This window comes from Eucyclogobius newberryi, unplaced genomic scaffold (genome assembly GCF_026437365.1).
Source record: "Eucyclogobius newberryi isolate DKJ021-1_F unplaced genomic scaffold, fEucNew1.0.hap1 SCAF_5, whole genome shotgun sequence".
NCBI classification, from domain to species: domain Eukaryota; kingdom Metazoa; phylum Chordata; class Actinopteri; order Gobiiformes; family Gobiidae; genus Eucyclogobius; species Eucyclogobius newberryi.
In genome coordinates, this window is record NW_027316167.1 from 20,002,182 (window position 1) to 20,141,355 (window position 139,174).

The 139,174-nt window shown below is 39.1% G+C and overlaps 14 protein-coding genes across 17 annotated transcripts in view; 7 read left to right on the top strand and 7 right to left on the bottom strand.

Moving 5' to 3' along the window:
- Positions 1 to 744: 744 nt before the first annotated feature.
- On the bottom strand, positions 745 to 42,138 carry smyd3 (SET and MYND domain containing 3). Its single transcript, XM_072464757.1, has 12 exons — positions 41,936 to 42,138; positions 35,547 to 35,610; positions 35,354 to 35,461; positions 34,814 to 34,871; positions 34,564 to 34,715; positions 10,502 to 10,569; positions 7,582 to 7,684; positions 7,371 to 7,481; positions 5,247 to 5,334; positions 4,904 to 5,078; positions 956 to 1,064; positions 745 to 873 (listed from the first exon to the last, which is right to left on the bottom strand). The coding sequence occupies exons 1-12, from the start codon at positions 42,094 to 42,096 to the stop codon at positions 775 to 777; spliced, it is 1,296 nt and encodes a 431-aa protein (XP_072320858.1). The 5' UTR covers positions 42,097 to 42,138; the 3' UTR covers positions 745 to 774.
- A 901-nt stretch (positions 42,139 to 43,039) lies between these two features.
- Positions 43,040 to 51,639, bottom strand: cnsta (consortin, connexin sorting protein a). The gene is made up of 13 exons (XM_072464980.1): positions 51,568 to 51,639; positions 49,306 to 49,357; positions 48,901 to 49,218; positions 47,662 to 48,119; positions 46,918 to 46,948; positions 46,282 to 46,368; positions 46,071 to 46,152; positions 45,613 to 45,634; positions 45,412 to 45,454; positions 44,771 to 45,324; positions 44,240 to 44,416; positions 43,769 to 43,919; positions 43,040 to 43,692 (listed from the first exon to the last, which is right to left on the bottom strand). The coding sequence occupies exons 2-13, from the start codon at positions 49,316 to 49,318 to the stop codon at positions 43,484 to 43,486; spliced, it is 2,145 nt and encodes a 714-aa protein (XP_072321081.1). The 5' UTR covers positions 49,319 to 49,357; positions 51,568 to 51,639; the 3' UTR covers positions 43,040 to 43,483.
- Positions 51,640 to 51,881: 242 nt separating this feature from the next.
- On the bottom strand, positions 51,882 to 54,555 carry tfb2m (transcription factor B2, mitochondrial). The gene is made up of 10 exons (XM_072465288.1): positions 54,392 to 54,555; positions 53,785 to 54,109; positions 53,516 to 53,699; positions 53,341 to 53,432; positions 53,107 to 53,260; positions 52,887 to 53,035; positions 52,709 to 52,798; positions 52,567 to 52,626; positions 52,327 to 52,475; positions 51,882 to 52,259 (listed from the first exon to the last, which is right to left on the bottom strand). The coding sequence occupies exons 2-10, from the start codon at positions 54,064 to 54,066 to the stop codon at positions 52,070 to 52,072; spliced, it is 1,350 nt and encodes a 449-aa protein (XP_072321389.1). The 5' UTR covers positions 54,067 to 54,109; positions 54,392 to 54,555; the 3' UTR covers positions 51,882 to 52,069.
- A 1,700-nt stretch (positions 54,556 to 56,255) lies between these two features.
- Positions 56,256 to 63,162, top strand: LOC140381098 (saccharopine dehydrogenase-like oxidoreductase). Its single transcript, XM_072465122.1, has 12 exons — positions 56,256 to 56,548; positions 57,248 to 57,360; positions 57,758 to 57,838; positions 57,954 to 58,083; positions 58,155 to 58,204; positions 58,292 to 58,422; positions 58,514 to 58,631; positions 58,694 to 58,813; positions 58,897 to 58,953; positions 59,026 to 59,137; positions 62,858 to 62,939; positions 63,011 to 63,162. Exons 1-12 carry the CDS (start codon positions 56,350 to 56,352, stop codon positions 63,099 to 63,101), a joined length of 1,284 nt encoding a protein of 427 aa, XP_072321223.1. The 5' UTR covers positions 56,256 to 56,349; the 3' UTR covers positions 63,102 to 63,162.
- Positions 63,163 to 64,066: 904 nt separating this feature from the next.
- On the bottom strand, positions 64,067 to 68,484 carry gcfc2 (GC-rich sequence DNA-binding factor 2). 2 transcript variants are annotated; one of them, XM_072464756.1, is made up of 18 exons: positions 68,113 to 68,484; positions 67,893 to 67,991; positions 67,598 to 67,801; positions 67,266 to 67,514; positions 67,097 to 67,194; positions 66,904 to 67,025; positions 66,638 to 66,821; positions 66,408 to 66,531; positions 66,229 to 66,271; positions 66,024 to 66,121; positions 65,731 to 65,930; positions 65,483 to 65,627; positions 65,285 to 65,406; positions 65,122 to 65,198; positions 64,979 to 65,045; positions 64,748 to 64,888; positions 64,521 to 64,657; positions 64,067 to 64,435 (listed from the first exon to the last, which is right to left on the bottom strand). In XM_072464756.1, the coding sequence occupies exons 1-18, from the start codon at positions 68,417 to 68,419 to the stop codon at positions 64,303 to 64,305; spliced, it is 2,550 nt and encodes an 849-aa protein (XP_072320857.1). In that variant the 5' UTR covers positions 68,420 to 68,484; the 3' UTR covers positions 64,067 to 64,302. The 2 variants fall into 2 exon arrangements, with proteins under 2 accessions (XP_072320857.1, XP_072320856.1); XM_072464755.1 differs by having other exon boundaries at positions 67,598 to 67,804.
- Positions 68,485 to 69,303: 819 nt separating this feature from the next.
- On the top strand, positions 69,304 to 88,933 carry itsn2b (intersectin 2b). Of its 3 annotated transcripts, XM_072465492.1 has the most exons (41): positions 69,304 to 69,528; positions 72,182 to 72,232; positions 73,592 to 73,684; positions 73,786 to 73,849; positions 73,935 to 74,125; positions 74,208 to 74,438; positions 74,521 to 74,620; positions 74,712 to 74,824; positions 75,213 to 75,276; positions 75,403 to 75,540; positions 75,637 to 75,731; positions 75,803 to 76,065; positions 76,369 to 76,518; positions 76,606 to 76,746; positions 76,828 to 76,915; positions 76,999 to 77,138; positions 77,777 to 77,845; positions 78,010 to 78,164; positions 78,998 to 79,806; positions 80,117 to 80,238; positions 80,303 to 80,563; positions 80,644 to 80,837; positions 81,091 to 81,146; positions 81,213 to 81,379; positions 81,478 to 81,511; positions 81,655 to 81,776; positions 81,853 to 81,949; positions 82,025 to 82,219; positions 83,667 to 83,779; positions 83,854 to 83,960; positions 84,038 to 84,221; positions 84,304 to 84,402; positions 84,477 to 84,560; positions 84,631 to 84,714; positions 84,784 to 84,846; positions 84,966 to 85,115; positions 85,189 to 85,307; positions 85,377 to 85,459; positions 85,533 to 85,613; positions 87,228 to 87,401; positions 87,488 to 88,933. In XM_072465492.1, the coding sequence occupies exons 2-41, from the start codon at positions 72,226 to 72,228 to the stop codon at positions 87,631 to 87,633; spliced, it is 5,646 nt and encodes a 1,881-aa protein (XP_072321593.1). In that variant the 5' UTR covers positions 69,304 to 69,528; positions 72,182 to 72,225; the 3' UTR covers positions 87,634 to 88,933. The 3 variants fall into 3 exon arrangements, with proteins under 3 accessions (XP_072321593.1, XP_072321594.1, XP_072321595.1); XM_072465493.1 differs by lacking the exon at positions 77,777 to 77,845; XM_072465494.1 differs by lacking the exon at positions 77,777 to 77,845 and having other exon boundaries at positions 80,647 to 80,837.
- A 2,948-nt stretch (positions 88,934 to 91,881) lies between these two features.
- On the top strand, positions 91,882 to 94,667 carry eva1a (eva-1 homolog A (C. elegans)). The gene is made up of 4 exons (XM_072465671.1): positions 91,882 to 92,336; positions 93,834 to 93,948; positions 94,014 to 94,358; positions 94,464 to 94,667. The coding sequence occupies exons 2-4, from the start codon at positions 93,861 to 93,863 to the stop codon at positions 94,574 to 94,576; spliced, it is 546 nt and encodes a 181-aa protein (XP_072321772.1). The 5' UTR covers positions 91,882 to 92,336; positions 93,834 to 93,860; the 3' UTR covers positions 94,577 to 94,667.
- A 1,619-nt stretch (positions 94,668 to 96,286) lies between these two features.
- On the top strand, positions 96,287 to 102,877 carry xkr5b (XK related 5b). The gene is made up of 13 exons (XM_072465155.1): positions 96,287 to 96,535; positions 97,444 to 97,533; positions 97,722 to 97,827; positions 97,907 to 98,073; positions 98,641 to 98,774; positions 98,853 to 98,931; positions 99,017 to 99,186; positions 99,257 to 99,368; positions 99,452 to 99,619; positions 101,192 to 101,382; positions 101,466 to 101,537; positions 101,623 to 101,803; positions 101,895 to 102,877. The coding sequence occupies exons 1-13, from the start codon at positions 96,430 to 96,432 to the stop codon at positions 102,473 to 102,475; spliced, it is 2,157 nt and encodes a 718-aa protein (XP_072321256.1). The 5' UTR covers positions 96,287 to 96,429; the 3' UTR covers positions 102,476 to 102,877.
- Positions 102,878 to 105,622: 2,745 nt separating this feature from the next.
- ctsba (cathepsin Ba) lies at positions 105,623 to 107,384 on the top strand. Its single transcript, XM_072465181.1, has 9 exons — positions 105,623 to 105,769; positions 105,853 to 105,938; positions 106,131 to 106,245; positions 106,325 to 106,440; positions 106,521 to 106,606; positions 106,696 to 106,842; positions 106,908 to 107,024; positions 107,108 to 107,236; positions 107,304 to 107,384. Exons 1-9 carry the CDS (start codon positions 105,626 to 105,628, stop codon positions 107,378 to 107,380), a joined length of 1,017 nt encoding a protein of 338 aa, XP_072321282.1. The 5' UTR covers positions 105,623 to 105,625; the 3' UTR covers positions 107,381 to 107,384.
- A 1,455-nt stretch (positions 107,385 to 108,839) lies between these two features.
- Positions 108,840 to 112,825, top strand: adpgk2 (ADP-dependent glucokinase 2). Its single transcript, XM_072465116.1, has 7 exons — positions 108,840 to 109,069; positions 110,106 to 110,265; positions 110,548 to 110,738; positions 110,861 to 110,957; positions 111,040 to 111,176; positions 111,258 to 111,394; positions 111,472 to 112,825. The coding sequence occupies exons 1-7, from the start codon at positions 108,874 to 108,876 to the stop codon at positions 112,024 to 112,026; spliced, it is 1,473 nt and encodes a 490-aa protein (XP_072321217.1). The 5' UTR covers positions 108,840 to 108,873; the 3' UTR covers positions 112,027 to 112,825.
- A 411-nt stretch (positions 112,826 to 113,236) lies between these two features.
- Positions 113,237 to 114,602, bottom strand: efcab2 (EF-hand calcium binding domain 2). The gene is made up of 7 exons (XM_072465229.1): positions 114,518 to 114,602; positions 114,362 to 114,446; positions 114,056 to 114,128; positions 113,821 to 113,897; positions 113,685 to 113,727; positions 113,528 to 113,594; positions 113,237 to 113,433 (listed from the first exon to the last, which is right to left on the bottom strand). Exons 1-7 carry the CDS (start codon positions 114,540 to 114,542, stop codon positions 113,315 to 113,317), a joined length of 489 nt encoding a protein of 162 aa, XP_072321330.1. The 5' UTR covers positions 114,543 to 114,602; the 3' UTR covers positions 113,237 to 113,314.
- A 1,641-nt stretch (positions 114,603 to 116,243) lies between these two features.
- Positions 116,244 to 119,799, bottom strand: cgref1 (cell growth regulator with EF-hand domain 1). The gene is made up of 7 exons (XM_072465158.1): positions 119,613 to 119,799; positions 119,364 to 119,454; positions 117,398 to 117,460; positions 117,021 to 117,100; positions 116,742 to 116,866; positions 116,573 to 116,674; positions 116,244 to 116,489 (listed from the first exon to the last, which is right to left on the bottom strand). Exons 1-7 carry the CDS (start codon positions 119,644 to 119,646, stop codon positions 116,409 to 116,411), a joined length of 576 nt encoding a protein of 191 aa, XP_072321259.1. The 5' UTR covers positions 119,647 to 119,799; the 3' UTR covers positions 116,244 to 116,408.
- A 6,316-nt stretch (positions 119,800 to 126,115) lies between these two features.
- kcnk2a (potassium channel, subfamily K, member 2a) lies at positions 126,116 to 132,115 on the top strand. Its single transcript, XM_072465011.1, has 9 exons — positions 126,116 to 126,465; positions 127,528 to 127,634; positions 127,725 to 127,837; positions 128,452 to 128,542; positions 128,699 to 128,816; positions 128,898 to 129,058; positions 129,517 to 129,703; positions 129,775 to 129,914; positions 131,631 to 132,115. Coding segments are annotated over exons 1-9 (1,248 nt in total). The 5' UTR covers positions 126,116 to 126,464; the 3' UTR covers positions 131,961 to 132,115.
- A 3,102-nt stretch (positions 132,116 to 135,217) lies between these two features.
- The window catches only part of cenpf (centromere protein F), a 12,643-nt gene continuing 8,686 nt past the window's right edge, over positions 135,218 to 139,174 (bottom strand). Inside the window, exons 29-37 of the mRNA XM_072464627.1 lie at positions 139,172 to 139,174; positions 138,917 to 139,106; positions 138,750 to 138,847; positions 138,632 to 138,673; positions 137,464 to 138,540; positions 137,261 to 137,390; positions 136,117 to 136,776; positions 135,637 to 135,755; positions 135,218 to 135,430 (exon numbers count right to left, since the gene is read on the bottom strand). The exon at positions 139,172 to 139,174 is cut by the window's right edge and continues 141 nt beyond it. Coding sequence (XP_072320728.1) covers positions 135,275 to 135,430; positions 135,637 to 135,755; positions 136,117 to 136,776; positions 137,261 to 137,390; positions 137,464 to 138,540; positions 138,632 to 138,673; positions 138,750 to 138,847; positions 138,917 to 139,106; positions 139,172 to 139,174 — 2,475 coding nt within the window. The 3' untranslated portion in view covers positions 135,218 to 135,274. The remainder of the gene's footprint in view (positions 135,431 to 135,636; positions 135,756 to 136,116; positions 136,777 to 137,260; positions 137,391 to 137,463; positions 138,541 to 138,631; positions 138,674 to 138,749; positions 138,848 to 138,916; positions 139,107 to 139,171) is intronic.

Consider the following 139,174-nt stretch of genomic DNA (forward strand, 5'->3'; position numbering starts at 1 on the left):
CATTATGTGACTTTTCTGATGGAGGGAGATTATATTGTTTTGCCTGGAATAGTTCATAGCATGGCATTAAACTATCTAACCTAATCAATGACACATTGATTCAACTGCAGGTGTTTTAGCCAACATGTTTTTATTTGATGGATACCATACAATACAGTGGGACATTCTCCAAGGAGACAAGCAGGTGGCAAATCCTCCACCAGGAAATGTACATAGTGCACCTTTAATGCCTATTATTTGCCACATTAAAGCAAACCTGATATGGCCTTAAACCCCTGTAACCATAGAGGCAAAGAGAAGGGGAAATGGTGTCATCGGTTTGCAGATGGGACTATCTTTGGATTACCACAGGGAAGTTGTGAGAGGGGGAGAACATACTCGGCCAGACACACACCAACAGAGGAGCCGAGCAAAGCAGGGATTACTGTGGGAAATCTGTGTGAGGGATATGTATGGAGCAAAGATGGATGTTTGGAGAGGCTGACTTAACAAAGAAAACAGAACTGCATTCAAGCACACAGTGGCACTACAGGCAGCACATCAGTCATCCAGATGGTATGTGAAGATTAAGCACACGAGACACAGGGCAAAGTTAAACTTACAATATGTGACGGTCTACGAACCAACTTAAACGCTTTTCTAAGAGGTAGCTAGTTGTCAAAATAAATGGGTAAAGACAGGACACAAGCCAAGTAGAACATTTTATTATTTAAATATGATGTGACGCATGATACATTTCCTAAAGCTTGAATAATAAACGTAGGTTGTTTATTTTCAATTATTTAATTCACATCGACATTCTTCCATCTTCATCCTAAGTTCAGAAGTCAAAGGGTGAGAATCACCGTGGGTCACATTCAGGATTTTAAAAGCCTTAAAAAAATTTAAAAAAATGTTATGCTTAGTTTAAATTCAAATATTAATGGTGGCATTTAATTCCAACAAAATACTGTACCTGTTTGAATGTATCAAAAGCATCAGTGATGTGTTCAAGATAATGCTGCAGTTTCCCAACTCTCATCAACTGGACCCCATGGACTGGATGTGGATCCGCAAAGTAAATTCTGTGAAATAGACATAAACATCATAACTAAATGAAACAATAACAGTAAAGTGCATTTTCTCTTTCATAGATGCAGAATACTGTAGCTATGTATACAAAAATCTGAAAAGAGTACTTTGCATGTGGTGCAGTGTTTAAGGGCATTGCACAGGGTTACTATGGCTGCGTTGTGGGTTTGATTCCTGGCCTCGACCATTATGCTGAATGTCTCTACCCTGTCTCCCTCCCCAGTTCACACTACTAAACTGTCCTATCCTACTGGCCAAAAAAACAAATCTTTAAAAAAAAAAAAAAATACATTAAGGAAGGTAGTTTTGTGCTCAACTGTATACTTAAACCATTATTGATAAATAGAGTAGCTACAACCCTCCAGAATTCCCTCACTGAGCTACAGAGGCTACACTAGCACTGATTCAGGATGAGTGAGTATTCACATCAGACCGACATCCCAGTATGTTACAGCTTATAAAAGGAAAATGGATTCTATAATGTAACACAACACAACTCAGTTATTTTCTCATTTGTGTGTTATGCTGAGGGTTTCCACACCGCTAACACCACATTATAAGACATTTTAAATACTTGCTGACACAAAAAACTGACTGAAGCATCATATTTTTTTCCAACTAATTTCCTTCACAGAGCATAGACGTTGTACACAGAGAGGCAGAAACATACATTCAAACGTGTATGCAAAATATTAGAATCTTGTGAACCGCAGTGGTTCAACCACCTTCTCAGAAGCTGGAGTAATTGCAAGATTGAATGCAGAGTAAACAAATCACAAGAGGCTTTCAAGTGAATTTCAGTTATGTAAGCAAAAGCTCTGCACCAGCCAACAGCAGAGCAAAGCAATTAGAAATAAAAAAAATACTTTCTACATTTAAGTTCTAAATTCAAGTTAATTAACCTCTTGAAACCACAGCTAGACAAGAGCATGTATTAGGAAATTCAAAGACCCAAATTAAAAACATAATCCCAACATCAATAGGTTACATTAAAGCCGCAAGTGGCGATGATGGTCCTCGCCACCTGTGACCGCCCTTCTGCACGCATCTGCTTCCGAATTGCGTGAAATCTTGGCTCATTTGAACAAAAAAACTAAGACAAGTACTTTTTTACAATGCAATATGTGACTCGCCGCGCTAAAAAACGCCACAAGTCGGATGAAACAAAACTGAGAAAAAGACGAATCAAGATTTTTTCTTCAATATTGTGATTTTCGTTTTTTTGCAGAATGTGCAAGTTGAAGTTATGAAGGAGCCCCTCCGTGCTTCAGGTAACACTCTTGGTTGTCTTAAAAGTATGCATTAAGCTGTTAAAAATGGGTAGTTTTCTGGTCTTTTCCCAGTGCTCCTCGGGGGTGTCACCTATTTCCAGCAGCGCATTGTTGTTATTTTTCGGCCAATCAGCTGTGAGCCACATGGCTACTTAAAACACCGTCATACTCCGTGGTAGCTTGAATATGGAGTACGGAGTACATCCACCAAAAAAGACTAAAAGAAAAAAGATCCACGAAAAGAAAGTGCCTGGCGTAAGTACTCACAAGATCCCTGCATGCATACATGCTAAAATGATATGCACATCGAAAACAAGCTCAGTAGGTGTTGTTCCTGTGTTAGCCGTGGGCTAAATTGGAAGCTAAGCTAGGCTAGCGCCATGTTATCGTCTTATTTTTCGTTGTTCTTTACAAATTATATCATTATGTAGCATTTCTTGACCCGTGGGTTGTGTGGGTCGTGCTTTATGTGTGTTTTATGGTGCTTTGGCGTTAGTTTTCGTGGCTAAACCGGCTTTTGCCTCCGGGCTCGTTAGCTCGTTAGCCCGGAGCTAGCTGTTAGCTCCGGGGCTAACAGCTTGCTACTGAATAGCTGAATCAAAAGTACATTTAAAACGGGCGGCTGTACTGGAGTCTATTGAGAGTGAACCGTAGAGCAGGCTATTGCAATATCCGAGGCAAGAGGTGACAAAGGTGTGGATGAGGGTTGTGGATGACTGTTTAGTAAGGGCGGGGCAAAAGCGGGTGATGTTCCGGAAGTAATAAAAGGTGAGGGTCTGATCAAGGATGATGCCGAGGTGGTATGTATGTGCAATATCATAGATAAAGATAGGATTAATTTGTGCTGTAGAAATCCTTGTTAACACTACAAACACAGCATAATGAGCAGGGAGGCACTGCGACAGCCACTTCAACCCAAGAGTATTTCCAATCCTGCTATATAGTATATATTACCAGGGTATTTTTATGGACACAAAATGGTGTATGGTTCATAGTTTTTTCAAGCTCTACCATGTCACGTAGATATTGTTGACATGATTGATTTCTAGACACAAATGACTCCTCCTGCTAAGAAATTAGAGTTGCTTCATCAGGCTTCAAGATTTCTAGATGGATACAATGGTTTATGCTGAATATTGGTTTTTGAAAACTCAATAATCCAACAACCACTCAACCATGAAAGTGGAGGAATTGAGTTAATCAATCAAGAATTAATTCCTGGAAAAAATGTTGGCATAAAAATAAAATCACCATTTATTCTGTGGATCAGTTCCTCAAATAAAGGACGAAATATATAAGACTAAGACGTGTAGGGAGTGCGCAGGCAAATGTCCTCAGACACCTCTGTGTGCGTGTTTCTGCAGGCGTGAAAGAACTGATGTATTCATGAATATTATGTGTGCATTGGAATGTGTTTGGCATGGTTTCACCGAACAAGCCTGGTGTGTGGAGCCGCCTGCAGCAGGTGTAAGCGCGGGGGGAACGAGCCACACTAATGCATCACAAACTGCACGAAGAGGACTGGAAAATAACCGGCAGAGAGAGAAGAAAAGAATAAGGAATGAGTTAAGTACAAGTCTCCAGCAGCGATCTCCTCTCTGTGCTGTAGATCTGAAGAGCCCAGAGGAAGACGGATGTATAACCCCCCACCCCCATTATCTCCCACACGCGCTTCACTCCTCAGCGTAAGCTTCAGTATCAATTTAGCACACCCCTTTTCTGTCCGTGCTGCCCTTCAGACACCTTTGATACTGAGACTTCTCACTCTCCACACATATTCAACAGTCTTGCCCAATTTTCTAGTTTCTCGCACTTTTCACTCCTTACTGCTTTACACTAGCACTTTTTACATTTTGAGGCATAAAAGACATTTGCAAGAATCCTATCCACATTCACAAGTCTTTCTATTATGTATTACTGAAGATTAATTTCAGTTTACTTTGTGGAGACATTTGACATACTACTTGACCTTGATTATTTGGTGCTTTGTTTATTGTGTCAGAGTTATTATAATCTAGGTGAGAGGCAAACTATCTTGAACCCCAATCACACAAGTATTTTGTCTTATTAAAATCAAATAAAAATGTCTTTAAATTTTAACAATACAGACTTTTAATCAGTGCCATTTAACACAGAAAATAGTAAAGTTTTGTCCTTGAAAGTCTGAACTCTGCTCCAAACCACATGCTTTTACTGACAGAGGATAAGGTGTAGACCTCTCAACGATTAGAAATGATTGAATCTCTATTACAATTTGATTAATTGTGCAGCCCTAATGTAAATTGTATTTAAAATGCATTTTCCAATTTACCATTTTGCATGTAAGTACTAATTATTGCATTGTTCCTTAAATAAACACCTCCTGGAAGTTCAAACTCAAAAGGCAACATTTTCTCATCTAAAAAAAAAAACATCTGGCAGCTTCTTAATGGTTACAAACCTATTTCTGAGGGTATAATTTTCAAGTAAGTTTCAACATTATAAGGGAGTTCTGGACTTTAGAGTGATAACATTATAATGCGTACTCAGACTATCGTTTGTGTTTTGTTTTCCATGTTTACCTGTAAACTGGAAGTGTCCTCAGCCCAAATGCTAACGCTTCTCCCCAGAGTCCAAGCTGAATACAGGCATCTAAAGCTGCATCTGTGACTTTGAGTTTGTACAGATTTTCATCAGGAACGCGGTCACCTGCAGCGGACAGTAGATGTTTACAGAGTTCCACAAGCTCCTGCCAGTCTGTAAAAAAAATATAAGGAAAGACAACAGACTGACCCTGGTATTTTTATATGAAATGAATGCACAGAAAATGTAATTTAATTAATGTATGTGATCGGTGAATAATATTAAAATAAGTTGAATAAACAGTTGAATTAAGAGAAGCTATGTCCACTTTTGAAAGGATTCTTGACTCTGCTTTCAGTTCGTCCAGTCTAGGTAGAGCATCTTTTAGCAGACACCATGTTCCTTCTTCACCAGACACCATGAGTACATCCTGGACAGAGAACACAGAAGTTAAATGAGTTCGTAATCACCTCCAGCATTAGCTCCATGGTGATTAACTCTTGTGGGTGATCATATTTAAAAGTTGAATTTGAGCTTTAAAAGACACACTTACTCCTTTTCTTTTGGCAACTTTTAACTGGGCACTTAAGAAAACTCAGATCCCTCCTATTTGGAAAGAAGCCATCATATCCCTGATACCAAAAGAAGGAAAGGACCGCCATAGAGACTAGAGAATAGCTATTCTGGAGAAAAATTATACCCCTCTTTTTACTACTATAAAAAGATCTTGAAAATGGAACCTTATCACCTACTTAAGTAGTGGTAAGTAGTACGTTTTTTTTTTTTTTTTTTTTAGTTCAGTCATTACCCCATATCTAGACATTATTCCCAAAAAATCAAAGACTGAAAAACAATGGTGCATCTGTCCTGGTCAAAGCTCATACAGAATAAACAAGGCTCGTTTTAACTGAAGTCAGTGAACCCAAGTGAGGCATAAGTGTCAAAAAGAGTAAGAACAGCTGGATTATAATGGGAAAATGAACAGCAAGAGACAGCGAGAGTGAGCGAGCGAAAGAGACAGAGAGAGACAAGATAACTTTTCTCATTTTTCTGTTTTCATGTTGGAATACAGGGCAGTGATGGGGTGTTGTGGAGATTTGGAGCATGACAGACTTACAGGAAGTAGAGGAGTGCAGGCGATAAGAGCCACTGAGGGCAAAGAATGGAGAAGCGTATAGAGTCACATCTAAGGCCCTGCTCCAGTGTCTAAGTCAACATGTCTGTGTGTGCTGGCCTGTGAAAACTCATCTGAAATCCACCTTTCAATGCTTCAAAAGCCTGAAGTGGAAACCAATTGCAGTGCACAGAATAAAGCAGCTAATCCAATAGGCTGTAAAACACTCGCAAATCCTCGAGACCATTGAGCATTGTTGCCAATGATTTCAACAGCTCATTCAATTGTATATACTGTATAACAGGGGTGCCCATTGCGTCGATCGCGATCTACCGGTCAATCTCAAGAGGCAGTGAGGGTCGATCCCAGAGACCAAAGACGTTTATAGCCTGACATTACAAGTGAGAGCTCTACAGCAGCACGAGTGGACCGAGAGCTACAATCAGCATGTTATTATTTGGCCGTTTTTCCACGAGTTTCAGCAAGAACAAGCAGCGAGCAGAAAGAGCGAGCTGAAAGCACAAGCCGAAAGCGCGAGCCGTGTAACGCATGCTGTTTAAGCTCAACATTCTATCATTTAGCATAGTTGTAGCCAGTATTATTTTCAAAATACTCAGCTGTATTAGATTGTCCAGTTAAATAGCATATTTTCTCTCCCCTTTTTATATTGCACATTTGATAAACATTATTAGGCTATTAATGAAAGCCTACATTGTGTTTCTATAGCCTAATTATGGTTAAACAAAAACTTGTTAATTACAATAATTTAGATCTATAGGTAGATCTTTGGGCTTTGTTGAATATAAAAGTAGCTTGTGAGCCGAAAACGTGTGGGCACCCCGCTGTATAATATAGATTTACATTCAAGTTTTGCAGGCATAATAATTAAATTTATGATACCACTGCAAGGCTCCAATTCAAACTGTTCTCAGTGTGTGTTTTGGGATAATCAGATAAATACTGGACTGAGATTAATAAAGCACAGCTAACCATCTTCAACATTAGAACCACTTGACTTTAGAACTATGTATAATGTGGGACATACAACTCCTGCAATGGAAGCGGGAAAGTATTTGGCAGTAGGAAAAAAGGCTATAACAAAGAAATGGATAATGCTGAATGAACCAACAGTCAAGAACTGGATTCAATAAACAATGGACACTCATAAAAATAAAAAATAAATACTTTTAATATCGTACACGGGTCGAGTTACTATTGGGTAAGAACAAGACACAAAGAAAACATACCTTGCATGTGTCCTGACTCCTGTGTTATGTCAATGATGTTCAACAGTGGTTGCCTTCCATATCCTGTATTATAGTAATATTTTAATTATGTAATTAAGATCAAACCTTGTCTCTAGAGTTGCATCTTTGACAGGAGCAGGTGAAATGGTACTGCTCTTCAAGTTGTTTCCGGCGAACTTCAGTGAGCTCCAATGAATCAATATAGCTTACAGTGAGCTAACAAACACACACATGATTATTGCACATAAATAGGTTTCATTCATACGTAGGAAATAATGTTTTTATGTTCTAGAAGTAATTTATCAGAGGGCCTAACCTCGTCGCCAGGCTTGATGTCTTTAACAGCTCTTAGGTTGAGTTTGGTTCCTTCAAACACCATCACACAGTTTGGTCCACAGTCGTGATTTAATAAAGATAAACTAGATAATAAAGTGGGAAAAAACAATGCATGAATATACATTTTCCCCTCATTTTATAATCCTTTTTAATTGCTGCTGGATGACAACTATATTTCATTGTTTTGATCTGACAATATATCTTCTCTATTCTGTAAAAGACTTTGGGAAAAAGGCATGATGAAAAATTGTGAAGCAAAAAATAAAAAAATATCTTGGCTAGTCTTGGATTATTCTGAAAACACATTGTTTACAGTGCATTCAGAAGACCACAGATCAAAGCGATGAGAACGTCAAACAACAGAAACTCAAGCTGCTGCACATCTCAGTAATGTTAAAAAATTCAACAAACACATCTTCCACATGTCCAATTCTTCAGGGCTTTTTTACACAGACCAGAACTGACAGAAATGGTAATTGTCATCCACATATTTCTGCAAGGAAAGACAACATACGAGGAGCAAAATCCCAACACTAGATCCCTTAAGACCGGCCTCCATTCCAGCGGCTCCAGCCGAGTGACAGCAGTGTTTCGAGACGACTTTATCATTCATTTGAGGAGCTGTCAAATGGTTAAACATGGAGATGAGGGGATCTTGTACCTACTTGAAGAGGATGATGAATTGGGACACTCTGAAGAAGTTAAACAACCGAGCAAATGCAGCTATTTACCAGCACAGACTGACAAAATGAGAGCAGATCAGCCGTCAAATTATGTGTCACTCTGCATTCCTCTGTGACATACTAACTCAGGAGAACTTCGGGGATTTTTATGGGTTGACGTTAAAAGAATTTACTTGTGTCAAAAAGATTCAAGTGAAGGGCAGGCATTTGCAAGGATTTTGACATGACAACAATTTGTATCTTCAATTAAAGAGTCTAGTCACACTACCTGCCTTGCAACAACAAAATTGTCCCATGTGTGGACAATAAAGGAATATCTTATCTTATCTTAGTCACGTTTTTGCCACTAAATTCCGCAGCGCAAACAAACACATTGAAGCTCTGGTAGTTTTAACTTTCCCTTGAATGCAGAGGAGTAAGTACACATCCAAACCCATGTCTAATACAGTTGAGTCTGTTCCTTTCTTTGTTTAGTTGAATGCCTCCACTAGTCTTTATCAGACTGCAATGTTACATGCAGCAGCAGTACATGAGAATCAAGTCACCTCAATTGTAGTTCCCGGGTGGAATGGATTTAAAAAAAAAAAAACTGTTTTAATTGGACTATATATTAGATAATCTCCATTAAACATTATTAAACATTCCTATTGCATGTTGTAATGTAATCTTCTTGAACCCAAGCAATGAAGTAGGAAGCACACACAGTCTCCACCCAGAGAGATGTGATGTTGGTCTGGCCCGAGAATCGAACCCATGATCTCCTTATCAGTTATCAACTAATTAGTGTAAGCCAATATGAGGGAGTGCATAAGCAACTGAAGCGACCGTTTTATTTAAAAAGGACTCGAGTGAGAAAACGAGTATGAGTGCACACTTGGCTAATCCTGAAGAGCTTTGTGAGTTTTATTAGCCCCTCCATTTGTGCCTTTCTCATTTATCATAGCCTTAGTTATCATGTTAATAGAGATTGAATGCAGCAGATAGTGTGTTCACCAACCTCCTGTCTTTGCTGTACATCCGATACACTGCAGATTGAATATCAAGTAGAAATCAAACCTCTAAATTACACTTTTATCTGACATAGAGTTGCTCATTTGCATACTAATTAGATTAACACAATCCCAGTGCATTACTAAATTGCCCCACACTATCTTTAACCAACTGCTGCTTGGACCACAATGACAAGTGTGTAAAACAAGGATGCATGAACTCACCTTTGTCAGTCTGATAAAAATGTGTAAAACATCAATATATGTGTGAAGACGTACTTTTGTAAACATCTTGTAGCAATTAGTTAGTCAGAATTAGTCCAAATAGTAGGCCTATGACAGAGTGAAATAAATACTATTTATGAATCATATGTAATATGAGATAATTAAATATCTGTATCTACCTGCGTTGTATCAATGAAATTTCCCCATGTGTGGACAATTATCTTATCTTATCTTAAATTATTAGTTGAATTCAGAGCTGAAATAAATAAAGTGAACACCATATTGAAGTTTGTGTGAAAAATTAAAATAGACTGTAAGACTCTGGAATACTAAACATGGGTTTATTCCCATCACAGCAAGGGTTTCCAGTGATGGGACCCATCCATGGTTGCTAAGCAACCCAAAATATGAATGTGTCCTGCGAACAGGGCAATTATTCATGAATGAATCTTGACACAGATGACCCAGAACACCGACAAATCATTTAGAGTAATTTGATTATGTGACATCCCTCCACAGATAAAGCGCATAAATACAAGCGCAGCAGCAACATGTGCTGTGAAAGCCCCAGATTTCAGACCCCAGGCCCGTTTAGTCTCTGTACAGGGATTAGAGCAAAGTCCTGCCCATCCAACACCACACAAGAACTGTATTTAATTTGGAGTCACTGCTCCATGTGCTATCCTCCCTAAGCACTGTTAAAATATTCTATCAAGATTTCATATTCTACTTTTTGCCTCACCACTAATGTATTTGCCTTTTCCCCACCACCACTCCCATTTACTTCAAAGAACTGTCAGGACAGCAATGAAGGGAATGTGTTTGACTTTCAAAGTGAACAGTAGGAGAAGGTGGGACTGTCTAAGCTGCTGATCTGTTGGAGATCACCACAACTAGATTTAAATTGAGTGTTTTTATAGCAAACCAGAAACTTGAATCTTTTTACATCCAACAAAAACTATGAGGGTGATTGAAATTAATGAGGCTGTGTGATGTGCGTTACCTTGGATACAGGCCCACTCCGATCTCCTGCAGCTCCCCATCACTGATGGTGAAACAATTGCAAGTCACCTGACAAAAAAGACAGAAAACAAACTCTTATTTACTGGTACATTATTAACAATAGCGGTCAAAATGTGTTCTCAAATACATTTATTTGCTGTGTGAATATATATTGCCAATTGAGGATCTTGAATCAAGACAGATTGTATCTTTAGCTTGTCATAAAACATTTAGGAAACTTGCACAAATAACTTGCTTCTAAAATGTTAATATATAAAAATGATTTGGATGATAAAAAAAGATTTAAGAGTTGTTTTAAAGGAAGAAGAAGGGAGAGCTTCAATAAACACGACACCCAAAATCAGTTTTAACAAAGCATTACGTGTTTGAAGTGTCTAACTGAGCGGGTCCAGCTGCTGGTAAACAAGAGTGTTTATGGGAAAATGTCTGTGTGCAGATAAATAACTATAACCGCAGGGAACATCAGTATTTGTATGTCACATTAGGAAGACAAGGGATACACCGGCGCAAATGGATGCCAAGATTTAAGGGGAGTAAGAGACAGATGTTTCCCATCTGACTAAAAACCACCGCACCAACGCAATGATTTCATTTGAATCTTCACTCTAATAAACACCATTAGAGCCGAGGCCTCCTGGGAAAACAAGGGCTTTCACTGACGGGAGGAAACATATTACAAACTAGATCTATGGTAAATTCTCCCCAATGCTGAATCTCATACACAATGCAGTGAGTCAGTCTGTTCATTTCACACACACTCAGTCATTGTAATTCAGTAGTGTTCATCGGCATCCATCATGTCTGCCATAAGAGCTGAGATCAAATATGGAAACAAATACGCGTCTCATATAGGAAGATGTTAAGCAAATTACAATAATATCAGGTGTGAGGAACAGCTATACGTCACTGTGCAAAGTGATTATGTATGAAAAAAGATATAGAAAGTAGGGCTGTGCAATTTTATCGAGATCAAGCCTCTGTCATTCTAATTGTCTTTTCAAATGATCTGTCAGTAAAGCTTGTGGTTTAGAATTTGTTTTGTTTGCATTCAAGAATTTAATACTGAAAGCATCTTATTTGTTTATAGTAAAGCAAAATAAAATAGTCAATTATTCTTTTTCTGCTCAGCCCTAATGATCCAGTATGTCACATTTGTCAATTTAATGTGACGCAAGAGAAGAGTTGACCAAAAAAGATGCAGAAACTAACCAATGGCAAAACTAATAAGGCTGTGATCCAAAAAGATACATTTTGGTCTTATTTTACTATAGATACTTTTATTTCCTCTATCAGGCCAGTGTTTGCCATGTTTTGCTGCTTGTCATTAGGTGACTCCTCTGAGGATGATGACGAGTCGACTAAAGACATTCTTGGCCGATTAAAGATGTCCTGTGCATTGATTATTTGACTAAAAAGGGGCATGACGAGCCCCAGGAGCCGATTACAGAGATCACAAATATTTCTACAGAAAACATCAAGTAAACAGTTTAATTATTTATCAAAGGAAGATTCCAATCACAATTTACACCCAAATCTCAAGGTAACTCACTATATGCCTTCTCCTTTCTGCTGTTGTGAATATAAATCCTTTAAAATCTCCCCAAAAATAGTTAGTTGACTAATCAACCAAAACCCCATCGACCAATTAATCAACTAAACGACTAAAGGTTTGCAACCGTAAAAACAAGTATTAAAAATATACAGATTCAAACAAAAAACAACACGGCAAAAAAAAGAAATCTAGTCCTTCCTTGGATAGTTTTATAATGTCTTGATCTTGGTCAGAAGAACTACCATAATACCTCTGTGTTGAAAATACATTGTATTCTTTACAAGGAAAAATATCCTATGTCTATTGTTAGCTGCCGACAAATCAGTGTTTTTTCTGGGCTTTTGGACTCTTCACCGCAGGCTTCACCTTATTAATCGTCAGTCATTGCAGGTTAGGATGACAGGCGTGGCACTACACACAGAGCATTAAGCATATTTTTGAGAGGAGCACAGGGGAGGCGACAGATTGTAGAGTAAATTTAAACAAGCAGAGGTTGGGCATGGAGCTGGCAGATATCTCTGTGTCACACCAACACACACTCACGCTCACGCTCACACTCACGCTCGCCGGGCCTCGTGAGGGTTGAGAATCAATTTAGCAGAACATCCACATCTGCAGCGCTGGATGGCAAATGCCTGCTGAATCTCTAATTCTAACACATAGACACAAACACAACAGAGCAAATGGATATGCAAGCATGGCTTTCAAACCCCTGTTATCTTCAATCAATCCTTTTCATTGTTGCTGCCCGATAAAATCGTATTATTTTAGCCCTATGAAAAGGGTGATTTATTTAATGTTCAAGTGTATTAGTTGAAAAAAATTCCATTTGATACCACAGTTCAAACCCAAAGGAATAGAACATGAAATAGAAGGGCAAACGCTACTGGATATAGTTACCCTGGAGGACCTTGCAACACATACGGAAGGTTGTGTTCATGTGAAATATGAAAAATAATGTATAAAGTCTTTTAAACTGATCTGGAAGACAAAGCAGAATTGGTGGAATTTGCTGCTTAACCGTCGGATTAGATTAAATGACCTGGTTTATAATTAATACACATGAAACAAAGACTGGCACAAAGTTTAATGTCTTTTCATGATAAATTAGCAACACTAAAACGTGATGGCGACCAGGTTAATCATTTGTGGATCTTCTGGAAGTTTGGATAAAAACAGTAAATCTCCCATGTTTACTGCCACTGCCCAAATTTGAGAATGTTATGAACTATTCTGGATATATTTTTCACAATATCATTCTATTAGCCACATTAAGAAACATTCCTGTTTTCAAGTGTGTCTTTCCGGGTTTAGTTACATTTCTTGCAGAAACCATTAGGGCAGATTTGTTCATTGGATACAGTTAATATATCGGTACTTACCACACAATGCTCCATTAGTAACCATGGCGATGACCACTTTCTTCAAAATGATAGCAATTCCTTCCACAGATTACCAGGTTGTTTCGAACTATAGTTTTGTGGAATAGAGCTCTTAGTTGATTCAGAGTCTTTTGTTGTTTTAAACTGAAAAAGGAAGAGCATTTGCAAATGTTCTGATAGTTATAGTGTGCTCTAGCTGGGATTTTTCCCACATCTGACATGAAAAAATTATGAGGGTTTATTATTAATCCAGATGCCCAGGTATTTGTAGTAGGGTACTTGTTCAATCACATTACCATCGAGCGTAAGAACACATATTTTTCTTGTCTCTCCAGAGTGCCTTTGGAGAATAGCATACATTTTGTTTTATTTGAATTTTATTTTAAATTAAGACAGTTTTGTTGGATGGAAAATCCTCTACAATATTTTTAATCACTTGTGCTGCAGAAGACGCCCTAGAATATAGAAGTGCATAAATTCTACCAGAATTCTTGATTTCAAGCATTGCCTGGGGTCTAGTTCATTCATTCATTCAACTACAAATGTATTAATGTAAAGAATCCAGGTAACCAGAGTCTCACATGGACGACGACAGCCGAGATCAACATCCTCACTGAAAAGCTGGAGCGCTTTCAGTAATTGATTATACCATAAATTATAGCTTGAACATAATGAGACAATATTTCTTAACGACAGGACATCAAATGGGGAAAATGTGTGATGATTTTGACATGGTTTCAAGATTACAGCACAAAACCATAAAGTGTGCATTATTGTCTGGAAGGATTTCTCTTTCTATTGTGTCTGTATTGATTCGTTCAACTGATTGTCACTCATAATATTTCAGGTGATTGGATTTAGATGGAGGTTGAATTGGAGATTGATGAGCAGTAGCGTAGGTGGGAGCAGACTGTGAAATGGTTTGGTGAGTGGAGAATAGAAGAGAAGCTTAGAAAACAAACATATTAAAACTGTATCTCTGAAAATGTCATCTGGTGTCAAGCATAATATATATATATATATATATATATATATATATATATCATTTTGTTTATAAAGTAGAATGTGCAGCTGGTAAAAGAACATGCACTTTCAAACACATTCATTTAAACTGGTTTAGTGACATTTCAGTGAATGGCAGGGGTTATGCGACTAAAAAAGCAGGAGGTTCCGTCAGGCTGGTTAGCTTAGCCGTGTCATTATAGATCAAAAATGTGCTGCTGGAAGCATCGTGTCTTTAATGTTGTTGGAAACGGTTCAACTTCTGTCAATCCAGGAGATACAAATGTCACAACCAGTCAAGTCAGAAAACACTTTGATCAAATATTTATGACCATATCAAGGTGCTTTTATCTCTCAACAGGGAAACATTTAAACTGAGAGACAAAGGCGAGAAAAAAGGCAGAAAGGATAATCATCCAACAAACTAATTAATATTACTGTGGACCAAGGAATGAAAAAGATTATATTCACTAGTGTTCTATTAAATGCTTGTAGTAGCAGATTGTATGGTCTTCATATCGTTCCAGTGTCTCGACACACACTGTTTAATTGTATGTTAACAATTGTATGAGATTATATGGAATAATATAAAGTACCATGTCAGATCATGGCAAAAGATGGTGCTTTGACGAGCCCAGTGCAATGTGTTGAGAAAGTTAAAACCAGCCTGGGGAAAAACCCCACTAATATCTGAAAATATTAAAATGCCAAAATATACAACACACTGTCAGCAAAAGAAACTTGCTACACAGGCACAACACAATCTGTTTGGCTATACAATATAATGTTTAAGAAACCTTTCGCATCCAGCATTACAAGCTTTAAACTTTCACATGTGAGGCATGTTTGTGTTCAAGCATAAAAAACTAGTCAAGGATGGAAGAAAGGAGGGATAGAAGGAAGAAGAGGTGGTGATGCACAGAAAGAGCAGGAGAAAGAGAGAGCGAGAGAAAGAGGGTGAAGGAACACACAATGGTTGGGTGTTTTTATTTTTTATGCTGTCCATTTGAAAGTATTGTAGCCTTTGTCACCATTTTTTTTTGGGTAATTGTACTTTTTTGAAACATGTACTTGTACTTAGCTGCATTTAAAATCATATTAAAGATGTAGCTAATGTAGTTACAGAGTACAGCAACTAACTTCAGTTCAAATCGTCCCAATGCTGGATTCTCTCAGTGCCGTTTCTGTTCCTTTTCATATCCAAATACTCACATAAGTGGACTGCATCACCATTTTTTCTTTTTCCTAAAGATTTCTTTTGCCCAAAACCTTTACCAAACAGGACAGTTGCAAACAGTGGGGAGAAAGACGGGTAATAGACATTCGGCAAATGGTCAAGGTCTGGAATCAAACAATGACATGGTATCAGCCACACATATGCAAAGCCATTAACCATTGGCAAGTACCGCCTTTAATCTGTTAAATTACTCAAGTTTTGTATAAATAATCTAAAAATGTAACTCATATGTATTTTGAGTAGTATTTTTCATGCAAACCTTCATACTTTTACTTAAATACAAATGCCAGCAGTAGTTGTACTTGTAAATTGTAACTTTCTACTAACCTCGTTCCACTTCTGATTGTGCAAGATAAACATAATGTATGTTGTGTTTCTAACTCACATTTGCATAAAAAGGCCTGGGGCTGTAATCAAACATAAGCAATTTACATATAATAATTATTTCTGCTCAAATGATTTCCAAAATAAAGAAGCAATGAAGTTGACATGCTTTTGTCATGTTTGCACACACACAAACTGCTGAACTAATACAGTTTCCTGGTCCATCGACACCACAACCAAGACTACATGATAGATTTATTGAACAGACTACAAAATACACACAACATTTCACAATGTTGGCTATGCACAACAAAACTTCAATATGCAAAAACGTCTTTACAGGTGTTCTGGGCCGTTTTTTGTAATAATCCCAAAACAATAATCAGATTATATTTATAGAAATATGCAAAAAAATGCCTTTAAATGTCTTGGTTGTGGCTGATATTTTATAAAAATAATTCTGTACTCCAAACTCCACAATCAAATTGTGTATATTTATTTTCAAAGCAAAAATGTCAATATTATCCACTTGACAATATATTTACTCTAACGTCAACCTAATTGCGTTCATGAAGAGCGCTTGGTCCATTTTCCACTTAGAATTGCCAATAAAAATGTACAGTTGTTTATGTGGACCAAAGCCAAGCAGAAAGTCAGAGGCTGAGTACATCCACATGGCTTACAGTGGAAGACAAAAAGAGCAGTTACCATCTCAGTATTGCACTCTTTGGAGGAAATTGTTTTTCACTGCTTGGCTGCTCATGTGCAGTTCAAATCAAAGGCGTTTCATGGGGCACTGCTCTGTGGCTCTAGCTGCCTGAAAGGGTTTCCCACTGGGCAATTTATGCAACCACAACTTCCTGCTCATACAAGTAGCATCCAGGACTAGATCAGAGGGGAAATCATTTACAAGTTATAAGACTTAGCTATATTTCATTGCTATCAAAAATAAAACGTGACCTTTCATAGTGTCTTGTCCTGGGGGCAACAGAGAAAAACAATCTTCTAACCACATTGTAATCAGCCTTTCCTTGCAGTGGACATCAGGCATAATGCAGAAAACCTTTTGATAATACTGGAATACTATTTCAAAAAATCTGGAAAAAGTGCATCATTGAATTTTCTGTGCATTTGTTGAGTGGTAGCTTATTCCTGTCTGAACATTTCCACTCAGCTGTGACGGTTTGAGTGACACGAGAGCAGCTCCCTGGAGAGTTCAACAGTCCAAACAGAGATGTCACGAGTGCACTGGGCTTACATCACAGCATCTATGTAGAACAAGACCCAAGGCTGAGGGAACGCTTGGCAAGGACAAGGTCTGAGGGTCCATTTATTAGATTAGCACTCAGATGGTTGCCAGGTAACAGCTCCACCTCCTTCCACATCCTGCTTCAGAAATTGGGTCGTCTCATCACATATCAAAGAATTTTCAGAAAACCAAGTGTTAAACCTTAAATTAATGCAGATGTTATTACAATAAATAAACTAAATGTTCATTTTAAAATATTTTAAAACAACAGTATTTACCAGAATACAGAATCAGAATCAGAAAAGGTTTATTGCCATTGCTAATGAACAGAATTCACAAACATAGGAACTTGCTTTGATGATTCAGTGCAACATAAAACAATGAACAATGATAAGACAACCTATATAAAAAATAAATAAAAAAACAACAATTTAAATCTACTATAGGATAAAAATAGGCTTACTATGAACACAAAATTTATAGTTGAATTTAAAAATTCAGTGCAGTGAGTGATTGATTAAATTGTAGTTAAAGTGACAGTGTTTATGAAATGTTCATGAGTCCAACAGCAGAGGGAAAGAAACTGTTCTTGTGGCGGGAGGTTCTGATCCGGATGGACCGCAGCCTCCTGCCTGAGGGGAGTGGCTCAAATAGTCCATGTCCAGAGGGAGAAGGGTCAGATGTGATCCGACCTGCTCATCCCAGAGCCCTGGAGACGTACAGGTCCTGCAGAGATGGAAGTCTGCAGCCAATCACCTTCTCAGCAAAGCGCACGATGCACTGTAGTCTCTGTTTGTCCCTGGCTGTGGCTCCAGCGTACCACACAGTGATTGAGGAGGTGAGGATGGACTCAATGATGGCCGTGTAGAACTGCACCATCATCTGCGCTGGCAGCTTAGCGTTCTTCAGCTGCTGCAGGAAGTACAACCTCTGCCGGGCCTACTTGATGAGGGAGCTGATGGTGGGCTCACACTTGAGGTCCTGGTTGATGGTGGTGCCGAGAAAGCGGAGGGAGTCTACGGTGGTGATGGGGGAGTCGGTCATAGTGAGGGGGGGTTGTGGCATTCTTGAAGTCCATGATCATCTCCACAGTCTTCTGGGCGTTGAACTCCAGGTTGTCACCGCTGCACCAGGACACCAGCCTGTCCACCTCCCTCCTGTAGACAGAGTCATCCCCGTCCGAGATGAGTCCCATGAGGGTGGTGTTGTCTACAAACTTGATCAGTTTTACGGAGCCGTGGCTGTAATGGCAGCAGTTTGTGTACTACATGAGTGATAAACCAAGCTTTTCAGGGCCATTTCTAGCTTTGTCGTGCCAAAATTGTGAGATGATTTATTGTTTCCATGGAATAGTTTACTTCATAATCCAAGCATTTTGTTTGGAGTAAAAGAAAAAACAAATAAACAAATATGATGTCCCCTATTTCATGTATTATAATTGGCATGGTCAGTGAGAATTCAAATGCATAATGCATTTCCCCCCCACACACCTATTTTCAGACTTAACTTCTGACTTTTTACCCTCAAACTATAATCTCAGAGGACCTCACATTTGTAATGCTAAATCTGCCCCCCCGTTCCGCATACCCTGCTACTACACAAGTAAAAGAAAAGGATGGTGCTGTGGAAGCCTGCTGTGCATCTGCAATGAGAAAAAAACTCACAGAAAATACAAACACAGCACTTTCTTACACTCTTCAGAGCAAGCCTCATTTGCATCCTCGAGCTATATAGGCATGAACATGTGTGCAATATTATGCGGTTTCAGACTAAACAAACAAGAACACACTAGTTATTTATTAATAAAATCAACATAGTGGGTTGTTTTGTTTTCCTCATATTGAAGATGCCCTTTGCATCTGACTAAGGATTAGGACATGCTGGTGTCGTATTGTTGTGGAATATCTTACAAAAGTCAACACTGCGAGACACAAACACAACAAAATCTTTGAATATTGCAATAAAATAGACCATTACGTTTCAATTTGAAAGAGATAAGCTTTTGCTTTTAAAAAACAAAAAACCTGGTCTTAATCAAAGTAATAGATTTGAACAGTTGTCATTGTTACACTGATTTCTTTACACACACAATATCTAAGTGCAGCAATTGTAATTGTTTTCATTACACATTCATACAAATAGCACAATGAAACCCACAACCAATTATTCAGTATTATGTGACATGGTGACCTTACAAACACACAAGCAAACACACACGCACACGCACACACACGCACGCACACACAAATCCCTGAGGTTGTAAATGCACAATTATCAGGCTCTCCAGGATGACCGCTAGGTTAAAGGCCAAATGCTTCATCCAATTATCTGTGTGCGCTTCCTGTGTGTGTGTGTGTGTGTGTGTGCTTCCTGTGTGTGTGTGTGTGTGTGTGTGTGTGTGTGTGTGCTTCCTGTGTGTGTGTGTGTGTGCTTCCTGTGTGTGTGTGTGTGTGTGTGTGTGCGCTTCCTGTGTGTGTGTGTGTGTGTGTGCGCTTCCTGTGTGTGTGTGTGTGTGTGTGTATGTGTGTGCGCTTCCTGTGTGTGTGTGTGTGTGTGCGCTTCCTGTGTGTGTGTGTGTGTGTGTGTGTGTGCTTCCTGTGTGTGTGTGTGTATGTGTGTGTGTGTGTGTGCACTGGTGCCTGTTTTTACATTAAAATTGGCACATTACAATCTAGACCGACCCGCAACGGTGCCGCTATACCCTTGTGTGTGCTCATGTGTGCTTTGAGCAAAATTGGTGTGCCGTTAATGGTGTTTTTTATAGCACAGATAGTGTTTAGTCAATACTCATCCAAATAATAATGACTCCATCACCATCAAAGTGTGTTTAAAATGGACAAAACCTGGCGTGCAGAAATTTGAATGGGAAGTTAATCAATTTCTGTGTTCTGCAGTTCACTTCACGTGTTTCATTATGTCTAAAACATTTAAACTGATGCAGAAATATTTTGTTGATTCTGCTCATTGTTTGAACCAAATAAATGTCACAATTGAGAAAATATCACGGACAGTATGTATTTTTTTTCATCCAAACGAACTTCAACTACATAGTTTTTAAGCTTTATTTTAGATTTTGCTACATTGGAATATTCTATTGGTGAAAAACACCCCATAAACTTACAAATACAAGTTTCCTAGGCCACAATGCTGTAAAATATCGCATAGCAGCTCAATTGCAATACCCATTGTTCTACAGAGAATTGAAACTGAATTTTAAGTGCAGACTGACAGAGCTGATTTACACTGCTAGATTACATTCTGCATTTTTAGACATAATGAAAACAGTAGATGCAGTGCTATCTATAGTTCATGTCTTTTATGTTCATAGTCTGTTTATGCTCACAGTTACAGCCAGCTGCCTATGCCCTTCACAGAACAGAAAGCTAAACGTTTCATTAGCATACAGAATTGTAATAGAGCAATTTGCATAATGGTAAATTATAGGAATATGTATTGTCTTGCCTTCCAAGGAAAGGGCAAATTAATCTGAAAGCGAATCTAAAGTACCGGTACTTTTGCTGTAGGTGGATTTGAGAATGATTGACATTGAATCAGTGTTTACCAGAAGATTGTGGTTGACATTTTTACACCCACAGTTTAGACACTTTACACTTCTGATCGTCATGAAGCAAAAGGTGACTCAGTGAGGATTAAATTGTTGTGAAATTGTCTATACAGTGGAAATCGCAGTCATAAAAGGGCACAAACACGCAGCAGTGATCCAAGTGGTGATCTATGGAGGGTTGATGGTAGCTTTTTTGTTATTGTAGTTTTACTTAAAAGGTCATGCTGAATTTATTTTGCTTTGTTTTGTTTTTGGACTCCTTTTAATGAGATGAAGATCTTTACAATAACCTAAACAACTTCCTATCATTCTGTTTACATACATTATGAACAAGCGCATACAGATACACACATATTTGCCACAGCATGCACTTCTTTACTGGGAAAGTGAAAGCATTTACATCTGAATGGAGTTCACTTATTATTTTGTACCTTATCTTCACGCTTATATTGCGTTGTATTTTCTTGTTACTGATGCTTGAATGTGTGTTTTGATTACAGGTATTATGAGAATTCTTCTTTTAGTGAAAATAAAATAAAAAAATGCATAATATAAATAAAATAGTTGGAGGTCCACTGTGATATTCTACAGCTGTGGTGGGTTTTTAAACATTCACCAACAGTCATGCACTGCTCTTTCTGTCGGAATAGACAAAGCAACCACATCATTATTCATAATTTCACTTATAAGCTTTGCCTCGTTCATAATTCATAAAAGTGCTTAATAATTAATATATTTATTCATATTTAGTTATTGAACTCCTCATCGCAAATACAACAAATAGAGCTATGTTTGCACTAAATGTTACTCTGGGAGAAGCCACAGCCTTGTCGGCATAACACAAAACAAAGTACTTCATTACAGCAACTCCATCGCTGATATTTTTGTCTAAATCCCCGAGGCAACTATTTGAAACACAGCAGAAATAGAAATACTGAGTAACCACTGAATAATGATCTGAGTCTGGGGTTAAATGTATACAAGAAGGAAGAAAAAAAAAGCCTGGGCCTGTAAGTCATATGTCATATACTGTTTGTTATACATCAAATTAGGACCTTGTAATCCAACTACAAAACATCACTTCCTGTCAAAACCTATATATAGAAGGTAGGATTTAAAAATGTGGATCAGTAAATGTGACATAATTCTTTTGGCCATATTGAAAATGCAAATTAATGTTTAAATGCAATGTGCTCTTTATTGATTCTGATCATGTTAAAATGTTGATTGCTTTAAAGTGCAACCACTATGTTTTCAGAAATACAGGGCCGGTATTTTTATGACATTGTCGCCGGCAAAAAATTAAACAGTTTAATCTAAGTCAGCACTTTACGTGTCCCTTAAGAAACCATTGGCACTGAACAATAGACCAGAAGGTCAGGGGACATTTAAAGTCTCCCAAGGTCTTATCTCACACCGACTTCTCAACTCTGTAATTGCATGCGAGTAAAAGCGACTGCTGGCTGACTGACTGACTCTTTGTTTACACCGTATAACCTTAACCTTTCTTTGTACCTGTAAATGCTATTTATACTTTGATCAGAAGATACAATACATGAAGATACATGGCTGCATAGATTGTAATGTTCCGAAAGATTATTTGGGTAAAAATGCATAATTGTGATTGTTCATGGAACAACATAAATGTAATATCTAAATGGAAGAAGCAGCAATGTGTAATTTTAATAAAATTAATTTGTACTCTGCTTGTGTCACATTAACTTTAAACTTTAACTTTAAACTTTAAAATTTAAAAATACTGATTTCACAGATGTTAGAATCAATTGGAACATATTAATTAAGGGGTTTTCATGATGTCAATACATTTGAAATGTTTCTTTATCCAATTATTGTAACACAAAAATGTTATATAGTGATATCTTTCAATGAGATAAACTAGTAGAACAAGAATACAGTACTCCTAATTTTACAATGGAACTAATTTTAGATTATTCATATATAAATTATAGTTATAAAAAGTATATTCTTTAATGGATAAAGAAACAAAATGCCCAGTGTGAAACCTGCTCATGTCAGCTGTCAGATCAAAAGCTGACAAAAGCTGAAACATGAGTGAAAAGCAAGAAGTGGTGGGATTGCATAGAAATGTACACACATATGTTTGGTGTGAAGTCAACAACAGCAGGTGGGTGACTGGAGGCAAGCGTTTCCCTGCAGCTCCAAACAGCATGATGGGATGTATGGCCATGCTCAAAGACACCACCACAAGGCACTTGCACATGCTGATCTCCCCGATGTACAGTGTGCCTCCTCCATACGCTTCACCAGCACATAAAATACTATTATGAAAGGCACTGAATGAGAAAAGCACCAGCTTAATACACGCTCTTGAGAAAAGTTATGCATTTTCATTTGAGGAGATACACTGCAGGTGAATGGGAAAATATTAAATTTAGAAACTGCTTTTGTAGTTTACTCAAAATTATTAATTATTATTATAAATAATAATTAAAAAAATATTTTATGTGAAACTGGAAAATGGATAGTCATATTATATACAAAATATATACAGATGGGATTTTGAACATCTTATTTAGTATTTGAGTAAACTTGATCAAAATCTGGTGAAGTACCAGTACAAGATTTTACATTTTTAAAAATCTATGGATACAAGTAGATTCATAATAAAATATCTTTAAAAAAGGTACAGATTGGACAATGTTGCTGTTTACAAGTATTTTATATATTATGTCGAGTAAACTAAATAAAAATTTAAAAAAATGTTTTGGCTGTGTTGGCCTGTAGGCTTTATTAGACATGACACGTTTTAGGATGAAATGGGGATGAGAAAGAAGGGAGGACATGCAGCAAATTGTCTGAGCCGGGATTCAAACTCACTGCGGCCGACTGCACATGGAGTCTTGCATTAGTCCTGCTGCATTAACCACTCAACCACCGGGCAGCACCATATGTATTCTCCTATTTTTGTAGTTTACTAAACAAAAATAAGTTTATATGTCTTATAAGCAACAGATATGATCCGGTACAGTGTGGTGTTACAAGGCCCAGGCAGCATATGAGTAACTAGTGATTGTATGATATGTTCACTGTGCTGGAAAAGCATTTCTTCTGCTCAGTGGAGCTCACACACACCAGCTGTACATGGCATGGAGGTTATCACACCCGGCTAATGCCATCGCCGCCAGGAATATTGGCAACTTTGAGAGCCTGAGTAATTAGTAATTGGTTGTGACTGCAGTTTTAGGCAGAAATATATCAGTTGGTGCCGGGCGAAGAAATGCACAGGGGGATGCACACTGGACTGGTTTTGAGAAATTGTGCCAAATATAAAAATATGTCACCGTCGATTGGCGGAGATACTGGAGTGCAGTGTGTGTGCATGGGACGTATTGATTTGTGGAGCCCTTAAGGAATAAGGGACTGACGGTGACCTCTATAGAGAAAAAGACAGCGGGGGAAGAAAATATGGTCAAAATGGAGGCATAAAATATAAATAAAAAACTGAGTTTAAGAGGTTAACACACTGCACACTTCATTAAGGTGACTTTTTAGAACCTCATAATAAATAAATGTTCCACATTCCAAATGTCTTTACACTGTGCATTAACATTGACAATTATATATGCACATACAAGGAGTAAACTGAGGCAATATTTTATTAATCACTAATAAGAACACTGGATGATCAAGTTCCAATGAAAAATAAGCCAAAAAAGAACTTTATAAACAGATCTTTTATACAATATGCATTTGTAAATGTAGTTGGTTAGAGAAAATAACTACTAACACCTTCACTAGAAGCGCCACCAAAAGAACTAATGAGAAGCAAGTGCATGTGAGAAAATAGCAGCTTTCTAATTTCCATTTCAACGGTGCAATTACTATGAAGCGTACTGAATGGTCCTTAAGAATAATGCGAGAAGAGGTTAATCAAAATGGAGAGGATTTTTTGGTCGAGGAGGGTCGGAATGAAAGAGTAACAATATGAAATGTGATACAAAAGTGTTGAAGGGCGCATCAGATGTGCTTTATCTGTAAATGATTTAAATAGCAAGGGAAAATTCGCTCCCATCTCCCTGCTAAACTTTAGTCTTTTGCCTTCATCTCATCATCTTCCTCATTCGAACCCTGATTCCCTTCCCCCTCCTCTTCATCAGCTCATTGCCCATTCCTTCAGAGCAGCGCACGTCAAACGGTAGCACCAGCGCATGATGAAAGCGCGTGAGGGAGGGGGGCAAAAAGGGTGTGGTTAGCAGAGATTGTGAGCTGGAATAAAAGATCAAAAACTTGTAATCTGTGAAATGTCAGCCACAGCAAAAGAGAGACCACCCACAGAGAGGCAAAGAGTTTGACAGAAGACGTGGAATAGCAAATTAAGTTTTTACCGCTTTAAAAACGTGACAACCTTTTTTATTGGGATTAACTCGTGTCACTGAAGAAATTAGTGTGAAAACAGTGGGTGTCATTATTAAAATAGAATGGATTGGTCTACTCACACAAAAAAACATATAAAATGGTGCTAAAGGATAAAAAGGAAAACTCAGCAGAAAATAGCATTTCTTTTAACATTTATGGAGTATAAACCTGAGCTCCAAACTTCATTTTGGTTTGACTCTGTGATGTCAAAATGAACCAGTTTGACAAAATAGAATAATAATAGCAAAAACACAGATTTCTAGGGGAAAAAACAAAAACCTTTGATTGATGGATTACAAAATGATCTGAGGTCACTCTGTTTCTCTGCCAATCTGTTCTTGTTGAAAGTAGGATGACAAGGTAACACATTTGTCTTTGATTGGCAAGAACTATGTGTCCTCTGCTTCCTTATACCATCCTAGATTCCTCAACCTTCTACTCGTTCCTTCTCCCTTCTCTCCTCGTCTCCTCTGTCTGCGTATCTTTGCTCTCCAAGTCCCCTTTCCTTGCCTCCCATGTCCTTCCCTCCCTTTCTCCTCGTCTCCTCTCTCCTTGCTGGCAGAAATAGCATGCTCCCACACCTGTGAAACTGGGGTCCGTCCTTGACACTGGCAGCATGTGCGCTCACTCTCTCAAACCTGTCCGCTATCATGAATGTGATTTTCATTCATTTGTCGTATGGGCAAAATTAGATCAAGTACAGCCAGCGGACAGCAAATAAAACTGGAGCACAAACACACAGAGACACACGGTGGCTAGGGGGCACCGGTCTTGTGTTATCGTGGAGCAAGGAGAGGACCCTTAAAGGAAAGCTTGGCGTGGAAGTGCTGGCTCGGCTGCCCACACTGTTGTAGCGTGGCGGTACTATTGGACACTATAGGGCTTTTGTTGGCAACAGGAGCAGACTGCAGTGTGCTTTTATTATTAAGAAAAACTACACCTCCTGCACAGGCTAAATTATGATTACAGAATAAGATGAGGATTGTTTTGATAGTTTATTGATAAATTGTGTGCATTTTTATTTCTCTGCATTTAGATGGTTGTTAGATAAATTATTCTTAGGTAAACTGCTTATAACGTTTAGGCCAAAATTATTCTTAGGTAAACTGCTTATAACGTTTAGGCCAAAATTATTCTCTCTGATCCGGAACATCCGCTTTTCTCGGTCCTTCTCTGCTTAAGAAAAATAGGTTTAAGTTTTTATTCATTTACAAAGCTAATACAATTCCTGCATTGCTGGGGCGCCTGGGCTTCTTTATGTCGGCTTATCTCTTGAGTCCGTCGGCCTGCCGAGCCCTCCGCTCCTCGCTCATCTTCTTTACCAGACCTTCCTTCTCTAAAATCAGGCAACATAACTCCTCTTGTGAAGCGTAGAGTTGAGAGGATAGCTCCTCCTGGTTCTTTGCTGTAGAACAGTCTCAAAGGTTGGTTTGGGGAGATCATCACCTTTCTTCCTTTCTTTTTTTCTCCACGAAAAGGGAGAGGGAAGGGAGGCTGATAGCTCTTCAACAGTTTAGTTTATAAAATTTAACATTCCATTACATTTCTGACAGATGGAAAAAGTGTGACTATCGTATTTTAAAGAAGAAAATATAATTTTGATCCATAACCCAAGTTCAGCCTAATGTAGGACCACCAACATTCCTAAAGACACACCTTCCAGACAGAGGTTTAACATACAGGCGACCAATTTGTTCTCAGACCATATCTTGCATGCTAAAATCTATGTTGTGGTGTGATTTCTTAATTTAATCTATATTATAGGCTTGGCACAGTTACTGATTTAAAAAAAAATACACAGTACATTTTCAAACCAAAGAGGCCCTACATTCTTTTATTAGTTGGATGAAATAGTCTTGATTTCTCCATCACAAATAAAGGGAAATATTTGCGACGCTGGGGGTTAGCAGTAGGAGTAAATTAAAGCAGTTCCCAGTTGTAATTAGGCGATGTTGGAGGTACTGTTCTACTGGGAGGGCTGTGTTTGTGTTTTGTCCTCCTCCTGTCATCAGCCCCTCCCACGCTCTCACGCAATATCCATCTGCATTTGGGCCCAATTCCAACCATTCATTAGGAACTAAATGACTGATCCAACACTGGCACAAAGGTGTTAAGTTGACAAAATGTAGAGCAAATGTAACACAATGAAATATCTTTAGTCAAAAGGTAAAGTTTGTGCATAATTTGTAACATGTTGTTTTGTAAAATTAAAGTTCAAACAGCTATAATAGCCAAATCCAAACCATTATTAATGTTACATTTGAACTAGTTTGAGGATCACATTAATCGCTAACTAAGTGGTTAGGTACTTTATTAATCAACTGTGAGGTAAAGACATTCTCTGCATTTACTTTTCCTCCAGGTCAGGACTTCCTTAACTGTAGGATTTTACCAGTTCTGTTACTGTACCACCAGTGGTAATTGGTATGCTAGTTAGAAGTCATTCAGCTAATAGTAAGTCATGTATAAAGCACTTTTTAAAGCTTAAGACAATAGTTTATGTAAAATAGCTAAAAATGCAGGATTGAATGTTCAGATCTGAAAATAGAGGCCAAAGGAAGAGATGAGGGAAAAGTCAGCCTGGAGTCTGGAAGCTCTACTACAGAAATAAAGGCTGGGAAGAATGCTGAAAGCATGTTTGTGTGCATCCACAGAATATTTATGTTTATTGTAAGCACTTACTATTTAACAAGAGGAAGCCCAGCATGAATGCCCATTAAACCCGGGAGCATAAACCACCAGAACACTAACAATGGAACAATAGATTAAGTGCATAAAAAACTGACAACTGTGCGCTGCTGCTAAAAATAATACACTAATAATAAGCAGTAGAAATTGCCTTGTATGCAAATTTACTCCTTAAAACTTGGCAGGAAATTCATGAACACACTGTAAATAGCAGTAAAAGTGCCTCTGTCCACAAGCAAAGGTTTAGTATTTATGATGTTCGACAGAGAGGAGGAGATGGAAAGCAATGAACTCAGTGGAAACTTGTTAATATTCAGTGAAATCAGACCGAGGTGTCCACAGGCAGAATACTTCCTACGTTTGCATAAAGAGCTAATGGCCATCAAAAAAGACAGGAGTACAGCAGGTGGGTGGATAAGACCGCACTCAAACCGGAATACAGTGGAGAGAAACTATGTGACAGCAGTCATAGCTAAATATAAATGCCTTCACGACCTCACCCACCAGTTTTCAAATCTAGAAAAAGAGTAATTTTCTCAATTATCACTATTTAATTTGTTTTGTTGAATACTAGAAATGAAATTAATGATCAAAAAAGTAAATTAAATTCATATCAAACTCAAGTTGGAGCAGTATGATGTCAGCCTAGCTTGGACGTGTCTGTCGGGCTGCGGTTGATTCCGTTGATTCATCCGGACTTTATTACAAGTTCACCTGGGGAGACTTGATATTTTCACGTGGGAGCAGACAAACAATGAGCCTCGACACTTATTTCTTGAACAAGAAACCAAGAAGAAGAACAACGGCACCGAGAAACGGGATCAACCTTTTGTAGTATTTTTTTTATTTGACAGGGACAATGCAATCATACAGTTACAAAACAAAGCTTGTGGTCGATGTGAGGCATACAAAGTTTATAGCCAGTGATAATTTTCAACACCCCCCACAGATATAAAAGACATTAAAACCCATTTCAATTTTAATGAATAACTCAATGGTAAATGTACACATGGACACAACTCATTCTTCCTCACTTATAATTTTTCACTCATACGCATTCACTCATGCATTATCACTCATGCACTTTCAACACTTACAGGTTCCTGTGTTTGTGTTCAACCAGAGAGCTGTGTAAAAGCTCTATAAAGTATCTACCTCCATCCCTCCCTCCCTCCATCTCTATATCTATATCTATCTATATTTATATATATATATTCTGTAGATATCTAGATCTATCTAAATAGACACAAACATGCTACAATTGTGCTGCCCAGTGGTTAAGGCGGCAGCACATAAGCTCCATGTGCAGCCAGCCGCAGTGTCGTGAGTTTGAATCCCGGCTCCAACAATTTACTGCATGTTCTCCCTTCTTCCATCCCCATTTGTCTAATAAAGCCAAGAATCCTTACATAAAATGGTTGCTGGTGTCATTCAAAGTCTGTTTATATGTAATTGACATGGAACTGACAGGGGAAATAACTACTCTCCCCCTCTTCCTGTCTCAAAACTGAAACCAATTTAAAGGTTGTTCATCACTTGACTACACACACAGAAAAACATGATTTCATATGATATTCATGTTATTACACTTTTAGGACATGCCATTAATGACTCTCTATGAGCTAAATGGTTTCCAATCAGATAGATAACAGCATTGCCAAGAGTATGCCAATAATTCTGCTGATGATAAATGAAAAAGGGACGACAATTACAGTCTGCACATAAATAACATGTTGCAAACTCTACACACTAGACAAACTGTTTTCAATTTGTCTTTGCTGAAGTCTCTATAATATGCTATCATAAGGAGAAGACAACAATATTCCCTAGTATTCAGATAATGCCACTTTTGAAATGTTTAGTCTGAAGAGTGGAAATTTTAAAACGTGCATACACTTTGGTCTGGCTATCTCCAGCTCTGTGTCTGTGATCCTATGAGACCAAAGAACAGTAATTACAGTAAATGTTTAGGGCAACACAAGGAGGAAACCAACACAGAGGAATAAAGGAGATGACATAGAGATAGCATCTGAGGCAGTTGAAGAAAGAAGTTGTTCATTAAAATCCACCACACCCCAAAACTTTAGCTTCCTATCAACAACATACAGACACGCCAACCTTTTGCATTCACAAAATGAATTTGCACGGTTTGCTTTTATACAAATTTCCCTTGCTTCTCATGCCATCTTTGTTATTATTTCATCCCGTTTCTGAGGTAACCCTCTCCGAACCCCATGCACTGCGCGTTTAATTGGCACCATGTCTTATCCTCTTTGTGACTTCCCTCTGTCTATTTCATTTTTAAGCCCTTTTCCATCCTCCTTTCTCGAAAGCCCACACACACACGCACTGCCAATGCAAGTCAATTACGCAAATGGTTTTATTCTCGCTTTTTATTATACTGGCATTTATGATAGACTTAACCCATTACACTAAGCTGGGTATGAGTGTGTATGTGGAAGTCTAAGCTAATTAGGTATCGCCTGTGGCAGTACCAGCAACAATGGCCGACCAGGGAGAAATGTTGGATAGATAAGACTGAGCACATCAACACATAAACAGGCACAAGGATTACACTACGCAAAACTAGACACAGAAGGGGTGAATCTGAACTCCAGCTCAAAGATTACCCTTTTTTCCAGGGCCACTTCCTCCAGGGGAATCCTAAAGCCTCCTGAGAGCTCTTCTTCAAAATGTATACAAAAACGGTCTTTAACCTTACCAAAGTCTGTTAAATCCCTTAGTCGATCAGGTAGGTCCATAGCTAAATAAATTCTGTGAACTAAAGTTTTTGAGAGTTTGTTTCAGGGACTCATCGCAGGAGATTCTTCAGTTCTGACAGGTTGACAGGCAGTGACTTTCAAGAACCTGTCAGAACTGAAGTGAAAATTATTCACTCTTAAAAACATTTGTCCAGTTGACAGAATTCAGTTTTTGTTTGCCTACTATTTTGAACATTGAAATTACTTTGGCAAAATGCTAAATGTGACTATCGCCATTCTTGTTTAGTTGCAAAACAGATGGGTAAACATGTGAAGAGAATAAATTACTCCTACACAAGAAGGCCGTTAGTCGCAAGTGCTATTGCAACTCGCGCTTACAAGCTGCAAATCAAAACGACTAAAACTTTAGGACAACTACTGTACGAACACAAAATAAATCTAAAGTGACTCTTGCTGGTGGAAGTAAATCCAAATCAAGTCAGTGTAGCATTTAGTGGGTGCACACAGATCTGATATATGTGTGTGTATAGTAACCTCAGTATGATAAATTACATCTACAACCTATAAACAATATAGCGCACACCAGCACATCCTTCCTGCATGGAAAATTAATGTGCCAGTGTGTGCATGCGTTTCCCAACAAAACAGGCTAAAAGGTTAATACAAACAGCTACTTTTAACCTTTTATTAAGCACAGCGTGTAAAATCACCCAATCTGCTTCTGAGAATTCAGAAGCAGCTTGAGTTTCCTTTTTATGGCGACAAAAAGAAGATATCATGTTCATAAACACCACAGTTGTGTTCAACAAAATGCTTTTTACTTTATAACATATTTTGACCACATCACTACACATTTAATGAAAAAAGGACGAGAACAGTTTCTTTCCCTCTGCTGTTGGACTCATGAACACTTCCTAAACACTGTCACTTTAACCATAATTTAATCACTCACTGCACAATTCACTTTCAGCACTACATACACTAAACTCAACTGTAAATTTGTGTACATAGTAAGCCTATTTTTCATTCTTATTTTTTATCTTATAGCTTATTGTTATTTTTATCCCATAGCAGATTTAAATTGTTTCTGTTTTTGACTTACTCATTGTTCATTGTTTTATGTTGCACCGATTGACCAAGACAAGTTCCTATGATTGTGAATTCTGTTAATTGACAATGCCAATAAACCCTTTCTGAGCTATGTCAAGCTTTATAATCTTTCTAAGCCGTTGTAAAGTGGAAATGAATATCAAATAGTGTGGCCGAATTGTTTTTCTTATCAGTTAACTTTGAATTTCAGCACAATAGTATTTCAAAAAGGACTGATTTTGTTTCTCAATCACAGCCACAGCTTATTAAATTTTTTTAATCAAAGTAATATTTCTTTAATCAAAGGGAGTAGAAAAGGAGAAGGGATATTCACTTTTGAACAGCCAAATGCATCTGTGAGAGCGTAAGGATCAGCTTCAGAGCTTGTTTCATGGTGTAAGACATGGGTCATGGAAAGTACACCGGAAAAAATGTTGCAAATGTGACAAGAACCAATGAGAAGCATAATGGATTCCGGAATAAGCAGGACTCAAAACAGAAACAAGTAAGTAAGTCCACATTAGGAGAAACACACCAAAAGACATATAACACTCATTCTATATAAAGGAAGTTGCTCGAGGGAGGCAATAAAATGCACTGAAACCAGCTCTCATCCGTCACTGCTTATTGCACCACTGCAGTGTGACCAGCACATACATGCACTCCTCCTCCACTTACTGCTATAAGCCCTCTCTCCCTCCACTGGCCCTCCTGGGGATATTAAGAACAGTAATGATGCTGTGTGCCACTACTTCATGTGTGTACGTATGGAACAAGGCAGAAGCTATTAGCATAAAGAATGGGTTTTTTATAACTCCAAAGTAAAAGGGAAAAAAGACCAAACACACATTATAATGAACCATTTTGTTAAGCACACCTTAATAAAGTTCACATTTGGTATTTGTTATGCACTGGAGCTATTATAGACAGGAAGAGCAAGAAGGTATGCAGGGGAGAGGCAGACTGGAGTGGATAGAAAAAGAGAGAGAGAGAGTTATGTTATGGGAAGAATAATGAGCACATGGATGTAATGTGGACTGAGGGACAGGAATAGAAAGGCCAGGACAGTTGAGGCGGGCTCACAGTACATGAGAGAGGACACAGCAAACAATATGTACGTAAAAACATACAGGAGAGACAGAGTGGAGGAAGGATGCAGCTGATCAAGGCCTCCTCTCTTCTGAAGGTGTGAAGTACATGTAATCACAGTGCCTCCTATTGGCAGAAGGAAATCTAACACCGTGTTGGATATTGGGACAGATGTGTCGCTAGCCAAGAGGACATTTCATTATCTTTTGGAGGACAAGACGCCACACTCGCCTGCTTTTCCGAAACGTTAACATGATTACAAAAAGAAGAAGAATGTGAATGCAACCTAGCATTAACCTTAAATATGTAAATTATATGAAATTAATAAATAACATTAGCCGCAGCAACACAAACCACAACACCAACCACAACAATAACCAAAAAACACTGAAACACAACAACCACCTCCACCATAACACAAACAACCACAACAACAATAATCATAGCTAAAAAAAAACACACCAAAAAACAACCAACTAAAGCATGAAAAACTTGTTACTTTTCCCCCTACTCTTTTGGACATGACTGTAAGCAGCATGAGAACGGGTGGAATGTGTAGTTTTCAGAGCAGAGAATGTATCTGATCGATCAAATAGATGAGACATTGATAGTGTGGAAATTGAAATTTACTTTAGTAGCATTTTAGGATAGTTATCATTCGAAATGTGCTTTGAACTAAAATAAATGGTGTATAATGGGATATAAACTGGACAAGATTCCATTCCTGACCTCTTAAATCGGTCTTCCCCTCCTTCATCTCGCCGCCCCCCTCTCTTTAATCTACTCAGTGTTGTCGGCTGTTCATCCCTTTCAAAATGGTGGAGAATTCCCTCTGGTATCTCAAACTCCATTAATCAGCAGCTTTATAGTTTTCTCAGCGCTTCGTCCTTTTCTCAGTGCGTGCATCGCTCACACAAACACACAAACAGCTTACAAGTCCTATCGGAGCGCGTTTCCAAATCTATGCAATTTACGCGGACCGGTTAAATCAGGCCCTGGTACATTTTCCCTCTGGTGCGTGCTCAGTTACTGCAGATGTGAACATGGCAATCACACACGACTGCTGACCAAACAACCTCACCCGTGGAAAAAGTGCTAAAAGTGATGTGTAAAGCAAACAAAATAGAAGCCCAATTAGCTTCTGGTGGAGGAAACAAGCGACTTCAATCTATGCAGAAATGCGTAAACTTTAAATGCTTTAAACGACAACGACAACAACAACCGACTGCAAAATAGGGCAAGATGAATTGGTGATTTGCCATTACTAATCACAACAGCTCAAATTGCAATATTGAGTTGACCATGAATAACCTTTCACCCCTACAAGAGTTTAAGAACACATAAACACATAAAACATTATTTCTTGACGATGAGAGACGTGTTCACCAAGAAGTCTGGTTTAGTTAGTCTTATTCTAACAAATAGTCATAAAAGCCCACTTATTCTCATGTAACCGCATACAACCAAGTTTGTGAACAAATTGAAGATTACAGTAACTATAAAAAGAAGCCGGGTTATCTGTACGGGAACACAACCTGGACTGTGTAATGATTTTGTGGTTTCAAAGTAACAAGAGCAGCTGGTGTGCTTTATGAGGATGAGACCTTGAGTTATTCTGGGAATAGACTCACAACGGGAACTAATCACAAATGCTGGGAACATTCGAACATCAGATGAGAAAAATTATCAGACTTTACAAATAGACACTAAACATATAATAAAATCTTTTAGTTGATGATCTTACCTTTCCCATGAGGCACAGGGGGTCCTGACAAAAGGGAGGCAGAGATGATGCGACTTGATCCAGAGCAGGGACTTCCTGTTGGAGATACAACTGTAACATGGAGGCCAGCTGGGACAGACCTTCTTTCTTCTGTTCAGATATGGAGCTCAGATCTGTCAGAAAAGCACCATTTGTTTATATGTAAACATAAACGTGAATGTAATATTCACATAGAGAAACAATGTAGTGCAATAACTTCATTAGAACTCACGCGATTCATGTTCTTCTAAGGTGTAAAGCTCCTCACTATTGCCCTTAGTAGAGACACACTGTGGACAACATTTAAATGTTCTTTTTAATGATTTTATATAATACAAAGCAAAACAAAAATAAAAAGAACAAGACATAAAGAGAGAAAAAACAAACACAGAAAGTCAGTCCGGCACATGTCCCCTTTTAGGAGTTGTCCCAATTTTAAAAGTTAGATGCAAAAGTTAGATGTCTGATGTGATTTCAGTCCAGTCCTGGACCGTTGGCTTCGTCCCTGTCATCCATCTCCTTGTTAATGCTTTTTTGCGGCAGCCAAAAGTACATTCCACAGTTATCCATCCACTATTGAGATACATTGTTTCACAGTTCAATCTGCAGTGCCTCATTGATCTCATGGACAAAAGATTCAATGCTTTAATTGTTATTAATTGTTTTTCAAATGCATGAGAGCAGTTTATTGCCAATTCTAGACCTTTGAACTGGACAATTTCACTGTAATGGAACATTTTTTCTTGAAAAATAGCACAACCGGAAATCTTACCGAGGCAAAGATGATTCTTGCTGCCAGACGCACCGAGTCAGTGGGTATTCTGGGTAAAATACGCTTCAGACATTTGCACTCGCTCTTATGGACAGGCCAGGCTTTTTTCTGGAGAATAAGAACATTCCAACAAATTGAAACTCACAAAAATACACACATAGGGACACACAAGAAGACACGAGCCGCGTTATACCTGGCAGGTCATATTGCAGTAGCGGGTCATTTTGCACTGGGAGCACCTCAATAAGGTCTTGTGTCTGAAAGAGGAGAAAAGGATTACTTCAATAGAGCAGAACATGTCAGCAGAGATTTAGTGAGAAAGGTGAGGAAACATATCAGCGACAAAATACTAGCTTTTAGAACAACTCAAAAAAGACCAGGGATATTCCCTTGGAAGGCATCAACATTGTTTGAGTGGTTAAGGTGTACATCAAAAAGAGACAAGCATTGTGATTGAGTTTCTATTTTTGTTTTAATAGGAGTATGTTTAATGTTTAAAACCTGTCCAGGAGCATTATCATTTGAGAGAAGACTGAAATATGAACTGCTAAACTAACACAAGAATCCCATGCATTTTATAAAATGTATGTATTTTTCTGACAAGAATTCCGCAATTTGCGATTAGATTTACGGTAGGTCCATGAAATAGAACGGACAAACTATTAAAATACTTGCATGTATTTCAGCGCATGTTTGTGCAGATCGTACAGAACAGTTTTTATGCAAAAGTAGACAGATATTTTGTTGGCACTGGTAAAAAAAAAAAAAATTGATTTTCTAATTGCATCTATTTAAATTGCAGTTTTGATTCAATCTTGCCCTAGGTCTGGTGTCACTGGATATTATTTAATTACATTGCAAGACAAAGGATCGATGTTTTTTGTACATGTGATCTTGTACATGCCTCCTCAACTGTCGTCGATTTCCTTGCTGATCAGATTGTCATCTGAAGAGAGTATATCAGATGCTCATCTTGGTGCCACAGTGCGCTGATGTCGCAGAGCTCTATAGACGCTCGATAGACTGAGTTCACCGAGTGTGTCCTCTCCTGCTGTTTGTGTTGCCAGGTGCATTCCTGCCTCAGAGTGCTGTTGCTTGTAGTGACACTGCTGTCCTCCTCGGTTCTGCTGTCAGTCTGATAACGAGCCTGAGCTTAGTGACTGGTGGCTTCACACAGGCCAATTACAACTAGAGACACTAAAGCAAGATAGCAACTGACTCGCCTTGAGCACGTAATACTTTCAGCATGTTTAGATAGGTTAACCAACTGAAAACTCTCATAGTTACAACAGATATTGAGAGCAACTCTAAAGATTATTCTTGCATTTACATGTTGTTGATTATGACTAATAATCAGTTCAGTCACATTATGTTATGCATTTCTTTAATTCACATTATAACAAATGTTTCGTGCAGAAAAAGAGGAAGGTACTTCTACCCTCAGTTTACTATTACTTTATTGATAAATTAATAAGAGATGGCACAATATATTCTAGGGAGATGATTATCTCTTGTATTGATTATTTTTTGTATCATAATAAGATTTGAGCTGTTACATCTGTAGCAAATTACTATTTCATTCTGCCATTTATTTTATTCAGTTCATGCTTTTCAACATTACTTGGTTATTGGGTTAGGCATAAAGTAGTTTAAAATTGTGTTGTGGTATTTACTGTAGCAATTTATTGTGCTTCAAAATGTGTTAATGTGACAAGCCCAATTACGACCAAGTTCAGCACAAATGTCTTGATTAGGATCGCTCCAAACAGGCTTTTGGTCTTTCCTTGATGCCCACAGCATTAACAGCAACGACTAGAACTTCTTTAATCTTCACTGGAGTTAGTTTAGTTTATATAGTCCACATTTTTAGAACAAGATACACAATGTTTATTGATTTCAACTTCCAAACGTGATATTCATGTCAAGTTGCAGCCGAAAGAGCGAAACCACCCACTGTTAATGAAACGTAGTCCTGCAATGTGGGTCACAAAGCAATAACGGCAGGTAGGGGAGCTGTAAAAACACAACATAATTCACACACTAACAGGTCCACCACAGAAAACCACCACAGGAAGTCTATCCATCTTATGTGACCACATGCAACCAACAGCCCCCTTTTCAAATATTTACAAGATACTTTTAGCTTGCTATCTAAAGAGTTACCATTGGCTTGAAATAAATCCTGAACACGAGACCTTCAGTTTAAACAGATACATTGACAAATAAAGTAGTTGATGGTTCACAGGGATTGTTAAAGACGATAAACGTATCAGAATGCAACTGAATGCATTTTTCTTTCAATCTGGATGTGCTTTAAACTAAACTAGACAAATGAGCCAATGCTAGCCTTTGGGTTAGACTTACCAAGGCCAAGAACATACGATTAGTGATACGTTAAACATTTCTAAATATAGTCACGGCTACAAGAATATAGCAAAGAAGAAAGAAAGAAAAAGGCCACAGGAAACAGCAAAAATGTTCATGGTTTCGGTTCTCTGTACTGGCCATTAAATAATAACACTAAAGTGGATTTGTTTTCATTCAGTATTTTCTATGGGTTTTGACTCTCTCCCTCCTTCCTTTTGTGTTGATAAAATAATGTGATGATTGTTAAAAAGGTGCACAATGTAACTTTTCTCATTGACATTCAAGATCTGCAGACTCATGTAGTCGACGGTGCTTTTCTGCATCCAGACATCTCATTAGGCTTACCTCAGCATGTCTGTCTGTGTGTGGAGCGTGGTAATTAATTCCTGTACACTAGCAGTTACTTTATGCATGTGTGGAAGTTAATAATTAGTGTGGCTCTTTTCTGGGCAGTCCCAGTGAATCTCCAACCTCAGAGAACATCAGGTCAACATGAATGTTAATCAATCTGCTGCATAAAGGATCAAATATGAGTAGATATTCTTGTCGATATATTGTGCTTCAAAATGTGTTATTGTAGGTCTCATTACGATGAGGTTCAGCACACAGAAGATTGCTCCAAATGGATTTCTAAGTTTTTGTTCTCAAGTTTAACATTTGAACGTATTCACACTTCTTGAAACTAAATTATATTATTACATAAAGAAACATACATTGTATTTTTGGTAAGTGTTGTACTGTTATAAATCAGCATCAGGATAATACTGTGATAAGTGATTTAGCCTGACCATTTGGGACACCCAAGAATACTACTTCCCTCTAGTGGTATCTAAACGCAACAGCATTAATGGGAGAACAAAGGCTCTGAAAATGCTGCAGGCGCTTCCAGCACAACTGCAGTGACGCACCAGCACAGTGTGTGAGGTGAGAGACAGAGGAGAGATGTGGAGGGAGAGAAAAGGAGAGATGTGGAGGAAGAGGAGAGAGACAGAGAGAGCGGGAGGGTGGCACCAGCTGCGAGGTTGTTCAGAGCTGTGAGTGAAGTCCTGCTGAGATCTTAATGGTTGTTTATCCATGACTCATCCGCACCTGAAGACTGTCACATGGGACAAGTCCAATGGTGGCTTTACCATCAGGAAAGCTAGACACAATTTATTCTGTATTTATATGTAGTTTTAATATAGTTTTTGTAAGATGTAAACTAAAGATGGAGATACTTAAAGATCAGGGTGTCCAAAGTGTCGTCACAGAGATTAAAATAAATACTGAAAGTAAAGTATTGTCCTGCGACTTCTGGCAAACAACAGAAACAATCCATGTAGTCAGGCCAGTCATGGTCCAAACTATGTTACAATGTCACTTGTTCTTCTACTCATCATGAACAGGCCCAAAACTGACTTCTCATGTTAAAGTATCTTTGTATACATGTTGACATTTTTTGGGAATTTACTTGATTTGCAGTCCAGTGGTTTGAAAAATCATTGAACACGATATGTTGGAATAAAAAGTCAACAAAAACATATCAGACAAATGGGGAAAGAAGTGAAATAGAAAAAGAAGAGTGAAAAATCAAGCACAGGTTGAGAGATTTACAGCAGATCAATGAGAGCAATGAATGAGGCACATAAAGGAACAGAAAGAGAGTTTTGAGCCTTTCACTTATGCTGTAATTAATGAGTGTAATGTGTAATGACAAAAGTGCACAAATCATTATATGATATGACACTATTCATAAGATTAGATAATGCATGTTTTATGTGTACATTTATAATACATTATTAGATGTTATATTCCCCCCATACATTGGTGCACAAAAACATCTTGGGCCTTTGTATAAATTCAGTTTAGTGTAAAGTACATTACTAACAGAGTCGATGCGTATGTGTGAACACAAACTAAAATCAACAATATTGAGGCTCCAACAGGGAAATCATTCAAGGGCTTTTTGTCAAATGCATCAATTTAAAACTGGGGCAAACCTCAGTCATGATAAACACTCTTTGTAAATGATGTCACCCAATTAAATCAGTGGTTAGAGAAACCGCCTGATGCAGTGCATTTTCCTGTTATTGTCAGTAATGCTTCAAGTTTTCATTGTGAAATCCAAAGAGAGAAGAAATGAAAGATTGGTGTCAAATAAAAATACTTTTTTTTGTCACAGAAACATATTAGGCTGTGAATGGCAGTGTTTATCCTGATGACTTGAGCCATTCTAATACACTTAATACACTAAGAATAGGCTTGAACTGCATTTATCTGTAAAGTATTTAAATGATAAGCCTCACACCTGCTATGTTGTAGGTGAAGAGCACACAATTTGTTCTTTTGGTTATAAGTAGTAGTATATAGTTTGAAAAAAAAAAGCGTGAGAGTGAATGAAAAACAAACACATTTGTCTGATAGGTAAACCCCAAAACATCTCTTTAAAACAAATTAATTAACACATTTCCTTTGGATTGACATAATATGTCTATTGTTATTATCACCCATTCCCTCCAAACACTATATCACATCACATCTTACATCCTCCCCGCATGATACACTTTCAAAACAGTAGGTTACGCATATCATATGTACATACAAAACATATAAAAAAAATACTAATGTTTAAACTCACTACTAGTCAGAGCTTGGGACATGCACCATCTTTAATTTGTGAACAGTTGACAACTTAAAACACTGTCACTGTGTGTACTCATTACTTCAAATGCTTCAAGGTCTGTAATTACAAATGCCTTTGATCCTCACCTCACTAGAAGAAAAAAATATACTTGTAGAGAAATTGGGTTCAAGTGAAAGCAATGGCACAAGTGTCACAGCTGAGAGACCACAAACTGCCCCAAGCTGTAACTATGCATATTCCTTTGAGTTATTTTGTGATACAATTTTACCAAATAGGTTTATAACGACTCTAATCAATACAAACCTCACTTCAGTTTGGGTAAGAAGTGGTGGGCCACAAGCGACACGTGACCGTGACACTTGTTCAATAGCTCAAATCATTATCTACGCCCAACACACTTGTATTCGCCTCAAGCTCAGGCTCATATCTATTATTGATTTCTCAGTAGACAATGTGGGGATACTTTCTGCAGGTACTGGGACCAGGCAGGCAACATGTCAAACAGACCAAAGACTTAACAAAGCTGTCCTGAAATATAATGTCTGATAGAATATTACAAAAAATATAGCTTTGTGAATGGATGAATAGCCTTTTTCTCAAACTGTGGTAAATGTACTACTGGTGGTACTTAAGCTTCTTTTGGTGGTACGCGAACACATCTTCTGTTCTGGTGTTTACTTTATTTAGAGCACATTTTATTCAGATTTTTGCTCTCCCTCGAGTCATTTTATTGTTAAACCTACAATGGCAAGTGTGCATTAAGCCCTACTTTACAGCAGAAATAGTCCTGTTTAAGGCCCAAATTTGAATAACTATGACAAAGCAGTAGGCCAAAATTGTTCACCTATTACATTGAAAAAGCAAGTGTATATTTAGCCTAAAGAGAGAAGAACAAGAACAGTTTCTTTCTCTCAGCCGTTGGACTCATGAACACTTCTTTTAACACTGTCAATATAACCATCATTTAATCACTCACTGCACTGTGCACTTTCAACACTACACATGTAAATGGAATTGTAAATTTTGTGTACATAGTAAGCCAATTGTTATTTTTTATCTTATAGCCTATTTCGATGTTTTAGTACTTTTTGACTTATATAGGTTGTTTTATCATTGTTTTATGTTGCACTGAATCACCAAAGGAAGTTCCTATGTTTTTCCTATGAATTCTGTTCATTTTACAATGGCAAAAAACCTTTTCTGATTGTGATTCTGAAGGTGTCTGTATCTGAGGTTATGATCTCAACATTACAAGTTTAGGTTTGCTGCAATTGCGCCCTCTGGTGGCCCTATAACGTTGGCACAAGACGATGGAACTTGAAATCATCACATGCAATCCCCAAAACAAAACACTACAGAAAAGTAGTCTTTGACAGTTAAGGACTCTAAATAACTACAATTTAGGACAGAGTACGTTTCCTGTCATTTGAACAATCATCATAAATGTCAAGTTCTCCAAGACTGTATCATGAAATAGTAAACAATCTCAGGAAGGAATACCATGTACATTCAAATAAGTTCAACTAAATTCCAATTGTACAAAATGAAGATACAATGCGTGTTATAAGTCTGGCCTCCATCATGACTCTTACCGTGAGAAGCAGTGATGACATGCATGTTGTGTGTGTTTGAGGGACACACATGCGGCCAAAGGTTCCGCGGACACCACCAGCGCCCCGCGGCTGATCCCGGCTGTGGCCCGCAGTCCGTGGCCTTTTCCTGGACTCAAGAACCGCTCCACTTTGAGAGCCATGCTCGTTTTCCCTCCTCACGCTGCAAAGGAACTGTTTACATCCGCCTCGGGGTGCCGATTGCGTCATGACGTCACACTGGCGTCATCACGTAACAAGAATATTATTTTAAATTTTGAGACATATTTTAACGTTGATTCGACATGATACAGTCTGAAAGTGCATTCGTTACAGTTCACTGTCAAGTATTTTATTCAACAAAGGAAAAGGGCAGTTTACAGAAACAATCAAAGTTTGTCATCAGTAATAAAAGTATCAACATTATCATTCAGTGATATTTTACACAAGACAGTTTTTAAACATTCACTGAGAATATCATTTGATTTACATTTTACACAATCTGTTAGTCTTGTTATCTACAATAAATCATTCCTTTTTTATCAAACTCTGAAAAGAAAAATTAACTTGAAAGTGACAAATAGACATCTGTATAATAAATAAAGTAAAAGAAAGTCAAAAATGTCTGAACCAGCCAGACGAGGTGCAAATAAAACAATGAATATGTTGTCCCTGCAAAAACCTCATTTCTGAAGAGTGTTTTTTTAATTAAAACTTACCACCTTTAAAAAGGTAATACTGAGAATGCATAGTATGGTTTGTAATGTGTCTTGGGCAGTGATTCTTAACCACAGAGTCAGGGCGAGCGGCACTTTGTGGACCGCACAAATATTATAATATAATATAAATTATATATGAATAGAATCTTGGGTACGTTAGAGCTACTTTGTTCTTAAAAAGGTGAAAAACCCTGGTCTGGGAATCCACAAACCAAAAATAACATTGCAGATGAACAAATAAGACTGATATGTCAAACCTAGAGTTATAGAAGTATTGCAAAAAGTACCAGTGCCGTGCAAACACTATTTTAAATACGTACATAAAAGTTTGGTTCCTATACAACTGCTAAATGCTACACAAAGAGTATGACATTTGTTGGGCAAGCAATCCAGTTTTGTTATTTTACTACACATTGAACTGGCTATACAGTATACACAAATGCCCTTAGAGAAAAAGGTTTACAAAATGTGTAAAACATCCAAATAAATATTGTAAAGACATCGTTAGAACATGTGAAGTTCATTCCAAGTAATAAAGATCATTCATTTAAAACGTCATCTTCGTCCTATTTGTGCGGTTTGTGCATCTACATGCCCTTTTAACCATACATTACTGTAATATTTACATTCACACCATATTTAATAAGGGTGTCTCAAGGTCGTTGACATAACGAGCTGCAGACTTTGCTTTTTTAATCTGGACTTGAAAAACACTTTTTCAGGTTTAGTTTCAACGCAAAGATGGCCCAGATCTTCATAAATGCAACACAGTTAGTTTGCATTTTATGCCACAAAAACAATTGAATGACCGATATGCAGCAGGAATATCTGACTATAAGGTTGGGGTAAACCAGTGTTGGATTTGAGATATTCCTCGTTGAATCCGACCAAAATAAAACTCTGCGTTTCTGGAGAAGTCCTGACAGACGGAGGAGTTTGTGTCTCCCAGTGCACAGTAAAGAGCTGTGCCTCCAACACTGATCACTACAGTGACCAGGCACAAGAGGAAGAGGAGGAGGCAGGAGTCGCCACCACCCATGTCTACGCCAGGAGAAACACATTTCAACATTACTTCCTGCTTTTTTTGTCATGTTTATGCTAAATAAGCCATACAAACCATTGTCAAAGCCGTCATCGGGAACTTTGAAGCGAACTCGTCGTTTGCCTGGCAGTTTATTGCACTGGGGCTGTGGACCTGCAGATGTGGGACTGGCTTTACATGCCGCTCTCCTCTTCAAAATAGACACCAGACCAGGAGCGGGAGTCAACTAAACAAAAAAGATGTATTAAAATGATGTGAAGATTAAGACAGGTAAAGTTCACACTACACAGGATGAGCGGTGTGTGTTTGCAGTGTTTAATCCATATGATTAATAGAGGTATCGCTAAACACAGACAGAGACCAGGACATTCTCAGTTGTTCAAGAGTTGTTACCGGAGAGAAGACAGGAAAAATACTTTGCTTCCTCAACGTTAAACGCTTGCTGTTACATGAAACATTAATCTTCTTTCCATGCCTGAGCGGTTTTATTTTAGATGTTGTCAAACTTAAAACAGAATCACGTAACAATGTAGTGAAAAGGCTCACCTGTTCTACAGTGATCAGTTTAGCCAGCTCATCCAATGTAGCAGCTGCTCGGAAGAGATCCGCCTGGTCAACTTCATAGTCCTCTTCCTCTTCTTCTTTTCCAACATCCAGGCAGAGTTGATTCAGGTCATCCTCAGGGACAAGCATCTCCGTGGACAGACAGGCTGCACCAGCGTCCTGTGACCAACATATCAGTATTATTTTGAAGTTTTTGTAAATAAGAACCAGGGTCAAGGTTCAATGAATAATAAAAGCTGTTGCTGTTTAATTGTTTTCCGATTCATCATTTGTCAAATTAAAAATAATAATCATACAAAAAAAGTAAAGGAAGGTTTGATGAATTTGGAAACAACGACTAAGCATTGCAGTCAGTTAACAGCAACATGAAAACTTTAGCTGAGTTATCAGTACTGGACAGGACAGGGAAGATGTAATAGGATATGATAAAGGGAACAACTACAACCCAAAGACTAGTCCACAGTTATATTTTAGCTCAACAAAGTGCAGCTTAATAGAAAGACATCGGAGCACCTGTGAGTCTTCTGGGCTCTGCTGGGTTTCTTCTGTCTCACTTCTAGATTCCTGTAGTCGGATTTCCACTGCTGCTGCACTAACAATCGTCTCCACAGGAAGTGTCTCGGGACAAAAAGTAAAAGCTTTTCCATTCCGGCCTTCCTCCTCTCCCTCTTCCTCATCGTCCATCTCCAGAGCCTCTGTTGCCTCCTCTACATCTCGCTGCTCCACTGAATGTGCCTCCTCTTGTTGGGCTGGATTCAGACCTCCTTCTTGCTGCTCTGCAGTTTTGGACTGGTCCATGTCATCGAGGTCTGAGGGGGAAATCCCATTCTGGGCTGACATGGTGCCTTCCGGCCCGCCCTCTGGCTCCTCTGCTTTATGCTCCTCCTCATTCGACTGAGCTTGGTGGAAACTGTCCTTCCTTTCTGATATACTGTCTTCCTGATCACTCTCTGCAACCTCAGAGGAATCTATTTTATCCCCGAGATCAATACTGTGTGACAATAAAGAGCTCCCGGAGGACTTTTCATCTCTCTTCAATCGCTCCATTGTTCCTTTATCTTGACAGTCTAAAAAAGGAAATCATTCAGAGCAGGTATCAAAGGTTTTAGATTTTGTATTATTTGTATTTGCACATAAAATTACAGTCTCTTTACCTGAGCTGCATGAAGGCACTACCAAATGATCCAGAGAAGCAAACTAAACATGATTGACAACTATTACTACACAAAGATTGTACAAAGTTAAACAAAACCAAAGCACACACATCTTATGCAGTTTTACAAAGATGTTATCAGTTTCCTTTAATTTACTTGTAATAGTCACACAATTCACACAAGCCATTGCAAATTACTTACCACAGCATGACTCGCCTTTGGTCTGTGAATAGACAATAAATGTAAGAGATAGTGGGTATATACAGACACGTAAAAAGCGGTACACTTCCCTAGTCTCCCTGTCTAATATTAGACTGGACAAATATCACTAGCTGTTACAAGGCTGCAAAGGGAAACTCTAGTGCTGTCGTGTGCTCAAATGTCTAAATTGGGTTGTTGCTGCAGCAGCAAAAGGCCATATGTGTGAACCATCATTCAGTTAACCGTACAAAAAACATACAGTACATCCAATGTGCATGATTATCCCTCTGTGTGTGTGAGCAAAAATAAAAAGGCAGTTTATAGTTATTTATTGCAAAAACTTTCAGTTGTTTTTCAGCTTTTAATGAACACAAATCCAAACATGACGGAACATCAACCTGCAGGATTTCTCCACTGTCTGTCTCACTGCATTCTGGCTTGTGTAGCCTTTTACTCACCGGCTGTGTGTCAGACAGGTCTGCTTGAGAGAGTCCAGATGCTGAGATGTCAGGGCTGAAGATGTCGACTTACATTGAGTCTCTTGGGACAGAGGAAAGAGCACACCAAGTACAATTGTTAGTAAGATTATTGTACAATTATCTCATCATAGAACACATTCTAACACATGTAATAAATAATAATAAATAAACAAAATCGTATTATTATTACCCCATTGTGTCTGTAGCGCACTGAGATTATCCAGTAGTCTCTGGTGATAGAGTCTCTCAAGTTGTATGCACCAGATTGCCCTTTGAACTTAACATGAAATGGTTAAGAAATACACTCTTATGTAATGTCTTGTATACATGTGCTGCTCTATTGATCTGCAGCACAGAAAGTAAAGAAATTTGAACTTGTCACGTTCGGGTTCAGTTCATGTCTGAACAATATTCCACAAAATCTTTTCAAACCTAATACTTTTTAAAAGGGGGGGCCAAATCTATGCAAAAAGACGCATGACAGAGCAAAGCCCTAAGGCTTTCTCCCAGTCTTATTCTTCTGATCCCTTTTCAATCTTACGTTGCTTCTGATTTTTATGTTTAGTGGCATTCTGTGATTAAAAAAAAAGAAATAAATTGAATTTATAAATAGTATAATAGTAATAATTCATATATTTTAAATGTAACCTGAGTTACATTACATACATATGTAATCGCTACTGTGATGAAAGTAAATGCAAACAATTGTTTACTAAATAGTTCATTAGCTCCTTTTACTATTTTCTAAGAATACTCTGCTGACAACAGGAATCACGTTTAACAGTTTCAGTACAAGAACCCATCAAAACTGAAGCCTTAAGGATACAGTCTTCATGAGAGACAAAGGCCTCGGCAATCTAGACAAGACAACACAATAAAGTCAGACAAATTAATATAATAAAATAATATAACATTATAAATAATACTCTCATTCAAAAGAAAAAAGTTGTGAAGCATTACAGATGGATAAAAAAATGCTGCTTGAAAGTTTCCTTTCAAGCAGCTCAGCTGATTTCAGAACAGAGATGTGTCTGTGTGTGAGAAGGCGATAGTGACAGAAAGGCGAGGAATGAGAAGCAAGAGGGAGAGAGGGCACTGCGTCTCTCGCATTTCTAATGACGTTGGGAAGTCTTGAGCTTCTTTACATTTCTAATGCAATTATATAAAACTAATGCAATTATAAAAAACAAATGCAATTATATAAAACACTTGTTTTGGGTAGGTCAATATTATTATCCCTAACCCGCATTCATGCAGCATTCATGCACACAGCTATTTGCCTCAAAGGCAGTAATGCTCAGGTGTGCCGAGCGTCTGTTTTAAATCAAAATGACAGAAATATTCACACCCTAAAACACGCAAGTTCAGTCATGCAAGTTTAAGAAAGAACAGAGTAGAGAGAGAACTCTTTTTAAATGTTTAAATCTTATTGGAGCGTATCCACACATAAACAAAGTATGCTCAAGTCTTTAAGTGCAAAGTCCAGATTATTTCTAGGTGTGCACAGAGCACAAAATGGAGTGAGCACACAGAATAAAAACCAACCAGTCCTGTTGAAGTTGACAGTTACCTGATGCAGGTACAGAGGAAGACATGCATCGTCACCCCTTTTTGACAGCTGATCCAGAAACCCAAGGAGCTGCGATGGTTCTTGGTGTATGTTGGTCTCAGTAATGCAACTTGGTTTAGAAGTTTCCATTTCAGCAAAGGACGGCTCACCAGACCCGCTACAGTGACTAAAGAGTTCTGTCTCATCAAATGAAACATATTGCAGTGTTTTTTCTTCTGCTACAGAACTGGGTCCAATTTTAGGAGTCAAATTATAGTCCAAGACATTTTCTGAAGATGAGGTATATTGTTCTGAACTGGATATAGCAGATTTTGTTATGGATAACTCGGTATTGCTATAACCTAAATCCAACGCACTGTTTATGTGGTGTTTATGTGGACCATCAATGAGAGCGAGAGGGGAGTTAGGCTCTGGACTGGTCCCAGGACTGAGGACAAAGGGCGTCTCCAGTAGACTTCCTAAAAGCACAAAGTAACACAAAACTTGAGTTGATATTAAAGTCCATTCAACAGCAGCAAACAGAGCATAGTGACCTGTCCGACACAGGCACATGATCATGGTCAAGCATCACTTATCACTTATTTGCCCTGTAGTTGGCAGCATGTGACCACTGAAACTAAAAGGACTTAAACTTGTTTGTGACGATAATATATGATGCTTGCGACAGATTACTTGAACGTAAACACCTACTGAACCGAACGTAATATAAACTGTACATAGTTGGAATGTGTGAGAAAACCATGACTATGAACTTATTTAATTAAGGAAATTATTGATTTATGCAACCAGAACTGCACATTAACCAAATGTTGCCAAATTATTATTATTATTTATTTATTTTAAGACCTTGTGGCCCATAGTCTTTGTTGACAGGAAAGTACAGTGTGCTGTGCCTTAACCCCTCCACCACCAGGCAGCACCAAATGATTTATTTTTTGACTAGTAACACACATTGTTAATTCTCACTTTGGACAGTTGGATTGTATGCATTGATGCATTTTACTAAAAGTGATTCTGCTGATCGCGTGATTATTTTTGTAAATCAATCATGATCAGAGGAAAACATGTAATACATATGAAACGTATACATACATTTTAACGATGGCTACATCATGAAACACATCAATAAAATACTGTACTGGCTCATGAAATCAGTAATTAACCATGGTGGCCCTGTCTATGACCTACTTTACATTTAGCGTTTATTTTAAGCAGTGGTTATGTCACGAGGGCCCATACCTGTTTCTGAATATGAGGAATCAGTCATGGGAGTTTCTGGTGACTGGCAGCAGATTAAATTTGATTCCTCAGAGTTGTCCTCCTCTTCTTCCTTCATCACCTCATCCTGGTCTTCCTCCAGTTGTGCCGTACAGACGTCTTTGTCCGGTTTGTTTTGCTCGTCATTTTCGTAGTTGTTAAAAGGGGCTTTTGATACTTGTTGCCCAACATTCACAATTTCCGAGGCAAGTTTACTCTGTGTTTGTGGAAACTCATTGAGGTTTACAGAGGAAGCTGCAAGATTGTCACAGAGATTTGTGTCCCCCATCCCAAACTGACCTTCAGAAAAATTACAAAACATATCAAATGCATGTCAATGAAGCATAACTAAATAAAGTTTACATTTTGTTGTCTCGCACTACTTACCACCATGATCCATTGGTCTTAACTCACAAAGAGGTTTCGCCTCCTGTTTGGTCTGCAGGGAGAAAGGAGATGAATAAGCGTCAACAGAAACATCAGATAACATCAGGCTCAGAACGAATGACAGCCAATAAAGAGAAACACGAGAAGTACAAAACTGGTTTGGTACCATTCCTGAGCCAAACCCCTAGGCCTAAGCATAAGCATAAACAGCTCAGCTCCATCTAGTGTTAGGTACCAGTACAGCACCAAAAGAAAGTAAGGGACTATTGGAACCTGGGGAAAAGTGGTACTGAAAAAGTATTGTCTTGTTTTGACAGAATCACAGGCCGTACTTTTGAACGTTACTAGGCAACATAGAGCATACCAACCGCTTTGCTCTCAGGATTGGTTTTCCTATATTTTATTTTGAAGATAATTTTACCCACAATGCATTGTGACAACTAACTAGGCTTTCAAAATAAATTGCAGGAAAACCAATCCTGAAAGCAAATAGTTACTTTTTAACCCAGCATTTTTCAGCATAAACAGCTACAAATCAATTAAGACGTATTTATTACTAAATTATAATAGACAGTGTTTAACCCGTAACTTGAACACTCTTTTACTGATAGCAGCAGACCCACAAATGATGAATGATGAAAAATACAGTTTTCTTCAAAGAAATGGTACTCAATTGAATTGATGAAAATTATAATTATTTTCTGCTATCTAGATAATTATCAATATAGGAAAAGGTACAGAAAAAAGCACAGTTCTGGTACTGGACTTGAAAACCATCATTCAAACACTGCCCGAAAAAATGATATGGTCTGTTAATGATTATTCAATTCACTTTTATCAGACTTAAACCAAAACATTTTGAATAAAAAAATAAGGCTCCTCCCAGTACTAAATAATTTTACAGCCAGCTTTGATCTTAGGTTTATGACTGGTTTGTGGTAAAGTAACACACAGTTTCAACGATAGAGCAAATATAAAGTTAAAGAACATCAGAATCTGTAAACAATCGTATGTATTTTGCCGTCATTCATACTGTGTTTCTCATCATTATCATTCCTGACACTCTTCTGTTGTGTGAGCACTGGATCACAGTGCAATTAAGGAATTAACAAATAAAAGAAAAAGCTTGAAGGGGCCAATTCAAATGAGACCAATTAGAAATTATTCTTGGACAGAAACTAGAAGCACTGGTGGGGGATAAACCTTTAGAACTGTGCAGTGGTGGACATTATTCAACTAAAAGTAAAAATCACATTCAAAAATATGTTTAGTTTTGAAGTAGCTGTTGTACTTATAGAGTAAAAGGTATTTCACACAGATTTTAAGACCGGTTTTATGTGTTAAATATAGTGATTTTGGTAAAGAATTATTCAGATATTTAGTCAACAAAGGTCAAATCTAATGTAATGAATTTAACGTTTGTTTTTTTTGTTTACTCAAAGCTGAAGCTTGAACTCAAAATCTTTACAGAATGTCTCAGTGAGTGTGCTTAAATAACTCCTCAGACCAAATAAAGGGCTTTCTACTAGTGCAGTTACAAAATGTAGTGGTGTAAAAAGTACAGATACTCGGTCTCAAAGACAGTAATGTAAAAGTAAAAAATATATTTAATACGGAGTAAAAACTGTTGCTTTAACTGTTGTTACTTTAACTTTGTTTTGTTAGAGACCTCTCTAAGGTCCACTAAGAAGGTGCATTCATGGCTTGTAAGCAATGGCAACGGCTCTCACTTGTCATAAAATGAATGAATAACAATTAAACAGCTCATATCAAAACATTGTATAATTTGAATGGAGAAAGGTCCCCACAGAGTCCTTCAAATCAGGAAGGAAACTCATAAAAAGGTCATGGCCTCATTATGAGTTGATGACAAAATGGCCTTGGTCAGATTGTAATATACACATTTGCCGCACTTAGTAAAAGGCTATGATGCTTGCAATATAATTGTTTACATAACGCTATAACATCATAGTGTATTGAGCTTTGATAAAGATTTTAAAACGAGTTGGTGAACAACTTAATCAGACCTTAAGGAGACACTTCTCCGCGCACAAGTAACACGTGAACACGCAAAGCCTGCAAAATGACACGTAAAAGGTCACGATTTTTAATGCATGTAATGTAACGTTAATGCTAATGTTAGCTAGCCACATCTGGCGAAGATCTTGTCTGACAACAAAACATCACCAAAAATTGACTTGGACAAAACAGTAATCATGTAATCATGCAGAAAACAGGGTGTTATAAATGTGCATGGCTTACAGGTCATGAGTGTCACTGCTGGCATCACTTCGTGCATCAAAACACCTGGAAACGGATGTTATGATCTCTCTGTTGAACCCGTCACTGCGCATGCGCTGGTGCATCGATGTAATGTCGCCATCTGTCGGTTTTGTTAGAAGGTACAATACAAACGCTGCATTGCCTTTGATTTATTACACAGAATGGGAAAACTTAATTGGAACAGTTTTGAAAATATTTTTATTTAAAAAAGTTGCTTCATGTAAAATACCCGCACTTTGCAATACAAGATTACAGTGCCTTTAAGACACTGACTACGGGCAACTTGAACATACTTATGGTTATGCAATGTATTCAACAGTGTGACCCTATATGATACATCTGAGTAGAATTCATACATGAAATAGAAGTGATGCAGCTGCATGTTACTTCTTTTGACATTATATTACTTTTTTTTCATCCTTTGTATTTGACAGTTGTTTTAATACAATGACAGTGAGATATAAATAAACTACACTTATTGTCAGCCCCATCCCCCTCTTTGTGTGTTCTCCAGAAATTCTTCATAGAGCCAGCTTTGTGTGAACTCTTGGCTCTTATCCATTAACTGGAACAGTCGAAGATACTCCTCTGGATATACATGACCCGTCAGAATGTCCTCAGGTAAACCTAACTCTGATAACAGTTTGCTTCCACTATCTGGAGACCAGAGACTGGAAACAAGATAAATAAATATGAGACAGAGAATGAAACACAGATCTGGACATAAATAATGCTTACTTTAGCCTGTCGATAAGTTTGACCTTTCTTTTTGCCAGACACTGTTTGACCATCATGAGCAGAGTGGAAGCATTAGAGGGAGTCAGACCTGAGGAGAACAAGTCTGCCCGAGGACGCAATCGCACAAGACACAGATGGTCATTAGTAAGCTAGAAGAAAAGAACAAAACGTATCCATAGTCATGATAGATATATAAAATATGATATATCAGTCTAAAAAAAAGATAATTGCTTCATTTACTTTGCCTTTGGAGGCTGGAGCACTTTTTCTTGAAGACACCACAAAAGATTCCCATGGTTCCTGGAAGTATAAGGCACATTACTTTTGTATCCTGCTAACAACAATAATACATTTTATTTTAAAATAGGTAAAAGTAATTTACCTTATGAAGTAGTTGAATATCACAGGCCATCTGCCACAGGACACCAAAAGCTCTGTAGTTCATCATGTTACCTGGACAGGCTATCAGTTTCTTAAAAAAAATAATTAATATAATAACACAATATACAATGTTTGGATTTTATTTTTATTTTTAAAGAAGGGAAAAAAAATGTTTTTACTTGGTATTCCTTCTCGCTTATGAAAAGGTTGAGCTCAATCCTTCCATATCTGTAAACTGACAGTCGTTCAAACAAGGCGTAAGCCATTTTCAACAACATGCCGCGTTCGTTTTGCTGGGGAAGGATGCCAAACACCTTCACTGGGACATCTGGAAGATAATTTAACAAAATATAGATTGATTTATTCTTAGAATAATCAACTTCTTTATATTAGATTTACCATCAGTCCAATTAGCCTCTGATATTCCAAGATCAGTGAAAAGTTTGTCAGTAAACATAACAGGAGGTTTGAGGTGTCCATTGCCGATGGGATCAAGTCTAAAATAGTCACAATGAACCACTTCCAGCTGACCATCAAGACGACCTTCCAAATCCTAAAACATGAATAACCAACATTACTAAATTTAGACTTTTTAAGTTAAGGGAAAGTTTGTTTGTTTGTTTGATCGGTTACCTGTAAATCGTATAGAAAGGACTTGTTTCCTTCAAGCGCTACCACTCTTTGAGCTCCAGCCTTTAGCAGTGTTCTTGTGAGCACACCAGGCCCTATCAGGCAAGAAGAAATTATATGCTCTTACTGTACTCAGAGGAAATGACAAATACCCATTTTGAGTTCTGATAACACATACCTGGGTTACATTCAAACAAAGCAATTTTGGAATCTTCTATGTCAGGTCCCAGGTGTTGTGTCACAAGATTGGCGAGATCTGGGTTGACAATGAAATGTCTAATTCTTTTGCATTTTTGAGCACGGCGAATGTTTTCTTCTACCTCCCCAATGTCTAGGAAGTCATACTGGCATAATGGACGGGACTAGTCACACAAGAAATATTAATCAATTTATTACATCCAGACTTTTGTAAATTACTAATAAAGATCCGTTTTATTTTTGTCTCACTTGTACAGCTGCTCCAGACAGGTTTCTCTGTGTTAGGGCTGAGGATGGAGACAACTTCTCAGCGCGAGGCTGTTGTGAAATTTGACCTTTGGGTGGCTGAGAGGTCAGTCTGTCCAAACTGTATGCTCTTCTTTGAACTACTGTAAGAACCAGATCACTTTGGCCACATGCTCTAACATGGCCCAGTGCTCGTCTGTTCAAAATGAATCTACTTCTGATGGTGTAGCAACAAGCAGATCTCGTTAACAGTTCCACTGCTCTGCAAAGAGTAGACATGGCCATTCACCAGGTGGTCAACGGATGAAGAGGGAGCGTCCTCAGAAGTCTATGAATTGGCATAAAAAAATGTCAATTAACAACTATTTAAATTACATAAAATACCATTGTTTTCAGCCCGTGCAGTAATAAGTGTCTCACGTGAAATACGATAAATCAACAATTTCGACGTTATTTAATGTTAGCATATCTTCATGTACCAAATCACGGGTAAAAGCAACAACGTTATTCAATGTTCAAAACTTCCATAGGTTAAGAAGATTAGCTAAAAATGAATAATGCACGCCATGTCCGTGGAATATATACATATAAAAGGACATACAAGACGTACCCGGAAAATAGTATCTTACAAATACGCCACTGGGGAGAGCTGCAAATTGATATAAAAACGTTGTTGTTTCATCTTCCATAAAATCCATTGACATTGAAGAACAAGCATGTTGACCCTTCACAGTTTGTTTTCATAAATCGTGGCGCAACGGGCGCATGTAATTGTCGTCAGAAATTACTTTCTTCTTCTTCTTTGGTGTTTGATCGCGGCTGGTATCCAAATGTCGCATTACCGCCACCTACTGTAGTTGTGCGTTTTCGTTATTCTTCTTCTTCTACTGGTTCAGCGCAATAGTGGAAACAAATATAGTCAGAGAAAAAGTATACTTTTCCCGCCAACAAGGCACGGGACAAGGCATAACATCTTAAATAGACAAATAATGATAGCTTTGATGTAACAGTAATGCTCTATGCCGGTCAGGCCCAGCTGTTTTCACTAAATAATGTAAATATATAAGTATAAACGCGGGGAGCGGGGCGTCGCCTTCGCCAACGCGGCTGGTGCAGAAAAGTTGGAAAAGCTTTTTTGCGGCAAGACGCGGCGCGGCAAATGATCAAGAGATTATGCTCTAGTAACGTGCTACCATGGACTGACCTGAAGAAGGACCAACACAAACCCGTATGAGGTTTCGGCCAATCACAGAAGACGTTAGATTCTCACTGAGACAAAAGCGCGTGTTCTGCTTCTGTCATTCTGACTATTGTCTAAACACAGGCAATTGACAATTACAGGTTTTGACAAGAAACATTAGTTTCTCACTCTCTCATCCTTTTGAGACTATCTCAATGTGGTCATCTCACAGTTTCGGTTGAATGGGATGTGCCATAGGGCCCCTAGGGCCCCTAGGGCCCGTGGACCATGTGGATTAAGTACACAAACATGTGTGACAGGTGACATTATTTGGAGAGGTCATAACTTCTACATATAAACTTAAGAAAGGAGGTACTAAATAAGTACCCCTAAAATACACAGCTCAACAATTAATGCAGAATAGGTTTGCACATCAATTACCGGGTTTAATAATATTTAAGCGATGGGGCATCTAAAATGAATTAATTCAGTTAAAATGCAATGTTTTTTGTTGCAATATAGTGAGTTTTTGGGTCTTGTCATGATTATTATTCTATTTACCAAACATACTGTAGATGCATAAAATGATGTATGATACCAAATTTAACATTTATAGTAACAATAACAGTACTATTATTGTACAATAACAAGTTAATCAATGAATACGTTTTTGTCCACACATTATTATGGCAGTATGGACATACACATACATTGTTGGAGAGAACTCCGAATAGTGTGGACTGTAAGATGTTGGTTCAGGTGTGTAGCTGTCACTGCTCTGGAGTACCGGCCAGAGCACTACTAAAGGCCCGGATGGATATTCGGATAGGTGGAGACAATGAGGAGACACAGGGACTGGTTTGGGAGCTTTAGTGAACCTCACAGATTGTTGTTGTTTGTTTGTTTGTTTGTTGTTTTTTATGGGGGCTGGTATGGGGCCCATCTTCGTTAGACTTTAGACTTTATTCTTCTATTAATTCTAGATTATTTGAGCTCTTGATTAGAACATGACTACTGGACCCATAGTTACTATAGGTTACTATGGCAGAGTCCCTCTAGCGTCATGTATATATTATGTATTTCCTGTGAACATGGCCAATCAAAACTCGCGAAATTGCAACGTGCAAAGGCACAAATAAATAAATAAATTTATTTTAATGATCAGTTAAATAACAGTTTGACACGAAAACACACTCTCATAGCATACATTCATGTTTTGCTCGACAGTGGCCTCAGAGTGGCCCATTTGTGTGGTTTAGGATCGCTTTTAGCATCATGTAGCACGATAGGCTACGGAAGTGCTGTACATAAATAAGGTGAGGTTGCGGTACCGAGTCTCGTTCAGTCTGACAAGTGCGCAGACCGCTCTCCTCAAGACTCCTGTCATCATGCCTTCTGTCCAAACATCCCCAAATCGACCCTACCATCTGGTCATTTTTGGCGCCTCTGGGTTTACCGGACAGTTTGTGGTTGAAGAGGTGGCTCGGACTGCTTCTGAAGGTCCAAATGGGAGTTTAAAGTGGGCCGTGGCTGGAAGAAGCAAGCCAAAGCTGGAGAAGATACTGGAGCAAGCCGCCGGAGTCTTGAGTATGTGCATTTTATTTGATACAGTGACATTAGTGGTTTTTTGGTTAGTTTTTTTATTGTGAGGGATTTTAAAGGATATGTACGTTTCACACCCTGGATCACGTCTAAGCTGTTTGAGAGTTACGTTTGCCACTGATCTGGACTAACTGGTTGATAAGGTGCTTTTTTTTAGTGAGCTAATTCCAAAGTACAACAAGATAAACTAGTATGAAGTGGCGAAATGGGTAACTTACGCAAATTGTTTTATACAATGCAAGCTTTAGTTCGAACGCTATATATATATATAACGATTATTCGGAATAATTGTGATTAGTCGACTATTAAAATAATCATAATCTTTAACTGGGTTATACAATATCTAAAGAACATGACAAAACGCCATTTGTAACCAAAACGGCACTATTATTAAATCAATATCATCAAGAATTAACTCTGATTTTCATCAATAATGCTAATATTCTCAGTTTTTTTAAATGCTCAATGTAGGCTACAACAGAAATAATATTTGATTATTGTAAAACAAAATTAAAGTTTGAATTGAATTTTCGTAATGCTGAAATCCAGTGAGTTTGTGGGTCCTGATTTCCCCCTCTTTATATGTGTTACTAAACAGGGCAATTTCTGTGCATTTGCAATATTTCTTTTTCTGAAACATTATGTACAAATACCATGCATGCGTTTGTGTGTCCGTGTGCGCAGGTAAGCCTGAGCTCAGAACAGAAGTGGACATCATTGTTGCTGATGTTGGAGAGCCAGACTCTTTGGCAGCCATGTGCAAACAAGCAGTGATCGTGCTGAACTGTGTTGGACCTGTAAGTTGTCTGGATAAACAACTCTCTAAACTTTACCTCTCTAATCATCCTACATGCAACTCATGATCCATTTACTTAGTTTTCTCAAACAGAGATGACGTTCCACAATTTTTTTCATTAGCTGCTTGTCGCATAACACAACTGTCACTGACACAATGAAGGGTACAGACTTGCAGGGTACAATGCCTGTCATTGTACATTTATCCAGACTCCCTTAGCAGCTATTTCACTACTGGTGCTCTTCTTTATTGTCACACTTGACTGCTTGGTGGTCTTAAATCATAATTACTGATGTATATAAATGTAAATGATCAATATTTTGTTTTGAATAAGTAATCTTGTCACTTGTTTTGTTACTGTTGTTAATTTTCATCTTTTATTTATTTTTTGTTCATAGTACAGGTTTTATGGTGAGCCAGTGGTTAAGGCCAGTGTGGAGAATGGAGCGCATCATATTGACTTGTGTGGAGAGCCTCAGGTATGACGTGAGGCTATTCTAATATCAAATACTAACACAACATCCCTCTTGTTACTCGTTATTAAACTAAAAACCTTTTACTGAAAGTTTTAAAACAATTGTTTTTCTTCCTTAGTTTTTGGAGGGAATGCAGCTCAATTATGACAGTCCAGCAGCAGAAAAAAATGTTTACATAATAGGAAGCTGCGGATTTGACTCCATACCTGCAGATATGGGAGTCCTCTTCACTAGGGGGCAATTTAAAGGTATCACTATAATATTTCCTGTATTTTGTAAAGGCTATATGTTTTTACAATGACAATATTATTTCAAACAGGCACTTTGACAGCTGTAGAAAGCTTTCTCACTGTCAATATGGGACTTGAAGTAAGTAATTACTTGTGTTTTTAACTTCCTACTTATAGGTACAAATCGACTCTTTAGTTGTCTGTATTGAATATGTTTTATTTCCAGGGCGGTTGTATCCATGACGGCACATGGCAGTCGGCTGTTTATGGATTTGCAGATGGCCCAAAGCTTCAGAGCCTTCGGAAGAAGTTCAATCATAAACCCCTTCCAGTTGTTGGCTCAAAACTCAAACGCAGGTTAATATTTGCATTTAGTGATTTTGACCTTAAACTTGGAAAATAAGTAGTTTGTTAACAATTTTCATTTCGGTTTTGTTGCACATTTTAGGGGCTCATTGTTCTACAGTAATGAGATTCAGCAATACACTGTTCCATTTATGGGCTCTGATCCTTCTGTTGTGAAGAGAACACAGCGTTTCCTTGTGGAACATGACGAGGCCTCACCAGTAAGTACTAAATACTTTGTTAAGTTTCACTATATGTATAAATGACACATCTTGTTTCCTAGGTCCAATACGGAGCTTATGCAGGTGTTGGAGGTTTGAGTAATGTCATGAAGATGATGTTTGCTGGCATCTTCTTCTGGTTCCTGGTAAAGTTCAGTTTTGGACGCAATCTCCTCATCAAGGTTATGTATACACCATTCAGTTTTTAGATTTTCGATGTATTTATTTTACAGGGGCTAAATGTTCTGCTCTCTTCACACTGTAGTATCCCGAATTCTTCACCTGTGGAGTATTTTCTACGGCGGGGCCAACTAGAAAGCAGGTATACACGCCTGAATGAATTATGATGATTAAATATTACAATATATTCTCAGTATCTGTGCATGTTTCTTAGATGGAGGGCTCGTCCTTCCAGATGGCTTTCTATGGCGAGGGTTACACTGATGGACAGGACGCTTCTCATGGAAAACCAAACAGCAAGATCCGTGCTGTTGTTCAGGGTCCTGGTATGTGCAAGTGCTTTTGTGTCTTTTGACAACTACATAAAGTGCATATGACAGGTTGGACTACACCATACACTAAACCAGATTTTAAATAATTATACTGAAGATATTGCTGAAGATTGTCTCTAGTTCGGGCATTTTGGTGAAGTTGATCATCTTACTCCCTTGTTAGGCTTGAAGTAGATATGAAATAGGTAAGGTATGCGTGGGTAGTATGGAGGTAATTCCTCTAAACCACATTGTCAACCAGGGCCAAAATACATCTACATTACAAAATAGTTACTTGTCACTCATTGATGGCATACGTAGAGGTAATTCCATTGGCCGGTTGCTAGAAGCCAGTTACTGGAAAAAAAAATTGGGTTTAGTTCAAAGTCAATCGCTACAGTAACAGGCTTCACACGGCTCCTGCTCTGGACCAGGGTCAGATCTGGTTTAGTTAAAAGAATAACAACATGGAACTATAGTTCAAATAATTTATTTATTAAAGATCTTCGTCAAATAATGTAATAATAATGTGCACTCTACATGTGTCATACATTTGAATCTCATTTATTTACCCATTCATGCTATTGAAATAATTCATAATAACACCTACTATTTTCTTTTCAATAACCTCCTTTACCCGAGATGGCTCCGCCCGCCTGACTCCTATTGGCTGAGTGGTGCCAGTCTCTGCCTGAGCTGTGCAGCAGCATCAGTGGCTCTGGGTTTCATTCACTCGGAGTCGACAGACTTTTATACTGAGCTTCAAGCATCACAAGAACCTAAAGCTATTCACGTTACATTGGCTTTGTTTTGTCAAGTCGGCGGCTTGTTTCATAAAACTCATTTACTTTCCAGGCTGGACTCAAATGGGCATGTGTGACTTAATTTGTTGTCATTTGGGTTTCATTAAGCTCACTCAGTTGCTATAGCAACTTGGACTGGTCTGGAGCAGACTTTAAACTTGGTTTGAACTTGCCCTTTTAGTAAATTTTTCAAGAGAAATTATTATACCAAAACATGAACATTTCACAGATCCAGTCACATTTGGGCAAATAAATCTGCTTTGACCGGCAGTGTGAACAGGGCCCAAGCCTTCAGGGGGCCCTAAGCGAAAACATTTTTGGGGGCCCCTCACCACGTCATCAGAATCAGTTTTATTACCATTGTCAGTAAACAATTCACATATGGGAACTTTCTTCAACGCAAACAAAGCGCACCAAAACTCCAGGGCATCTGTTTGACAGTTAGTTTATTCTCAAAACCTCACAAGCTCAAATATTGATAACTTAAATCCCACAATGCAACTTGGTATTCCGCTGACATCACCTCTACTCCCTGTACAAATAACACACCTCCCAGATATGTTTTTGGGCGTATTTGTGGGCATTAAGGGTCTACAGCCACATTAGCAGGACAGGGGGGTCTGGGGGCTCTCCCCCAGAAATTTTCAGACCTTTTTTGGGTCTTCTGCTGCATTTTAATGTGGTCCAGCCGGCTAAAGTAAGAGTAAAATGTCGAGGTTGTAATGCTATAAAATGATGATGTGATGAAACTGTGCCAGGAGAAAATGATTAAAGCCAGTTATTAATACATTAGTGTACTTAATTACTAAATCCAATATTGGCTATGAAAAATAATTATAGTCAAATTGATTCATTTTAACTGAAAATGTAAAAGTAATAGTTATCCTTACTAATTTATCTTTTACAGCCCCCAACTGTTCCTTCTTGCCAAAGTGACAAAACAAGTTATATTAAATTAAACAAATGGCATAAGCGTTGCTTGATTAACAATTAACACTGATAAAACTACACAGTGCAAAAATGTTATTCCCAGAGAATGAACAGAACTAGAAGTGAAGGTCCAAACCTAGCTATAGTGAAGAGACTGCGTTTCTGCAGCTTTGCCACTTTTGTATAAAAATATATAGTATTATTCTATAACAGACGTAATCATAATATGTCTGGTTATTTTTCACTATCAATTTGTTATAAATTAGTAATAATAAAATAATAAATAGTCTAATGATGCTTTTTAAATAAATTTTAATTGTTTTGTTGCTCTATTAAAAGTGAATTACAATATAAATGTTCTGATCAGAACATCACACACTGGACTCCTGCATGAAACAATGCTGCGATGTGATTGGCTGATGGACCTTACGTGCATAAACCTTTACATTCCTCTCATTGCACTTTAAGAAGTCAAAGTAAAACAGACATCACGAGTCACGATTGATCTCACACATGGTGATATGAGAGAGAGGGACGCAAACTCAAACCGCTCATCTCTGACTGAGGCTGCACAGGGGCCCGGGACAGGGGCCCGGGACAGGGGCCGCACACTGTTCACTCCAAAGTCTCACGTCAGAGGTTCTGGACGAGACGGCGCTCGTCCGGACCGGATCTCCGCCTCTTAGTGACCCGGGGCATAGACGCCCCTCACCGGCCTCACCTGCAGCTAACACTACGGGGCTGGTGTAAATGTTAAGCTTATTATCTTTCATTCACACACATTGTGTGCGGGGCAGAGCTCTCGTCGCCTCCAGCCTGATCGAACTAACGTGACAGACTCGTGTTGTTTCAAACAGCAGCATTAACCGTCTCTTTGTAAGAGAAGTTCAATACCTGGAGAGTGTTGTTGAGTTTGCAGTTTCTTTACATCGTCAAGAAGTTTCTTCTTTCGTTTTTCGGCATCGGGGGGATATATTCCTCTGGACATGAGGACCACGCAGGGACCACGTTGTGTTGTGTTTATGTTTTGCTCTCGTTCTGATCGCGCACAATGAAGTTGCCCAATCAGCGCAGGTTTGGTGTCTTGGTTGCCAGATTGTCATTACAAATAAATGCGGTTTGTGCGTTATATGTTACCGCTGTGTGCGCTGCCGCGCCAGCAGCGCTACTACACTAGTTGCGCACGCTGCGCTTGCACTTCGCATAAGACGGGTTGCCAGATTGGGGGCCCTATTAACGCCTCGGGGCCTTACGCGGCTGCTTAGTTCGCTTATAGACTGGGCCGGCCCTGAGTGTGAACGTAGACCTAAGTCTTAAAGGCGCAATGGACGATTTTTCGGCGATTTGAGAACGCAGGCGAAAGTGCGCATGCGCACTCCCCCGCGGGCTGATACAACACACGTGCGTTTGTTTATTAGCGCAACGGAGCGCATCACATCTCTCGTCTCCCGTAGATTTCCGTCCACTTCTGCGTCAGCTCGAACTGTCTTTCTCCGTCTTCATTTTGCCCCGTACACTGAGGGAACTATATTATGATAGATCCATGCGCTTAGGCACGTGGAAACGTGGGGACGAACCCTACGCGGCTGCAGGTGAGCGATAAGTGCATTTTATGATTGATACGTGGCAGGACAAATGATTTATCCACGCCACGTGGAAATATGATTAAAAAAAAATGCTGAAAAAAATCGTCCATTCCACCTTTTAAGTACACACAAGCTGTTATTTGATGACTAAAATACTTTATTCTAAAATAAATATTTAAATGTTCCTTGTGTCTAAATTGTCCCTATATTTTGGACAGTTGTGTATTTATGACATGGATTGAAGGATATATTTTTTGAACTCTGCGCTGTAATTTCTTCCTGTAATTTTAGAGGTTTTGTTTTCAACTTTTCTTCACTTGATAAAACTCTGTTAACTAAACAAAGAAAATCTGTCATTTGCCTTTAACTGATTCATTGGTTCAACTACAGCTTATTAAATGTATCTTCTACTGCAGAATGTGGGTATGTGACCACGCCCATTGTCATGGTCCAGGCTGCGCTCACCATCCTCAATGAAGCTCCTGCTTTGCCCAAGAAGTAAGTCATTATTATAGCCTTATCCAATTAGTTATCTTGGTAACGTATTCTAACCTTTTTCTTATTTTTAGGGGAGGAGTGTACACCCCAGGAGCCGCCTTTGCAAAAACCACACTGCTTGACCGGCTAAACAAACATGGGATTCAGTTTTCTGTTCTCTAAATTGCCTCCCATTTATCGTATCAACATTGAGCACTCACTATAATAAATGCACCAAGCTTCAGTTTGTCTTGATCTTTGGTAAATTAATCCTGTCGGTCCTTTTCAGTAATAACTCCAGTGGTTGGTTGTAATACTTGCTTTACATTCTCCATTCCAGTAGTCATGCATGTTTGGTTTTCTAGCCCAATGTTTAAACCGTTCGGAATACCAAATATTAAACTTGTTTGCTTGAATATAGCGTGTAGAAACCAGTACAGCTCTAAATCTAAATGTTGTATGTAAACAGTGTTTGTTTTATTTTTGTATGGAATAAAACTATGGTATGATACAACTCTGATACAAAAACTCTGCTTTATTTTTTTTACATTTTGAGTCTTGACGTAGTTCGTCGATACAATGTGACCGTTTTACTCGTTTCAGCCTGAAAAGTGTCATACAATTGTCACCATAAAAATATATACAATTACCACAAAATAATCGTACAAATACAGTTCGACATGTTTAAAATCCTCTTTATATTATACCAACAACAAAAAACTCTTTTACGGCACACAAACTGGTGCAATAAAAATAATCTGGAGCTCAGTCAATTTGAAAATTACTGCAGTTCCAAAGTACATTTCCCATGCATTTTCACCATAGACACAGGATATTCAGAGTTTAAAGGCGACTAGGGATGTCACAATCACATTTGTGAGAAAACACGAGTTAACGATTATTCACAATCACTGATGTGACCAAACAGTAACATCTTTCACATTCTTCCCGCTGTCTTACATTTTGTTTTGTTCAATTTTGTAAAAAGGAAAAGTAATGTGACAAACTGCCAGATGAAAGAGTACTTTATATTTTGATTTATTTTTGCAATATATATTTAAAAAATATTTTGCTTCTCAAATTGTGCCGATTTTTTAGTTCTTACAAGTATATTATCACTTAAATAATCACGATTGATTAGTCAAATAATGTCATCCTTAGGCATGAAAGAGGCAGAGTCGTGGTAACTAATGTCCAGAATGCTATCGTTTTCTGTCCCAAAAACACATTTAAAACAATTCAGCTAAAGGTTTTAAAGGTTTATTAGGTTTCTTGTAGTTATTAGTTACCACAGAGGATTTTCTGAAAGTCTACGTGGATAATTAATGGGAAATGCACATCCAGAACCAAGTGTTGGGCAGTCACTGTGTTTAAGTACTGTAATTCATTCTGTATCCTGATTTAAAAGCTGATGAGTATAGATGGCGTCCTCATAGTGATATTTCTCAGCTATTTCCATTATAGAGTCACTGCACCTGATGCGACTTAAAATCTTCAGAACTTCAACCACGGTGGATCTAAAAGACAAAAAAACGGAAACAAATAAACAAACAGAAAGCAGACATTATCAAACGTTTCACTTTTTCATAAGAGATGCTTTACTTTGTACTTGGTTCCTTTGGAGATTGTCGTTTACAAACAGAATGAGCCATCTGAACCAAATAGTTTCTGAAAGACTGAAGCTGAGGTAAACAAGCATTTTCTCCCGCGCACCAAGAGGACGGCAGGCTTTCTACGATCTGTGAAAGAGCATGATTGTCATTTAGCACAACAAACGTGTAGACGATGCATCGATTCACACACTAAAACAATGCAATGCTTTAAAATACCTTTTTGCACGCTTGAAGTGGGGTCCCAGTAGAGTTCATTAAGGAGATCATAATGTATCGAGTGAGAAGTTTGTCCAACATCAGTTCCTTCAACACAAGTTCGGGAAGAACCAAATCCCACTTTCCCATGACACAAAGAAGCTAATCATGTCAGAAGCAAATAAACAGTGTAATTAACAAACATAAAGAGGAACTGACGGTTAAATACTGGTGTGGTATTTGAGGTTTTACTTTTATTGCAGTCCAGAATTGCTGTTCTCTGAAGTGGCTTTGTGGAGAAGACAAATCCTCCAAGAATCTTTATTTAGATGGACAATTTGAAAGGTAAAAATATGTCGTTGCATTAGATAAGGTTCATTTGTCAGTAACAATACCTTTTTGGATAGATTGGAATAAAGATGTCTTCATCAACACAGGCTCTGAGTCGACTGGCCACAGCATCTATGAATGTCTGTATAAAACATAAAACATATTAAAGCTGCATGTTTGATTATAAATTCTGTGAGATAAACATAAGTAAATAGTTTATGGATCCACCTTGACTGGTTTACTTAGCTCTCCTTCAAAGATGGAATAGTCGTCCCTCAGTCTATGACATAAATCAGCCAAACAAACAGTTTGATGCAGCGACATTGGATCCCACACCATCTCAACATAAGCTGAAAATATATTTGAAAATGTGTAAAGCTTTAAACACTAGATGTACCACATGGAGAGTTTGGGGCTCAGTAATACCTGTTAGTTTGGGAAATAGTGTTTTCTCTATAACATTTGTCACAGTCCGTCTGTCTGTGTGCTCCAGCTCTTCGTGACCGTGTCCATGGCAGAAAGTCTCCAATGCAGTGAACCACGGCATGTTTTCAAAGTCCTGACTTGTTTCCTGAGAAACACAAACAGAACAGCCAGTCAAATACCACATGTTTTTGTGCATGTAAACGTAGTGAATACTGTAACTTGAGCCGATCCACTTTTGCAGAAATTACCTTTAAAGGATTCCAGGGCAGGAGCTGATGTCGTATAATGGGGGGCAGTAACTTGGGTAGACACAGAGAGATGTAAGCATTGTGGTATGAATCTGAGTAGGATCGTCTCCATTCCTCAAACCGGGACAAGATCTTCTTCACGTCATAGAAATCATCTTTCACGTCAGAAAACACAGCCTTGGATCGCAATAGAATGTCCTCTGAAGAAGATAGTATTTATATAGAGAATGCATCATTTCACAACTACATAATAAGGTAATTAACACCCATAATAATAATATATTATTTTATACCTATTTTTTTTTGACACTGCTCCTCTTCTTCAGGGGAAGGCTTTGTGTCTTCAGGTACATGAAAGTCTTCTTTAATCTTTACAGCAGGAACCGGGTCACTAAAAGTGTTCAAATATCATCTATTTACATGATTTTTCTTCCAAAAGATTATTTTTGAAAAGTTAGGAAAAAAAAAAATATAAATATAGACACAGCTGGCTCTTACCTCAGAATCACTTTTCCATTTGTGGTGTGTTCATCTGTTTTATCTAAACGTAAAGTAAATATGTCAGCGTTGATATATTTATGTGAAACACAAATAAATATTGTCCCAGTGGAAGCCGGGTATACAGACACAGGGTTGAAATTATGTATTTTCAGGGATAAAACAGAAAAGTAATTTACAGCTCAGCTGTTGTAGATGTTCGGCTTGCTCCTTGACCTCCTGTCGTCTCCGTGACAACAATGTCTCCAGTTGTTCGGACAGCAGAATGTGCAGCTCCAGCTCCAAAGAGTTGATCTCAACAATCTGGAATTAAAGAGATGTTTTTTGGTATGTGTGGGTTTTATTCTAAATCAAAAAAATGTGTGTTTTGTGCAACATAATTTAACTTGTATACATTTTGATTCCTTACTTTTTCACGTAGACATTCCACAAGATTGTGTGCAAACACAGTCATGTCTCTATAATACTTCAGCTCAAGCTCCAACATACTTTCTTCTAGAGTTTCAGCAGAGCATCTTGCATTTTCAAGATCTCCTTCCATTCGCCGAAACTCGGCCTGGCGAGCTCTGTACACCTCTTTCAAAGAGTCCAGTCTACAAATATTAAATAGCATTGAGTCACAGTGAAACCAGTCGTATTTGATCAAATACAATCTGTACAAAAATATATACTGACTTTACAGTGAGTCTCTTCTTAATCATTGACACAGAGACCTCAGGAAGAGCTGGGATCTTCTTGTGCCTTTGCCGTCCAGGCCTGGTGCCACTGTAGCTACTCGATTCGCTCCCTGAAGGGCTCTGATGGATAAGTACATTAGTCGAGTAATACAATTAAATACTGAGAATAAAAAAACAGGACAATTATTTACCCGTTCCCCTGGTCGCCTTTTTAAACCTTTTCCAATTTGTATTTCCTCCCAGAGCTCCTGCTCCTCATCAGTCCCAGACAAACTGTCATCACCATCTCCTACAAACAAAAAACAGTGTATTATTTATCTAAAGACCAAACAAACACAGTGAATTTGTGGTCATCTGTACCCATTTTCTCTGCTATTCTCTCTCTGACACTTTTGGGTTGAGGAGCAAACTCAATTCTTCTCTCGTGGTCATCAGGCTCATCACTGTCATCTTCGACTTGCTCTTCTTCGTCCTTGGTGCTAAAGCGCTCGGGAGTGCTAGCAGCCGAACTATAACCGCCTTTGTCCAAGGCAATATACTCTTTTTGGGACAAATTGGCACGCCGCCGTCTCTTTGCTGCCAAGATTTGTTTGGCAGAAGGAAAAATAACTGGAAAATAAAAATAAATCAAATTACAAAAAATTAAAAGTGCATATATAAAGAATATTGAACAGTTAAATTACTTTGAATACCTTGTTTTGGTGCAGTTCTGTGGCTGGATCCTGAACTCAACTGTGGAGACAAGGAACCTGGTTTGGCGTCACTTTCATCATCAGCGCTGCTTTCACTGCCCGACATTGGATTGTCAACATTGTCATCACTGTCATCACTGTCAGGGTTTGAGGAAGACTCGTCGCCTGAATCTTCTTCCTTTAAAGAGGCTGCTGCGTTGGTTGCTGCTGAAAATAATGTTTGTGTTAAAAAAAATAAAAAAAAAATCACACTGAAATAATAATAATACATTTGACAGACATAATTCAAACTTACCAGATGTCTGTGAAGTCTTGGCCGATGATGACTCCTTCCGGGGTTGAAACAGCACTGCTTTATCTATTGATTTTTTCAACTTAAAATCCGCCTCTCCACCTGGACGCCAAAGTTAAATTACACATATGTATTTAATATCGTGAAGACCACATACATTCTTATCAGGATACGTGGAAATGAAGATGTAAAAAGTGACTTTTATAAGATCCAAAATAATTACCATCATAGGAAAAGCTGAGAACGGTGTTTGTTTTGCTTTTGCCTGCATGATTCGGTTTTCTCGCTGTGAGCTCCGATCCCTCATCTTCATCAGCTTCAGCTTCACTACTGTCCGACTTTGAACGAGGCGCTTCCCGTTTGGAGCTGCAGGAGATACCGCGGTTTTGGGCTAGTTGCTGTGGCCTATTCACTGCAACTGCGCTCTTATCGTTGTCATTATCTTCCCCAATGTTTCTCTCGTGTTCGTCTTCATCACTGGAACCGTCTTTTCTCTGTCGAAAGTTTCGTCGAGGCTTTTTATTAAACATTTCGTTTTAACAACGACAAGCCAAGAAACTAGCGCTGGATAAAAATAAAGTACTTTACGTCACAACAAAAAGTGATCGCTACTGTCGCAAAACATGACCCTTCAATACATGACAAACAAAGCTAGAAGACCAGATCACTATGGCAACCTTCACTTTCAGGCTCGACAGTGAAACTGCTACTCCAGAATTTCTGGGTTTCAGAGTTATGAAAATCTTGCACTGGTCCATTAGCAATTAACAATTCAAACATAAAATATGATCAGCAGTCCCCAAATGTCACATGTACAACTCCATACATTGATTTGACATCCAAACATATTGTAATTATGCTTTAAATATAGACCAATGATTAATAAAGGTTAAATTTGATTTGCATAATTCAGTGAAAACAAAACAGAAACGGTTGGACTTCAAAACGACCATTTTTTAAATCAGTGACATTTCTGGCTCTACATTAATTTCTATTTGGCTCTTCTTGCAGTCACAAGATGGCCGCCGCAACAACTCTCTCTCTCTCTCCAAAATCCCTCTAGCTTTATTTAAAATATCATTATTGCAATGGATTTTTGACAATGTAGTTGTTAGATAATCGAGAGATACATTTAGAAAACATAAAAGAATAAATCATCTTTTTTTTTTTTTTTTTACACAATATGGTGAATCAAAAGAAATATATGCATAATGTACATTTAGCAACTTTTATTTACTGGTTTGAAAAAAAATCAAGAAAGAAAAAGAGCATAAATGTCCTTATTACGTAATAAAGTACATTTTAAAAAACGAATGCAGCTGACGGCACAGTAGTTATTTAACTTTTAAGTGTCTCGTCTTGAACGTGCTGTGCCTCTCTCTCCTCCCTCTGGAGTTAACAGCGCCCACAGCCACTTTGCGTCAGCCATGTTGTTGATGTGACTCACAGAACTGTCAGCAACAGGTCCACAGTGTTAAAAAGGCTGCTGTAATAGTACATTTCCCGACATTTCCTTCTTTTTGGGACATTCAACGTCTTCAGTGTGCCTGGGGAGCCGCGCAGGAGCCGTGAATGAAAACCGCAACACCTTCGAAATGTCGGAAGTGGCTGAATTTGGTCCGCGCTGGTGAAATAAGAGGTACGCAGGCGAAACTGCCGGTTTAAACGCGAGAATAACTTAAATTGAGCCCTTGTAATGTTAAAAACGTCATGCTATGTCCGCCGTGGTTTGACCAGACAAGTTTTTGGGCGAAGTTTTTTTGCATATTTTGTTTGAAACGCCAAAGTGAGCAGAGCAAGCCATGTTACTTCCATTGATTTTTAATAACGCTCTGAAAGGCTTTAGTAAGTTGAGATAAAACCTTTTTTATAACGTATCAAGTATGAAGATCTAGTCAAGGTTTATATCAAAAGGATTTACTAAGCGGACCTACTGGAAAAGTTGCTGTTTTTGTCGGTCCAAACTTGTTGAGCAGGTTGCAGGCTGATGACAAGTGATCAGGGAATGTTTCTCACTTCATCTTTATTACATTACACAGCCTGAAGAAGATGTATTTAAATTATATTATCACGTTGTTCTCATGTTCCGACATTATAGTCTTCTAAATGATTTGTATCTATTGCCTTTTAAGAGCATTATATAATCTTACAGGGCTAATTAATCCCAGATAAACTGCTAAAATAGATTCCTAACCTGTATGCCGTACCTTTTTCTTGTACACTTACCTTAAACATTTATCTCGTACAAATACCTGATGGTTACATACATAGATAGTTGTATCATATGTTTTATTTTATTTTTAATTGCCTAATATCTTTATTTTAGCAACCAAGATGGGTCGATGTGCATGACTTGTGAAAATGTGGTTCAATACAATTCTATGACAAGTTTCCTTTATCCGGAGCATGAGTTCATTGAAGAGGAGAAAGGAACACCCAAACAAGGAGAGGCATGTCTTACATCTTAAGAAAACACCATGAAGTGCAAATAGTAGTTTAAATCTTATATTATTCACTCAAGGAGCACTTTGATTTGCAGGCATTATGGTGCAGTAGGGAGGGCAACACTGGAGGAGTTAGACTGAAGACACAGAAGTGAGGTCAGTAAATGAGGCAAGAGAATGAATGTGAGGACAGCTCTGGGTGTAGGGCTCTGCTGTTTTAGACAGAAGCCTCTCTTTTCCCAACTGTCCAACCTTAAAACGCACTGAACCAACACTATGACTAATGCCTTTTCTCTGTCCAAGGATGAGCAGAAGTTCTGTCACTCTCATGAGGTCATTGTAGGCTATTTATACCTATCTGCAATAGTCTCTACAGCATATTCAAATACAGCTACATCTGTATTTAAGCTACATTTCCATTTTATATTGTTTTATAAGTATAGGTATATTTCAAAAATCTAAATGCATAAGTACGATTGTTGCTGAATTAAGGCAGAAACTAGAGAAGGGGAGGATGGCTCTCTTAAGTCCTGATAATTCTTTCATGGGAACTTACAAGGCCTGTATTTTTGTATTGTGGAATACCATGGTGTCTGCCTGTTTGCAGCCTAGATCTGGAAGATCAAAAAGCTGGACGCAGAATTCCTAATCATTTCCTATCACATGACTTGGGACCAGGAAACGCATATTTCAAGGTTTTTTTGTAGTAGTAGTAGTAGTAGTTTTTTTCCCACAGTTACTAAGTTACTAAGCAGGAAGCCCAAATTGAGTTCTTCCTTTCCTCCCAGAGTTTGTCATGCGAGTGACCACTAAACAAAAATGTTGAAGTCACTGACATTGGAATTGGTTATTTCCTTTAGTGCGTTTATTTGTGAGGTCACTGCAGTCTTTTGAGACTTGGACAATTTGGGAAGTTCTCTGATTATGCAACCTGCTTGGTCAAAGTAAGCTAATGTGATTTCACAATCATGACTCATCAAGTTTGTTTTAAAATAGTTATGTAACCTTTGGTCTGTAAAAATGTGGTGAAGGTTTATTAAATTAGTAAATAAACTATTGGGACTATACATTTGTATATTTATTAGAAGTCTGTATGTGATCTGAAATTACAATAATTAATTAACCAAATATGGGGTGCACGGTGGCAAAGGCGGTTAGCGCTCTTGCCTCCCTTCATGGGTTCAATTCCCGGACCAGACCAACATCACATGATCTCTCTGGGTGGAGTTTGCATGTCCTCCCCGTGTTACCGTGGGTTCTCTCCGGGTTCTCCGGCTTCCTCCCACCGTCCAAAGACATGCATGTGTTAGGTAAAAATTGGTAACTCTAAAGAATTGGCCCTAGTGAATGAATGTGGGAGTGAACTGTCTGTAATGTCTCTGTGTTGGCCCTGCGACAAGTTGGCCACTGTCCAGGATGTACCCCGCCTAAGGCCCGAAGTCACTGGGATAGGCTCCAGTCACCCGCGACCCCGAAAGGGAACAAGCGGTAGAAAATGGATGGATAGAATTAACCAAATAATCTTGACACTCTTGCTCCCACACATACCTTTTTCTCAACAGTGAATGCAAATGCAAATGTGTTCTTCATGGTGTTGTGTCAGTCCAGTTTGTAAAGTGTGTATTAAACTGGTCTCTGTTGTCTTCAGTTGCTCTGTGAACAGTGCTGGAACTTGTCCCAGAGCGTTTAAGGCTTTGGGATGCCGCCAGCGTGGCCCTGGTTCAAGCACACAGGAGAAGATCAGTTTTACTGCTGACTGACCAGAATCTCTTTCTTTCCCGCTCTGTCACAGCACTGTCCCATCTTTGCTGCAGCTTTCATTCACCGCGCTGTTGCTGTGTTTTGCAGATGGCTGCGAGAAGTAGCTGAAGACGACATCTGCACCTGCAAATATGAACGGTAAGGATCTTTTCTTCTACTTGTATTAGAGCAGTGTTTGTTGATGTTTAGCATGTTCTGTATCGATCTGGCTTTTCTCAGGCTCTTCAGAGGTGGGTAGAGTTTGAGTAGTTTGAGTTACTTCAAAATATTATTAATCAACTAGAGTACAAAGCAGTACTTGACAAAGAGTCTGAGTCAGAGACTGACTTCTCTGATTTACTGTACTGTTTAATTGAAAAGGTAAAACATAATGCATAAATCTGTTTTTTCAAAGGATAGATCTCAAAAATTAGAAAAACTAAAGAATTGTAGAATTAGAAGAATTGTTTAATATTGTCAACATAAAGCTTTTGTTACTTAGACTTACTCACCAAAACTGTCACACTGTCAAATGTTTTACACATGACAAGTACCAATAAAAGTGTGGTATTAGAAAAGTACAAAATGTAAGGCATGACAACATGTCATCTCATGTCATCATGACAAGTCACAGGATGAGGCGTGATTTTCTTTTACAGGCTCGGCGCTGCTTTTGACGAGCATTAACTGACTTTACCTCTTCAGCTTGTATAACCTCTCTGGTATTTAAATATAATGATCCATTTTCTTTCAGGAGAAAACACTCTCAAAGTTATGAGAAGTATTTTAGAGTAAACATACGTGGGTAAAAGTGAAGGCAAAGCACATTACACAACCTCTATGTTTTGGTCTCACCAGGCGTCAGTTTAAGTGCTGAAACACTGTGGCGTAAACACAGGTGTAGTCAGCCTTGGCTGGGTAAATACTGGTCAGAAAGTTTGCTTGTTCTGTAAAAGTTGGTGGCTCATTATCACTTTGTCAATTAACTCCTGTTTTGTTTGCTTTGGTTTTATTATTAATCACTTTTTTTGTCAAATTTTTCTAAATCCTAAAACTGCTTTTCACTTTGTTAAAGGTGGTATGGACGATTTTTTTCAGCAAATTTGTTATCATATTTCCTCGTGGCGTGGATAAATCATTTGTCCTGCCACGTATCAATCATAAAACGCACCTATCGCTCACCTGCAGCCGCGTCAGGTTCGTCCGCACGTTTCCGCGTGCCTAAGCGCATGGATCTATCATAATATAGTTCCCTCAGTGTACGGGCCAAAATGAAGACAGAGAAAGACAGTTCGAGCTGACGCAGAAGGGGACAGAAATCTACGGGAGACGAGCGATGCGATGCGCTCCGTTGCGCTAATAAACAAACGCACGTGTGTGTTGTATCAGTCCGCACGGGGGAGTGCGCATGCGCACATCCGCCTGCGTTCTCAAATCGCCGAAAAATCGTCCATACCGCCTTTAAGAGATGTTTGACTTTGGCTTATTCAGTGTGTGGATATGTTTGATTGTTTTTAGGGGGTGTGAGTATGTGGGCGATCAGCCTCGAAGAGAGGGACAAACATGATAAGAAATTTGACAGCCTCTCCCCTTCTATGGGCTACGTATCCGGTAAGTAAAATTAGTACAGAAGACGAGATGAGTTTGTTTGTGGAATATTACATGGATCGTCACCTGTTGAATTCAATTAACAATTTACTGTCTTTGTTTAGGGGAGCAGGCAAAGAGGTTTTTCCTTCAATCAGGGCTTCCTCCCTCCGTTTTGGCAGATATATGGTATAAATGGATTGTAAAGTGTCATACATTGAACCTGCTTGATTTGTACCCATTTCTGACACAAATATGGTTGTTTGAATTGAAGGGCGCTGGCTGACATGAATAAAGATGGGAAAATGGACCGGTTGGAGTTCTCTATAGCCATGAAGCTGATAAAGCTCAAACTGCAGGGATCTTCTCTTCCCACAGCTCTGCCAATTATTATGAAGCAGCCTCCTGTGCCTGTGCCCACCCTCACTGTCCCGACCTCCACACTGACGGCCCCCACTTACTACGGTACTGTAAAAACCTTTTGGTTAAACTGAGACAATATATTCATATGTTTTAGTCACTCTCTGTTTTGTACTTTTTCCTTCAGGTTTAGGGAATATGCCGCTGATGCCTGGGCCCATGTTGACTCCTATTCCAATGGGATCTACTGGCCTTTCTCCCATGGGCCTCAGCCCCTTGGTCCCTACAGCCTCAGGTTTGAGTCCACTTGTAGGTGCTGGCTCTCTCAGACCCCTTGTACCCACATTAGGCAGTGGTGGTCTGCCGAACGGTGGCATAGGCTTCCTTCAACCAATTCCAGCTGGAGCATTGTCCACTGGTACATACAGTAACACTTTTTATGTTTTGTCTACAAGCTGCATACTACTGTAATCAGAACGCCATTGTTTTTATTTCTTTAGGCCTCCCGCTGACTTCCTCTTATGGCTCTCCACTCGTCCACTCGTCTTCCTTCTCTGGCTCCAACACGGCTTCACCTCTGCTCAACATGGGATCCAACAGGTTTCAGAGTTTTTCCAAACGGTGTCAGAGTTCAGTATAAATTATAGACTTATGTGCTCATCTTAATGGTTCTGTGTTGTTGCTGTTGTAGTTTGCTCTCTTCGACCCCTGTGCCGAGTGACTGGGCCGTGCCTCATGCTTCCAGACTCAAATACAGACAGCAGTTCAACAGCCTGGATAAACAGATGGCCGGACACCTCACAGGTACGTTACACAAGCCTGAAATGCAGGCGTGGATGAGATCTGCTGTAATGGTTTCTAAACCCATTTGACTTTTGCCAAAAGTGAAATTAGGCAGGTTTTCTCAATGCTTTGCAATGGCAACATCCGTAGATTTTCGGTGTGTTTAGAAAGAATGAAAGTTGGTCAATAGACATTTACACAACCAATGTTTGTCTTCTTGTCCTGTCTTAACGTGAAGGAAATTATTCTCGTTTTACTCAATCACAAGTTTAGAGACCAAATGGTACAATATTCTGAAAACAAAAAATGCAATAAAATTCAATGCATTTTTATGGTGTGATAATGTGTGACTATCTGTATAATATCTGTATATTTCCACCTAATGACATCTCTGTCCACACGTCTTCAGGTCAGCAGGTGCGAAGTGCCATGGCTGCCTCAATGCTCTCACAGACACAGTTGGCATCGATCTGGTCAGTGGATATATATATATATATATATATATAGTGAATAATATTGCAAATTACTCTTTTACTGCACATATTTTGAAAACATGTATTATTGTAATTTATTCTAAGCCTTTTGTAACGCTCCCACAGGACTTTAGCTGATGTTGATAAAGATGGAAAGCTAAAAGCAGAAGAGTTTATTTTGGCTATGCATCTCGTGGACATGGCAAAGTTTGGACAGCCATTGCCTCTCACGCTGCCGAAGGAGTTGGTTCCTCCGTCACAAAGGTCACATCTTTTTACAGATGTTTTTTTACCCCAATTAGTAATTCAACGGTAATTGTAACAAACTATTTCATACAATCTGATTTTCCTTCCCAACAGGAGTAGTATAAATGGAACCTCCTCTGCTGCATCACCCGTTGCCTCTTTGATTGATGACTTTGACGTAGAACCTCCACAGAAAACCAAGCCCAACAGTGAGATATTTTCATTCATAGCTACAGCATGTGTAGTGCGATGATAAATAACCCGTGGAATCTGCTCTCAGTGACGTTTGAGGACAAATTTAAAGCAAACTTGGATCGGGGCAATGCTGAACTAGAGAAGCGGCGACAGGTTCTTCTGGACGCCGAGCGCAGAGAGCAGGAGCGCCGCGAGCAGCTGAGACGAGAGGAGCAGGAGCGGAAAGAGAAGGAGGCGCGAGAGGCGGAGGAGAAGAGGAGGATGGAGGAGGAGAGGAGACTAGAAAGACAGAGAGAGCTGGAGAGGATCAGAGAAGAGGAGCGGAAGAAGGAGATGGAAAGAAAAGAGGTATTAATGTAACTAATGTAACGCCAATGAAAAAGCTTGACATACAAATTTCAATACCAAAATGATCAATGACAACACAACTTTATATGCAACATTATTTAATTTTCAACACTATATTCTTACTATATTCTAGTTGTGGTAAAGATTAACATGATTCTGAAACAACTTGCCTTATTTATGTCATTTATTCAATATTGATACTTGTTCAAATGAGTATTTACGTTCAACTCTAGTTTTAGTCACTGGCTTATCCTTTTGTTTTTTGTAGTAAGCATAGTTTTGATTGTATTTGCTCACGTTCAGGCTGCACAGCGGGAACTGGAGCGCCAAAGGAAGGAGGAGATGGAGCGGAGGAAGCGAGGCGAGCTCCAGATAAAGAGGGAGCAAGACCAGGATGACATCATTAAATTAAAAGCAAAAAAACACAGTCTCGAGATGGAGCTGGAAGCCGTGGTGAGTTCTGAAAAAGACGAACCGTTAAGCTGCTTTCGGTTTTAGATGAATAAACCATTCATTAAACTCTTGCTGTTCATCCTCTAGGGCAACAAGCACAAGCAGATAGAAGATAGGCTGCGCGATATTCAAAACCGGAGGAAGCACCAGAAGACTGACATTGATGTGACTAATCAGAGGAAAGAAGCTTGCCAACTGGACATTATAAACATACAGAGACAACTAGACGTGGGTTTTGCCTTAGTTTATTTAAGTTAGTCTGTTTAATGGTAAAATTGTGATTTTTGATGCCTTGTCTCTCCCAATCAGGAGTTCCAAAGGAAATTCGCTCAGTTGAATCCAGAGCAACGGAGGCTTTCAGAAAAACTAAAAAGCATGGCTCATAACAATTTGCCTGGTTAGTATGTGACATTATTGTCATCATAGTGTGTGTGTGTATTGTATAGCAATTAAATATGTTTTTCTCCCATGTGTCGACAGTGTCAGCTGTATCTACTTTGAAAGTAAATGTCACTGAGAAAAAAGGAGTTTGTTTGAAACTGCAAGATCAACTTGATGCTCTGGAGAAAGAGACTTCTGCCAAATTAGCCGAGATGGATCAATATAATAAAGATCTGCAGGTAAAGACGCATTGTATTGTATTTTGTATTTATGAGTATTATTTTATTATAGCCTGGTTATCTCTTAATACGTTTTTTTATTCTGCTGCTTCAACATTTAAAACAATCGCTATTAAACTAAAAGTCACCTGTCACAATAAAATGTTTGAGTGCAATATATTGCTGTAGAAAAACAAACGATGAAAGTACTTTATCACTTTATTAACCAGAGTAAAAGCTTTTTTTTTAACCAATATCATTAAAAAGAGCCGCAATAATTTAATATCTAAATGAAACACTTTCATACTTTATTTGTTATCTAATACAAGTGATTGAAGTGCCTTATTTGACCCCAGCTATAAATATTAGCATACTATAAAAATAAAAGAAATACTCTGTACAGCACACAAAACGCATACTACATGTCTCATGTACTGAAGTTGTTGTAGTAGTTATTGTGACGGGCCTAATTAATGTAGGATATTTTGCTTGCTCTTTGTAATTCTCACTTCAATAAACTAATCACTAATACAAAGGTTTGGGTCTTTCCTTCTGTCTTTCCACTACTACTTCATAAGTCGATAAAACTGTTACTTTTACCCCTTTCTTCTCTTCATTCTCCTCTGCTTGGTTTTCCTCTCACCTATCGCATATCGCAGTGTGTGGGTGCTGAGGAGGCTGTCTTTAATCTGCTGGCCTGCCTTCGTAACCTCTTCTACCTACTGAAGGTTTTCTTTCAAAGCTCTTCATTGTACAGAAATATTTACACCCCTCCGACTATTGTGCTCTTGTCGTCGTGTTTTGTGTGGTGTGGTTGAATAGAATGTATTGAATAATTATTACACAATAATTGGATTAAGCTAGTTTGATTTACTGTGCTATTGTATTTTAGGAATTAAAGGAAACGCAGAGAAGACAGCAGGAAGCTTTGGAAAAACTATGGAGCATCAAGGACGAGAAGAGGCGTGAGCTGCAGCTGAAAAAGGAGGAAGAGGAGAGACGACAAGAGGAGGAGAGGAGGCACAAGAAAGAGGAAGAGGCTCAGAGGTATTTACTTATGCAATCATACAGGTTTGTATAGTTGAAACAAATAACATGTTGAACTGTCAGCTGGCCCAATCTGAGGAACAATCACTGGAGCTCACCAACAGCTAAAAAACAAACAAACATAGATGCACCATAATCTCATGCGTGATTTCAGTGCAGACAACATAAAGAGAAAACACGATTTAGTACTTTTATATCTTCAGTCTTTGGAATATGATAGTAAGTATGCATACCAAAGGTTTGTCAATGCATTTGAAAAAGGAAAATATAATTTCTACAATTCTGTTAGCTGTGAAATTATTGTGATAATATCGTACCAAGAGATTTGCATATTGTAACATCCCTATCTTTATGACGATATTCAAAAAAGATTTTAACAAAACATCAGAAATGTGCTCAAACGTGCCTTTTGTTGAGGTTTTGCATCGCACAAAAAATTAATGCACCATAAAATTAACCACAAAATTCTGGAAATGCCACTTCTTTGTTTAGGAGATTACACTAGATGTTTTTTTTGTTTTATTTTATACTCTGTATTCTAATTTTAGCATATCTTCAAAACAACAGTTGCAATATTATACATGTTTGTGTATATTCCCCACCTTCAGTGACCTTTTAACTGGTAACTAAAGTAATCTGTTGTCTTTTAAAGTTCCCACTACTTTTTTTTAAATGAATGATCATGATGCAAACTGTCCAGAAAAAGGAGTTTTTGGGGGGAAATGGGCGTAGAACAGCATCAAACATAGACACAGCAATTCGATCGCAGTTTCCCTTGTGATATTGTTGACAGCAAAGCAAAGTTTGACAGTAAACTCATTTTGCTTAAACAGGCGTATTAAGCAAGAGAGGGAGCGTCGGGAGAAAATGCTGCTGGAGGAAGAGGAACGAGAGCGGAAACTCCAAGAAGAGCGAGAGGCCAAGCGAAGAGAGGAGGAGGAGGAGAGGCAGAGACAGGCCCTGATCCAAGCCGCCAAAGAAGAGGCCTCCAGAGAACTCCGGGCCAAAGAGGAGGCAGAACGAAAGAGACGAGACGAGGCCGAGCGCAAGAAACGAGACGAAGAAGAACGACAGCGCCAAGCTGAGAAAAGAAGGCAAGAAGAGGAGAGGAGGAAACTGGAGGAGGAGAGGAGGCAGCTGGAAGAGGAGAGGAGGAAGCTGGAGGAAGAGAGGAAGAAAGAGGAGATGAGAAGGAAAGATGAGGAAGAGCAGCGCAAAAGGGATGAGGAGAGGAAGAGGATTGAGGAGGAGAGACAGAGGTTGGAAGAAGAGAGGAGGAGGATACAGGATGAGCGGAAGCGAGAGGAGGAGCTAAGGCAAGAGAAGGAGGAGCAAGAACGTAGGAGACAACGAGCCGCTGAGGCTGCTGTTCGTGACACAGAGGAGAGGAAAAAGAGGGAGGAAAATGAGCTGCGCAGGAAACGAGAAGATGAGCGAAGGAAGGCAGAGGAGGATAGAAAGAAGAAGGAGGAGGAGGAGGAGAGCAGAAAAAAGGCTGAGGCAGAAGAGGTGCGGAGGAGAGCAGAGGAGGACAGGAGGAAGAAAGAGGAGGCATCTCGGCAGCATCAATTGCCACAAGCAACCGCCGGAGGCAAAAAGGACATCCTGCAAGCTCTGCTCAAAGGCCTGGAGGAGAGGAAAGGTAAATACTCTTTTGAATGTGTGCATTATATATTCACATAAGCATATACAGAGAGATGAAAACTTTCAAATTTACAGATATTGTCAATGAAATAATGTAGAGGGGATTTTAAGGAGAGATGGAATATTGTTTTGATTTGTATAGCAATGTTTTCAAAAGCTGACTTTTATTGTACTGTTTAAACATTTTATAACCACTTGGAACATTTCCCAATTGTTCCAATAATGTTCCGTTCACTTCCAAACCCAATATTATTTTCACATTTGACTGTTTTATGTTTTTTTTTTTTTTAAATTGATTTTCTTTTCAGGCGGTCAACCCAAGACAACCTCTCACAGAAAGTCAGCGGCTCTCACATCTTTCAAAGCTCTCTATCCTTTCACTGCTCGAAACCCGGAAGAGCTGAATTTCAATGCCGATGACGTTCTTGAAGTGAGTAGACTCCAAGTGTTTTTGACAAATGTTTGACCAAATCACCAAAATGTTCCCTTTTTAGGTTGATGAGTCCGTTGAACGTGAGCCTGGCTGGTTGTACGGCAGTAAAGAGGGAAAGATGGGCTATTTTCCAGAGAGTTATGTAGAAAAGATGTCCTCAGCTAACACGGCTAATCCGGCGTCTGCTGCGGCTGCTGCCCCCAAACTGCCCCTTCAGTCCCAGCTCTCTAGTGTCCTAGAGGCGGCCAAAGTTGGGGCAACTAAATCTGCCTTCACCCCGACTCACTCTCCTAACCCGATGCCCTCAGAGTCACATGGACAGGTGAGGGCTCTTCGTGCATGTACTGTACTTGTTTTATACATAATAAATGTATAACTTTCCCTCTGTTTGACTTCTGCCAGAAGGTGGTGGGTAATGTCCTGGCCCAGGCGTTGTGCTCGTGGACAGCCAAGACAGATAACCACTTAAACTTCAATAAGGATGATGTGATAAAAGTGCTGGAGCAGCAGGAGAATTGGTGGCTTGGAGAGTTGAACGGAGCTCAAGGCTGGTTCCCCAAGACGTATGTGAGCGTGCTGAATGAGGACACTGCAGCGTACGTTTCACACACTCTTTATCCCATCTGTGACTTGATTCACCTTGTTAGATAAGACAATATTTTGGCATTTTATTCTATTTTGATTCATTTGAAAGATGCGTACCAGAGTGAGTCGTTTATTTACAATAGAACTATAATGATGAGATCGAGATCATTCCTTACCTGAGGTTGTAAAGTTAAAAAAAAGTTGAAATCGGGTGGTAATAATAATTTCAAATCATGATAAAACTATATTTTGTGTGTTTATTAGCACTAAGAGTTTATCTGCTGAAAGTTCAGATGCAAGTGATAACCAGATATTTGAAGGTAAACAAACATATCATTGTCTCTTGATGTTATTCACATGATTTAAAATGTTTATTTTATTTTCAGAATTTGTGGCACTGTACACATACGAGTCCCCTGAACCTGGAGACCTCACGTTTAAAGAGGGAGATTTGATCCTGGTTTCTAAAAGAGAAGGAGAATGGTCGAGCGGCTCAATCGGCGATCGGACCGGCTTATTTCCAAGCAACTATGTCAAACCTAAAGAAAACGATGTAAGGACATGACTTTGCTTGAATGTCGTTAAACACAAAGTATTTATTTGGGATACATAATTTAAAACTTAACCCAACACCTTCATATGTCATTTCAGACCTCAAGTGTCTCTGGAAAAGGGAAAAAGCCAGGTATTTTCTTGAATAAAATTCTTTTTTTTTTCTTCTTTTTTTTTAAAGCAAAATCACATTCATACTCTGGACCGTATTAAGCATTTACCACATTTTACCTCGTTTTGTTCATTTTGTTTATTCATTTGTTTATTTACTTTCAGAGGTCGCTCAGGTGGTTCGTGCTTACTCTGCAACGCGACCCGAACAGCTCACCTTGGATCCCAATCAGCTCATTCTCATTTTGGGAAAAAGCACTTCTGGGTGGTGGCTTGGTGAACTCCAGGTTTGTCTCACAACAAAAACACAACACACTCATCAACAGAAATAAAATGAAGCACTGTTATGATTACCAACACCAGGCTCGTGGTAAAAAGCGGCAGAAAGGCTGGTTCCCCGCAGCCAATGTCAAAATCCTTGGATCCAACAGTGGCAAATCGACACCTGCCCTTCAGCCAGGTACAACAAACAGAGATAAGGTGTTACAGTGACACAATAGTGAGCATGTAGATTAATCTTGCATTTTTGCCTCAGTGTGTCAGGTTATAGCGATATATGACTACACGGCCGCCAATGGGGATGAGTTGAGCTTCTCCAAAAGTCAGCTGATCAATGTCCTAGATAAGAACGACCCCGACTGGTGGAAGGGGGAGATCAATGGAGCCACAGGCCTGTTTCCCACCAACTATGTCCGAATGACCACATCCGACTCTGACACCTCTCAAGTTTGTAAGTACAACAGTAGAAGTATGCACGCTTTTACTTTACCCTGCTGTCTCACACTTCCTGACCTTACTTGCAGCCTTCAGTCTAGCTTGTATTTTTTATTGTTGATATTACTGTATGTTGAGATGTATTTCTTGTCCACTCTTTCCTCTAAACCTGTCTGTGCTTGCCCCATTCCTCCATTTCTCTGTGTATTTCCAGGACGATAGAAAATCCTCTTCCTCCTTCCCTCCTTCTCTTCTCTTCCTGACTTCAGAGGAACTCACTCTTGCTCTCCTCTGCTGGAGCCACACACTTGACGTGTCTTTACCATCTACTGTATTTGAATGTGTTTTCACAATCAGGGCATAGAGTTCTTTCTGATATATTCCTAACAGTTTTCCCTGCTTTTGACTCTGTTTTCTTTGCTGGCATGTGAATGTTGTCTGATGTTGCATACATTTGTTCTTCTGTACTTTTTAAAGCTTTATTTTGAAATTATAAAATCATTTCAACTATGCCATCTGTGATACTCAGCAAACCGCTTTAATGCTTTTAGCATTATTTGTTCTTAAGCAGTATGTTTGTTATAATGTTTGTTTTATAAACATTCAGTTTCAGTTTTCACACAACAGAACCGCTTCTATTTGAACTTGAGTGCACTTTAGTATAATTTATAATTAGTTTGGCTTTTGGAAATCTTGAAACATTTGACAAAGCCGTCTCAACTTTCAAATCAACAAAACACGTATGCAAATGTTCTGAAACATACCAGCATCAATATGTGAATTTTATTTCTAACAAGAAACGTTTGCAGTGGCTGTAACCAAAGGCTTTTAATAATGATCTTACTTAATAAAAACATTATATTGAAGCAAGAAAATCATTTGTGATGTCTTGTTCATTAGTTCAATAATTTGTAAGCAAAAGTACTGTAATAATGGATTTCTATAATATTGTTATAGTATTTTTAATAAGTGAATGTGAGAGAAATGACATCGAATGCCCCTCCACAATCTCTTGCTTTTGGGTAAACAGATGATGTTGTTAAGCTTGTTAAAACTTTGAACAATGTAAGTCAGTGCAGACGGACTAAAAGGCAGTGGACGTCCTCCTCAGCCGCACCTGTCAGGAGATGACTTCACAAAACCGATTTAATTTTCTAAACCTTTGGGATGAGAGCAAGTGTGCTTTTCATGAAATGGAAGACGTTGACTCGGACAGTTTAGACATTGAGCCTGATTTAGTCTCCAGTGCAGGACCGGTGCAGTGGGCTACTGTCCCAGGTAAGGAAGCGACGTAACATCCATCTAGTTTTCACTTTTGTCTGTTTTTTTTGTCCCGTTTGCGTAGATTCTCTAAACAACTTGTGTACTTCCATTTCAAACCAGTGGGAGGCAGCAAAGGAAACACAGACTTTGGCTCAGCGAGTAATACTTATGATGCTAAAAACATACGTCTGTGTTTGTAGATCCCAACAACTTTGACTCACTGGGTCCGCAGGAGAAGAAGCGACAAGATTACATTCAAGAACTCATCCAGACTGAGGAGAAATATGTAGAAGATCTGCAGATTGTGATAGATGTAAGACATTCAGTGGATGGAAAAAAGGAGGAAATGTCAGAAATGTTATGTCCAATGTTTTGTGCTGTTTGCAGGTCTTCTATCGACCCATGTCTGAGTCTGGTCGACTGACTGAGGTAGAAATGCAGAAGATTTTTGTGAACTGGAAGGAAATGCTGCCCTGTAACAATAGGCTCCTCAAGTAAACTATAATGGCCTAAATCATTGTTTCGTGTTAAAATAGACCATCTAAGAGTTGTTCATCTGTTTATTTGACAGGGCTCTACATGAACGCAGAAGCAAGGGAGGAGAGAAGGCCCCTATTCAAATGGTGGGGGATATTTTGTCCAAAGAGCTTGCCCATATGCAGCCATATATCCGCTTCTGCTCCTGTCAAATCAACGGAGCTGAACTTCTGCAGCTACGCACTGACAATGAACCCGACTTCAAACTCTTTCTCAAGGTAAGAGGCCACATGGTAGCAGCAATAATAACTGTCAGATATTATTTATAGTATTATTAAAACATTATTTTTTTCTTTATAGAAAATTGCCACGGACTACAGGTGTAAAGGCATGCCTCTGTCTAGTTTCCTACTGAAGCCCATGCAGAGAATCACTCGATACCCACTCCACATCAAAAATGTACCTCATGCTTTTATAAACTGAACTGTTTTAAACCGGACCTCGTTGTGATGAATGTATTTGTCTGCGTGTAGATCTTGGAGTGCACCGCAGAAGGTCATGTTGATCACCTCCCATTGAAACAGGCTCAAGAGCGAGCGGAGGAGCTGTGCAAGCAGGTCAGTGTCTCCACAGATCTGTGAGCGTAGATTTATGTCGCAAACATTACACTGTCCCCTTTTTGGTCAGGTGAATGAAGGTGTGCGAGAGAAGGAAAACTCTGACAAACTTGAATGGATTCAGAATCACGTACAGTGTGATGGGACTGTTGAGGTAATTTTTACAACAATATCTTTACATTACTTCGATAGTGAAAGTTTAACAGTTATTTTGTTTTCACAGCACTTTGTCTTCAACTCTCTCACAAACTGCTTGGGCCCCAGGAGGCTTCTTCATAGTGGAAAGGTGCATATATTATTGATAGTGTTTTTTTTTTCTCACAGTTTTATAACAATATGAATCAGAATTACAGTAGCCCCTTTATTGGCTGAAAATAAACAGCTTTATCATACTTTTTCCCCCAGATGTACAAGGCCAAGAGTAACAAGGAATTGTGGGCTTTCTTGTTCAATGACTTCCTCCTTTTGACTCATTCAGCGAAGCAGTTCAACTCGTCTGTGCCTGATAAACTGTTCAGCAACAAAAACAACGTACAGCTCAAGATGTATAAGCCTGTAAGACATGCGTGCGATCGCTACAAGAGGACAGGCGACTCGTTTTATAATAACACTGTATATTTCTGTTTAGCCGGTCTTTCTCAATGAAGTCCTGGTGAAGCTGCCGGACCCCTCCAGTGACGAACCGCTCTTTCACATTTCACACATTGACAGAATTTATGCACTGAAGACGGACAACGTTAATGAGCGGTAATATTCACTCAGACGGATTCATATTTATTCATTGTTGGTTTTAATCTTTGCATTACGTTTTTATAGGACAGCGTGGGTTCAAAAGATTAAGGCGGCGTCAGAAGACTTTCTTGAGACTGAAAAGAAAAAAAGGGAAAAGGCTTATCAAGGTCTGTTGCTACACACATGGCACTGGCTGCTGTTTTGTGATGACACTGGGATAATCTGTTTTTGTTTCCGCAGCTCGGTCCATGAAGAGTGGGATCGGCCGTCTCCTCGTCACCATTTTAGAGGCCACGGAGCTGAAGGCAGTCAAACCCAACGGTACTTTCATCACTATAGCTGCACAGTACATAGTAGCACAGACTAGCTGCTTTAAAGAGGCACTATGTAACTTTTCTGGATGAAGATGCGCCACTCTTCATGGTGATCCTGATATAAATGAAGATGATATAAAATGTAGAATATTGTGATATAACTGTGCACCGCAGCTGCTTTGCCTCTCTGTTGACAGGAAATGCAAACAGAGATTGTGGCTAATTGCTGTGGCTAAAGCAACTTCACTGACCGTTTCATTTCCTAATTTTACTAATTTTCAGAATTTGCGTCAATCACGCAGTTAGATTGACTATATTTTCATCATTAAAATGAATGCAAGGCAAGTTTATTTGTAGAGAACAATTTGTACGCAAAGCAATTCAAAGTGTTTCACACAACAGGGGAAAATGCAGGTCCCTGAAGTCCTCAAAGTCTGAGATGGTTCATCTGGCACTAACATGTCGTTAAAAATGTTCCGTCACTGATTTAAGAGTTCAAGAAAGAAAGACGATTTTTTTGGCCCAAATCTGAGTCTTATTTCCTCGTGTCGTGGACTGCCGATTAGTCCTGCCACATATCAATCATAGAACGCATCTACTGCTCACCTGCAGCCTCGTCGGCTCGTCCCCAGGAGAGCAGCACGTTTTTAAGCACATGGATCTATCATAATATAGTTCCCTCAGTGTACGGGACAAAATTAAGACTGAGAAACACAATTTGAGCTGACTCAGAAGAGACGGAGATCTACGGGAGACGAGAGATGCGATGCGATCCGTCGCGCTAATAAACAAACGCACGTGTGTGTCAGTCCGCACGGGGGAGTGCACATGCGCACTTCCACCTGAGTTCTCAAATCGGCGAAAAATCGTTCATTACGCCTTTTTAACATTTATTTTTTTATGAAGACACGTAAAAACTAGTACCTTCAACAATCACAAAACACATAAAGTCTTACACATTATTTACAATATTGCCTTAAAAAAAGGACTAAAAAACAAAACTGAGCCCCTCCTCCTCCTGCCCAGGCATAAGAGCATCGACATTATAAATTAATGACAAAACGTTGTTTGACATCCACAGAAGCCATTAATACATACATTTATGTAAGCTCATCATAAAAGTAAAAGTGTGATACAGATTACGTACATGGCAATAATTAGTTGTTTATAAGTGACTTATTGAGTTAGATTCCAAATAACAAATTCAACCAACAAGAAATCCTTGCGTTTTTGCCCCATGAAGCAAAGTCTTTTATACTATGATAAAAAATGTAGGTGATATCACCTCCAACAGTGGAACACAAATATCTTCCTGAAATGACTTTGCGTACCCTGCTCCAGAAAAGTTACATTGTGCACCTTTTTATATCCAGTATTTACCCTTCACACTCTGTCTTCAATAACCATTTGACCTCACAACAAATTGTATTCAGAGACTGAGTTGTTACTAATAATTAAATGGCTATTAAGTGGTTACACATATTTTTATATTTGCCCAAAACAAAATATAATTTAATTCAGTTTGTTTCATGAAAATGATTGTAAATTGTTTACAACCATGTGGATGTGTTAATCATTGTATAAAGAAGTAAAGTAGGTTGTAAATTATTTGTTTCTCAAGGTAAAAGTAATCCATTCTGCGAGGTAACCATGGGAACACAGATATTCACGTCCCGAACACTCAACGATACATTGAACCCGAAGTGGAACTTCAACTGTCAGTTTCACATCAAAGACCTTTACCAGGACGTCCTTTGCATTACCATCTTTGAGAAAGACCCGTTTGCTCCTGATCGTCAGTTGTCCTCTTTTTTTTACTCAATTTATTTCTTATTTAATCTTTTAATGTTATTGTTTCTATAACCGGTTTTGTTGTTGTAGATTTTCTTGGTCGCACAGAAGTTCCTGTCGCCACAATAAAAAAGGAGTTGGAGAACAAGGGCGCCGTGACGCGTCGCATTCTGCTGCACGAGGTCCCGACCGGGGAGGTGTGGGTCCGCCTCGATCTGCAGCTTTTCAGCAAATGAGACGACGACTGGACCGTCCTTGGGCACCTGTTACTCTCATCTCTTCACGAGAAAAGCTGCTCATTTCTAACTTCAGAATAATGCACATATCAAACTGCAAGAGCTTCAACCAAGTTTTTTAAAGCCTCGACTTCTCACTACAGTCTTAGTTCAAGTACAAATGCTTACATTAGACATGCCTCAAGGAGTGTGGATATTAGACTGTGTACATAACTGACATTTACATATTTTAAGCTACCTATGTGGGACTGTAGAGCAGTTAGTGTACATTATAAACAAAGATTAAACTACTGCCTTTTCACTCGTCTGAAGCCTTAGGACTTGGTTCGTTGACACGCAGCTTAAAAAGGGGCATTTGGTCTAAACTGAGTCTGCCGTCTGCCTTTGGTGTCTTTGGGTTGTTACTGATGCAAATGGACAATCTCAGGATATTGGTTGACTGGGTTTTTATTTGACTTGTCTCCTTAAAGCTTCAACATAAGAACCCTGGTCTTAATTACGATATAAAAATGTATCTGTATTTTTCTACAGATTACTGCCTATAATGTAGAGGGTGAATGTTTGATGAATAGCCAAGAGTCTTTTGCCCACGGGTTGATATTTATGTTGGTATTTCTTCTAAATCAGGTCCCCCATTTTTATCAGCAATAACAGTATTTTTATGCACAACTTACAGTTTTGGCACTGAAACAACTTCATGACTTTCCTGTTACCGCTTCACCAAGGATATAATATGTTAATGTTTTTTTAATTTATGTGGTAGGTTGGTTTTCTTAGTTTTAACTGTTGCTTTCCGTCATTGAGTTGTGGTTCTGTGCGCCGGATATTATAAAGCGCTGTATTTATTTAATTTATGCGTGTGTGACTATCCAAAGCTTAGCAGCATCGGTAGCTGTGTTTTGGGTGTATAGATGCCATGAAGTCGAAGTGAAATTTTATGTTGAATAGATGGATGTGCATACTTTTTTTTGTTTTTTGTTAAGGAGATTAACCTTTTGGTTGTCTTTAGGTTTGTTACTTTGTTTTAATCAAGCAAAACCGGATTTTAGATCTTTTAAATATGAATAATTATAATTTTTGAATTGTTATGCAATTTTTTTTAACTTTCTTTCTTCTGTCTATGGGTGTGTATGTCTAGTTTTAACTTGCATTTTTTCCGCATTAATTAGCAATATGTTAAATCTTCTTTTATGAAAAACTGACCGTTCAGCCTGATATAACCTGCTGTTTTACTGTGTTTTTTGGGCTCATTGTGGGTCTTAATCACAGACGTCCAATTAAAGGCTTTAAACATGCAAAATGAATATGTTTTTTTTTATATATTTGGTATTGCATGAGTGAAAAAAATTATAGGATTAATAATAACTTTTCATTAGGATATAGATCTATTTAATTGCATACAATTTAAACTTAAGAGTCTTAATGCTCAGTAACTCCGGGAGCAACAGCTGCTTCATAACTAACATCTGTTCAACATGCCCCAAGAGCAGCAGCAGATGCTGCTAGAATATTTATTTGAAAGCTGCAAATAATACTTTACAGTTACAAACACAGATGTACAGAACGGGGATGATGATGCAATGCTCTTACATCACAAAACAGCACAATGGTACAGACCAGTATAAAACTGCAAACATATGCCCAATACCAGAAGAAATACAATAACACGCTTAGCCACTGAAAAGGCCCAAACAGACTGACCCTGGGCCTCTGTCACTTTCAGCTCAGGGCATCACTCTTCTCCAAGTACTTCCTTATAAATAGTTTATTTAGCTTACCTGGTGCTGGACGACCTGCCTCTGGGTCAGAGTGAGTGGATCTGTTGAATGTCAGCCTTTTGTGCATATGAACTGTGATCTTCAGCTTCATTTGACACGAGTAGCACTTTGGAACAGTGTGTCTTTTTATGAATGTGCGTGTGCGTGGTGTTACAACATATAAGACAGTTATGAAATCTCATTCTTTTGGCTGGCTGCAATTTGTTGTGTGTTTACTGGGCCTTGTTTTTCCAATGCATCTATTAATGTATTGTTTCTCTTTCTTTGTTACTTATTCTTACCAAATTCCTATCACAAATTATTTGTATTGCCCATACATTTTGTCAATTAAATGCATGGCCTGTTGACTGTCAGCTAGTCACACAATAATAGTCCCAGAGTGTAAAATAAAGTGTAAAAAGGAGAGCAAGGGGAGATTGCCCTGGACAGTGACGTGCCCTCACTTCCACCGCGCTCAGCCAAGGGAATGATTTGATTATCGCTACATGAACAGGCATCTTATGTAACGTACACACAGCACAATGAGACTCCACTGGGCCCAAAACCTATAAAAGCAACACATCCAATGCAAGAGCCAAGTATTTTAGTCTTTGCATGTTTTACAAAGGTCCTTTCGGCTCGGTTTCTTCATAATGTAGATTTATTAAGGAGCAGCTCAGGTGTTTTTGACTGACTAAGAAACACAGATTGTCAGAAACCCTGATTAAAGGACAGGGGAATTGTCAGGGCATCTGTCATAAAACATCTAGCATGCAAAGGGCCTATGATGAGGAATTATAAAATGTGTATAATAGTAATATGTGATTTTTAAAAAAAAAACACAAATACAATGACACCTTGTGCACTCATTTGGTCTCATGAACCCAGTCATGAGGCAAATCTTATCAGCGCAAATTATGCTCTCAAAAAGGGAAAGTGGCATTTGTAATTGCACTTGGAGGACGTGGGAGCTGATATACCTGCAGTGTGCGAATGTTAGGTCATGACTATTGTCTCTATGCATTTTATTTAAAGTTGAGAGTTCAATAAATATACAAATTTAATGAGATTCAGAACTGAGGTTGAACTCTGTTGTTTCTGCCTTGACACATAATTTATACATCCGCATCTCAAACTTACAACTTGTGTCCCTTGCTATTTCAGAGCCGACTAACAAGAATTCCTGCCAAGGGTTCTCGTGTTAATATTGCAGCGGATGGGCCCGCAGAAGTGTAGAAACTAATGCAGTATAAATGATAAGTGTTTTGTATACAATTTGCATCTATAGGGACAACAATGCTTGAAAGTGAGTTTGTGTAGAGAAAAGAGCTTGTGTGGGGAAAGCACATAATCAGCTTTTAACAGTTGGGTGAAACATCATTATAATTCCTTTGGGTGAGATAAGATTGTATTTACTTACTAATAGATGCTTGTGTACATAGTTTTTTTTAAGTTATACAAATAACCTAAAGAAATTCTTCTCCACTGTTTTTTTCTCACACAAGAAACTAGAATATGCGAAGGGATAAAAGCTCTTTCCACTGAGGATTTGAAGTTACATGTTTCGTATTGTTTGTGACTCCTTTTCCCACTCAAGCACTTGCTGCTCTAAACTAACCTATTTACTTCTGCAGGATCAGCACAAAAATAACTTGCCAGTGTGACAGGTTCGCTGATAAAATTTTCATAAATACGTTCTGATAAAAGTTATTTTTAGAGAATTGTTGACTTGGCTCCACGGCCTTGAACCTGCATTAGCTCCCACCAATAAAGCCTCTCGTGTGAATGCAGCGCATAAAGCTACTAACTCTCCTGAACAACACTATAGCAAGAAAATATATTTTGATTTCCATGTGAACCATTTTCAACATGTACTTGAAATCTGCACCTGCAAAGCTCAAGGATTCACCAAATCCTGGTGTTTCTATCAAGTGCAATCATAAGTATTATGATTGTAAATCAAGTAGAATTTTAACATTGTGAATTTACCTCTCTCTTGCCCCCTCTCTCTCTCTCGCTCTCTCTCTCTCCCTCCCTCTCCCTTTCTTTCCTTCCCTCCCTCTCCCTCTCTGTGTCACTCTCTCTGTCTCTCTGTCTCCCTCTCTCGCTTTGTCTCTTTCCCTCTCCCCCTCTTTGTCTCTCTTTCTCTGTGTCTCCCTCTCTTCCTCTTTTATGTCTCCCTCTCTCCCTCTCTCTCCCTCTCTCTCTCTCTCTCTCTCTGTCTCTCCCTCTCTCCCTCTCTCCCTCTCTCTCTCTCTCTCTCTCTCTCTCTCTGTCTCTCTCCCTCCCTCCCCCTCTCTCTCCCTCTTCCTCTCTCTTTCTTCCCACTCCCTCTCTCATCCCCTCCCCCTCTCTGTGTCAAACTCTCTCCCTCCCTCCCCCTCTCTCTCCCCCTTCCTCTCTCTTTCTTCCCACTCTCTCTCTCACCCCCTCCCTCTCCCTCTCTCCCTCCCTCTCCCTCTCTCTCTCTGCATGTCCACAGCATTGATGGTCACATGCAGCGTGTAAACTTAAGTGACTGTGTTGGCGGGAAGGTCCAATGGAGCTGCAGATGTGGGTCTGTCACGATCACTGCCCTGACCTCTGCTGCTCAACACTGAAGCTCCAGACAAGCAAACAGAGCTCTTCTGCAAAGCTGGATCTTTCATTTAAAAGAGAAGAATATACAAATGGAGTTATGCAGTTGAATGTGTCAGCCACATGAGGACGTTTGAGATTTATACGTGTAATTACACAGTTAGTATTGTTTTTCTTTGAGGGAAAAGCAAAGAGGCGAGAGGAGATAATAGAAGGGGACAGCAGAAGGGAGGAGAGAGCAAAGCGCAAAGAGCACTGGAGCGCCCAGAGCCAGAGGAGACCCAGGAACACGAGGAGCGACCCAAAGGAAACAAGCTGTCAGAGGATGTGAGGACGCACTTTAAAATGGACTCTTGACAGGACTACACAGTAAGTTACAGGTTTCTCTTAATGTTGACTTGAGCTTTAGAAAATGGACAACACTGTAGACAGGAAAGGGTTTTGTCTTCTCTGATTCAGTCTCTTTTGAGGTCACTCAGGAACAATGCACTCCAGAAAAAGGCCACTGTCACAGCGCGTTAGTGTCAAGCACAAGCAGGGCAAAGATGCTTTGATGATGATCGCCTGACTCCTCTGGCCCCATGTGGTGGAGTGAGTTATAAAAGGTGTTTCTCTACATCTATTAGAAGAGTTGTTATGTCTTAAGAGTGCACACAGCTCCAGACTGGGTGAGCGGTTTGGAAAAAAAATGGGCTTGGGGCCAAATGGTTCATACTAATGTCATTACATAACTGTATGTGCAGCTGATTGAGAATTGTGATGGTTCCTTCCTAAAATTGTCTCTGAAAGACGTCTGTGCAAATGTTACTTTCACTTATACAATTAATAAACTGTAATTTCTTAACACTGTGGTTTACTTTTGAGACAGGAGCTGCCCAATTGACTTAAGGTTTAGTGGTAAATACTAATACAGAGCCTTTTTGAATGGCAATATTTTCATTAAAAAATATTATAAGAGTTCAGCCAAAATAATCTTTATTTGACAAATTCCAAAAGAAGTAAACAATGCCAAGAGAAGGGCACTCTTAACCTGCAGCGATCAAGAGAATAATTACTCTGACACTCCGAGCTCGGCATAATGTGAGAAGTTCTGTTGGTTTTATTGTAGTGTTAAATAGAAACAGGATGAACAGAAAGACAAAGAGGTAATTTCATGTTTTCATTTACATTACAGCATTGTCATTAAACAGATGAGCATAAAAAGGAATAGCAAAAAAATCTGTTCAAATTCAAACAATACAAAACATTTGATGTTTCAGTGCACTACAAAAATGAAGCTTTGAGGCACATAGCAATACATAACATGTCTAGACAGAAGAGTAACCGTGAACATATTTACTGGTATTTAACAAGAGTGGTGGAAATGATGATAGCTATAAAATTGAACACATCCTGATTGTTTGTACTTGTTTCTGAAACATGCACCTAAGACTCACTCTTTTGAAGCTCAGGTGTTACTGCAAACACAACACAATGACCCAAATGTTATGAAAAATGATTTGTCCATCGCAAAGAAAAACACTGTTTTCTATGTTGTATGACTGTTATATATTAAACTAGGGGGTGTTCCATTGTAGATTAGGTTGTCATCTGGGCACTGTGTTTTGTTTTTGTTTTTTTACAAGACATTTCGACTTGGATGAATGTCAAACCGTCTTGCTTGAAAAAAATAAAAACAGTATCCAGATGACTACAACTTAATCTTTTTCGACAAATTAGACAGAGGTTTATATCCTGTAGCACAGTAGACATGAAAGTCCTTGAATGTCTTAACACCTGTTTCTTTAGATAATGTCACAGATTCATCCATTTTGGCAACAGTAAATATGTTCTTTAAGCCATGTGATGCAATTGCTTATTTTGCAGACATTCAAGTCTTCTGGGTGGGTAACCATGAACGCAACAGGGAGTTTGAATATGGAAGAGGAGGTGGAGATGGCATTGCTTAGCAATATTCTTGCAGCTTACACCTTTATAGCAGGTATATTTAAATGTATAAATGTCTCTATTGTACTTTCTGATACTATAATGCTTGTGCTTTTGCAGGTCAGCCTGAGAGGACAGCGCTGGTGTTTTTGGGTGGAGTGTGCGCTGGACTCCTGCTCACTCTCTGTGCCGTAGTCTTTCAGATCCACTGCAGAGCGGACTGTCACTATGGCAATAACCCTCCAAAGAAACGACATAAGTGCAGGCATCCTCGACGCCTCCCTAGCTGTCCGCTCCATCAGCACAGTGACAGTAACATGCACAACAGTGTGGTCCCATATGGGACAGGCCCCACAGGGGATAACGAATCAGAAAACTGGGACGAATCATGTGACCTGTCAGCAAGGCGACGCAGGCGCTTTGAGAGAGCTTTACTGAATGCCACTATGTTTACATCAGCAGAGGGTAACACACACCTTTAATGAGTCCAATAGTATAACATTTTCTCAACCACTAGATGGAGTTGTGAGTCTTATCCTGTCATGCTACATTAACGTCTTTGTGTTTCAGAGCTGGACCGAGCACAGCGGCTGGAGGAGCGTGAGCGTGTTCTCAGAGAAATCTGGATGAATGGACAGCCAGACATCAGCACTGTGACTCAGAGCCTCAACAGATATTACTGACACACCCTTTAACTCCAGGGACCACCAACAACTGTGTCAGTGAACTCTAAGACCATGTAGGTCTAATGCAGACCTAGATACACTACAGAGGATTATTGGTATAACTCTCAGCTATTTTTGTTACGGAATGTCTGACTTGATAAACTTCTCAAGCTGTTTTTTAAAATTCACTTGCCACTTTCTTGAAGTCAGTCAGATGGCACCAATTAGAACTGTCTTATATGTTGAATTTGCCTTGTTGCAGTGACATTTTCCAAGAGTTTGTTTTAACTCTCTGAAAATGTATTTAAGATTATCATAAATATAAAGATCTGTATACTTGGATGTATCTAGATGCATTGTGAAACCTCAAAGAGGTAGAGTAATACATAGTCAAGACATATATCTTTCATTATTCCGCCTAGAGGGGTGAATAAATCCTCAATTCGTAATATATTATATTTGGCTTCAAATCGTTAATCACTATGGCAACGGTCCTAGAGTCTCATCATTCTGAAACTCATAGATATAAATCTCATATGCCCTCCAGTGGCAGTATGGACATACTGCATATTATCAAAAGATCCACAGAAAATATTCAATCGTGCTTTTGTGTACAGAAAATATATATTATTTGATGCACAAAATAATAACAATAATGTTGTCTATGTGCTAAATTAAACCAACTATGGTTGTAAAAAATATCAAAAATCAGATATACTAATCGATTCTAAACTAGATATTCATTTGGACAAGTATGAATATTTTTTAAAATCACATTAACATGAACTGTTTTTAAATGATCTTGAGCCATATCAGAACTATTATGAAACCACAATGTTTAATAAAGTATTGTTATTTTGTGTTGAAAGGGTTTGTCTTGTCTAAAACCTTGATTTCATTATGGTATTGAAATCAGTAATAACTCAAGAATATAGTATATTGTTAAGATCGAAAGGAAGTTTGAAATAGGTGAAAAAGGTGAATCCCTAGATCTATTTGAGCTCTGCATTTAACCAAACTTTATATCCTGAAGCTTGGACACTCTTCACCAAATTATGGTTTGAGATATCATTGTTATAAGTAACTGGTGGATTAACTCTTTTTGTGTGTGGGCAGGTAAATATCTCATTGGGACTCTCATGGGGATCCATATGTGCTAAATCCTTCAACAATGGATCAAATACCTGCTTTAAGGTTAAGCTATGAGTCTGTTTAGTTTAAGGTTAGGCAAGAAGTAATTGGGTAATGGTTAGGGTTAGAAGTAGAACCAGTCTCAAGGAAATGGGGAAACATGGAAACCTAACATTTGTGTATTTAGGACAGAAATGACAGAAACAGGACTAGTACAAGGAGAAAACCCAAATTAGGAAAGAACAAACTGTCCACACAAATGCACAAACCTACAGTGGCAAGAAGGTCTTGAGCAATAGATCTAAAGCAGGAATGTCATGTTAAGAGAAAATGTATACATCTCAAAATATCTCAAACAAACTTTGGGGCTGGGGCATTCTTGACCAGCAATGGCATCTCCATGGAAACAAGCAGACGGGCCCTCTACTTGAAAAGTTGCATGGAGCATCTTTAACTATCTGGATTATTTTGCTTGTATATTAGATATGATACATTACTGTAACGTAAAGATCCATAATGAGACCAGGCTCATGCGTGTCAGTTTTGTGGGAGCATCATTCGTTAATCACGGGGCAAAAGTCTGCAGTGCTATCTCTTTAACGGGACGCCGTGACGTTGCGGTGGGACATAGCGCGGGGGCTACTGCAGCTGGACCCCTCCCGAACCGCACCAGGTCCCGGCCCTGTTCTTCAGACGCCGCCACAACACAGGTCCGGGGCGTCCTGTCTCATCCCGGCACCATGAGGCACTACTCCACTCCCGCAGATGGAGGAGGCTGCATGTCCTGCTGCCAAGTTTGCGTCTTTGCTGTTACTGCCCTCCTCGTTGTCGCAGAGAGGGCGGCGCGTGAGTCTTACCTGGGACACGCACATCACATAGGCTAACTCACGCACACACACGTACTGTGGGGCAGACTAGGACATCAGACGGGACACTACAGCAGGATGGCATGTGTGCACGTGAGAGATACGGCTCAAAACGAAACATTTGATGTGTCGAATATTTTTGCAAATTCTTTTTGCGGTGTGAAAATGTAAATTCACATATGTTTTCTGCAATTGAAGTGTATTGGCTAATAACCCATTTATGGAGGTTGGGATATTCTTAATGCAGTCTACACTGCGTCCTGGTGCACTCTAAAACTGCAGACTCAGAGACGTGTGGACTGCTACTGCAGCAAGTGTCCACATTTCCCCATATTTTAGCGCCTTTTTGGAGACGCTTATGGGCGGACCCCATGATGCAGCCTCAGCCCAGTGTCCCGCCTGTTTGGCAGCTGTCCCGGTTCAGATTACATCAGGAGAGGTCCAGAGCGGCCCCGGGCCTCCATGATGGGGCGGACCTTGTGGAGTGGAAGGACTTTGTTTGGGGTGGCTACAACAAGGTCATTTGAAATAGAAAGCTGCCATCCTTTATTATCTGTCCATATTGCAAAGAAGCATGTGTATATAAAGTTTAGACATGGAAAGGCCATTAGCCCACCCAGAAATTTGTGGAAAAACAAAATTCTATCATTTTAGATTACTAGTCCTCTAATTTGATAATTTATGTTGATATATTTGATGACAAATTGTTGAGGCCTGGCTATGCCTATTTTATATTTTCCTCAGATGGACGGAACTAAACTGCATAGATTATGTGGATATGGTAGATAATTGGCTATTTCACATTCTTTCATTTACTCACAGTACATTTATATTCATTTACACAGACCATCTGCTGTAAATAAATCACAATTTACTTTGTTTACCCAGTGATCTACTGCTTTGTTTACTATTTGTGGATCGGTCACAACTACTGCTACGCTCATCTCGCTGGACTGACTGCACTGCTCCTGCTGCCAGGTGATCACACAACACTCACCAACAAGACCAAGCACTTTGCAGCATTTCAGATAAGATCATCTATGTTTTTTTGTTCCCTTCATATTCTTTTTTTATGTTTTCTGATCTTCTGTTAATGGAATGTCATTTCCGTTGCTCGTATATTATGAAATGTAACTTTATCATTTATTTTCATCATCTATTTTTAGGATGGGGTCCACAGTGGCTCAGCTATAATTGGTACCTGTCCGACGGACGTATTCGGAGAAGGTCACTTACCTGGACACACATACTACACCTCGGCATCTTCAAAAGGTAATTATAAAGAGTATGTACATGTGATTAATAAATATCCATAAGTCTGCATCACAATCTTCTGCATGTATCCACTCAGGCTGGGGGAGTGCATGCGTCTTCCTGACATGGACGTTTACGGTGAGATCATGCAGCAGGCGGACGTGTCAGCTCTGCGTCTGCTCGAGGCCTTGGTGGTGACCCTCCCACAAACGCTGCTGCAGACCTACGTCCTCATCTGCACCGACATCGGCATCAAGTCTCCAAGTAAACTGCAGCGACAACTCGGCATATGCATTAGGAGTTTTACATTCTTGGACGTAACTTTTTCGTGGCCTGCTTGTCTCCATGGAGGTGTTATTGCTTTATCTGGAAGGTTTCAGAAGAGGGCATCCATATCTATCACCTGTAACTGAATAAATTCAACGTATATTAATACCATACTATGGCAAAAATAACATCTCTCAAGCAAGAGAGAACAAGAGTAAGAGGAAGGGAGACTATTAAGCAAACTCTTTGTGTAGTTTCAAAAACACAAATATGGCAAAGCGAGACTAGATGTTAGCATAAAAAAATCTAAGCATTGACTTATTCTGAATGTTAGTAAAGGCCCACAGAAAGTGCAAACTGAGTGTCTAATAATCATATTATTATGCCTATATTATACCTTAATTAATTACCATAATAAGGAGCAGTACTGACTTTGTATTCAAACATTTTTGTGGCTTATATTATGTGGACCGTAGAATAGGGTAAATCATTTATACACAAGGTGCTTCACAAATGCAAAGGTTTAGGTTTGAGTAACTCTTACACATGTTTGTCCTTCCCCAGCCTCAGTGTGCTTCGCAGTGTGTGTACTGTCTCTTGCCTGGGCCTTGGTCCTTTATGCCAGAGCCTGTTCTCTGATCAGACCGGGACACCTCCACATGACTCCTGCTGCCGTCTTGTGTCGGCTGCTCTGGAGGGTGGGAGAGTTGAACATATCAATGCATTGTACATTATTCTGAATGGAATTACCTCAACTTTTGTTTTTCTCCGTACAGGTTGGTATGTTGGGGTCCCGCTTTGCTGTCCTCATGCTTTTCACACGGATATTTAAACAGTGGATTCTTGGAGTTATTGGTAAGAGAAATCTACACAAACAACTGCGACGTATGTGATGTATGCATGTTGAAATCATTAAACAATATTTGGTTGTGTACATCAGGGGTCCACTGGCTCGGTGCAACATTTTGGATCGTGTCCCAGCAGACTGACATTATACGTTCAACTGCTCGATGGAGAGTATTCAATGTTGTCCTGGGCGCCATCCACGTCTTCCTTTTCCTCAATGTGAAGTATGGTCAGTCTAGATATCGCATGGCTGGATTCTACTTGGTGAGAAACACAATACATCCCGAGTCCTTAGATATAGAAATTAATCTATTAATTTCAACTGATGTTTCAGGTCATGTTTTTGGAAAATGCCTTCCTTCTTCTGGCTTCTTCTTGGTTGTTTACAATGGTTTCATGGGATACAGTTGGCATACCGGCTGCTGTCTTCTGCAGCTTTCTCATTGGTAAAAACAAAAAACACACACATTACATGAGGTTTTGATTCCTATGGCAATGTTTTGATGGTTTTTAATGTTTTGTTGTTCAGGAGTCATAGCGTTAGTCTTGTACTACCGTTTCCTTCACCCAAAGTCCTTTGAGATCTTTCAGAGTATTCGTCACAGAGGAATAGGTGGAGCCTGCATGGAGCGTGGATCTTCACTCACTCTCAACGAGAAAGATCCTGCTTCTTACCATCGACAAGCTACACTTTCAGGTACATCCTGAACCTTTTAGTATGCATGAAAAAATTAAAACACATTCTTTTCCCAGCCTCACGGTTTTTGCCATAACGTCACTCCTTCCTAATGTTTTGGCCACACATCTAAATGAGTTGTTGAACTCTGTTATAACTAGTGTTTTGAATGGCCCCTATGTAGGCTAAAATGGTTAAAAATAAGCAGAAGGTGCCATGGAGAAATGATGATTCGGTCAGGGCACAGAAAAGGGAGTGTCGCCGGGCCGAACGGAAATGGCGCAAGTCAAAGCTCCAGGTTCAAAAATATATTTACAGAGAGAAGTTGTACATGTACAACCTCATTTTATGTAGAACTAGGGAAATATATTTTTCTGAAATAATTGGAAGCTGCAGTAACAACTCACATGTTCCTCCAGCTCAGCTGCTGTTAGGACTAATTTCCACATCCAAGTGTAATGAGATTGCATTATTCTTTAATGAAAAAGTTCTGGGCATTAAAAATGCTATCAATTCCACAATGCAAAAAAGTACCTTAAAACCACCTAGACACTTCGAGCTAACTCACTTTGCACCTGTAACCGACAAAACTATCCAGGAAGAAGAAGAGCAATCTTGATGCTGCAGTACTGAGTAATTACCAGCCCATCTCTAATCTGCCCCTTTTTAGGGTAACATCATCGAAAAGGTTGTTTACCAGCAGCTCACAGATTTCCTCTTAATAAACAACTCATTTGATGTTTTCCAGTCAGGTTTTTGACCTGATCAGAGCACTGAGACTGCTCTTGTCAAGGTGACAAATGACATTCTGTTATTCTGTTAAATCTGAGTGCTGCTTTTGACACACTGTCCATCATGGGATCCTCTTACAGAGACTAGAGGACTGGGTGGGCATCACTGGCACTGCCCTAAACTGGTTAAGGTCCTATCTGGAAGACAGGAAGTACTTTGTTGAAATTGGTAACTGTGTCTCTGACCTGTGGGGTGCGCCTAGGGTCAATCCTGGGACCCCTACTGCGCTTGTCTCCAGTAGATTAGATTACTGTAACGGCCTGCTCACTGGCCTCTCCAAACGAGCTGTAAAACAGCTGCAGTACATCCAGAACGCTGCTGCTCGGGTCCTGACTAGAACCAGGAAGTACCATCACATTAGTCTTGTTCTCAGGTCTCTGCACTGGCCCTTGTGGCTCAGAGAATAGACTTTAAAGCAGCTTTGTCTCTCCATGGCCTAGCACTAAAGTACATCAGACATGTTAGTGCCAGATGAAACATCTCGGACACTGAGGACCTCAGGGACTGGCCTCCTGCAGGTGCCCAGACTGGTGTCAGGACTGGAACATGCGTTTCAGTTTTATGTAGCTAAAAAACAGTCTTCCTGATGTGAGACAGGCCTCTACTCTGACAATGTTCAAATCCAAGCTAAACCCAAGTTTTGTTTAGCTGTGCTGTGATTTCTGTCTTGTCCTTGTGATTTTTTTCCTGTTGTGTGAAGCACTCAATTGTGTACAAATTGTGCTCTACAAATAAACTTGCCTTGCCTTGCCTGTTTTGTATTTATGTATGTGTTATAATGAGCTAATATCTTACATGTAGGTGGTGGGACCCTGATGGACCTCCCTCACCAATGGGAGGGCTGGAGACACCACCACTGGCTGCTCATTCGCTTGGCCTTAAAAACTGGGGACGTACCCAGGATATGGTCATCATATGGGGAAGGGGGTTTGGCTGGACTCATGGGTCTCTCTGAGGAAATTAATTCACCGGATCAACATCATGTCCCACGGGTTTGTTAAACTCCAACTGGTTCACAATACTGTTCACACAAATACTATATGTTTATTAAATGCATTATTTTTTTATTTTGCAGATTTATCCAATCCAGCCTCAAGTTCCTGTTGTCCGTCCACCAGCACCAACACAAGAAACAGTGGCTCCACGAGTACTTTTACACTATATTTTAGATTTATTTGTTAAACTTTTAACATTTTAACATAAAGAATACTTATCGTTTTGGGTTTTTTTAGCCAAAAGAAGTCATCCAGCCTGTTCAGCCGGTTCCCAGCACTGTAATAGCCAGACCAGTGAGACAGACTCCTCCAACTACAATCCAAGATATCCGAAAGTTTCCAGAGATTATTCCAGTCCAAGAGGCAATTCCAGAAGAGTCTGCCGAAGATGAGTCCAGTGCTGCTCCATCAGAAAGAGGTTTGAACATAATATATTTTTGTGCAATATGTATTTCTGTGTTTGAAATGCCATCTTTATTGTGTTTAAAATGCCATCGTTATTTTCTTAGGTGACGATGACTTTCAAAGTGCTGCCTATGGCTCAGTCACGCCCTCCTCTCCTCGCACAGTGAGCCTGCATCATGGCGACAGTAATGCAGCTCTGACTGAAGCCTCCTCCTCTGTGGCCTCTCTGGACATTAAGACTCCAGGATGGTCCCCAGAACGCCACTCTCCATTCCTGCTCACATCTCCAGAGAGGAAGCCAATCTTTCCGGTTGACACCACGCTGTACTTCAGCGCAGATGCACATTCACCCTCCAGTGGAAGCTACTTGGGCTGGGGATCTGAGCTGTCCCCCATCTCCAGCTACAGGAGTCCATACAGGATTAGGGAGGCGCGGTTTGTAACCTCCACACCTCGAGTGGAGCCAAGACCTGGGGCAGAAAGTCCTTCCCCAGTTGTAGTCATCCCGGCCACCCCAGGGACAACACCTGGGGTCACACCAGGTGGAACTCCCGGTACATCGACTCCTGTGGCTTCAACTCCTGGTGCCAGTACACCCGGCACTCCCATAATGCCCCTCACGCCAGTCTCGCATGCTCGAAAACAGATCGTTCAGTTTGTAGATAGTCGAGAGAGAATGGTGTAACAAGGTCATAGAAAATTGAGCGCAACATATTTAGTGAACGCAATTTTATATTTGGCAGAATGTGAGTGTAAAAGGATCAATTTATATGTCAATTAGTACTATAGTAGCACTGTAAATTAAGCTACAAACCTCAATCCAGACAAAAAGCTTTACATAAGCCTGTATGTAGCTTTATAATGCAGCATGTGGGCGCATTTGCGGGAATTAAATGGTGAGGAAATTGAATAAATGTAAGTTATTTAATGAAACTGATTCAGACAAAGTGCATAAAATCAAGTTGATGACCTGAATGTTGCACCACTGAGACAGGAGTTATTACACCATCAATACATGAGGAAAAACAAATAGCTTTCTCTGAAGTGATCTTAGTATGATTTTAGTGTAGTTGAAAATGAGCATACATGTAAAGGGATCATTAAAACAATGAAAGCATGCTTACTTATTACCATTTGAAAAGCCAGACTTTGAAAACATGCTCATCAGATAGCTTTTAGCAAACCACTTATCCAGTCACAGATTAGCGTTTACATACAGTGTGAAGTCATCATTACACTAATGGTATCAGTTCTCAAATCACTCCTCTCACTGCACTTTTTAAAAGAAAGTTTCTTTGTAGTATAAAGATGGTACATGGCATACGTAAAGGGAATATGCAGTGTGATTCTTATACAAATAATTGATAGGAATGTATGAATGCTCAAAATGTATAGTATAAATTGAAATAAACAAATTAAATAAATTATGTTTATTTTTCGTTTCAGACAGAAAATCTTTATTAATTGCTTAATTTTGTTCAGGAAAGGTACTACACACAGCTAAGGGACTACAAATACTAAACTTATTTATAATACTGTCTAAATGATATTCCTTGAATGTTTGTTGTTTTCTATGTTGGTATTGATTTGTATTGTCTTATCACATTGTGTGTTGTTGCCATCATGATCAGTACAGTTTAAATCAAACATCTTTTATTGGTGCTGCCTCTTAAATGTGTTGATGCACTGTGATTGCTGATAGTCACTGCATGCTACAATTGGACAAACGTTCATACAGAAAGTGTATTTATGCTACTGCCAGATTCACATGGTCACTACCAAACACTTGTAATATGCAGCTTCAAAAATTGCTAATGTTAATGTAGCTTCCAAATGCACTGTTGTGGCTCAAGACTAGGCATCCAGCTTACGCACGCTTTTTTATGTTTACTTTTTAATACAATTGTTATTTTACACAAACAGATGTCTGCATTTTAGTTTTGGTCGATGCGGTTTGAGGTTAGTCAATCTGGTGTGTCCAATGTGAGATATTGTCAGCAAATTAAGTACGGACTCTTCTTCAATCACATCTCATTTAACCACTTGTTGTTTTTGGATCTACTGGTTCACTAAATGTGCTATTATGAATCAATAAATACAACATTTAGAAAAACATTATTTATTTTTATTAATGACTCATGTCACACATAAAGGAACATTTAGCAGCTGGTAAGCAAATGTACTTTAAGCAAACTGTCAATCCATCTTAATTTTCCTTGCTGAGGCTTTTATTATTATAGCCAACTCATTCAAATTAGACAAATAAAGGGAAGAGAAATGTGATTGTCACACAATCAAATTTCACAACATTTTCTCTTTTCACTTTCAATTCCTCAAGAGCTCCATGCTAAGAAATAGGTTGCAAAACAGTTTTCTGCTGCATAGACATATCGAATATTTAATCAAAATTAACCCTTTGGATGCACGATTTGGACATATTTCAGTAACGCCCCGTGTGCGTTCCCTAGTGTATGAAGGTTATTTTGTGTTTTTATGACGATTTTTTTTTTTACATCAAATTGATTTATTTTTTACATCGAATGAAAAAAAAATAATCGTATTTAAAATACAATGAATATTTGAACTAGATTCTATGTAAAAAAAAAATATGTAAAAAAAAATCTGTGTAAAAAAACATTCGTAATAAAAACACAAAATAACCTTCATACTAGTGTTCGCAAGCAGAAGTGAAATCTGGTATCAAAATTCACCTACACACCTAATGAAAAGTCTACAAATCACAACAAAGTAAATAAGAATGTAAGTAAACTCATTTCCGGGTCACATGAAACGCATTCACATGACTCGTCACGTGGTTTATGGGATAAATGGCAAAGCACTGAGTCTCGGCCAAGTCACTTCACAGCCACAGACAGAGAGGAAGACCGAGGCTACGAAATCAGGTACAAAGTCTAAAAACCTATGTTATCTTGATTATTCAGCCAGACAGTGATTAGAATGTGTCTTACGTTTGGCTCGATTGTTAACTCTGAAACTGTTTACTCTGTTTACGTGTAGCTAAATCTCAGCTTTGTTTTACCTGCTCATGCTCGAGTTAGTTCCTCTTATGTTTCCTAATTCACTTGAAGGTCAGTAAAGTGAAATGGCAAAGATCAAAAACACACCTGCTCCCTGTCAATAAGCGCACAATATAGACCGACGCAATGGGCTTTTAGAGAAATGTAACACAAATCTAAAGTAGCTGAACGGGAGGCTACACACAGGTTTTGCTTTCCTTTTGTGAAACATGAATCTGATTTAAAAAAAAACAAACAGACCATCCACTGGAAGTACTAGTCTATATGAATATTGTGGAGTAAATATTTATGTATTTATAAATAAAGGCCTCAGTTTAGAGCTAGCTGATATTCAGAACTGTGACTAATAGAACATTTTAAATATGATGCATGGAACAGACCGCAAAGATCTCTACGAGACTTGTTTCCATGCCTTCAAAACAAATGACTGGAATAAGAAACTGAACAGGAAATGTAAGTGGCAGTGAGGCGTTTACAAAATTATAAAGGCAAAGCGTACTTTCATAGTGACTTGAACATCAGCCTTGAAGGCTATGGTGTCACTTCTATTTATTTATTTAGTTATTTATCTTGAACTTGTTAGAGCTAGTTCTGTATTTGTCAGCAGCAAACATACTTGTCATAATGACTTTTCAAGTGTTGAATACTTTGTACAGCATCTTTAAAGTGTAAGTACTGGAAAGTGCACTGATGCAGCTGGTTGAAATAAAGCAATTAATTGGAGAGAAGTGGTTTGAATTCTAATGATTTACCTTTTTTAATACATAACCTCAGAATATTTTATTTTTTTACTAACAATGGGGACTTTTCTAGGGAAAATGTGGAACGCTGCCTTTCTTGTATTGGCTGCCAGTTTGTCTGTGAGCCTGGCCAGACCTCAATTTCACCCTCTGTCCAGTGACATGGTCAACTACATCAACAAAATCAACACCACCTGGACGGTCAGCCTCTTATATTTAAGAGTGCTTATGTTTCATAGACTGAAGCTAAAGTGAGTTGTGGTTGTTTTTTGCTCCTTTTTCAGGCTGGTCACAACTTCCATAATGTGGACTTCAGTTATGTGCAGAAGCTCTGTGGTACGTTCCTGAAAGGACCTAAACTGCCTGTCATGTGAGTTTCATCCATGAAAACAACCGTTTACATACAAGCCAAGAAATGTTCTGCCTTTATCCATATTTGCACAGTAAAGGGTGTGTGCAAGCATGTACTTTTTAAATCCTTAGATTTCAATAGATATTTCCAGATTAAGGCCAAGGTTTAGTTTTAATACTGCTAAGTTCGTAAACTTGTATTTCTCCGTAGGGTTCAGTATGCCGGTGACGTGAAAATCCCCAAAGAATTTGACTCCAGAGTGCAGTGGCCAAATTGTCCAACTATTAAAGAGATCAGAGATCAAGGTTCTTGCGGATCGTGCTGGGTAAATTATTTTGTTGTAGCTTAACTGTCAATTTTAGGTTTTGTATTTAGATGTTTGACCATGTGATTATACTATTTAGGCCTTTGGCGCAGCAGAGGCCATTTCAGACCGTGTGTGTGTCAATAGTGCTGGTAAAATCAGTGTGGAGATCTCTGCTGAAGATTTGCTGACCTGCTGTGACTCCTGTGGCATGGGGTAAGGGCAAACATTATTGTTAAGGAATCTGAAAATTAAAAAGTGCACTTCAGAATTCTATCTGACCAATGTGTTTTTAGGTGTAATGGTGGATACCCTACAGCAGCCTGGGACTACTGGACTAAGCAGGGGCTTGTCACTGGAGGCCTGTACGACTCTCACATTGGTCAGTGCTGCTTTGGTGCAGCTTCTCTTGGTGCATCACAAGAATACTTGTAATAAACTTGTATATAATTGTGCGTGCTCTCTTCACAGGGTGTCGTCCGTACACAATCGCTCCTTGTGAGCACCATGTGAATGGGAGCAGACCACCATGCACTGGTGAAGGAGGGGGAACTCCTGATTGTGTGGCTCAGTGTGAACCTGGATACTCTCCTACGTACAACAAGGACAAGTACTTTGGTACGACCACGAAAGACTATGATTGATCTTTTACACTAAAACTGATCTTCCAAAACAACTTGCAGGAAAAACGGCCTACAGTGTGCTGTCAGACGAGGCAGAGATTCAGGTTGAAATCTCAAAGAATGGTCCTGTGGAAGGTGCCTTCACTGTCTATGAAGACTTTCTGCTGTACAAATCTGGTACTTTTCCACCCAAAATATTAACGGTCATGCAAATGTAATGTATGTACATGTCCCAGATTACTATTTACTAATTTTGACAGGTGTTTATCAGCACATTTCTGGATCTGCTGTTGGTGGTCATGCCATTAAGATTTTAGGTTGGGGAGAGGAGGATGGTGTTCCATACTGGCTCTGTGCAAACTCCTGGAACACTGACTGGGGCGAGAATGGTGAGGAACGCCTTAACTTTTAAACCACAATTTGACATTTACTTCATTTATTTGTGTCTTTTTTTAGGTTTCTTTAAAATGTTGCGTGGGTCTGATCACTGTGGCATTGAATCTGAGATTGTAGCTGGTATTCCAAAAAAATAGCACTGTAAGTAAAAATTTAAGATGAAACATTATGGACTGGTGACACTATCGGACACCTTTTTTAAGACTGCTTATTAACTTAAATCTCATCTACCCACAGGTTTGCTTTTTGCTGGGATGTTTTTATGTGATCTTTAGAGGATGATGTACTCTACTGCAGACATTTTTCTTTCAAAGTCCTTTTAGTCACACTATGATTTTAACAAACTTTTCGCGCACACATGACCTAGTTAAAATAAACCATATAGTAGCTTACATTATCATTAGGTTGGCCTAGCCCTGCCAATGCCAAAACATAGTCAACTAATGAGTTGACGTTACATTTTTACTGCAGCTCTGCTTAATTTAATTTCTACGGTGTGCCTATATCTTGTTGTTTGGAAAGTGTTACATATTGTGTTTTACTGTTACTGCAACAAGTGCTTCATTACTATGTAAAAATAAAACATGATTTTTAAAAAAATCTATTTGTTTACATTGTACAATGGTGTATTTGGGCCATTTATAGAAGGGAATATAAATAGGATTGCATTTTTTTTATTTTTATTTTTTCAAGTTTAACCCCAAAATTATACTTTTTTATTTTTTTTTTATTTTATTTTTTTTTAGCTAGAAAAGCATGCAATTATTTAAAGCAATTATGATGCTTTGAATATGCAATTTTTTTTTAGAAAATTGTAAAGGGGAAAAAAACACTAATGTACAAGTTTTTATAGATACAAATGTGCCAAGAAAAAAAGCTTTTTTTTCTCCATATAATTGGTTCTTTTTCTATCATTCTGGATTCCACTGATGGATTTTGACATTATTATAGGACCCCAAACTCCCTCTAGACTTGTGTGTGACAATACAGTACAGTCAAATGTCACAACAGTACAGTTTTAGATTTAGTCCAGTTCAGCAAACTTCCCTATTCGAAGAGCAAAGATCAGCATAAATTAGCAAAACTCCAGTCAAAAACAATATCCAAGGCAAAAAGTCTCACAAGGCTTGATATTTTGCAGCTATAAGTCACTATTCCTTTAAGTGCTTCCTAAACAACACACTACTTCGAGTTCACACACACAGAAAATCTGACATTTTCAGGCAAATGTTTTGTTTGGAAACATTCGTAAATATGCTTTTTACCAATTTCCGCCTTGATGTCTGTAAAATAGGTGCGCTTGATTGGCCTGTCCCTGAAACTCTCAAGGTGGCATCAAATTGAGATCTCGACACGGACAAAACTTGGTCACATAACGTTATCCCTATTATTGAATTACACGCACCAGATAATTAACATGCCCGATTGAGCTGTTGTACAAATCAAAAGCATGTAAACATATTATTTTGTAAACATGTTGATTTTTGTGCCTTGAGCCGGGACACGCACAAATGAAAACGAACGCCTCTTTCTCGAGCTGCCTTCCCATTGGTGGAGCTGCTGCCTCCCCATTGGTGGAGCTGCTGCCTCGTATTCACGGAACCACAGCGAGACACAGTCAAACCGAACTATGGAGGGAGGAGGAAGGGTCTCCTGGGTTAAATATGGACCCGTGCTGTCCTTATTCGTTGTGTTTTTGGCGTTCTGGCTCCGCTCATCGGATCGCACGGGGCTGGATGACCGGATGGACACGGTTTTGTCCTCTTTACTGCGCGCTGAACGCAAAGTCGGTATCGACAATGTAGCCAGACCTAAAGTAGCCATCGGTGAGTGCATGTGCCGTGCGAACCCGTCAGACCACGACTCAAAGGCGACAAGCCACAGAAAGTCATATTCAATTTTTTTTTTTCTCCATAAAGCGCATTTTTGGGGAACATGTAATAGCTAGCTAATAATTAAAGAATTCCCCTATAACTAGAGAAACAAGAAGCTAATGTAAGCGCGTGTGTATAATCGAATTGTGGTATCCATGGTTTTCAGACAGATGAGAAAATGTTAAAGTACAGTTGCCATGGCCAAACCAAACCACTGCCTGTTAGCTGTGCGAGAGGAAGAATCTAATCACTGACCTGCTGGAACAAACTGTCCAGAGAGCCCACCTCTGTAATGAAGAACTACTGCCATTATGGAGGCTAGTAGTCGACCAGAGACATTCTTGGTCGAAACATGCCCTGCACATCGATTAATTGGTTAAAATGGGCGTGGCATGGCGCTGGCTGAAGTTCTCAAAAGTATTAGAGTAAACCACCCTCCTAAGTGAAAAGGGCAGATTAAACCTTCTTTCTCCATGCATTTTCCTCTCTGCAGTTGTAAACATACACCATTTTAACTTAAATAAAATGTCTGGCCAACTAAGACACCATCTACCAATTAATCAACTAGTCGACTAAAGCACTACAGCATTTCAGGGGTAAATGTTGTGTCTAAAACCTTAATCTGCTCAACATTTCTTAATCATTTCATTTTGTGTTACTTATCTGAGACAAATTTATATTACGTCATTGTTAGTTGTTACATTAGTGATTTTACTCTTGAAATGTTTTTTTTTCGGATAGGAAACAAGCTTCATATGTTTTGCAGGTGTATACAGGTTTTCCTAGAGCTAAAAGGAGTACATTTGAGATATTTAAACCAGCAGCTGAAGCTAAATCAGCACTTGTACAGGCTATAGGCACTCACACATCTCATGTTGCCCATGACACAGCAAGTATCTTGTAGCTAGCACGCTTGCATCTCAGCTCTACTGGCCTGGTACCTTCCTCTATTTGTGCTTTTGTTTTTACATGATCTGTTCTACCCCAGGTTTTGGGGGCTGTGCAGATTTACTGGTGGATGGAGTGTCGTTGCTAAATAAGATTGGTCTAATTCCTTCTGACCAACCCCTGCATCATGACTTGTTGGAAAACACCGAGCAACTCGCTCAGAGCTTTGCTTATTTCTTTGCACCTGGAGCTGCTGCAGAGTAAGTAGTTTAAAGATCAAAGTCTGATTCTTGAAATCAGCAACACCACAGAACGATAGGCCACAGCTGTGAGTTTACAGAATAATATGCAATAGACTAATAAATAAATAATAGACTAGAGCTATAATCACATTAAAACGTGGTCATATTCAGGTGTACACACATCAACCTAGATGTGTGTACACCTGGGTGTACACACATCAACCTAGAATGCTGCAAATACTTTGTTTAAAACCGGTTTGTCCTGCTTGGCCATGATTATCTTGCTGTTTGCTTGTGCAGGCGCTTTATGTTAAATGACACACTCTTCAGTGAGTTGGTTGAAGCGTCCCGTGACATGCCCGGTAACAGATGGTCAGTGGGTGGTAATGCCCCAGTAATGGCTGGTCGCTTGGCAAAAGAGGGATGTGATGTGTTGCTCGGGGGAAGCTTCAGCCCAGACTTTACTGATGTCCTGTCTGAGCATATCACAGGTACAAACACACACCTACTGCTTTCTTTACATTTGAATACAATGCAGATTGTTTTTTCTGTACTTGCTTTAAATGTCATTTGACATGAGTCACTCTTTGTTTATATTTACTTTTATTTTTAGTGGCAGGAAAAGTACTTGAAGAGCCAGATATTCATCTAATCTTGGAATATCCAATGGGTGCCTCTTGGGGATCATACATCTCACGAAGGGCTAATAGGTACAGTAGCCTTACTCCAAATGCTTATTCATGCTAACTGTGAAATGTCAACAAAGTTTTGACTCTTGTTATTGTGGTCTAGATACATTATTCACAGTGACGATCATAACCCATACCTGGACTCTATGGAAGAATTTGCTAAGAAATTAACACATTTCAAGGCAGATCTGCTTGTAGTTGGTGGGCTACAGATGATGGATAGTTACCCCTTCCAAACAGGTAAAGGAACTACAAATTTCTTGTAAAATGCTTAATTTTATCTTCTCTTTGTTGATACATTTTTATAATTCTCTGATTCAGGTGAACGTGATGCGCTCCTATCTCGTCTGTCGGATCTTATATCCTCATCATCAGCCAAACTTGGTACTCACTTTGAAATGGCCAGTTTTGTTGAAGAAAGTATCATGGAAGACCTCCTTCATTATGTCATACCTTATGTATGTATTCATTGTCAGTAACCCATCAAATTAAGTGCATGAAGTTTGACTTAATGGTTTTTCCTTCTTGTTTGTAGGCTGATTCGTTAGGGATGAATGAACAAGAGCTTCCAAACTTGCTCAGCCTACTTAAAGGATCCATCATCACTGTATTATCAGATCCAAATCCTCGTGTAGCCACCGTCTTAGACCAGATGAGGGAAGTCTACCGCATTCTGAACCTGCGCTACAAACACGCAGTAATGACCGAAAACAACCAAACTACAGTCAAGCCACTAACTCGACTTCATGTTCACACGCTGGCCTTTCAAGCCATGATCGTGACACACGGGTCCCAGTGGAAGAACACGATGTCAGCCACCGCCAAAGCCTCACTCACTGCCAACCGCCATGTTTGTGGATCTAATGATATTGACCTTAGCAAGGCCAGACTAATCATGGATGACTCGTTCTCAGTTAGCAGACAGGAAGGCAGTCAGCGTATCCCACTTCAAGAAAGCCGGCCGGTGAGCTGCTGGCAGGAACACGACTATGAGGTCTGTGTGGCACCTGTGTTGGTTTGTACCGAGGTTTACCAAACGGCAGGTGGAGGCGACAACATCTCTGCTGCTGGCCTGGTTCTGCAAATCTAGTGTTGAAAGGTGTAGTGTGATTTTGGAGACTCGAAATGCAAATTTCACTGCTGCAAATACTGAATGTGACGTTGGTAACTTCTGAACAGTAAGCATTAATGCAGAGAGTTAGGTTAATTCTCTTGTGGTATAATCAGGGCAACCCTTTTACAGCAACTCTGTCACTTGAAACGTGTCTTGCCTTATAACATCACTATTGCCTTGGGTCTGAGAGGTAAGAGGAAGACCTAAAACAATACCTGTAGTAATGCATCAATGTGGCATCAAAGTTAGCAGAATTTTTTTTCTTCTTCATATTTAAACCACTATGCAGACATAAATTACTATTTGATTAGATTTTTTTTCTTTTAACTCCAGTTATTAGCTTTTTGTTAAAGGTGACGTGGGGAAACTCAATTCGGTCAGCATAAAGAAATCGGCTCCTGTTCTTCCTGTTTTGTGGAAACACATTTGTATCTTTTGTTCTTTCAAAGTACATTAGGTATGATGTACTGCTGTGCAATAATCCAAAAACTATTTTGAAATGCCACTCTTGGTAGCTGGATATGTCAACTCTACCTCCTGCTCTTCTTTTATGCCAGATCAATTTTGTTTTTACTCTGGACCAAATGTTTCAGTGGATATGGCTTTAAGTTGTACTAGTTTCTCCAGATTTCTTTGATAATGGAGAACACAAAAAATATGCTGCAAAACCTTGCAGAGATATGACGTGTATGAAATGCATTTTCCTGTTTCTATGAGCCATGTAGGTGAAGGGACTAGACTCTGATCAATGATACTTCTGATTGTGGAAATCTTACATTCCTGTATGTGTGTATTGTCATTTTTTGTGGTTTGTTTATTTATTTATCCAAAACCCTAGTAAATTTGTGTGTGTGATAAACCAATGAGAAATCATGTAATTTTCCATCACTTTTTTCATTGACTTGTGCTGAGATTATTTGGGTGTGTCAGGACAAATTTGCTTACTTGAGATTATTTTCATAAAGGTAGTTTTTACATAGTTATACTGTAACATGTATAACGCTTAGGGTTAGGGTTTTGAAAATCAGTACCATTTGCTATCATTATAGCCTTAGATAAGCCATATCAGTCAGTTCTGCTCATTTTTTTAATTGCTTCATGCATGTAAACCTGATGCAGTAAAAGAACATTTGTTTTGCCCCAATCAAAGTTAAAACAGTTTAAGATAAAATGCAAACGGTGATAGGTTTGTTCAAAATGGTTTAAAATACAAAATAATACACAATATAACTGGTCTACCATATAAGGCTGTATGATACAAAATCTATATGTCACAGTCTATGATCAATTGATCGACCAGGTCTTTGTAATAGACGACGTTGTTCTTTTGGTCAGTTAGCGCTGTCAACATTTCATCCATCTCCTCCTGCGTAAAAACCTCACCTGTGCGAGTCAACATTCAAAATGCTTGTAGGATCATTTGCATACTTTCTCAATGAGACTAATTTGTTTACAAAGGGAAAGGGGCCATATTTACCTTCCTGCATCATATATTTTGTTAACTCTTCTGGTTCCAAGTAACCTTTCTTCTCTTTGTCCAAAACCTGACAAAACACAGTGTGGGACAACTACACTTTAGATTAGAACATCTGTCTGGCAGTTCAAATAGGAAAGACACATATGCAGCTCTTGACCTCAAACGCTTGAAGAAATTTTTCCTCTGAGATTGGAGGGAACCTATTGGAAGAGCACACAAAAAGAACATACAAATATTTGTATGAGTTGTGCTGTATGAACAATATATCTTATTATAAACAACAATGTAAGCACTTGTTCTCCAATAAAACGGTTGTCATGACAGGAAGAAATTTCCCCAGATGGATGTAACCGGTGTGGTCCTCCTCTACCTGGTTACAAGACAATGATGCAGTAATTACATATCTCACAAAGTTTATGTGTACATAGCAAGGAAATTGGCGTATTTACATCTGGAATAGCGTGCAATTTAGGGATTAGGGAGCATCATTTAACTTTTAAATGATTCTGTGTTTAATGTGTATTTTACCTGAGCTATAAAATCATGAAGATCAGCTTGACAGGGGAAGCATCCCAGGAAAAATATAATGGTACCTATCTCTCTAAAATCATACATGAGAGAGAAAAAAGTGACATAGTATGATTAATAATACATTTAACACGTCGGTGTTATCGTCCAGGAGTGTTCCATTGTAGAAAAAGATTCGGTTGTAGTCATCTGGATTCTGTTGTTTTTGTTGTCCAGATGACTACAACTGTATCATGTTCTACAATAATACATTAAGGTTAGATATAACTTAAAGTTAACGTAAAACTTTAGTTTAGCATGTTTCACCTAACATCCACAGTGTTGTTTCCTTCGTAGTCAAAAGCTTCAAAAGCCACTTTAATCTTCTTGTGGAGGTCTGACGCCATAGCCTCTGGAGTAGAAACAGAAAATATGAACTTATTACGTTATACCGTCAAAATGTTTTAAATCACATTTACAAACCTGCGTTCTGCCTGTGTGCCGCCATCCTCTTTGTTGTTACTCTGTAGCATAGCAACCGTCACAGTACATCACCGTTGGTGTTGCCTGGCCAGAACTTCACAAACTTTTTCTGGCACGCTTGGAACATTTAAAAAAAGTATCCACGTCACTCTGGGAAAGTGTCGAATCAGCGCTTCACTGCTGTAAATACGGGGTTTAAAGGAGAAGACGCAGCGTTACATTGTATCAAAGTGTTACATTACCGCCTCTGCTTCTTCTTCAAAGGGATCAAAGCAGAAAAAAACGCATTATTTTCGCATTTGTCGCATGACAGTAACAGAGCAAGTTCAAATGTTAGATTTATAAAGGGAACTGATGGTTAAATGAGTTTTTATTGTTTCCGTTCCGTGTCATTCAACCAACGTCAGAGCTAAGCAAAAACAAATGAAGAATAATTACAATTTTCTCCGTATAATCACTGTTACTAGCTTATTACATTAGCATAACTGTTTTCCATATAAAATAAACATTTAACATTTTTCAATACATTCCTTTATATTATATATTGAGTTATTGAGGTTTTTGTTTTTTAAATAACTTTCACCATGTTTTTTCTGTTTTTACTGTTAACCGTAGCTTACTTTATTTTGTGTCTTTTCTTGTATGGACAGAGGAGTAGGGACAGAGGAGGGACAGAGGAGAGACAGAGAAGAGACAGAGGAGGGGCAGAGGAGGGACAGAGGAGGGACAGAGGAGAGACAGAGAAGAGACAGAGGAGGGGCAGAGGAGGGACAGAGGAGGGGAGACAGAGGAGGAGGGACAGAGGAGAGACAGAGGAGGGGCAGAGGAGGGACAGAGGAGGGGAGACAGAGGAGGAGGGACAGAGGAGAGACAGAGGAGGGACAGAGGAGGGACTAAGAGACAGAGGAGGGACAGAGGAGGGACTAAGAGACAGAGAAGAGACAGAGGAGGGACAGAGGAGGGGAGACAGAGGAGGGGAAACAGAGGAGGAGGGACAGAGGAGAGACAGAGGAGGGACAGAGGAGGGACTAAGAGACAGAGGAGGGACAGAGGAGGGACTAAGAGACAGAGAAGAGATAGAGGAGGGACAGAGGAGGGGAGACAGAGGAGGGGAAACAGAGGAGGGACCGAGGAGGGGAGACAGAGGAGGGACAGAGAAGGGACCGAGGAGGGGAGACAGAGGAGGGGAAACAGGAAGGACAGAGAAGAGACAGAGAAGGGACAGAGGAGGGACAGAGGAGGGGAGACAGAGGAGGGGAAACAGAGGAGGGACAGAGGAGAGACAGAGGAGGGACCGAGGAGGGGAGACAGAGGAGGGACAGAGAAGGGACCGAGGAGGGGAAACAGAGGAGGGACAGAGGTAAAAATGTATGAGGCGGCACAGATGCAGGCTGACCCACTCCTCTGCTGCTCTCTCGTATTTAGAGATGAACCACGTGTTGGCACTGGGAGTTTTTCTGTTGCTAAAACACGTCTGCCACGCGTAATGTGGGCACATTTCTCCAGATGTCTTGCACCCCGTTGGCACGGCTCTGCACCCCTCCAAACGGGCACGCCCCACACTTTGAGAAGCTCTGGCCTAGGCTTATAAATCATGTTTTTGGCCAGTGGTTCCAAAACTGTTTTAGTCACAACCCCCAAAATAACAACCAATGCACAAATGAATAGGAATTGTACGTATTTTGTTTTTACAGTTTACAAATGTTTGTAGGATACATTACAGCATTCCTTTCAAACATTCTGGTGTGCAAATATGAAAGTTCTCCAAAGTGAGAAATGGCCCAAATATAACATTCTCGGTAAAAATAGGCCAACATTAAAACAAATACAATTACATTTCAAAGCATTAAATCCAAATAAATGGCCAACTGGAAATTGACATCTGAAGTCTTTACATTTCTGGTTGTCCTTGATGCACAGGGGGCGCCATGGTTTCGCTCTGCTCATTGTGGTCCTTTACAGATTCCTCTTGCTTAATATTGTAAAAGAAAATAATAGAAAGATTATTGTATTAAAGTATTGCAGCATTGTATAGGTTTTGTCCCAGAGCATTACCTGTTCTTGAAGTAATGGAGGAGAGAGTAGCTCAGATGGAGTGAAGAGGCCATCGTGATTTCGATCCTGAGTTTGCAGTAAAAAGTCCACTAAAGACACTACCTATAAAGCAGATTGGATGTAATCAACTTTACAGCTATGAAAAAACAACTCAAAACAGATATTTTACCTCATTATAATGATAAACATCAGGTCTATAAAAGGCATTGTAATCTGAAAGCAATCGTATCATCTCCAATCCATCCAGGAATCCGCTTTGGTCATAGTCGTGGAGACGGAAAAGAAAGAAAACCTCTGGACACAGGAAGTTTACAAGTCATAACATGGTAAAAATGTATGTACAAGTTATAATTATGAAGTCTACTAATAAGGCTAGAGATTATGACTTCAAAGCAGTTTAGAAGCTTAGAAGAGCATAACATCTAAGTTTAAGTTTGATTAGTTTTACCTTGTTCCCTGGAGTTAATCTCTGGTCTACTCTGGCTCTCCTCCGCGTTCAAAATGGAGACAATGTAACTTTGGAGCAGCCTGTGAGAAAGATGTGCAGCCTGTGAGAAAGATGTGTTTGTGACAATCTAAAAATGTGAACTTGCAATGAACCAAAATGTTACAAGAAAGCAGTCTCATGGTCACGAGACAGAACAGGAAAAGAATAAAGGAATGATGTCAAGTTTCCTTATCATTCTAAAGGGAGACAAATACACAGTCCTGCAATCTTGTCAGTGCTTAGTCCAAGCTACGTCCCCACAATCAAAGTCCACTAAGGTTAAAAAGAGTTTAGTGAGTTGTATTAGTATAGAAAATACATGAGGATTTATGTTTTACCTGTGGCTCTCATCTCCAGATTGGAAAGGATTTGCTAATTTGCCTGTAGAAGTTTCTTCGTCCCTATTTAACATTTCAGAACAATTAATCACCAACAACAAATAGTGTAAATTAATGTAGAGATGTCAAGATAATAATGTCTAGGAAATAACTATTAAGCATCTATAAACAAGAGTTTCCCTATTCTTAAGCTGCATTCACATATGCAGCCTGACCTGGGCATTTACCTGGCATTTTACCAGAGCAGGGACATGAGGGAATCAAGCTAGAACTGACTTCCATTTGCATTTTTGATCAGGCAATAAATTCCCAGGTCTAATGCGGGCAAGATGTATTTGTGAATAAAGCCAGAAAAGGACCAGCATCACTGCTCATTTCTTTGGTTACAAACTTGGTTCTAAGGTTACACTGTGCAGTTAAGTTCCATTTTCAGTTAAATGATGCAGCACATTGTGATAGATCACAGAGACAAATGCCAGGTTAAGTGTGAACAGAGCAAACCTGGCAAGAGGTCAGAGCTGTGTGCTCTAGCAATCTGGACATTCACTGTGGATGATGTGTGAATGAGGCTTTTGGTTAGGCTAGTAGCTAGTATTCCTATTCCACCAGAACACCTCTGAAGAAGTTTATACAAGAGTAATGGCCTACCTCATTAATGTTTCACTACATCACTGGCACTGCCCTAAAATCACTGGCACTGCCCTAAACTGGTTAAGGTCCTATCTGGAAGACAGGAAGTACTTTGTTGAAATTGGTAGCTGTGTCTCAGACCACATGACCCTGATCTGTGGAGTGCCCCAAGGGTCAGTCCTGGGTCCCCTTCTGTTCAACCTCTACATGCTGCCGTTAGGTCAGTTGATACGCAGTGAAAATGTGTCCTATCACAATTATGCAGACGACACTCAGATCTATGTTTCACTATCGGCAGGTGACTATGGACCAGTAGATTCACTCTGTCACTGCATCCAACAGATCAGTTTGTGGATGCAAAACAACTTTCTCCAGCTGAACTCAGACAAGACTGAAATAATCGTTTTTGGCCCACAGAAACAAAGAGAAAGTGTTAGCGGTCACCTCCAGAGCCTCGCTCTAAAACCTACAAACCAAATTAGAAATCTGGGGGTAATAATGGACTCAGACTTGAACTTTAATAGCCACGTCAAATCAATAACATCAGCAGCTTTTTACCATCTAAAAAACATTGCCAAAATCAAAAATATAGTGTCAAAACCAGATTTAGAGAGACTTATCCATGCGTTTGTCTCCAGTAGATTAGACTACTGTAACGGCCTGCTCACTGGCCTCTCCAAACGAGCTGTAAAACAGCTGCAGTACATTCAGAACGCTGCTGCTCGGGTCCTGACTAGAACCAGGAAGTATGATCACATTAGTCCTGTTCTCAGGTCTCTGCACTGGCTCCCTGTGGCTCAGAGAATAGACTTTAAAGCAGCTCTGCTTGTGTACAAGTCTCTCCATGGCCTAGCACCAAAGTACATCTTGGATATGTTAGTGCCATATGAACCATCTCGGACTCTGAGGACCTCAGGGACCGGCCTCCTGCTGGTGCCCAGAGTCAGGACTAAACATGGGGAATCTGCGTTTCAGTTTTATGCAGCTAAAATCTGGAACAGTCTTCCTGAAGATGTGAGACAGGCTTCAACTCTGACAATGTTCAAATCTAAGCTAAAAACAGTTTTGTTTAGCTGCGCATATGACTGAAAGGATTTTTTCTTTGCACTCTTCTCTTTTGTTTGTGATTTTATTAGTTTAGAAAATCAGTTGGATTGATAATTTTTTATTTAGTTAATTTTATTGTATTTCTGTTTCTGTAATTTCTTTGTGATTTGAATGCATTTTTCCTGCTGTGAAGCACTTTGAATTGCCTTGTGTATGAAATGTGCTCTACAAATAAACTTGCCTTGCCTTGCCTTACAGCACAGAGGTGTAGGAAAGGGGCGGGGTTTACCTGAGTTTCCCGGATTGACCTGGGGCAGCCAAACACGAGAGTAACAACAACCCAAACAGAACCGACCAGCTCAGACGAGGTGCCATGACGCCTGCGGCCAAAACAAACGAATACCATCCATTATACACCAAAACAGAAATAACTTGAACTGAATGTTCCATTCAGTCTACTGATGAGACCTAGGCTTCGAAATAGTGCGTTCTACAAACAGCATTGATTCACTGTGTAACTGATTTTCTGATAACCTACCTTTATGTTTCAAAACACGTAAATAGTACAGCATATTCCAGTTTCTTTACAAGCTCATGTCTCCTTTGCAGCTGCACATCCACCCTTCAGCTTCTTGCTGCACTGCGCTCCGTTCTCCGGCTCCAGCTGACACTGAACAGACTGTTTTGGTAAATCACAGGGTCCACGTGGAAGGAAAGGAAACTACAAGCGATGTGGCCAGTGCGTCTGCGCAGTGCGCGCAAGTGAAGCCCACATGAGCCTCTCTCCAGCACAGACTGTGTCCAGATGATCCATGATCTATGATCGAGGCACGCGCCACGCGCCAAACGGGGCCAAACCCAAACTGTCAACTGTCAAACAATATGCTATTTATTTTCCCTTCTTGAATGATAAAATATTGAATAAACTTACATATTTCAATTGACTATAGAGCAGTTTTAACTCATGGTGCTTTTCGAGACACCGCCACTAGATGTCTCTAAAAAGGCCGGCTTCGTAAAGACTCGTGAATCTATTAAACTTCAAGGGACACGTGAAGGGAATACGGCATTCCCCAGGGGTCCCAATTCGAATTAACTTTTATGTATATCTTTGCAAAGGAACGCAAAACAGTCTATTAGTAGCTTTGTTTGCTGGAAAACACATTTTACACCACGGTGCTGTAGTGCCCCCTAGTGACATAATTGATAATGTCTATACCAAATGGTGACTACAAAGCAATTATTATTATCTACAAGTTAAACAAAAATATAATCAGTATGATTGAATCTAACTGTGAATGCAGCTGTCTAAAGTCAACTCTAAACTTTATGTATAAAACACAAGTATACTTATTTTAACCTTTTAAGATCACTCTGTTAGCTCTATATGAGATGGCATTAATTGAGGGAGCAAAGGTAGTTGATAAATCATCTCCTTGTGTCCAGATGACCATTGAAATCTTAGAACCACTCCTGAACAATGGAGGGAGGTCGATGCATATGTTTACATTAGCAATATGGCTATTAGAGTGGAATTTGTGTCATGTGACAGGCAAAGCTTGATTGGAGCGGAATTAACCATTTGCCTTCATAAATGCGGAAGTACATTTCCTCTGGCGGGAAAATTCCTTTCGTTCCCTCACAAATGTATATATAAAAATAAATTCTCACTGCATCCAACTGGAGGGCGCCGTCCTATTTATGAAACAGCAGACACTCCATTGTAGTTTGCCTGAACATTATGGGTGTTTTATGGCCTGTAGCTGTAATTAGGCCCGCGCGCCTCAAGCTGGCGAGAGGCCTAATAGTTCTCTGAGGCCGTGCAACTGAAGTGCGCATTTCAAACAAGCACTTTACGTGCGGGTTGTTTGTTTCTGATTTTCACCAAACTTCCTTAAAAAAGCCATAGGTCAGTGTAAACACACGCACACACATTCACACACATATTTTAAAATACATGAGGCTGAGTACAAATGAACCATCAGCCCCATCAGCCACAGGGCCCAGAGGAGAGATGAGGCCACAAACCTGCACCAGGGGCCCACGAGCCAGGCCCCAGCAGCCAACAACTTGTCCTGGTGCAGAGGGCTCCTCAGAGATCCTGAAAGTGATAAAAAGTATTAAAATAAGTTTTAAATAAATGTGTAGGTAGAAGCTAAGAACTCTGAAATATCCTCAATATTTTTTTTTAATGGAAATAGAAAATTATATACTTCCCGGTCGTCGAGTAATTAGCTTGAAACCACTTGACCACTCGGCAGCACATATTATTATGCCAGGCTCCATGTGCAGTCGGCCGCAGTGTCATGAGTTCGTATCCCGGCACTGCCAATTTACTGCATGTCCTCCTCTCTCATTTCCTTTTCACGTTAAACTGTCCAGTCTGATCAAGCTTACGGCCCAAAATCCTTTTGAATAAAGTAAGGAAATACACTAAGACATAAAAACATATCAGTTATGAGCCTAAAATAAGTGAAGATAATAAATAAAACAATTAAAAAAATATGAATTAATACAAATTAATCAAAAGCTAAACTGTAAAGATGGGTGAGCCTAAAAACCTGGATGTTCTCTGCAGCCTCGAGATCAGGGAACTGAAAAGCTCTCACACACATACACACACACACACACATGGTAAGTAGTAAGTTGATATGTTTTCGCAAGAAAAATATGATGACAATTTTGCACCATACAGAGTATCTCGTTTACTTATAGCTGATCAAATATATGCATTTTAAACTAAACTTTTCCATAATAGTACACCTCGTTCTTAGACAAGGCCAGTGCTATCCACAATTTGTAAATTGTAGATCTTGTAGTTTCAGTACTTATGTGGATCCCAAAGGAGGACTTCATTATTTCAAGGGCTTTGGTTGAAGGTCAGTGCCCCAAGAATACTTTATGATGCTCATTACTTCATCCTTCACCTCAGCTGTGTAGTACAGGTCACTGACTCGTGTTGTTCACGGAAACAAGCGTCTGTGCTAAAGCTGTAGACATCAGTCTCTGCTACAGCATCTTCTCATTATTCTGCCATGCCTTACTTAGTTGCTTATTTGGTACACACAAAAAACACTAATCAGCCATAATGAGTCCAGCCTGCAGGGGCCAAACACTAAAAACTTTGTGTGGTAGTGTACCTTAACGAAAACAAGACTCTTGTGATAATAATAATAATCCAAAAAAATTATTTTGTGTTGACCAGTCATGGTTTTTGATTTGGTTATTACATTTTCAGCTCAAAACTTTGAATCAGTGCCATTTGACACAGAAACTAGTCAACTTGTCATGTTTTTATTGACAGAGGATTGACAGTAGATCTTTCAATGAAAATGTCTTGAGCTGATCATTGACAATTTGAAACAAACTGTGAGCTGTCTGAAAAGAGATACACAGTTGGTTGGTGCGTGACTTATTGCGACTCTTTCACAGCTGCTGAGACCTAAACATCCTTCTGACACTCACTTACAGGAAGAAAGATTAGTCTGTAATTGTTAACATGAGCTTCTGCCCATCTGATGGCATGAGTGTGTTTGACCGTAAACTTTATGAATCTTATGAAGGTATACAAAGTGGAGTTTTAACCTTTTCTTACTTCATGGTAAATGAGGGTATAAATATATGTATTTATATATAATATGAACATTATTTAGACGATGTGCAACAATTAAATGTCAAGAATATTGTTAATAAAGAAAAGATTGCTCAAAAGTTAAATTTTTTTGTCTGATAATAACTAACTAACTAAGACACACTAAGACATTTTATCACATTTCTGTTGGTTTGCAAAAATAACTTCTGATTAGCATTAATAGATTATACAAAAAATGTCACCGTATTTATATTTGTCAACACCTATTTTTATGCTGCCTCAGGTTGTGAACGAAAACATGAACTTGGTTGACCTACCAGGTAAAATATTGACAAATAAATGAAAAACAGAACTTTTGAGCATGTTAAGTTAATACTTCATGAATATAATGTCTGTCTCTATTATACTACTGTGAAACGTTTTTGGTAAAAATAACTCAAAGGTGAATGTTATGAGCTTTTTCAGTGTCCTGAATACTTTAACTTGACTTTTAAACTGGTGAACTCTACCGCGATGTGTCAGGCAGATGGTCAGTGTAGATTGTCTCATAGCCCCAGTGCATTCACACACATGCTCCCTCTGCACATACAGGCTCAGGCCTTTCCCCCAAAGTTATGTAACACAGATTATACTGTGGCCCCACAGTAAAAACAGTTTGGTCTATTTTTAACCCTGGAGCCCCCTATAGTACCAATAGCCTTTACCTTAATAATAGTAACCACTTTTTTGTTTTTGAGCATTTGTTTTCAGAATCTGGGGCAGAGCTCATCAACAAGAAATTATTTTTATCGAGTAAATATAGAGAAGATAAGAGCAAAGGACATTAAATACATTAAATGCATTTGTTAGAGAGACATAGCAGCAGTTTTGCCTTTGAAACAACAATAAATTAAACACTACATAAAACATTTACATTAAGTACTAATAGATCAGGAAGCAGCATGCCACATTGTCCAAAATTCCATTTCATTGTTTAGCCTTTTGCAGTAACGCTTGCTTCTATAAACGCTTTGTTGTGTTGTGCTTGAGTGGATACATGGACACACTTACATAGCATGTCTGAAATACCTGCTGTCACATTCCACACACTAACTCGGGTGGTTTCAGCTAATTACCACCACAGGAAGCTCTGACCTGCCTGCACACATGTGCTCAGATTTGAGGCACCTGTATATACACTACACACACCCACACACACACATGCAAGCACGCACACACACACACACACACACACACACACACACACACACACACACACAAGCATGTGCACACACACACACACACACACACGCACAGACACACACACACATACACACACACACACACACGCACAGACACACACACACATACACACACACACAAGCATGTGCACACACACACACACACGCACAGACACACACACACATACACACACACACACACACACACACACACGCACAGACACACACACACATACACACACACACACACACACACACGCACAGACACACACACACATACACACACACACACACACGCACAGACACACACACACATACACACACACACACACACGGGGCAGTTCTGCTCGGACTGCTCTTAATTACACGTTTACATCCGGCGACACGATGCAGCTTCCCATGAATCTGAGGGAACTGTCAGGACCAATCATGAGTGCACGACTCACTCATAGATTACATATTTTTTATATTACTGATATCTACGAATCACGTTTATAATGTCTGCATTCAATACAATCCATATTTTTTAAAGCTCTATAAAACTTTTATGGAAGATCTGCTTGTCTATCTGTCGATGATATTGCTATGCCTATATTCCACAACATAGCATTTATGTATGTATGTATGTATGTATTTATTTGAGCATCAGTAAAATGAAAAAATAAAAATAAATCTTATATTTATGCATTCATATATTTATTGTTGAAAACTATGGCTTTCATGATGCTCTAAAGAAGTAAGAAGAGGTTTTTGATTGTATCCCTGTAACGTCTAGGTGTAGTTACAAGATAATTAACAGCATGTGTTCATGTACAATACATTTCCTAGAATAGTGTAAAATCTATGTCTATGATTATAGGCCTCAACAATGTTATGTTGATGTCAGAAGAGGTCAAAAGGGAACAACATGTTTTCCATGCAAAGGACTATTTAATGTTTCTATCTGTAGGTGCTGCTCTCTATCTTCACTTCTCTCTTGTTTCCTCAAAGTCAAACAAAATCTTGTCCAAGCCAATGTTTTTCAACCGTTTCAGAGTTGCAGCCATTTGTTGAAAAAAGGCAGAGTTACACCATCCACTAAAACAAACTTCTAGAAGTTGGCTAAGTGCATCCCAGAATGGAAATTTTTTCATTTAAATTCATTTGGATGCCTAACAATGTCTCAAGGTACATTACTGTAGATTTTCAAGAGTCTAATCCATCAGTTTGCATCCTCATTCTCATTTAAGTCTTGTGTGCACTGTGTTGATACTATGAAGTGGTGTGCGAATAGTTTGACTAAAAACAAGGTGTAAGTGCATTCCAGAACACTATATACGTGCCAATAAATGATGAGGAAACCAATTCTAATGGCAATTATGTATAGGCTACATGTTCACAGCAGGGTAAATGTGTGTGGCTAATTATTCATAATAATTATGTAGCACTCAGGCTGAACTATTAAGCCACTGCATGAGACATGACTCAGAAATTGGCAGATAGACTGCACGAAACCAGTCTTTTGTCTCAAAGACCACCAACTTACTCTGATGACTATTAAATGAATAAATATTGAAGGTATGTAGAAATATTTGGTTTGGCAATGCAATACTGCAAAGATTTATGCATGGTTTGCATGAATGCATGATTAGTGAAGGAAATCACTGGAAAACAGAAAGGTATTCTAACTAAATCAACTTTTGATTACATAAGGAGCCACAGTTCTGGAGAGTCTGGTCTAAGTTATAAATAAAGTTACCAAGGAGGAGTGGAGCCACATTTAGAAGTGAGGTCGTGTGGACTAGTGGAGGTGTGCTCCAAGGAAGAAAAATATATTTACAGGGACATAAAAGATGGATAGAACAACAAATAGAAATTAAGAAATCAATGTCTTGACTTCAAATAGATTTTGCCTCAACATATTACCAGTTTGGGCCCTGAAACTTCTCTGTTTGATCCAAAACAAAATCAAATGTGTTATAGATCTGAAAATTGTCAGTTCGTGTATTACATTAATTACTTTAACAGAAGCCTATGAAGCCTAAAATCAAGCTCAGGCTCAGATGATTCCATTCATAAGCTACTATTAGCGTTTCCTCCTGTAATGCAGCAAGGCTCTAACTGTGCATTAAACGTAGTCAAAATGTTTTCAAACATTTGCAAGTACATCACTTTTTTATTTAAAATGTTCTTGTTCTATTAGTTTGAGAGACACTGACCTCCCAGAGAGACTTCCACACACGTCCACCCATTGACCCCTCCCCCGCGTGGCCCCTCGGTGGCGTCCCGTGGCGGTGGGCTCAAAAGCCAGCGCACACCGGAGAGCCGTGGACACTGAGTGGATGCCACGAAGTGCAGACGTAGAGACACATATTTGGAGCTGCCCAGAGACAAGAAGACCCCTGTGCAAACGTGACTCACGCGTGAGTCCAGCTGTGCGCCACCACAAAACCCGCAAAAGGACCACGGGGCTGCCGCTGGCCGTCCAGCTTCTGCGCCACAGGGGGGAGCGCGGAGGAAAGATTCGTCCGCCCGCAGTGAGAGCGACGGATGAAGAGAAGAGGCGAGCGGAGGGCATTGGATAGGCCGAACTACAAGGAGTGAGTACAACACTGAGCAGATGCATGAACTTTGCAACAGTCATTGAGCGCCACTGCACCTGCTTCTGCGCACTGTTGTTTCCAAATGATGTCACTTGTCCGGCTGCAAAATTACACAGGCCTGTGATAAAAACGTATAGCTTTCAAGCAATAGATGTTCAGCCTAAGAAAAGTAGAACACTTGGTTTTGACAGGAAGGTGCAGTTTAACTGATCCATCATTTTAAAGTTTTTTTGAATTAGTGTATATATTTCGCCCCATATGGGATTATCCCATTAACCAACCATTTTAATTTTAGTTTGTCAATTTTAAATTGTCAAACCAATATTGTCAATTTAATCAGACTCTCATCATGGATCTGTGGTGGCCACTTGTAGGCATTAGTTGATTTGGCATACTAATTCTAAGTCTACTATTTCTGACACATTTTTACACGCTTAATTTAGCATAAGTATATTATATATTTGCCTTTTTATTCTCTTATTTAACTTTCTTTATACATGATGGTAATATAATATAGGCCTATATTACCAGAGGTGATTAAAGCCTATTGTTTTCATTACTTGAACAAAGTACATACACATGGACAAATATGACTCGAATACAAATAAAAGTAAGTGAAAGGACTAAAAATGACGTGTTGTCAAAAACAAGTAAATAGAGTATAGTCTTTATTCTAAGGACAAGATCCAATTTGCCTTTTGGTGTTATCTTATTCAGTCCACATTGTAAAACCAGCGGGTTGTATATGATATGAAAGTTTAGACTTGAAAAGTACGGGACACAATAATTCATTTAGCCTTTATTTTATATTGTTATTGCAACCCCTGATCTAGATTAAAGGCCAGTCACAGCAAACTGTGAAATTACGCCCACAACCTGTACTCCTCCTCAAAAGTAGTCTGTAGAAATATAGTGGAGTAGAAAGTATTATATATATATTTCAAATATGGTGGAGTCAAAGTATTAAAATATGACGTAAAGTACATATCCTGAAAAATCAACTCATTTATTTATTTCTAGCTGCTTCTAAAATTAACTCTCAGCTCTTTTTTGTGGCAGTGGCAGCTCCTGACTTATTGGACCCCAAATCTGCGACTCAGAACAGCAAACCACGCCTCTCCTTCTCCACAAAGCCGATCACTCTGACCGCGCGGGAGGAGAGCGAGGTGAGGCCAGTGGATGGAGGAGGGCCACGGCAGGTCCAAAATGTATGTGTTTTCTGGATGACCTTTGACTGATCGGGTCCAGTGTTTCAGGTGGTTGCCACAGTGATGAAATGGAAGACAGTGACAACCATTTTTGTGCTGGTGGTCCTGTATCTGGTGATGGGTGCGGCAGTGTTCAAAGCCCTGGAACAGCCACACGAGAGGTACGGGATTATGAAAAGCAACCGGAGAACATTGAAAATATATCATGTATTTCAAAGAAGATGAAGAAATTATACATATGCGATCATATCTTTAAACTGTCAAGATAAAGACAAACTTTTAGAAATTGTGCATCTAATTACAATTAGGCTTAACACAGTAATTGCTCTATTAAATTATCCATAAATGATAGAATGAACAATACATGTGAAGGATCAATATGTATCATACATTCTGTTTATTGCACAATAGTAACCACTTTAGCAGTTGTTACTATATGATATGTTAGTGACATTTGAGCTGTACAGGGTCAAATAACTGCTGTAACGTGACTCAAGACTCATTATGAATGACTTATTGTTAAGATCAAGTTTTGACATATTGTACATTGTGGTTATTTTTCTTTTGTTTTAATACAGCTCATGTTTACATTCATTTGAAAAATAGTCTTTATTATTTAGGTTTAAAGTGAAATCAAGTAATCATCTATTTTATTGTTTATCAAAATATATATTTTTTAACAATATATTGCAATTGATATCATGACAATGAACCACAATTTAGTGAAAATTCACATATGAGGGAAAGTGAATGTAATGAGTGTTTTCTCTGTCAGTGCCCAGCGCATGGCCATTGTGACCCAGAAGTTGGAGTTCCTCTCAAAACACCAGTGTGTGAACCACAGTGAGCTGGAGGAGCTGGTGAAAGTGAGTTGCAAATCAGCACCAAGGACAGCTCCTGAAGGACAAAGCAAAGCTACACTGTTTTAATGTTGTGCTGTTAATAATGTTCACACAGAGGCAATATTCGACAGTGAAACATGGGAAATCCAATCAGTTTTGAACAGAGTTTTACTTTTACAGCAAATAGTGTGGGCCATGCGCTCAGGAGTGAACCCTACAGGAACGCTCAGCAACAACAGCAGCCTTTGGGACTTGAGCTCGGCCTTCTTCTTTGCTGGGACAGTCATCACAACTATTGGTACACTACAGATACAAGCTCTTTGAATTAGAATAAGCTAATATATAAATCGACTAAAATGTGTCTTTCTGTACCATGTAGGGTTCGGAAACACTTCTCCACACACTGAAGGAGGGAGGATCTTCTGTATTGTGTACGCTTTACTGGGGATTCCTTTGTTTGGATTTCTGTTGGCCGGTGTGGGTGATCAGCTTGGAACTGTATTTGGCAAAGGGATTGCCAAAGTGGAGAAAATGTTTGTTGTAAGTTGTTTTAACCCTTGTGCTACCCTCAAAGATACTGTGCAGGTTAAAAACACTTTTTCAAGTTGTGGAGGGAAGGGGGAGGTGTATAAATGCTTGTGGGTCATCCAGACTAGAAGATAGTGCAAGGGCTATGTAAAATACAGGATCACTGTGTTTTGTAAACCAGTTTTAAGGCTTAGTTCTGGTACAAAAGTATTATGTGTGGGACATTGGCATTCTTCTCTGTGAACAGCCTTTTAGAGTTCCCCGGGGAGCACTTTGTTTTATAATTATGCATGTGAGAAAGAGGGTGGACAGTTTGCCCTTATTCAAACAAAGACAATTATATCATATATTTAGTTGTGACATCTGCATACCAAAAACTGCAGTAGCCTTTTTATAAGGATATATGTATAAACTGTACGTATTATGTATTTTGAGTGAAATGATCAAATATATTATATGATGTTTTACAGCACGGAGACATCAGTCAGACTAAGATCCGAGTCATATCCACTATCCTCTTTGTTCTGTTCGGCTGCCTGCTGTTTGTGGCTCTCCCGGCAGTCATTTTCAAACACATTGAGGGCTGGTCCACTCTAGAAGCTATATACTTTGTGGTCATCACACTAACAACCATAGGATTTGGAGACTTTGTCGCAGGTATTGTACATAACACAGTCTGAAGATGAAAGACGTTTCTGTATTTTGCTCATATAAGCTTTTGTGTATAGGCAGCTCTGATGTAATGTATTTGGACTACTATAAACCTGTAGTATGGTTCTGGATTCTGGTGGGACTCGCCTATTTCGCTGCCATTCTCAGCATGATCGGAGACTGGCTCAGAGCAATCTCGAAAAGGACCAAAGAAGAGGTATAATGCTACTTTTTTTGCAATAACGTACTATCATGCATCTGATTTTAACATGCTTTATGTTCAATGTCTATGGGGCAAACACTTACGGGTCCTACTTAACCCTTTTCTTCATATCCTTAATTGAATTTGAATGATTGGGCCGCTTTTAATTTAATTATGACTCAACCAATGTGTCAATACAGTCTCAGATCATTACTGTGAGCCAATCCAGGTAGAAGGGAAAGATGGTTTCAGTGGAAACTAAAAATAAACCATGATTATTTAAAATGTGGTTTATTTTAGCTGGCCCCTGTCCACAGTGTACCCCGCCTAAATCCCCAAGTCACTGGGATTTGTTCCAGTAAGCCGCGACCCCTGACGGAAACAAGCGGTAGAAAATGAATGAATATTCCAATGTCTAAGGGACTAACTCTAAGAGGGCGTTTCCACCATACTGTGCAAGTGTCCAGCATGTGGAAATGTGAGCACAGTATTTTCACTTTGACTGAAATAATAAAATTACTTTCGGCATTAGATATTCATTTTGTGAGTGTCAGATGAGCATTTGTTTTGGTTTTGATGGATTGTAATTTAATTATAACAAGCAAAGGCAAATTGAATTGGACAAGAGTTTAAAAAAACATATTTAGAGTTTAAACGCTTGTTTAATCTTATGTAAGCATTAAACAAAGAGAAGATGTGCGTTAAACATTGACGCAGAGACTTGGGCAATGCACACCGGGACTTTTTGCTTTTATTTTTTTGAGCGTGCACACACCGGGCTCAACTCCACAATACGACAGGAACTTGTTGAATTTTGATGTGGAACTGCGGTTGAAACCACATACCTTTTGATATTCTGAGTACAGACTAAAACTTTGAGAAGGATGAAAGCTGCAGTAGCCACAGTTCCCTGCACAGAAATCACTAATCTCTCACTAAACTCATTAATAACCGGCTCAAACCAACCATCGTTCCTCTCCTCACACAGCCTCACTCTATTTTTCTCATTTTGACCATAATCCTCACTTTACAGTCATAGTTAAAGCAGCCCAGAGTAGATTCAAACCCTTAAAAGGCCCGCCGTTGGGTCTTTTTCTTGATTTATTCCTTTTTGTACACCATCAAATAAAAGGAAAGTATTAAGCTAGTAGTAACCACCTAATTTTCAGTCAAATCAATCATTCTGGCTTTACGGATATTATATTTACCAAAGAAAATCTAGGCAGAATTTAAAATCTGATTTCCTCTGTGCCGAGCTTGTTCCCACAATTACAGTAAATCAGACATCAAAGACCAAAACTGAGTCTGAGCTTCACAAAGAGTCCAGCCATTTGATTGTATTCCAAAGGGTTCTGGAACAGCTGCCATTTGAATTAGGGCTCATTTTAGTGAAGAGTTTTAGGAAAAATCAACCGTAATGATAGTCTTTTTAAGAGCCGTGACATGCAGGATTCAATGTGTGTTGACACATGTCAACATACATTGAATCCTGCATGTTTACTGTCTGTGAATGTCTAAAATATGAGTTATTTCTGTGTTTTACATGAAGCTATTGGCCTCATAGTAGTTGGGCATGTTCACTCTTTGCTATGGTGATGGCCACAAAGCAGTGATGTAGAATGTGATTTAACTGTTACAGAAACTACTTGTGGTATAAACAAAATGAACACACTCAGTTGGCATTAGAATTCTCACAGACCGTGGTATAACTCATTGTAATGTCTCTCGCAGGTTGGTGAGATCCGTGCCCAGGCGGCTGAGTGGACGGCCTCGGTCTCGGCAGAGATTAAGGAGACGCGCAGAAGAGTGAGTGTGGACCTTTACGATAAGTTCCAGAGAGCAGCGTCGATCAAGCGCAAACTGTCCACAGACTTGGCATTCAGTCCTGTCTCTGAGCTCTCTTTGCCCAAAAGGACTGTGTCAGTCAACGTTAACAATGAGCTGGAAAGAAAGGATTCAGTATTACAGGGGTTAACCACACCACTAATGAGAAACCATCTGTTCATGAATGGAATGGACCCAGAAAGAGGGAACATCTCAATCATAGAGAACATCAAGTGAAAATATTGCACCATATCAAGCCTGAAACTGTATTTTGACACACATTTATTCATGGGTTTCTTTCCACAGCACAGTGTCGAGCTTGAGCCACCGGTTATCAAATCAAACCTACTTTATATCACTGTGTGTTAACAATGTATTTTCTGCTCAGATCAAAGAATCTCTTTACTTCTAGATTTATTGAGAGATAAAAACAACATTTCCCAATATTTTGATTAAAAAAATACAACACAAACATCAAAGATAACACATGCAGATAACTAAAATCATAAAAAAAAACTTTAAATCTTTCATAAACAAAAGAAACACCAAGAAACTCCTGTTTGCCCTTCACAGTTTTCGACTGCAATGGGAGGGCAGATGATATCTGTTGTATCCACTGACTTACAGTAGGTCAATGATCTTTCTTTCAACAAAATGAAATACATATTTTAGCATTCAATAGGCTCATGTCGATTTAGAGATAAATTAGTGTGCCTTGAAATGTTCTTAATTACACTGAAGCCATTGTTACTTGAAAGCAGTGAAACTAATGCAGTCGAGCAGTCTGAGAGTGGAAACAAATGATTATTATGTACAAAGGACAGATTATGATTGGCCCATCCGTTCTGGCCTTAATAATGTACATCTCTAAAGATCTTCCGACTGCATGAGCTCATGTGCAGTTGACGCACTTTGCTGCACTTTCAGATATTGTTTCAATCAGCTGCTCACGTCGTTTAAGTGTCCACAAATACTTGTACTGCCCTGTGCTTTCTTTGAAGAGGTGTGGTGAGGGAAACACAATCTGCTTGATTTATGTTTGCCTTTTTGCTTGTTTCTCTTTACACCGTTTTTATAAAACAAATTGTCTTTTTATTATATTTTATAGTGTCTTTTATACTGCAGCATGTTTATAATAAACACAAAGTGGAGCGCTTCAATTATTGTCTGCTTTGATATATGCCATAATTTATTCATATATAGTTTTATTCTTGTGACTTTGCTACTCTCCGTGGCTTTAATTGCCCCTGGGGGTAAATAAAGTGATTAAATTGATCATCTCATTAGAAGAGCACCATTCTCTTCAAAACATTAGCATGCTTTCTAGCTGAAGGACCACAACCTTTTACAAATGTTTGATTATAATTTTGAATAACAATTGTAGCAGCCCTTGATCCAGGCCAAACTGAGAGTGCAAGTAGGGTGCAGTTTAAGTGGAGTGCAAAGACAATGCTTTTCAAAAAAGTGCCAATGCCTCAATTCTTCTGAACCACTGTAATTGCATACCATGAATGAACACCCCGCACAATTAACGTAAAGTGAAGTGTCTTACATCAGCAGTACAATGCTCGTAGCACTGATCAGTCAATGGAGCCATTTACTGATTAATGTAAAGTTACGAAAATAACTGTCATCAAAAGCCTTCTATGTTTTGTTTTGGGTGTTTTGTCATCTTAGAGGCCAGTTGAGGGAGTATGGGCCGACCTCATACCATGGACAGTTCTAGACGCGTCAAAGTAGATGTTAACAGAATTAGTGGTTCCCATTGGATTACTGAGGACAATGGTGCACCTCCTCCTGTGGTAGACGTTTATGTTCCTTTGTGTTAAAAGTATCATCTCTTAGGAGCAGATTTAGGTGTCTTCTCTGTCACCCACACAGTTCACAGCCTGAATGTCGCATCCTCTGTGGTGGGGCATTATAATATGCCAGCAGCAGCAGGTCTCATGATGCGTAATCTAAAGTTATGGCAACAGGAATTACTGGCCAGAGTCAACACTGTTACAGTTTATGTGCTTCAAGAATTCAGTTCCAGTCATTGTACGTTTGTGGACGAGGCCAAGAGGTCAAGAGAAAAAGAATCCTCATGTCTTTCAGCAGACAAACACACGTGAACATGAAAAACATGCGGTGTTAACAGATTTTATTTTGTTGCATTATGGCTACATACTTTGTCTGTGTAATCCCTCATTGGTTCAGCTATGCTACATACATTGCTGATCTAGAAGTCAAGAGTCTGCAAGAAATGAACTTATTTTAAATAGTCCGTTTGGACACTTGGGGATTAAAACATAAGTTGTTTTTATTTCGGAAAGTCATTGTCTCACAGTGAACTTCAGTCTTTTCCTTTGCCCATCCCAGTGGAGACTTCCTGCAGCGTGGGCCACAGAGCTTACACAGTGTGGATGAATAATGGCTCAAATCATGCATACAGGAGATTGGTCTGTGCGCGCCTCAGACCCACTCGCTCTCGTCTGGTGCCAGTGTCCACAGAGCTCAGTCAGTTGGTTCTGGCACCACAGCTTCCGCTTCAGCTCCAGCCAGAGGTTTGTCACCTCCTCTGTTCCCATATCCCAGGATGCACTGCTTTCCTGACCACCATGACACATTTGCATCGATTACATGTCATTTTTGACTTGTCTTGCTCTCTGTTCCTAAGGCCAAAAGGTCAGTAGTTACCTAATACTGGACTCCACCAAATGCTTGCATAACAAAAAGAAAGATAATCAATGTTTATTGATCCAAAGATGGGTCTGCTAAATGTACAGCCTGTTTATCAGGAAATGCCTGTCTACATTTGACAGAACAAGGACACAGCCTCAACAGGCTTCAGGAAAAATGAGGGAATAATGTGAAAAGACAGGATAGAAAATAGTAAAGCAGCATTTGCACTAGTTACTGAAATTGCTCCTGTAAAATGTCTCTTTAAAAGGCATGCCATGAAATGTCATTTCACACATCTGAGCAAACTCAATTACCGTAATGAAATACACTTTAAAATGGTGAGTTATTATTACATGTGTGAGCTTTTCCTTAAAGAGTCTGTATGCTCCAGATGTACGTCAGCAACTGGTCTTAACTCATGTCATATCCTTTCAAGGCTCATATCATTCAACCAATAAAAAAATCAAACACAGTTTGGGCATGATAAATGTTTAGTAAAATTTTAGTTTTATCAGCTATTAACATTTACAAAACTGATCTCTAAAACAGTTTAAAAAGAAAATTTGCAAAGTCAACACTTACTTAAAGCTGCCTATTGTCTGTTTTTATATACAACCAACTATGTACAAAGTCCAAAGACATAATTCAAAAAGCAGAATGACAATACAAAAATAAGTAACCAACATGTGATGAAATTCAAAAAGTATTAACAATTGAGCTATAGTTTAAAACATTTGAGTAAATTTGTGTATAGTTGTGTTACTAGAAGGGTTAAGTGATACATGTGGATGAATCTAAATTTAAAAAGTGTAAAAAAAAAACCCTTAAATGTTTGAAATTGTGACTTAGGATCCCAATTGTGAGTGTGAATTTAATGTATGAGAAATCTACTGAACGTGACAGTTTTCACCCTGTGCTTGTGTCTGCTCTGTGGTCTTCTGTACATTCTGATTTGTTTTTTGATCCTTTGCACTTTGTGAAAGGCGCTTCCTGTTTAAGGCCCCATCATCAGCGGGGCTCTGCAGATTAAGAGGCTCCAGCACCTGTGAATGAAACACAATCAGTAAAAAGGAAACAAGTACAATGTTGTCATCACTCCAAACCCTAAAACTCACAGCATCCTGAACCTATGATGCAGACAATAATTAATAACTGTCCTAAACCATCTCATCTCAGCGGACTCACCTTTCCAAGAAATTGACCTAACTGACAAACACAACTGAGGCAGGTTCTGGTTTAAAGAGCTTACCCTGTCAGTCTCTGGAGATGTGGGGATTTGTTTTGACATGAGCCGAGGGCTACAGCGCCGCACTGTGGTTCTTCTGACGATAAAAGGGCTGGCCTCGCCTAGAGGAATATCTGCAAACCCTACAGAAAAATATAGTTGAACTCAGTCAAAAATCTGTCTTTTACATTCTAGTGTTGGCACAATACAAACAAGTTTTATTTTTTTTTTCAATACAAAATAAGAGTATGGGTAATTTATGTTACTATGTACCATCTTATATTAATTCTGATAAGGCTCAAGATGCTGAAAACTGTTCAGGAAATCTCAAATGCTGTTTGTGTAATTTATTCGTTAGAATCAATACTTGCACAGATCAACATCTAGTTTCAATACTAGATTATGAATTAGTATCCAATTTTTGATACGTTTGACAAGCCCATTACATTCTATACCAAATATTTGCAAACCCTTTAAAGTTCAAACTGAATATCCAGTTTGTACCTTTTTGCACCAGTTCCGGGAGTCCTTCAGGTCTGAAGTCCTCATCCTGTGGAGCCTGGGGTTTGGGTGTGTTGGCAGCAGTAGCTTTGATTTTCTTGGTCAGACTGTGCAAAGCTTCTTGAGCAGCATCTTTATCAGTGACATCACAGTGGCCCCTCTTTGCTGGGCCCAGAGGAGAGCGCAGAGGTGCAGATGGGATGTTTTCAGAGTTCTCAGTGCTGTGAAGTCTGGAGCTAGACTTCCTGCTTGAGCGGCGGAGGCCATCAGCTCCACTGGGATGGATGTTAGCATTAGTGTTTTGTTTGTTGTTGATCTGTTCCAGGCGTGCAGTCAAGGCATTATTGGTCTCCTCCAGTTTGTGCACTTGAATCATGAGTGTGCAGTATTTGTCCATGCTCTCATCAGCTTCTTGGCTTTTATCCTCAACAACTTGGTTCAGGTGAATCAACTCAATCTTGGCCATTTCCAACTCCTTGTTCTTTGTGTCACATTCCTCCTTCATGAGATCAAGAGCACTGCTAACTTGTTCCAGGTTTTTATTACTTTGTTGAGCCTCACTGGTCTTCACCTCAAGGGAAGCTTCCAGACTCTGCACTCGTTTCTCCTTCTCCTCTGCTGCCATCTTGAGTTGGATCACCTCTTCACTGCCATAGTCACTCTCTAAAAAGTATTTCATGTGTCATTATGTATAAAAGGCATACCACAGGTTAAATATAGTCATGTTAGTCTAAGATTGGGGGAAAGTATGCAAACTTTTTAGTGCAGTCTGGTGCTCATGTCAAACCAGGAAGTAAAACCAAAAAAAGAGATTAGATATGACATAGGTGAAGGCAATTCCACAACTGTTACCCGTTACTGTAAACAGGGACAAAATCCAAATTATTACATAAAAGATTTGACAATAATACACCTTTATTTTTGTTACATGATTGTTTAAACTTTCAGAAATGTGTCATTTGTCCCTGCACGTTGTGATTCAGTGTCTGAATCAGTATCTCTCAAATTATCTTTTTCTTCCTCACAAAGGGCAACTCTACTCCACAGGTTCTAACACTCCAAACAAAGTCATAATTAGAAAACATGAGACCTTCTTAATGCACTATAAAGTCAATCTATTTAGAATAAATGAAAAGGGAACACTCACCTGCATTATTCATCAGGACTTGTTTTTCCTCCTCCAGTTGTTTACAGGTTTTCATAAATAGATTGATCTTGCTTAGAGCAGAGTCTTTCTCTTTAGCGATGCGAGCTACACGGGAAGTCAACTCTGACACCTTGGAGAGAATGTTACACGTTTAATATCTTGGACCAAATCCATTATTATTGATTGAAATAGAAAAAAAATACCTGATCATTTAGTTCCGAGATTGATACCTTGTTTAATTCTAACTCCTTTTCCATAGAGGACTGGAGCTGCTCCTTTTCATATTGCAGCTTTTCTTTTGCCTCCTCAATTCTCTTCATCTCTTCCTCAAGCAAAGAAATCTTAATATTCAGCTCATTCTTTTCTTCTTTTAACAAACCATTCAAAGACTGGCATTTCTGCATTTCCAACTCTAGTGTCTGCTTTTCCTGATCGAGTTTCACTTTATGTTGCTCAAAAAGAGACAATGAATTTTCCGTAGCACCTTTGTTCTTTTCCATCAAAGCAAAGTTTGAGCAAAGGTTTTCATTTTCTTCTTTTACCGATGCCAGTGTGGACTCCAGCTCATCCCTTTGACGTTGGACTAAAACAAGTGCCGACTCTAGGTGCTCTTTTTCCTCTTTTACCTGCCTGTTTTGATCTTCAATCACTTCTTTCTCTTTTGTCAGAGCTGCGATGGACTTTTCTAATGTTTGTTTGTGATCTTCTTCCTGACGCCGGGTCACTCCCAAAGCAGTCTGCTCCTCGTCTTTAGCTGCGATGAGACTTTTGAGTTTTTCAGTTTCTTTTTCAAAAATCCCTATGCGAGTGTTGAAGTTCTGCTTCTCCGAGTCCCACTGCTCTTCCTCAGTCTGAAGTCTTCGTCCTTCCATTTGCCATTCCTTTAAAGAACTGCTGAGCTGTTTCTTTTCATTTTCACTCTCCAGCAGGACGGACTGCATTTGTATTTTCTCTGCCTCCAATGCTGTACTTTTTTGTTCAAGGTGAAGTATCTTTGTCTGCAAGTCTTCGAGCTGTGTTTGGAGATCACCCACTTCTTTAGTCTGTTTCTCAGTGGCTTCTTTCAGTACCCTCTCCAACAGCTGCACTTCCTGTTGTCTGTCAATTTGAACTCTCTCTAAACCTCTTTCCAGTTCATCCTTTGCTGCCTTCAGTGCTTCAATTTCTTGTCTTTTCATTACGAGCTCTTGTTCCATACTTTCCTTCTCCATTTTAAGATGGTCCAGTTCAGTGGAAAGCTCTTTAAGTTTTTCACTCAGCTCTTTTTTCTCTTCCTCAACCTAAACATAAAACATGTAATAGTAATTATGCAGCAATAGTAAAACTAAAAGATTTAATCAATTCAAAGCATAATCAAAAGAAACCCTGTACCTTAATTATTTCCTCTTCCAGTTCAACTTTGACACTTTCCACCTGCATAAAATAATATAAAACCGTGATCTGATTGAAGGACATGTGATGCTTATTTACATAGGAACTTTGCTTATACCTGAATTACAGCATCTTCAAGACTCTGCTCAGAATCCTCCTTCTCCCGCTCAAGGGCATCAATGCGATTTTGAAGGACGTCGGCTTTCCTTTGTGCAGCTAAAGACAGACAAATGTTAAATCACATACCCAGCATTTATTCACAATTGATCGAAGAAAGAAAATCACCTTTAAGAAGTTCCCCCAGCTTTTTTTTCTTGCGCTCATCCGCCTCAATGCGCACCTGGAGCTTCTCGATACCAGTCCTCATCTGCTGCACTTCGTCTTGTGTGGAGTTCAGTCGAGAAGCGATCTCTCCTTTTTCCAAGAGAGAAGACTCCAGAGAATGTGTCAGACGACTCACTTCACCTTCAAGAGACTGTTTAGACAGAGAGGTGAGATCCACATAAATCTATGATTTATTGATGTAATCATGTATCTCACCTG

Bases quoted from the DNA above. Each gene is read 5' to 3' on its own strand.
- cnsta (XM_072464980.1), bottom strand. The intron at 45,455-45,612 runs GTAAGTAATTTG...AATCATGTTTAG, and splicing joins CAAAGGCGAGTCATGCTGTG to TTTGCTTCTCTGGATCATTT. The intron at 43,693-43,768 runs GTTTGTATGGCT...CTCCTGGCGTAG, and splicing joins CGATGACGGCTTTGACAATG to ACATGGGTGGTGGCGACTCC.
- xkr5b (XM_072465155.1), top strand. From the start codon at position 96,430: ATGAGGCACTACTCCACTCCCGCAGATGGAGGAGGCTGCATGTCCTGC. The intron at 98,074-98,640 runs GTAAACTGCAGC...GTCCTTCCCCAG, and splicing joins CATCGGCATCAAGTCTCCAA to CCTCAGTGTGCTTCGCAGTG. The intron at 98,932-99,016 runs GTAAGAGAAATC...TGTGTACATCAG, and splicing joins GTGGATTCTTGGAGTTATTG to GGGTCCACTGGCTCGGTGCA.
- itsn2b (XM_072465492.1), top strand. The intron at 75,541-75,636 runs GTCACATCTTTT...CCTTCCCAACAG, and splicing joins TTGGTTCCTCCGTCACAAAG to GAGTAGTATAAATGGAACCT. The intron at 81,777-81,852 runs GTTTGTCTCACA...TACCAACACCAG, and splicing joins GGTGGCTTGGTGAACTCCAG to GCTCGTGGTAAAAAGCGGCA.
- adpgk2 (XM_072465116.1), top strand. From the start codon at position 108,874: ATGGAGGGAGGAGGAAGGGTCTCCTGGGTTAAATATGGACCCGTGCTG. The intron at 110,958-111,039 runs GTACAGTAGCCT...ATTGTGGTCTAG, and splicing joins ATCTCACGAAGGGCTAATAG to ATACATTATTCACAGTGACG. The intron at 111,177-111,257 runs GTAAAGGAACTA...TCTCTGATTCAG, and splicing joins TAGTTACCCCTTCCAAACAG to GTGAACGTGATGCGCTCCTA.
- LOC140381098 (XM_072465122.1), top strand. From the start codon at position 56,350: ATGCCTTCTGTCCAAACATCCCCAAATCGACCCTACCATCTGGTCATT. The intron at 57,361-57,757 runs GTAAGTTGTCTG...TTTTGTTCATAG, and splicing joins TGCTGAACTGTGTTGGACCT to TACAGGTTTTATGGTGAGCC. The intron at 58,205-58,291 runs GTAAGTAATTAC...TTTTATTTCCAG, and splicing joins CTGTCAATATGGGACTTGAA to GGCGGTTGTATCCATGACGG.
- ctsba (XM_072465181.1), top strand. From the start codon at position 105,626: ATGGGGACTTTTCTAGGGAAAATGTGGAACGCTGCCTTTCTTGTATTG. The intron at 105,939-106,130 runs GTGAGTTTCATC...ATTTCTCCGTAG, and splicing joins GGACCTAAACTGCCTGTCAT to GGTTCAGTATGCCGGTGACG. The intron at 106,441-106,520 runs GTAAGGGCAAAC...ATGTGTTTTTAG, and splicing joins TGTGACTCCTGTGGCATGGG to GTGTAATGGTGGATACCCTA.
- tfb2m (XM_072465288.1), bottom strand. From the start codon at position 54,066: ATGGCCATGTCTACTCTTTGCAGAGCAGTGGAACTGTTAACGAGATCT. The intron at 52,476-52,566 runs GTAAATGAAGCA...CTTTTCTTCTAG, and splicing joins CTCCAGCCTCCAAAGGCAAA to CTTACTAATGACCATCTGTG. The intron at 52,260-52,326 runs GTAAGCATTATT...TCTTGTTTCCAG, and splicing joins AAACTTATCGACAGGCTAAA to TCTCTGGTCTCCAGATAGTG.
- gcfc2 (XM_072464755.1), bottom strand. From the start codon at position 68,419: ATGTTTAATAAAAAGCCTCGACGAAACTTTCGACAGAGAAAAGACGGT. The intron at 67,195-67,265 runs GTACAGATGACC...TTTTGTTTGTAG, and splicing joins GAGAATAGCAGAGAAAATGG to GAGATGGTGATGACAGTTTG. The intron at 64,658-64,747 runs GTATTTTAAAGC...GCTCTTTCACAG, and splicing joins CACTTCAAGCGTGCAAAAAG to ATCGTAGAAAGCCTGCCGTC.
- efcab2 (XM_072465229.1), bottom strand. From the start codon at position 114,542: ATGGCGGCACACAGGCAGAACGCAG. The intron at 114,129-114,361 runs GTGAAACATGCT...GTATGATTTTAG, and splicing joins AACAACACTGTGGATGTTAG to AGAGATAGGTACCATTATAT. The intron at 113,728-113,820 runs GTGCTTACATTG...CTCTTCCAATAG, and splicing joins ACCGTTTTATTGGAGAACAA to GTTCCCTCCAATCTCAGAGG.
- cgref1 (XM_072465158.1), bottom strand. From the start codon at position 119,646: ATGCTGTACTATTTACGTGTTTTGAAACATAAAG. The intron at 119,455-119,612 runs GTAGGTTATCAG...TTTTGGCCGCAG, and splicing joins ACGTGTTTTGAAACATAAAG to GCGTCATGGCACCTCGTCTG. The intron at 117,101-117,397 runs GTAAAACATAAA...TCTTTCTCACAG, and splicing joins TCTGGAGATGAGAGCCACAG to GCTGCTCCAAAGTTACATTG.
- eva1a (XM_072465671.1), top strand. From the start codon at position 93,861: ATGAACGCAACAGGGAGTTTGAATATGGAAGAGGAGGTGGAGATGGCA. The intron at 93,949-94,013 runs GTATATTTAAAT...GTGCTTTTGCAG, and splicing joins AGCTTACACCTTTATAGCAG to GTCAGCCTGAGAGGACAGCG. The intron at 94,359-94,463 runs GTAACACACACC...TTTGTGTTTCAG, and splicing joins TATGTTTACATCAGCAGAGG to AGCTGGACCGAGCACAGCGG.
- kcnk2a (XM_072465011.1), top strand. The intron at 129,059-129,516 runs GTAAGTTGTTTT...GATGTTTTACAG, and splicing joins AAGTGGAGAAAATGTTTGTT to CACGGAGACATCAGTCAGAC. The intron at 129,704-129,774 runs GTATTGTACATA...TTTTGTGTATAG, and splicing joins ATTTGGAGACTTTGTCGCAG to GCAGCTCTGATGTAATGTAT.
- smyd3 (XM_072464757.1), bottom strand. From the start codon at position 42,096: ATGGCTCTCAAAGTGGAGCGGTTCTTGAGTCCAGGAAAAGGCCACGGA. The intron at 35,462-35,546 runs GTATAACGCGGC...CTTATTCTCCAG, and splicing joins ACTGCAATATGACCTGCCAG to AAAAAAGCCTGGCCTGTCCA. The intron at 7,482-7,581 runs GTTAGGCCCTCT...TGTGTTTGTTAG, and splicing joins ACATCAAGCCTGGCGACGAG to CTCACTGTAAGCTATATTGA.